We start from the raw sequence: 131,216 nt of genomic DNA, 5'->3' as shown, positions 1-131,216 counted from the left end.
CAACAGAACTGGACCACGGAGCGATGGAAGAAGTGGCCTGGTCTGATGAATCACGTTTTCTTTTACATCATGTGGTGTGTGTGCGTCCCTTACCTGGGGAAGACATGGCACCAGGATGCACTACGGGAAGAAAGCATGCCGGCGGAGGCAGTGTGATGCTTTGGGCAATGTTCTGGGAAACCTTGGGTCCTGCCATTTATGTGGATGTTACATTGACCACCTGCCTAAACATTGTTGCAGACCAAGTGCACCCCTTCATGTTAATGGTATTCCCTAATGGCAGTGGCCTCTTTCAGCAGGATAATGTGCCCTGCCACACTGCGGACCACGACCAGTTCAAGGTGTTGAATTGGCCTCCAAATTCCCCAGATCTTGACCCAGTCGAGCATCTGCCGGATGTGCTGGACAAACAAGTCAGAGCCATGGAGGCCTGACCTCGCAACTTAAAGGATCTGCTGCTAACGTCTTGTTACCAGATACGTCAGCACACCTTCAGAGGTCTAGTGGAGTTCATGCCTCGACGGGTCAGGGCTGTTTTGGCGGCAAAAGAGGGTCCTACACAATATTAGGCAGGTGGTCATAATGTTATGGCTGATCGGTGTACTTACTTGAAAATAGCCCCAGATGGTCATCACGAGGAGTAGATGCAAGAACAGCTGCCCAGAACCCACCCTCCATTTGGATCGAGCTACTGACTGGGAGATGCAAGTAGACCTGAGGAGGAGACTTGTCTTTCCAGAAGAGGTGGTAGTAATCACTTCGACCTGACCTGGTTCTGCTATCCAAGGCTGCAAAAATCATTTCAGTAGCTGAATTTGGGAAGATAGGCTCGCCTATTTTACCAGCTAAAGAACGCCAGGACTTGATGGACGAGGCTCTCACCAAGAGGTGGCATACAGGCTTTTTCCCTGGAACCAACCAACTGAAGAAAGCCACAGCGGAGATAGCTACGGTTCGAGGTGGTTGTGGCTGAAAAGAGCTCGCATTTGGAGCCCCGTTACGAGTTAAGGCTAATTTAGTCTTTGCTGCCCCTCTCAAGCGACGCGTCCAGGTTAAGGGTCGAAACGTCTGTGACCCTGAGATACCTGCAGAGGATGCGGAAGGGTTCCCAACAGCACAAATGCTCTGACCACCCTGCATCCAAGGAATACCACCAATATTGTCTCACGTTGCTCCTGCCGTTCTTGTTGTAGCTTTGATGTCTTTTTCACATATTGAGGCCCCACATTTTCATTAGATTTCATTTGATCACACAGGTTGCATTGCTGACAAGATCCATACCGTTACATATCATACAAATTGGCTTTGATGTCTTTGACTGGAGCTCTCTTTAAAGTCACTTTCACAGGATCAGAATTGTGAACTTTCTTTGTGTGATGTCTTTCATTTCCTCTGTTAGATCAGAGCGGCAGGAGGAGAGCGCGTTTTCAGTTTGGGTCAAGCGTATCTGCAAAGGTTAATCTGCTCATTATTACTGAAGTGGCTATTATGAGCTGAAAATGAAGGTAATGTCCTCACAGATTAGTTGATACTGTTGGTTGACACCTGCAAAAATGCACACACTGTAATGTATACGCTCACAGACACACACACACACACACACACACACACCAAAAGGTGCATAGACATAAAGAAGACGCAGGAGTATCAGACGGACTCTGTTGATAAGATGAAACACTCGATCGATATACAGCGACGGAGGATGATAATAAAGCTCGGCCGTGTGAGGATCTAATCGTGGTTACATCACAAATGGCTATTCTGTTGCCATGGTGATGATGTTGTATCTCACTACCTTGAGTTCAGGTCACTGCCTTGAAAACCAGATATGTCTCCACATCCCCCACTGTTTCTTTCACCCACACATTTTCTTTTAACCTGAGACATTTAATTGACAGAATGATTGAGGTTGTACATTTTATTTTACCCAAAAAGGAAGAGGCCTCAAACTTTAGGGGGAAATCCAGCCTCTGTTCGGATTATTTTGGGATATTTTAGTCCCAGTTTTCCTCCACCTGCTTCACTGACTTTGTCTTCAGCGTGTTTATTTCCTGAATTTCCAGCATCAGCCCCGAGAGAGAACAGGTGCGAACCTGCTGCAGCCGCTCATTTCCTCTCCAACAACAATAATTAGTTGATTATACCCAGAGTAAAGTCACACTCAGGTAATTATAGCGGTTATATAAAAGCCTTAACATCAAGGTTTCTTGTTTCAAGGTCGTCCTTTAAGGCTCGGCAGAACTTATAACACGTCTGTGTTTTGTTGTGGTCACATGAGCGTTCTGTTTAATAAAGTGGGCCTTTTGCTCAGACCTGAAAGAAGATGTGATTAAAGGGGCCGTATCTTTTGAATGGATATTCTCATATTTTCATGGGTTTCACATTTTTTGGGTGTTTGTTGTTCACAGTGAAAAATTGAAAACTGCATAATTCTGTGTTTTTCCAGAATGACATGTTTAAAAAGGTCGCCTCTGAAACGGGCCGTTCAGAACAGCTGCAGGTTTCTACATAGAACCCTGCTTTCGCTGACATCGACCAATCGTCATTCACCGTCATTCACCTCAGGCTGCCTTCTTGCACCAGCTTGTCGATGTCAAGATTTCAACTTACTATTCTGCCTCCTGGCGATTCTGGCTCGTACATATAAGGCCGGAATAACCGATCCTAGAGCAGCCATGTTTTCTACAACTTTGGAGTGACAGTGCAGTGTGGCCCCCACATGGGATCGCACACGTGGGGGAGGAGCTACGCGGCCACTCCAAATACTGTCAGCCAATCGTGGCTAAGGTCTGACCTTTGAATGGCAAAACGGCTTGTTTGTTTCAGGAGGTAGGAGAGACTCCGAAAAATAATTAAATTTGAATACAATTTTTAAAACGAAACAAACTTTAAAAACGTGATTCAAAAAACACATCACAATAACAGAACATTGATTGAAAAATGTCACCTTTAATATTCAACAAATATTTAGCAATAACAGTCTAAGAAGTGTTTACGAGCATGAGACATTAGAATAATAATTTCTCTGTTTCAAACTATCTGCAGTAATAGATCATCTTTTTTACATCATCTGTTTACCTGGGATGTGATGTAACCGCATCTGGTGTTTACAGGCTTAGATTGATTCAACTGGAACCGTTATGTGACCTGCAAAAGTGATGAATGCGTCCTGTAATGGCCTCATCAAGGACTTAGGTTAATCAGCAACCCATTCAGTAACAGCTCTTTAAACGTGTTTGATCAGCTTCCTGAAGATGGATATCTATCATCCCTACAGAGCTGTAGTTGCTGCAGTTTGAATCAACGTACATTTCAAACATACTAGGTGGCAAGATGTCGAGATGCTGGGTATGTACAAAAGAATGTGTGTTCTGTTTGGGCCTTTAATTATGTGTATTTTGAAAAGTGAGATATGGAAATAAAATTCACTTTTTTGTTGCAACATCAAATTAGTTTTCAAGATCCAATCAATACCTGCATAAATCATCCAAAAAGTAAAGCACATCCCTGTATGTTCTATATTCCTAAATCCTTGAGGCTACCACTCATCCTTGTATAAAAGTAAAGGTCTCTACTTCATCAGAGTAGCCGCTTTGGTGGGAAATTTAAGTTGCTTCAACCATTAATTCACCTGCAGCAAAATATTTCCTTAAACGTTAATATTTTTAGTAAATTTGCACCTTTAATGCACCTTAGCAGTGATTCTACAAATCTCTGAAAGTCTACTGAGGGGATCAACACCATGCTATAAAAAAGTAGTCCCTCTTAGTAGCTCCGCCATCATCCAATTTTTGGTCTATAATCTCCTTTGTGGCTCAGTTGAGTTTAGATCTGGTGACTGTGAAGGCCACAGTATGATTCACATCATTGTCATATTCTTCACTGACCTCTCACGACCTATGGATTTGGGTCATTGTCCTCCTGGAGAGACTCCTCCCACCGGGAGAGAAGTGTTACATCACTGCACAAAGGTGATCATTCAGAACAACTCAGTATTGATTTGTGGTGACCCTCTCCTCTACGGGGACAAGTGGACCCAAGGTGGTTTTACCTTTAATTTGTCACCTGTCTGTGTTTGTGTGTGTGTTGAATCTCTCAGAGAGAAAATACAGGTTGTCCAGCCTGGAAGTTCACTGGTGGATTTATACGATTTTATTGGACTTTACAAAATAAAATTGAAAAAAAATGAATGACCTTTGAAATATCAAAGGCTGCAGAGGTTTTCTTGGCGTGTATGCGGAGAGCGTTCACAGACATCACTGTTTTGATTTGTTTCTGCATTTCTGGAGAGAAAAGGTCCAGATACTGGAGGAGTGATGTAGTCAGTGTTTTATGATCATTTGGTAAAATCATTTTGTTGGAGCTGATCACATTGAGTATTATTGGTTTATTAACAATTAGTCAATTAGGTATATGTTGTTATTTTGTTAAATAAGTTATGTTAATAAAGTTTGATAACATCAGAATTATTGTTTAGAATATTTGAGTCTTAATTCATGCTTTTATTTTGAAAGGTCTTGGTTGTTTGGTCTTGAAGAATATGTGGGGTAGAAGTAGCTCAGACTGCAGGGACTTGGCTTGGGAACAAGGGGTTGCTGGTTCAAGTCCGGGGTCGAACCAAGCATGGGATTGGGGCTGGTTGCTGGAGAGGTGCAGGTTCCTTTCCTGGGTCCTTGAGCAAGGCACCGAATCCCCTGACTGCTCGGGGCGCTCGTCCATGTGCAGCCCCCTCATTCTGACATCTCTCCATTAATGCACGTCCATAGGGTCCTGTTTAAGCATGTGTGTATTTTGGGCGTTTGTTTGTGTCGCATGTTTCTAATAACAGAGTGAAAACATTGAATTTAATAAAGTATCTGGGTCGGTGGGTATGATAGGATTAGCAGGCACCATGAAGGTTTTTTTTACCATAATAAGGAAAGAGGAGGACACCACCGATCTTTTGTTTGTTTGCTGAAATTGTTTAATACACATTAATCAACTGAAGTATTGATTATACATTGATTGATTGTTTGGCCAATTTTGTCTTTATTGCGAGGACAGCTGAAGAGAGACAGGAAGTATGATTGAGAGATGACATGCAGCAAAGGGCCGAGGACGGGGGGCGAGCCTGCAGCCGCTGCTTCAAGGACTATGGCCTGTGTATATGGGGCGCCTGCTCTACCCACTGAGCTAAACCAGCGCCCCCACACTGACATTTTGATCCAGCAGTAGATCCACTTAACCAGCCCCACTGGCTGGTTTGTTAGTTATTTAAATCCAGTTAAATAACACTGTAATTTAGTGTTTTAAGACTGTACTTTTTTGGTAAGTTCTATTTGCCGTGTTGCCCTGCTTGCGATATTCACCTGACCCTGCTGTGCACTCAGTAAACTACTCTCTCGATTAGCTTCTAAGTGCACCATTTGAACACAGTCTCCTGTCTCCCTGTAATTACCACCTAATCACAAATCTCTTTCCAGGAGGCCTCGCAGCAAAATATCGTCCATAATCCTGCGTTATCTAAAAGTCTGAACAACCGAGAAGAAAACTTATTCTTACACAATGTTTAAAGTGTCTTTAAGGACACGTTCTTCTCCGTCTCATTGCAGCCTATTGCACAAAGCTAACCACACGTCCTCGTCTCGTATTGCACTTTGTGATGTTATTCTTGCAGACACGTTACATAACAAGTTGGCACACATTTTAACTCTGCTTTGCGACACGAGCGAGCATATTGTTGGAATAGCTTTGCATCGACAGGCTCTAAAGACTCCCTCAGATTGATGCCCCTCCATCTCTTTGTGTTTCTATCCGCCCCTTTTATTTATTTATTTTTATCTCCCTCTCTCTTCTTTATTTACCTCCCTCCCTGCTGGCTTTGGCGAGGCCCGCAGTCGGTTTGGCACAGACCCTGCTGCAAGGTTCCCGTCTCTCCATCTATCACCATCATTGGCTCGGATTTTCTGCATCGTGGAAGCGCTCCTCCGGAAGGGATACTCAGTCACACACTCGAGCGGTGGTGCACGTACACACACACACACACACACACACACACACACCCTCAACCTAGAACAAAACGCTTCCTGCAGAGAACTAGACGCCGGATATATCATTTTTAGCTTTTTATTTATTCATCTCTATCTGTCCATCTTTCCATCGGCTTTTGTCCCCTGGGCGGATATCAGCTGTATGAATAATTTAGTGCTGTTAAAAGAGACCACCTGAGGGAAGAAGGGAAGGAGAGAAGGAAACAGAATAAGGAGAGGAAGGACAGATGACGGAAAATAGTTGAGAAAATAAACCCTGATATTTGAGAGGGGGATGCCTAAACGCACGTCGATGCAGATCGGAGAGCAGAGAGAGACATAGGCCTGTGATCATGTTTAATTAATGATAGAGGGATCAGCCGATTAAACAAGGACACAGGCTGAAAGACTAGCCTGGGAGGGAAAAATAGGGCGGGGTGGGAGAGGGAGGAGGCCAGGGAGGTGGCGGATAGTTCCCTCTTCCTGGTTTGAGCGCTGTAAAAAAAAAGAGGGGAGTAAACAGAGAGGATGTAGAGGTCTGAAAGAGAGAAAACGGAGGCTTCAGGTTCCACCCGGGCTCGTCTGCTGCCGTTCTATTAATAGAAGCCGGAGCACATTGGGGAGGGGAAACCAGCCAATTAGAAACAAGCTGCACTACGACTAGTAAACCCCTCACTCAGTCACACTCACATAACCTCACAGAGATGTCAGGCTTCCTGTTGTCACTTCTTGACACCTGGATTGTCTCTTCAGGGATCTCCAATTGAATCTGTGGGTGTTATCTGACCTGCAGACCGCTAATGATGCCCCCTCCTCGCTGTTGGGTTGAATATATGCAGTCTTGTTGGCTTGTCGATAATCACAAGCTGAGCCGGGGGTGGGGGGTCTGCGATGCACTAGGGGATTTTGTGGTAGCAGGGATGTTGCAGGAGTTAGGGACAAATTGGCACGTGTGTGAGGGAGTAAGCAAGAAGGACAAAGGTGTGTTAGAGAGAACATTTAATTTATTTAGACTGTAAAAACTCAAAACTTAACAACACCTTTGGGTGAATCTTAATATCACTTAAGAAACATAGTCAAAATGGGTGAGGTAAGGGTGTGAGAAAATTTAAGAAATACTAAAAACGCGAGGCAGCAGCTGATGCGACTGCCACAGCATGCAAGGTTGAAATCGGGTTCATATTTTTCAGGGTGCAGAAGCAACATACTGTTACCTGAACGTTGAATAAAAGTTGAAGATGACATTTATTTATCCTCAATGAGTCCGGGTCTGTATATTCTTATTATATATTGAGTTAAATTAGGAGAGACTTGAGGGAAGAAGACGTTTAAAGCATCATTTTTTCCCTTATAAAATTTTGGGGTTTTGCGATGGAGTTGCTCTGGTTCAACGAAGGTGTGGTGCTAGGGGAGAGTGTAAAGCTCAGTTCAGATCAGTGATTCGCAACGCAACTAAATTTTTTAATGTTGCAGAGAAAACTGCAGCGGTGTGAACTGATTAGTTGCAGAGCGTCTGAAGCCGTTGCGTGGAGTCGCAGAAGATTTGATTTGTCAAATCTCCAAATGCAAATTGGCGTAGGCACCCTGTCTCTGCTGCAGTAGTCAAAGACGGCTCCAGATCCTCTCTTTCCAAATTCTCTGTCTTCAATGTTTATTAATCAATGTTACAGCTAACATTGTGAGCATGTCAATGTCAATGTCATCCACATCTTTCTGTAGCGGTAACAGAAATCCAGCTAGATCATCCATGTAACCTGGGCCTAATTCTAACGTTATATAGTATTAACACAGAAGCAGTGGGTTATGTCAGTGCGTTTGTTGCTATGGAGACGGTCAGCCATGTTGCGTTGCATTGCCTTGATGTGAACGGCCCAGTTTTAGCTATTGAACGGTGCGTTTCATTTAGTCACCTGTCTTCAGGGGAAACAGCTGTTTACATTAGCTAATGTTACTTGCACCTATTTCATTAAAATTAAATTGACAAAATAAACATGCCTTAAAGTATGAATAAAACTGTAACACATCACCTCCTCAGGCTCTGTATTAGAGGTGGGCTTAGCCAAAGTGACACCACCCATTTGTTCGTGGACTCCTGTTTTTTAATCCTTGGTTTTAATACTGACGTCTCCATGTTACGACGAATGGGTAAAAAAGTATTGCTACGTTTCTCTCCTGATTGACAGGTCACCATGGGGGCAATTTGTCAATCACTTTGTAGCCACCCCAGAAAGCACATCCTTTGTCTAATTTACTCTAAATGGGACCATAATTTACAAAATGAACATCATGCTGCATTGAAGAAAACTACCGATTGGCACAATTAATTATAATTACAGTCATTTCAAATCTAATCTTTTTCCATTAGTGCTTCAGTCTCCTGCCGGCCTGAGAGAACACAGCTCTTCAGAAACAGGCTTTGCTGAATGTTGTGGAGACATATGTCTTACATGTTGATCCAAAACTTGCACAAGCGCTCTCTCTTCTCTCTATTTCACCCTGGAGGAAACTGTTGTGAGAGCTGAAATGACAAGTCAAATTTGACGTATTATTTCCGCCCTAACCATGTTTTGTTCAAATCAAAACAACTTTTAGGCTCAGAAAAATATCACAATTAGGCACAAATAAAATATAACAATGACTTTCACACCTGTGCCCCGGATAAAAGACCTATTTTATAACCATTCATGCACAGCCACCAATTCCCTGCACAGCCTCTTTATATAAACGAAATAACACTGCACACAAAAGGAAGCAATACGTTCAAATCTCCCACATATCTAACATCTACAATCAACCACTTTACTGAAAGCAATGGAGGCTTTGTTGACAGCAATTTGTTGGCACTATTGTAGTTTGTTTTTCCAAATGCAACAAATAACTGTCAGAAATCAGACTCAGAATTACAACTCGGAGGCTGACATCAACTGTTTTCTCCTTTTACTGCTCGTCTGAACGCTACGACATGAACAAAAGAAAAGCATATGACTCACATCAGTTCACCCCAGTGAGCCGCGGTGCTCTTTAGGAGGCATTTGTTATCTTTCACTCCTCATTTATTCAGGTTATTCACGTTAGTCACAGTTCTGCGGTAAGGTCGGGCCGTCATCCATCGCCGACGGCTGACAGTCATCAACCACTGAGCCCTCCGCCTTCGTAGCATCAACACCAACCCCCAACCACGCCACACACACACTTAGACACACGGACAGGTTCCTTAATAAACACCCACCAAGTGCCAACTGTGGGTACATTTTTCTCTTTTAATTAACTGGAATGTCCTGCAGTTACCTTACTTCATTTTAGGTGTTTTAATGTTTTCAAAATAAGATGGTTTTCTTAATGAGGAGGCTTTAGCATAGAGGTTACAAGGAGGAAAAATAAAGAAAGACCAGGTAGGTGAGGATGGGCTGTGAATGGGCTCAAATGTGCTGTAAAAAGAGATAACAATGAATATCAAACAAATACATAAATTATAAAAAAGTATAATAGACTATTTATATTGCACATTATTTCTCACCTGTGTCAAAAACTTGATTCTGATTGGTTTATTACGGTATTCCGATGTCTGTTATTCCTCGATAGCAGACCGCAGGGATTCGGTTCTTATCACACAATCCGGAGGACTAACTGTAATCATAACAATCCACTGAAAGAAGTCAGGTAAATTTAATGCCGGCTTGTTTACAGAGGGAAAAAAAGAGATGAAAACAACAGAGAGTAAGCAATAAAGGTTAAACAATGCAAAAACTGAAGGCTACGACAGAGAGATCTACAAAACTGAAGACGGCACATGAAATAAACATTAAAGTGAGCACAGTACAGGATACGTCGGTGTTTAAAGACGGTGAATGGAAAAGAAAATGACTCAAAACAGACTCTGACTGTGACGGACAGAAAACCTCAATCAGGTGCTGCGCTGATTCCTGAGGTCACGGTCACTGTGTCCTACTTGACCATCAGAGGAAATGTTTCTATTTAATGTTAGTAAAAACAGCTAGGTTAGCTTATTTTAATGTGAGCAAAAACTCCTTTGAATGTGAGTAAAAACGTCTAGGTTATCTTATTTTAATGTGAGTAAAAACGGCTAGGTTAGCTCATTTTAATGTGAGTAAAAACGGCTAGGTTAGCTCATTTTAATGTATGAAAAAACGGCTAGGTTAGCTCATTTTAATGTGAGCAAAAACTCCTTTGAATGTGAGTAAAAACGTCTAGGTTATCTTATTGTAATGTGAGTAAAAACGGCTGGGTTAGCTCATGGTAATGTGAGTAAAAACGACCAGGTCCAAAGCTATATTTTGTGTCAAATTATTGATTTTGTAAGTAGGTAGCCGTTTAATAAGCAGGATAATGTATGGTTGTTGTCACCTGCTCACTCTATCCCTTACTTAAGTGTCATGCAAGCCAAAATTCTGGGCACAACACTTCCACAGAAAAAAAGAACTATTAAGTTACTATTGCAATTACTGTTGCAATTTTGACATATTTATTCAAAGACTATGTGAAGAAACTGTTCAAATCTTCACTAAGGCTCCATAATTTCCCATTTTATATCGGGGTAAATACTGTGTGTGCATTTGAAGATATCCATGTTAATTATTTGTGTTGTTGTGGGTATTGAAAGTCTAACTTCGTCACATATCTTCCACACTGCTGCCACTTTTCTTGAAAAAGAAATGCGGCTTCACCTTTAAGATAAAACATATTCAATATAAAACTCTATGTCAACAAGTTACATTAAATTACAGAACAGTGATAATAAAGCCACAGATGAAAGGAAGCTGCCAACATATGACATGATACAACAGATGACAGTCTGCTGACATCACATAGCTGCTCCGTGCCAGTAAACGCTCACACTGTGCTGTAACGTCCCTCTCACACTATCAGCCTCCAGACTGAGGACATCCCTATCACAGGCTGTGATAGAGGTGGTAAAATATGCTCACTGCCTAAAGACCCACCCACTCTCCTTTGCCAGTGTTAAAAAGGATGCTATGCTTTCATGTGTTGTGACCAACGACTGTATATAAAAATGGACGACATGTCTCCATCTCCTCTCGTACAAAAGTGAACCCAAAATACACCGGAAGCAGGCACTGCCATCCTAAACATTTGGAGCCAGAGTCTGCACAGTAGGGATCAGCTGGTGGAGCCGTGGTAACAATGTCCCACCCCTTCCGCTTACCAAAATACACATTTAATTCACCGGGGAAAAAAACAGCCCGGTCAGCAGCAGAGCAGCTTCTTGTGTCAGTTTGAAGCGGATATTCACGGTTGTGGAAAGTTCCCTGACTGTAGTGATTGTTTTAGTTACGTCTCTTCTCCTCTCACTGTTCCTCCTCTCCTCTGCTTATCCAGAACAGATCGGCTGCAGGAGCCGTATTTGTCAATAGAGCTGTCAATCATGGCGTTAGACTTTTTCTATAGCATCAAATAACTAATTAAAACTAAACTTCTCAGGAAAATGAACACTTGGACATAAATTATATGATAAGAACTAACTATAATGACAGAAGCCATGTTTGAAAAAAATGTATTTGACTCGTATTTTGATTTTATAGTTTTACTCATGTCCCATCTGTTAACATGGAGGAGGCGGGCTTTATGCCCTATACTGCAGCCAGTCAGCAGAGTGCGATAGAGATGATTTGGCTTTACGTTTAGAGAGCTGTCATGTCGTTCATCTTTTTATATGTAGTCAATGGTGACAACTAGTGAGGGAGTGTGAGTCTGTATGTTTAGTTTTGTATTAGGTTTTAATTTCCTGTTTTATTTTGTCAGTCACCCTTCCCTCTTGCGTATGTTGCTCTACTTCCTGTCTCTGTGATTGTGAGCCCTGCCCTTATTGTTTTCACCTGCACCTTGATTTGTCCCACCTGTGCTTGATTACCCTCACCTTCCCAGCGTGTTTAGTCTTTAACCCTGTTTCTGTGCCACTTCATTTTGTTTTCTAACCTCGTTTCCAGTGTGAATGAATACTTGTGTTATTTCTTTTCTTAACCTTGTCGCTTTTTTTGAAACTTTTGTGCTTCCCTGCTTCAGACGGACAATTTCAGAAAACTTTTTTGTTTTGCCGTTTGTTTCTTTTTGTTACAACCCTAACGTGATACCTCCTCCACGGATCATTTTTATTTAAATCAGACGTCTGACAGAGAAAACATTTGAACCCTAATGGACATTAACATCAGGTCAAGGTCATGAGAGAATTAATTATAATTCTCTCCATATACAGATCTCAGTATAAAGAGGGATAAAATTACACCTTGTAAAAGCTGTTTGAGTTAAATGAAATATTACCCTCCACTAAAACATTACCTTGAATATATGAAGCCACATCTGGGGCGAGTTAATGTGCTGGAAGTTAAATCATAGATAAACTGTTGTATCAGCAGAGCTTGAATTTTAAAAGCAGTAAAACCTAAATGACAGAGTAAATGGTGTGCATACATTAAACAAAGCACACACAGACTGCTCCACAGTATCACAGGGGAAACATTAACTTAATGTAGATAGCAGTGTTCTCCTCTCAGGTGACAGGTGACGATGATGATGAAGGTTTTATTAGAGTGACTCGCATACAAATACGTTCAGCCTGCATGAGATTATAAAACAAAACAGTATTATAAAGAAGATTCAGACTGGAAACATTTCTATATGAAAACATTTAAAGTCCAAAAATGCTTTGGAGTTTTTGATCTTCTAGTGAATTTTCAGGGTTTTTCATGAAACTTGTTACACTTAGTAGTTTGCAAACGGTAAATGACAGTACAAGAGATGAAAAGGAGACTCAATTTCAGGGTCTCTCAAATCTCTCACTAGCTAAAAGGATACCTGTTCTACCAGCAGCTAAATATCTTTGATGTCTTGAAAGGAATATCTTGACATTTGAACACCTCCACTTATTTACTTTCTTCTGCTGAGAGTTCGATACAATGATTCATACCATCTTATCCACTTAAAATGAAGGGACAGCAAGCCGTGGGTTAGCTTTGATTAGGATCAAGGAAACAGAACATAACAGATAGCCTGGCTCTGAATGGATCCACCTACCAGCAGATCAAAAGCTCACTTATTAACATAATATATATCATTTGGTTAGGTTTGGTCAATTTGGGACCATTTGTGCTGTCCATGTGATGTTCGGCCCAAACAACCGAAGTACTGTAACTGTACAGACGTTAGCTATAAGCTAGCTAGCAACAGACGCACGGTTTGTTTGTGCTCTCAGCTTCTGGACCCTGACTGTTCCAGTTCTTTCTATTTTCCCATTTCTCTGTCAGCTGTAAATCTGACTTTTACGTCAGCTTGTCATTTAATGCTGTTGTTCTGACAATTTATACTGCTTTGTTAAAAGATGCGACCAAAGTAGAAACTCATAGGCCAACCCAACCCCATCCACTAACCACAACAAGTCGAACAACTTCATCAATCAATCAATCAATCAATCAAATTTTATTTGTATAGCGCCAAATCATAACCAGGGTTATCTCGAGACACTTTACAGAAAGAGCAGGTCTAGACCGACTCTTTGTTAAGTTATTCAAAGAGAGGCCCAACATCAATCCACCATGAGTAGCACTTAGCAATTCGGCACATTGGCAAGGAAAAACTTCCTTTTAACAGGCAGAAACCTCGAGCAGAACCAGACTCATGTTGAACAGCCATCTGCCTCGACTGGATGGGCCTCAACTTGCTACATAGTACATAATACTATCGACTAACTAGTTTGTTTTGGACATGCAGGTGTAACCCGTGCGTGAGCTACGCCTGCGTTGCGTTCTGGCAGTGAATGAAGAATCAGGAAACAATTCTGGTTCTTTACTTTCAGACAGAAATACAGAAATCATGAGCTGTGTGCGTCGTGGGTCTGCAACAATCATCTCCCCTGATAAAAGAGCAAACGTGCACCATTAACGAGGGACAACGGAGCCTTTCTCCTAGCGAGGGCGCCAATTTAGCATGCTAGCATTAGCCTTTTATCTTCAAGACCAAACCTATTAAAAACTTAAATTAGGGAACTCAAATCTCTGCAGGGCTGACACATATTACACTGAACAGAACGCAGCAGTTTGGTAACATCCCTATCACAAATAGCTTTTACAAACATTGTAAAGAGTGTGACTAAACGGTAACCTACGTTCAGCCATGTTGAAATTGGCTTTCACACCCACAGACTACAAAATACACAGGGAGGAGGATAAAGGAAAACCCAGAATAAGATGAAAAGTTAGTTTAAAATTCATGAGCCATGTCTATATCAAACTGCGACACAGGACAGACTCAAAAGACCTGTGTCAGGTGACCTTTCTGCATCGTAACAACAGTCAGGGGACCTTCAAACCTTTGTCGTCATAGCAAGAATAACAGGTGGTTAACGTCGTGACATATTTGCAGTTTGTTTAGGTTTAGGTACCAGAACTACTCGGTCGGTATCAGTAAAACATCTGATTGTTTGACTCCTCCAACCATCCGTCCTCCTTCCAGTCCTGTTCTTTATACTTCCTCACCTGATGTGTGGTATTTGGACACATCTGAAAGTAAGCCATAGGGATTGTTTCATCGCCTGCACACAAAATTGGACGTTGCACTTTCAAGATTTAAGGTTGTGTTCTTCAGACTGATTTGTTCCCCCTGAACTGAGTCCTTTTGTGTTTCCTCACGTTCCTCACGTTTGCAATCTGCTACAGTTAACCCAAACACAGACGGACTCAGAGGAGCCCCCGTGGTGTTTCCCAGTGTAAAGTAGTTTTGCCAGTCATAATGATTAATAATTGATTGTGATTACGCACACGACTGTAGTCTAAGTGAGCATGAGTGCAGCCCCGTCCCGATGATCTCCTTTGTCGTAAACGTTTGCTCCAGGAGGCCGACGTTCTCACATTATCGATTCTGTGCATTCCTCCGTCCTCGCTACCTTCCCTCTTGTTCCCTTTCATCCTCTAATTTGATCTCTCTCCCTCCCCCGGAGTCTCTCTTCATTGAGATGCCGTCCCCTTCCCCACATCCATCAGAGCATCGCCTCCCTCTCCCTCTCCTCTTATCTCATTACTCCCTCTAATTAGCCCCAAACGAGCCCGTAGGAACCAATAACACGCCTGCGCTCACGCATATCAATGAGATTCACACACATCTGTGGAGTCATGTTTGATTTGTGTGAATGCGTGTGTGTGTGTGTGTGTGTGTGTGTGTGTGTGTGTGTGCGTTATTCACATTAATCTGTCCTGATATTTGGATTTGCTGCCGCGGCTAGTATGAGTTCTGGCAGACTTTACTTTACTGATTATGCAAGTGTGTGTGTGTGTGTGTGTGTGTGTGTGTGTTAGATAGAGAGAGAGAGAGAGTGCGTGTGTGGCCAGCTTGTATCACAGTTGGACACAGGAAGTGGGTGTTTGGTCAGGAACAGATGATTGCGAGGCACACTGTCCCAGGAAGAACTCTATAGCAGGAGGTGGCCACTATAAACACACACACACACGCACACACACACACATTTACACACTGTTCACTCACAAAAGCCCATGCCCAAACATACAAGCAAACAAACAAATGCAGGCCCGTTCATGTGAAGTACACACCAGACCTAATGCAAATATTTCACGTTTTTAGAAATTAACCACGTCAGATATATTTTTGAATAATTTTCGGAATGTTTTGTTTATACATATTTTCTGATAAATATAGCTGCATTCAGACATATTTAATTGGAGTATATTGAGCGCTGTATTTAAATGCGGTGAGAGGGTTTATTAGTCAGCTGTGTGTGACTGAGATGGGAAGTAACCCCGGCACAGCTGCAAGTGCAGCTAAACAAACACTCATACATAAAAGATGAGTTCCTCTCCATCGTCCTCTGTCTGTCTCTCTCTCTCTCTCTCACGCAAACACACACACACACACACACGCAAACTTTATCTGTACGTGTTTACCTGAGTTTATTGACTAATCTTCTTTCTGTAGGATTTCATTTACCACTTCTCTGTGTACCCGAGAACTGGACAAACACGGCTCCTCGATACCACTTGTTATTTTAAACCGGTATGGATCCAAACACCGGTGTGTGTGTGAGTGCATCTGTATTTATTTGTCTGTTGCTCCTCTCCTTCTCCATCTCCTCTCCTCTCCTATCTTCTCCTCACCTCTCCTCTCCTCTCCTCACACCTCCTATCTTCTCCTCTCCTCTCCTCTCCTCTCCTCACACCTCCTCTCCTTGTCTCTCTCTAAAAGGTTTTGTTGTTTATCTTGCCCGTGTGTGATGTGACAGTGATCTGGTTTCTCTTGTCAATGGTTTTATAAAGGGACTTGAAAACCAAAAAACTTTTCTCTCCCCTCCACTCTTCCCTTCCTTTATTGTCATCTCCCCTCTTTTTGCCTCATTTCCTTTCCTCACTTCTCCGCTCCTTTCCTTTCTTTCCTTTCCTTTCCTCTCATCTCCTTTCCTTTGCTTCCTCTCCTCCCCTCTCTACTTCTCATCCTTTCCTTTCTTCTCCTTTCCTCCTCTTTCCTTCCCTTCCCTTTCCTCTCATCCCCTCTCCTCTCCTTTCCTTTCCTCTCCTTCCCTTCCCTCTAATTCCCTCTCATCCCCTGTCCTTTCCACTCCTCTTTCTTCCCATTGCTTCCTCTCCTATCCTCTTCTCTTCTTACCTTTTCTTTCCTTTCCTCTCCTCTTCTGTTCTGTCCTTTCCTTTCCTCTCCTCTCACCTTCGTTCCTTTCCTTTCCTTTCCTCTTCTTTCCTCTCATCCCCTCTCCTCTTCTTTCCTTTCCTCTTCTCTCCTTTCCTTTCTTTCCTTTCATGTCCTGTCCTTTCCTTTCCTTTCCTCTTCTTTCCTCTCCTCCCCTCTCCTCTTCTTTCCTTTCCTCTTTTTCCTCTCCTCTCCTCTCCTCTCTTTTACTTTCCTTTCCTTTCCTCTCCTCTCCTCTCCTCTCCTCTCACCTCAGGCCTCGGTTTGTCTGAGAGGACATAAAAATACCTCTAGGTGTTTTTCATCATGGCCATTCAGCTATGAATCCATCTCTGTGTATAAAAGGGGTTATTCTGTGTCTCCTCTCTCCTCATCTCTGCTGCTGTTGTGTAATAAATTAACAGCATTGCATATTGTGACAGTTAGTAAAAGCAGGTCAGCGTGAATCAATAATATCTTTGACTCCTTGTCACAGCTGTATCTGTCTTTTTCTTTTCATTACTCGTACATGTCTGTCTTCTTATCTAACCCCTCCTCATCCCTTCTTTTTCTCTGGTTTCTCCTTATATACCCAGGAGCAAGGAGGGACTTGAAGGGCAGAGGGTGAAAACACAAATTAGCCACAGAGCGACAACGAGTGAGCGACAGAGGGGAAAGGAGGAGGAGGAGGAGGAGGAGAGGGGAAACGGAGGGAGAGACCGTGTAAAAAGAGATGGGAGAAAGAGATTGTCTCCGATATCGATCTGGTAATCCTCGTTGTGCTCTCTGGCGATTCTAATCTTCCTCCTACACGAGATGAGGAGACGCAGGGAAAAGGGCGAGAGAGAGAGGAGAGGCATGCATGAGGAAAAGAAGGAGGGAGGGAGTGGTGAAGCGAGGACAGAAGGGAGGCGAAAGAGGAGGTGCAGTGCCATCCAGTGGTGCGGAGAGAAGCTGCAGCACCGAGGGTTTGTTTCATTGTATCATTGATAACATCTGTTCCGGTGTGCTGGCTGGCATGTTAATGTAAAAGCAGCTCATTCACAACTGCATGAACCAAAAGCACCACGTTTGTCTCGTCAGCGTCCCTCAGTGTTTGGCTCAGGAGGAGCTGAAGCAGGGAACATATGGCTCCTGTGACAAACTCTGACCTTGACTGTGGGAATTCTGGAATACACTTTAAAACACCTGTGACACAAACCTGCTCAAAACATAGTCCTTTGAATTAATGTGCGTGTTTGATTATTACTTATTTTAATTAGAAGTTGAGAAATAATGGAAAAAAAGTAACCAATTAATTATTTGACTCTGCAGTAAACAGCATGGCCTTAATTAATATGATATACACTTGGTCTAGGGATGTTTTTATAATTAGGCCTTGGTAAGATGAATTTAAAGCTGCTATGATCAATATGAAAATATTGATCAGAGCAAAATTATGATTGGAAAAGCATTGCTCGTAGTGAAAACACTTTCAGAGAATAATCTGCTCTTCCTCTCGGCTGCAGCGAGTTCAACATACAGCATATGTTTTTATAACCAGGCTTCACTAACAACAAGCAATCAGGCCAAGTGGTCACATGACGCTGGTTATGAACTCGTTATGTCAACACAGGGTTTCCTGATCCAGCCATGAGCACGTTCACGTGAAAGGGATGGATATCCATCCATCCATCTACCCATCCATCTATCATCCATCCATCCAATCATCTGTCTGTTTATCTACCTATCAGTCCATGTATCATCTACCCATCCATCTATCATCCATCCATCCATCTGTCTGTCCGTCTATCTACCTTTCAGTCCATCTATCATCTATCCATCCATCCATCTATCATCCATCCGTCCGTCTGTCTGTCCGTCCATCTGTCTATCTACCCATCAACCCATGTGTCATCTATCCATCATCCATCAATTCATCTGTCTGTCTGTCTGTCTACCTATCAGTCCATGTATCATCTATCCTTCCATCCATCCGTCCATCTATCATCCATCCATCCATCATCCATCCATCCGTCTGTCCGTCCATCGGTCTATCTACCCATCAACCCATGTATCATCCATCCATCCGTCCATCCATCCATCCGTTCATCCATCCATCCGTTCATCCATCCATGTATCATCCATCCATCTATCATCCATCCATCCATCCGTCCATCCGTCAATCCGTCCATCCATCCACCCATCCATCCATCCGTCCATCCGTCCATCCATCCGTCCATCCGTCCATCCATCCGTCCATCCGTCCATCCATCCGTCCATCCATCCATCCGTCCATCCATCTATCTGTCCGTCCATCCATCCATCCTCCCTCCATCTATCGCTCTATAAGGAACTAGTAATGCAGATAAAACATAATTCAAACCCTAAAAGCACAGCCCATATCAGACATTCATTGCTTGAATCAGTGTCTGTCTTTAGGATGCTATCTGTAAAAACACAATGAATATCGCTCATATGAAACATTATGAAAGAAATCCAAAATGTTTTTCGGGTCTCTGAACACACCTGCCCTCCTCTCTAAAGATCCGTGCACAAAGCTCCAGGAACCGTCAGTAGGCGGTGCTTTTATCCTCCTTCTAGCCGCCTCGGGCCTCTGATGGCATGTTGTGAGAGTTTATTTTTCTGTCTTCTTGGTGCGAGTGGTGGGTGCATGTTGTGGTTTTGTCTGTCTCTGCTCATTTTTACCTCTGCCCTCGGCCTTTGTCTCTCCGTCTGCTTGCTTGCCCGTGACCCAGGCTGTCATCCTACGTCACCACTGCTTTACAAAAGTGTGGCATTTGGGTTCAGCCTGGATTCATATGGATATTTATGGCCCTCAGTTTAACTGGTCTTATAGCAGTCATCTGTTTCAGTAAAACAAGCTTTAATAAACAAACTGCAAACTACCGGCTCAACACCAAACAGCAGACAAACACATTTAGCTTATAACTGGTGAACATAGAGGAGCATTTAGCTGCTAATGAGTCGGATAGATTTCCTTAGAACCCATTAGAGATCAAACACAGAGCTGAAAGGAGAGTAAATATTGGACTAACACTCAATACAAGACTCCAAATGAATGATAATGTTCCTTTATATCTGCTGGCTGCACAAAGTAACAACTTTGAAAGACCATATGTCGTATTTACAGCTTGTTTCGCTGCAGAAAATTAGTTTAAGCAGGTTAAACATAGCGTAATGTGCAGCCATAATGCAGGTTGCGGGTACTTTCACAAGTTGTTAATTCTGTTAGATGGTTATTCCCATTCGCTTTTGCATTTTCAGGTTTGTTTTCTTGCTAAAATCCCTCTAAATGTTGTCTTTTTACTGTCTTATCAGAACGGTGCAGATAAAAGAAGAAGAGCGAACTGATCTACATCAGAGTCACCTTTCATAACGCTGTGTTCACAGCAATGAGTGTAGAAAGCAGAGCGGGTAGTGCGGCAGGTTCTATGCCTTGATTTTTGCTTCCCAGTCAACGTACAGGCTGCCCACATTTGTTGTTCGACATTCTTAGGCATGTATGCACCTCCCCTAGATGTTTCTTTTACAGATAAATCATGTTAATGGTTTATTTTTAGTTTACATTCTTCTGTAAAGCAGCTGGAATAAAACATAAAATAGGGCAGTAGAGGACAGTGTGTCTCGTTGTAAAGATGCAAATACCACAATCATTTTTATGGCTGAAATGTCCGCAGCATACACTCTCTCTCACACACACACAAACCTATTTTCTTCCTGCCTCTCTATCTCTCCTTCTTTGCCTCCGGCTTCATCGTGATGACCTCAAGAGCCATTTATTAACATGGATTATCTGTCGACAGGAACAGAGGCCGGCAGAAATCGGCGTATACACCTCTCCCTCTCAGTCTGTCTCTCTCTCTGTCTCCCTCTCCCTCCATCACAGAGATTAGGATAAAAGGAGAGACGGACAGACAGAGAGCACAGACGGAGAAATATATGAGAAGGGAAGAAAGATTGACCATCATCGGTCCTCTCCTGGTTCATCATTCAACAGGCCGTGGGTTTGATTTCCTCTCCGTGTCTGAGATGAGCCATCAATAACTGTGCTGTTAAAGTCAGACAGTGACTGACTCTGCTCCTCCTGTAGGGAGATAACAGGAGAGGATGAGTTACTCTGCCCTTACGTGTCGAAACACAGCTTTCCCACCGATTAAACCATCAAAATAAGAAGTGACGACTTTAAATACACAGCATCAAATTGTAATGAATCACTATGAGCGCAGGTCAGCACTATAAAAGCCTCTGTCTTTTGTTCTGTGCCCAAGCAGACTGTCTATCACACTCCTGACTGGAGGCTTTCATCCAGAGTGGTCATAATGCCAGTGGGTTGGCTCGAGTCTGCTGTAGGGCCCGTGGTTTAAGCATTTGTTATAGTTTCTGTAACAAGATGGTGTTTTACAGGGTGGAGTTGTTAGCCCAACGCCTATCCCCCAACCTGGAGGGGTAGGTGCTGCTTTACGTCTGGCCTCGACCCTGAAACCTTGTTCGAACATGCTGGGGGTCTGACCTCCGCCGGTATAGCCATCAGAGTCACAGAAACACACAAGCCTCCCCACCACGGCAAGGTAACAGCACAGGGGGTAGGGGGGGACAAAAGCCACTGAATATCATCAATCCATTATCTATACCTCTTATTCTGTTCAGGGTCGCAAGGGGGCTGGAGCCTATCCCAGCTGTCATTGGGCGAGAAGCAGGGTACACCCTGCACTGATCGCCAGTCAATCACAGGACACAAACAACCTTTCACACTCATAAACACTTGACAAACAAGACACCTTAGGGGCATGTCTTTGGACTGTGGAAGGAAGCCGGAGTATCCGGATGGGAATCCACACATGCACGGGAAGAACATGCAAACTCCACACATAAAGGCCCACTTTGTCCGAAATGGGATTTGAACCAGGAACCTTTCAAACTGTCAGGCAACAGTGTTAACCACTGTACCACTGTGCAGCCTGTAGATAACATCAACATCTTAAATCTATCAGTATCAGTTTTTCACGACCTCTTCTCACTCTGACTCCAAGCTTATCTGCCAATCACTGTGATGACCTCCATCACGATAGCAACACCAGCTCCAGTTTGGTGTACACCATCTACCCGGGACGTCCCACCCTGCCCCTGCAGGTGTGCTTCGACGTGGACTCTGACAGAGGAAGATTTACATTTAGTATAGCTCATATTTGATCAGATCATATATAAACAGTATGTAAAGCATATTTAATGCTATGACTGATTATTTTCTGTTTTGTTTTGTACCTAAAAATGTCGTCTTATATGTGTGATGTTTGATAACCACCTTTTAACAGCTGCAGCAGCAGAATTAAGAAGATCATGGTGCTCTCAGAAAAGACAAATGAGTAACCGTGAAAAAGAATTGTGACAGACTTCAGGTGAGCCAAACATGTTGCGTTACTGTATCGAATGCCACTAACAGAGTTGTATTATACATTGGAGCCAAGAACAGAAACATGTACTCACATGTTGGTCATGTAGGTCAAAATAAAACTGAATACATCAGTAAAGTTCTTTAGTGTAAATGTTGTCATCATTTGTTTGGTGGTAAAGAATAAGTTTATTAGGATTAATATTTATTGGAACACATTCTGTAACTTTTTGCGACATGTTGTCAGCGTCGGGACTCCATACCAACTTCGTGTTTTACACATTAGACTATTTGACCCAGGTGTACAGGTTATTAACAGACAGGATGCATGTTGAGTAAACACACGGGGTCGCCCTTGTGTTGCCTTCATGGGACAGAGAGGTGTGGTCTCAACAGGTAGGATGATGTCATCTCACAATGAGAGGACAAAACATGGAGGAAGGCGATCTGTTTGAAGGACGTACAAAAGCAACTGACCTGGATTTAACTAGAGAAGTCTTTGGTTTCAAATGATAGTATTTGAAACCAGTTACATGTGACACAGCAGTCAAAAAAACTACTTTATTTTACCTGTGTATGTCAACCTGGAAGAAGAAGAGGAGTTGTACGGAAGCCCAGAATGGCTGTGCTTGCAATACATATTTTCATGCACCTATTTAGAGATCACAAGTTAATTATTTAGCTTCTGAAGAAAAATAATCAGCCTGTTATCACGAGACAACAAAGGATCATTTCCTGGTACTACTTATGTTTATTAGAGAAAAACCGTGTCATGCCAGCATCCACTGACGAAGTCTTGAAAACTGTAGTAACTGGTTCAAGCTGAAAATATCACATAAAAGAAATAAGTAAGTCTGAAGTTCAATTACTGTTTAGTTATGCATCTTTATTGGAAGTCAGGGCAGTGCTTTTGCAAGATTAAATCAGGTGAATCAGCTGAATCAGACAGTTTTTTTTGGTTTGTTTTTTTAGCTCTCCATAAATATGTTTTGTGTTGAAACTAACGTAATTAACGTGGGTGAATTGTCCTTTTCTTTTCAGGATCTAAAGAGACATATTGACTCAATAAAACAATAAAAAGTAGTTTTGTTATATGCAGATAACCAAATCATTTACTTGTGGTCATGGCAGCCAAAAAAAGGAATTGAAAGTATGGCCACTCTTGGTTTCCGTAGTTTTGTTCAATGTGTCATTGCAGAGACTTCCAAAATGAGTTTTTTTTTTGTAATCCAATTTGTTTAATGTGGAGTAAAATTGTACCAGTTTGAACAGCGCTTGAGTAAATGTGCTTATGTTAGATTAAAGTTAGGATTCATGAATGAAGGCTGGCAGTTAATAGCAGTTATAAGCGCCTAAATGAGTCCCTGTCGATTATTTCAGCCCATGGGCGCTGATAAGCTTTATATAATTTATTAGAGTTAATTTCCCCAGGTGTAATCTTATAAGTGAAGTGTATTAGTGTTTTCCTCGAAGACAGTATATGTGTTTATTTAAAGCTTCCGGGTTTCAGGAGCGTCTATGATGAAAATAACCTCCAGCTGCAGCTTTAAGATAAAACAAACAGAGACGCTGCTGGTAGGTTTTCCCACCGCGATCCTCCCTCCCCCTTCTCTCTCTCTCTCTCTCTCTCTCTCCCCGTGTCTCTCTCTCTCTGTGGGACCCAAACTTGTTTCAGGAAAAAGCGCCTGAACATATTTTTTTCGCTCTCGCTGGTTGGAAGAAACAGGACAGCCGCCTCCGTGCCAAGGAGAAGGCGTAGACTTCCTCCAAACATTTCCTCCGCCATCTCCGCTTTCGAGACTCAAAGTTTTGTGGAATCTTTGTAAAGACTGAGAGTCGTTTTTCTATCCTTTTTCATCCCACCACCACCTGGTTTTTGTTTGTTTCTTTGCTTTAAAGCATCAGACAGGAGGATTTCTCCAGCTGAACTTTCGCAGACATGGACTGGGGAACAGATCTGTGGGTAAGTTTGACAGCTGACACAGACGAGGAAAAGAAACACCTCCAACATCCCTTTACAGTAGTTCGTCCTGCCATTGTTATCCTCGGCACAGTTTGTACACTGGGCTCCTGTTTTTCCACGCTAGGCCCGGGTTAAGTAATCCTGAGACAACAGCAGGAGTGTGTCTGTAAAAGCTGCAGCCTGAGGAGGATTTCGCAACTCCTGCTGCTGCATACCTTATCATGAGCAGGGAGGAGAGAGGGGAGCTTTATGACCCTATCTGGCCACCTTATCTTTACACTGTGGACTAAAGGTGTACTCCACTTTTTACTCTATCTTTACACCTTCTTGCATGCTGGGACCTGAGGTCTTTCTCTGTGTCAACACTCAGGAAGTGCTGAAGTGTCTGGCAGAGTTGTCTTTCATGTTGAAAGCTCATTTGTGGCTGGTCAGTGTCTCTCAGCTGTGACCATCGTCAGGTCAGACTCCTCTTCATCACTCACACCACCAACAGAGCCCTTATGTGGGGTCAGGGAGCATTAAAAGTGCAAGAAACATTAATTATTGTTTTGATTAGCTTCCTCAAAAGTAAGTAAGTAAGAATTTGCCTTCAGATTCCTTGTTTTGTCCACCCAGCAGTCCAAAAGCCAAAGACATCCTGTTTACTACCTCATACGACACAGAAAGGCAGGAAATCCTCACATTTGAGAAGCCGAAACAAGAGAATTTAAGACTATTTTCAAAAGTAAACGTTCAGTTATCAAAACACTCTACACAAAATGTAAGCCTCACAGAAAACATCTGTAACTTCACAAAATCAAAGTTATACGGGAGACCAAGTTTGCCATCGTAAAACTGTTTTCTTTAGCTGTATAGTTACTGATGATCGACTTATCACTAAGAGACCGATTATGTCATCTTGAAACCAACCAAATATGTGGAATAACCTGCGAGTTCTTTTACCGTCAGTGTTTTGGTTCAGTCAAAGTCTGCAGACTGAAATATCTTTAATAGTTGTTTTAACAGAAAAGCAAACACGACTTATTTTCCTAAATCCTGCTGTGATTGTGGTCGTAGTCTAAGTACAACCTCTGAGATTATTCCTGTTACACACAGGCTGTGTGAGGCTGTCAGGCTGTTTGACTGTTAAAGAGTTAAAGTTGTTTGTTGTGTGTTTGATGAACGGTGGATTAATCAGACTTTATTAGGAAAAACCAAAACAAATTGCAGCGCGAGTTGAAACTTTAGGTCGATTAATTGGTTAGTCAGAGTTTAAATCAGAAGTTAGTCCTGTAACTAACAAGTATTTTCATTCATTTTATTAACTATTAGCCAAGTGATAAATATCGATTAAGGAACAAATTTTTTCTAAGAGATGTCTTAGTATTGCTTGTTTTGTCTGAACACAACCACAAAGTCTGAATAAATTTACTTTATCACATCTTGCAAAAGACAAGCAGCTCGATAAGCTGGAAGCAGTGAACTTTAGGTACTTATGCTTATCTGTTATCAAAACAGTTGCTTCATTATCTGTTGATTTACTAACAAATTCATCATTTCCCTTTTATAATAGCAGCTGTTTTGATTATCAATCAATCTATAAGTCATATTTAAAGTATAAATGTCACACTGAGCTGTAGTTCCAGCTTTGATGTGCTGCTCTTTTTAGTCTTAATCGATCGTAAACTGAATATCTTTGGGCTGCAGACAAAACAAACAATTTGAAGCCGTCACCTTTGCTATAAGAAATACATATTCTAACATTTTAGTGATCAAATACTGTACTTCTTTAAGAATGAAAAAAATAACCTGCACATCTTTTTGTAATAAGAATAACTAAGTGTCAGCCGACCCTCCTCACTACATGCTCACGTTAGCCTTTTTTACACTGCGGTTCCGCCTCAGCGCCGTAACAAAGCACATTTTGCATTGGACCACGCTACGCTGACGAAGCATAACGTGCGCGAGGTGTAAGCAAACCGCGCGTGCTTCAAATACACACACACGGCGCTGTTCTGCCCTGCCGGCTCTGCTGTTTACACAGACGCCGCTTCGATCCTGTTACGCCTCTGTTACTATCTCCGATGCCGGCTCAGAGGCGGAACGACTTCGCCCGACCGTTCTGCCTCTGTGCGTTCTACATAGAAGACGGAACGTAACAGAGGCGTAATAATCCCGCCTTGAACTGGCAGTGTAAAAAGGGCTAATGAGAACGTATGTCACCTGAATACAATGCAAACAAATATAAAAGATAGTTTGAAGTAATTAAAAAGTAGTTTGAAAAGTGAAACATGCAATTCAATACAGTTCATCCCAACAGTAATATACACGATATGCTACATCAGTTTGTCCCAACTTGACACCACCGAAGCAGCGATATGATATTAACCTTTAATCTTATTTTTTGGTGAAGTGACCTCGACCTCTTTTACATCGTGTTTCATTTTAATGGTGTATAATGTGTCTAAATGACACCCCAGCAGCCCACAGAGAAGCAAAAGGCTAAACACTGACAAATTATTTCAGCCAAAACTTTGATCTTCTCGAAAACTAACTTTGAACGGAACATGACGCTTAAACTCAGGAGCCTCGGTCAAGTCTTTTGAGAGTAACAAAAGTCCCCAACGAGGACTTTTTCACTCTTAATACTCACTCTTCTGTCTTCCTAAAGTCTGTAGTGGCGCAGGCGCAAAATATATCTACAGATTACACCCACATTACTCCTGACATATTAAGTTTCTCTGGAAGCTTTGTGATGTCCAGAGACTCTGAGACACACACATCTGTCATTATACATATCAATAAAACAACATCATACCTGCACTTATAAAGGACTGACAGCTTTAAACCATGCTTAAGGCTTTGATGCTACAGTGACTTCCTGGTTGCATAGTTGGTTGCTTGAAACAAAAACAGGGACAGCCCCTTATACACATGCCAGTTCAAGGCGGGATTATCGCGCCTCTGTTACGCCTCGTCTTGTAAGTCGCACAGAGGCAGAGCGGTGGGGTGACGTTGTTCCGCCTCTGCGTCGGCATCGGAGGAAGTAACAGAGGCAAAACAGCGTCAGGGTAAGCGGTGCAGCTGGCAGGGCGGAACAGTGTCATGTGTGTGTGAAGAACGCACTCTTTGATAACACCTCACGTTTGTTTTGCTTCAGTAACGCCGGCGTGGCTTGGTTCAATGTGAAATGGCAAATGCGGCATAATGGCGGAGCTTCGTTGCGGCGCTGTGGCGGAATCGCAAAGTATAAAGGGCTAATGATTCGAATCAACCAATTACACTTTATCAAAGTCGTTATTATCCGGAATATTCAAACAATCAATCCATCAAACAACTTTATAAGTCAGAATAGGGTCAATTAGTTTGCACTGACAACAAATACATTATACAAAGAGCTTATATATTGGAATTAACCTGTAAAACATCATTGAAGGGTCAGTGTTTAAACTGTCAGATATTTAAGTTTCAATGGGGCTAAATTACTTTAAAGTATCTCGTAGTCAGTAAGAACTTAAGACAGACTTAGAGATGGATTTACAGAGACTCTGTTCCTCTCTGTCCTGCTGTTTTGTAGCTTTCATTATGACTGAGGTGCGCCAGAATCTGACCTCAGATCAGCCTGGATCAGGAAACTGCTGCTGCTGCTGCGTCACAGTGAGGAGGCGGGACTAGTCCGACTGGTTCCAGGCTTCAGAGAGGCCCCTGGGACCGTCAGTCACAGGGCGGAGGTTCACACTGAGCTAATGATTATCTCATTCCTGAACCCTCTCTGTCTCACTATCAGTATTTCCTCCTCTCCCACAAACACGCAGGAGCAGTAATGGGGCGTAGAGGCTAAAGTGGTGAAAACATGCAGGAATACATCTCACAGATTCGTCCTCAAACTGTTTAATCGTTTCATCGTAGGCAGTTTGCTTCTCGTCAATCTGATTTGCACAATCGCTCGCCTTCCTGTTGAAAGTTTTTCACAGCAAAATGTCTCTTTCTCTCCGTTTTCCCCTGGTGTTTTCTGATCCTGTTCCTTCTCTCCCAGCTCGCTCATATCCAGGACATTTCTAACTATGTTACTGTATGATCTCCATTTAGCTTCCACACTCCTCTGAGGACTTCGTATCTGTGCCTCTGGCTCTGAAAGGCCTCCACACACACACACTCTCTCTCTCACACGCACACACACACACACGCACGCACATAAGAACTAGTAAAAGGTGGAGTCTGTCTTTGTATTTCACAAGAGACACAACAGCAGAGCCGCCCTGTTGCTTTGTGCCCTGATTCTGGTGTATTTTGTTGTCACATTCGTCTTCACTGTCTTTCATGACACGGTGTAGATTCAAAGCAGTGAGAGAGGATGAGTGTTACCTGTTCAGCAGGTTTCAGTCTGTGTGTGTGTGTCGTTGAAGGGACGTGTATGAAGCGCAAGAGAGGAATGTTGAAAGGAGAGTTTGCTTTATTCTCCATTACACCTTTGTAATTTTAGTGTGTGAAATATGTGTGTGTGGAGAGTTATTCTAAGCTTCCAGTTTCCATTAATGGCAGACCCACAGCCTGATGAAATGTGATGCAAATACAGTGTAATCCAATTAGAGGTGAAAAAGTGCTTAGTCGATCGACGGAAAAATCAATTGGCTGCTGTTTTAATAATGGATTCATTGTTTCAGCAGTTTTTTAGATCAAAAAAATGTCAAAAACAATTTTAAAAATGGAGTAACTTTGGCTTGTGGGAAACTTTGATGGGTTTGTTTTGTTTTTACTGCACGTCTCTAAAGGAGAGAATTCATCTTTTAAAGAAAATGTTCTTGCACTGCGTGGTGGCAGTTTACGCATTATAATTATCGCAATCACATAAAGCAAAAACATGTTGCACCTACGCCGAAAGTGCAATAAATAAACAAATACTAAAGAGTGCATATTACTTTTAACTCTTACTTTCTTCGTCTATCTGCTGTTCTGCATGTTTTACACCTGTGGTTCTCAACTAGTGGGTCGGGACCCAAATGTGGGTTGCAAAGCTGCTTTCAGAGGGTCGCGGATGTCTGCTTGGAAAAAAAACAGTTGTGGCGATGTCGATGCTGTGCTTTTATTTTGAAGGACATGGGTTTCCTATGACCTGCAGTAGTGGTGTAGTTTAGTCACACTCCATGTATCCACTGATTGCATAATCCCAGCTACAGTTACATTCTTGAAACCTGATGAGCCCTACAGTAGCGGCATTTTTTGTTGCACGTTGTTAGCATTTGGGGCGGCTGTGGCTCAGTGGTAGAGTTGTTGTCTCTCAAGTGGAAGGTTGGCGGTTCGATCCCTGACTGCCACAGTCACATGTCATAGTGTCCTTGGGCAAGACACTGAACCCCAAATTGCTCCTGGTGACAAAGCCACCGGGTATGAATGCATTGATCCTTAACTCTCAGATGTACATCACTTTGGACAAAAGCGTCTGCTAAATGAAATTGTAATATTATAGCATTTAGAAGTAGAAGAAACATTTCCCTGTAATACACTGCCACAATTTTGCTTGACCTTTATACTGCTGTGTTTTGTGATGCTGACATACTGTGATGTTTTTGTCCCAGGTCCAAACTGCACCATTTTTCATTAAATATATTTGAGTGGTTGAAAAAATCAAAGATTTGGGTTGTGATGTGTCATCAAGGATGTGGTTGTGGGTCCTGAGGCGAGACCAGTTGAGAACCACTGTTTCACACAATACCTGTGTTTGCAACATGTCCCTCCATCCATTATCTATACCGCTTATTCTGTTCAGAGTCGCAGGGGCGCAGGAGACTATCCCAGCTGTCATTGGGCGAGAGGCGAGGTACACCCTGGACTGATCGCCAGTCAATCACATAGAATCAGACAACCATTCACGCTCCCATTCACACCTGAATGGATGGACAAGTTGGCGTAAACTAAATTGACACATCTTAATCTGAGGGTGGCTGATAGCTAGCTTGGGTGGCATCTGAACACGTCAAAATGATGGCCAGGGCTCCGTCCTTTAGGTAACATTTTCACATGCTGGGTGAGAAAGCAGGGCTTGTTTGCATGAAATAATTTTTCCTATTAATTCTGATTAACTCAGACTTTTTCGATGTGTTTATTGTGAATGCTCATATTTCGCAGCCCTAGTTGGACCAGTTTTGTTTTGATGCCAATGTTGTGTTACACCTGGCTTTGCGAGCCAACATTGGCATCCAAACGTGATGAGTCCGACGCATGTGTGCTGCTCGCTGTCATTAGGTGTAAAGCCAAGAGCAGTAAAGAGCCAGGTAGTGCAGTGTGAGGGTGTTCTTCTGTTCCTCTGTGATTGTGAACTGAAAGTTGGGCAAGTCAGAGTATCATCTAATAAGTAGATTATGAAAACATTGATAATGATAGCTGCACCAGCCCTAGAGGAATATCTCAGTGCAGGTGCGCAGGTGTTTTATTTATCACAGCAGTTTATTAAAGCCTCTTATTCTCTGTTAATCTCTTATTATTAGAAACTCTATTGGAGGAGAATTTGAGGCAGAGACATCAGTGCATGTTGATTTTCAATACACTCAGTAGCCTTCAGATTACAAGGAGTAAATAATGAGGATGACCTTTCACAAAAACAAAAGATAGTACAAGTATTTTATGAAAAACTAATGAATTGTAGCCCATTTTATACAAAATCCTGTTTGTTTTGGCCTTTTATGACTTTATTGAAAGAACAGTCTGTATCAATAATTACTTAAGTTTCACAAAAGCCAATCAGCTAATCACCTCATCACCTCAGCAACAGTACTGTTCAGCTCTAACGTGAACTCTCTAATCCGCTGGTGACAATAAACACTTCCCTTGTGATACTCCGTCAGTCCGCTGCAGCCAGCTTCACTTCTTCTTCTCTTGTTTCGATGTTTCCTGAGTTTGTTTTGCTTTCACTCCTGTTTTCAGCAGATAAAGCACATGATAATCTTTGACCTTAAACTCACTCAGTTTCATTGTGTGTATCTTTAGTGTCAGTGTTTGTATTGTCTTGAATTTGCTACGTGTATAACAATGGCACTGATGTAACCGCAAATCCAGAGTGTTGGAGTACCGAGGCCAAAACAATGAAAAATCTGTAATCATCAGAAAGACTGCGCCGTGTCAGTGTGTTAGAGTAAAGCTCAAGGTGTTCCTCATTAGATGTCTCCATTGTTTGTGTGCATGTACATGTACAGAATGCAAACATGTCTTCCTCTCTGCTGATCCTCTCTTAGGACCAGTACGACCACATCGACAAGCACACCCAGTCAGGCCTCGACCTGGTGGAGCGATACATAAAGTTTGTGAAGGAACGGACGGAGATAGAGCAGAGCTACGCCAAGCAACTCAGGTGAGTTTCTGAATGTTTGTTTATATTGACATGATTTTGGATCAATTGTGTTCATGCATTTATGTATGTGTGTGTCTGTTTCTTTGTCGCTGTCTAACAGGAATCTAACAAAGAAGTATGCCAAACGAGGAAGCAAAGAAGAACAAGACTGCAAGTGAGTGTAAAGGAAGATTTCCTTCTTAAAAGTAACATTTAATTTTGGAAGAATAGGTCTTTTATTTTAAATAGAAGGAAACAAAAGCAAGCTTTTCATTTCTAGCTGACTATCGTGGATTTCGTTACCTAAAAGGCAAGTGTAGCTACCATGTCTTATCCTATGTAGCTAGCTAGCATGAGGTAATGTAGACATTGAAACTGTGTGTGTGAGTGCTTTGAGGACCGACTATTTAAGGGTGGACTCTTTAATGTTTTATGCTGACTCTTTTTAAAATGAAAGTCCTCTAAAAGGGTCTTAAATATTGACACGATGGTTACATAATGCTAAAAGGCTAGAGCGACAAGTCCCAAGTAAAACAAACAAAACAAGTCATTATGAAGACATGGAAAAAGGCTTAAAGGAGCACTATTAGTGTCATCATACAGTAATGTGACTAAAAGTAGATTCTATTTGTGCTGATTATGCTTTAATGTCTTTATTTTTAATCTTAAAAAATAATTTCAGGAACAACTGATGAGTGAAACGAAACACAGAAGTTTAGCCTGCGTTTCTGGGGTTTAAACTTCCCCATTCCCCAGAAATAGCAGGACTATTACTTTCATCCTTGATATAGTAACATCTTAAAGGGTAGATGTTGCAACTCTTGAAGGGCATTTTCTAAAGAAACCTTTAACTTCACCAAATAATGTAGTTAACTTAGAAATTAAGCTAGGTTACTACTGTAGTATGTTAGCTAGTTAGCCACACATGCTAAATTTACAGCTTAAGTAGATAAACGTACACTTTAATCCACAAAACTATGTGGATCCAAAAAAAACAGGCCTTTAAAATGTATTTTTATGAAGAAACCTGTAACTCTACTAAAAATACAACCGTATTTAACTTCAAAATGATGCTACTACTGCACGTAGGCTACCGGTAGTAAGCTAGTGTGACAGACATGCTAGTGTTTGCAGCTTATGAGCACACTGTTTAATGCATTCCTTCCTCTTATTGTGTGTTTTTGGTTTCAGAAAGAGACAAACAGGAAACCATCCTCTAAACTCTTGAGATACAAACTACAGAACTTATTACATCACAATGTGCATTATCTCACATGAGGAGATAAACAAGACTTGACACGCATGTTGTGCTTAGTTATGGTTGCTAAGCGCTGTTTAGACACTTTCAGTTTTAGGCGTAGTGTAGTGCACAGTCAGTCAAATTTTTCTTTCTCCAGCTGTGATGATTTTCCTAACTGTCCGTCCTCCCTGCTGCAGATTCAGCAATCACGCATCATTACAGGAGATCCTGAACGAGCTGAACGATTACGCCGGCCAACGGGAGCTCATCGCTGAAAACATGATCACAGGAATCTGTGTCGAACTTACCAAGTACCTTCAGGATCTTAAACAGGAACGCAAAACCGTAAGAAGGAGGAACATATAAGGGAGGAAGTGAGGGAAAGGAGGAACGGGGATGTTTGCAGATTGATAAATAAACTGGGTTATCATCATAAACTTCTTTCTTCCCCAGCACCTGTCTGATGCCAAGAAGGCCCAGCAGAACTTAGAGGGCAGCTTTAAACAGCTAGAGAGTGTGAGTCACCTGTTTCTGCTGCTTACAGATGTCTTCTTACAATCTGACTTCTTGCCTCTTGTGATATCTTGTCATGCAACAGGTTCACGTTGTAAAGCTTTATTATGCAGATCTGTCATTTTATATAAGTTCCTAATAGTTTATTTGGAAAGAATTGTTTATTTCAGCTCTAATTTTTGGGAGAAATACAGCCGAAGTTGTTAAGCTGTTGTTTAGTTGGGTTAAAAAGCTTCTTTTGACACATTAATTTCATTGAAACAAAACCCAAGTAAATATTTATTCATCGTACAGTTATTGTTTTCAACATCTACTCTTCATATATGTTAAACTGTATGCCTGTAATTGCACATTTGTTGCATGTTCAGCAGCCTGGTATGCACAGACTACAAGCCCCTAAGATAAGCAAGTGTTAATAATCAACACTTTATACTTTACCTGTAGTTAGTACCAACTTGCATAAATCTTTCCAAGAAACTCTCAGATCACTTTTAGTAATTTGCAGATCTGTAAAATAAAATGTTACAGTTTTTGCTTCATATCCTTAGTTTTAGAAAGCGCTTCTCAATACAATTAGCAAAGCGCTTGTCAACACACAATAAAAGCAGACAGACAAAAATAAAATCAATGACTAAAGTAAAATAAAATCACAGAGTAAAAGCTTTTTTGTAAAGGTGTGTCTCGAGTGATGCCTCCTTCATATTAAATTGAAGTGAATAGACGTTTATTTATTGTATTAAAGGCAGAAATGAACTCCTCTGGCAGGTTGTTCCAAAGTCTGGGACCTCTGACAGCAAAAGCCCTGACCCTGTCACCTTTTGTTTTCAGCCTAGACTCTGGAAAGGCCAGCAAAGCCCTACCAGAGGATCTCACACTGCGTTCTGGCTCATAGGGGGGGAAAGCTAATAAAATATAGAGAGGGGCTGGCCTGTGTCTGACCTTAAATGTGATACAAAGAATCTTAAAATCAATCCTAAAATCAACAGGCAACCAGTGTAGGGATTTTAGAATTGGGGTCATGTGAGCACATTTGTTTGACCGAGTCAAAAGCCGAGCCGCAGTCTGTAGGCGGTGGATTGATTTATGTGACTCTGAGATTTCTGCCTCCTTCATATTAAATTGAAGTGAATAGATGTTTATTTATTGTATCAAAAAAAATGCTGTAAAAATAATTGAAAAGCAACATCTTTTTGTTCTCTGTGAAAGTAGCGCAAACGGTGACGTTTGTGACCACTGGAAGCACAAGCTGATGTATATTAGAAATGTGGTCCCTATTTTCATCGTATAATGAGAGTAATCATTAGTTGCAGTCTCACACAAAACACTCCAAAATTAGATCCACTCACAAAAACAGCAAAAGCCTGCTTTAATAATAATATATACAATTCACAGAGGATATTTATTTTGCATTGAGTCCTTTTTAAATTATTAACGCACATTTTCCAGAGTTTACTGCTTATTAAGTATTTTGAATTCTAATCTAAATACTTCCTTCACTACTGCAATCCCTCAAGTCTTAATAATATATACAAAATGGATTGTGTTATGGATACTAATGAAGTCATTAAATACGACATATAAACCCTTTTTTAAACAGTTTAAGAAATAATACTGTAATCTTCACTTATCCGGGGGTGGCAGGCCTAATCAAAGTAAATCTATCTCCAAGCGTGACCACCAGAAGAAAGAGAGTAAATATATCTGACTATAATTTGTAATAACTAACCCTTTAACACATGGTATCATCATTTACATTATTTGGCGAAAGGTCCCCTTGCATTTGTAGTATGTCCAGTGGGACCGAATACCCTGACTTCTGCATTTTTGACACGACTGAAGCTCCATTCATTATTCATGTATATTAAATTGTGTGTGCGTGTGTTTGTGTCCATGTCTGCAGACTAAAAAGCGCTTTGCAAAGGAGTGGGGAGAGGCTGACAAAGCCACGCAACAAGCAGAGAAAACAGAGAGCGACCTCAATGCCACCAGACTCGATGTGGAGAAGGTAAACACACACACATTTTACACACACGTGTGCAGCAGCACTGAACTCGTTCACCGTTTTTAATATATTTTTTTTGAAAAAAAATCCTTGAACTGTCCTTGTCTGTCTCCCTCCCCGTGTCTCCCGTCCCTCCCTGCATCTGTTCCCACATTAATCCTGTTTTGAATTTTGTTTTGCATCTCTTCATTTCGCCCTCTTCCTGCATCCTTTCGATCCTCCCCGCCCTTTTCTCTTTCGTCCTTCCACCTTTCTTTTACCTCTGAAGGCCAAGCAGCATGCCCACGCCCGCACACACACGGCGGAGGAGTGCAGGAATGACTACGCGGCTCAGCTCCAGAAATACAACAAGGAACAAAACTTCTTCTACTACACAGAGATACCACAGATCTTCAATGTGAGACAAAAACACACACATATTCAAAACTGGGCATAATACAGAACCAAACACTCCCTTGTATTATCTTTCAAAATGTAATCATTCTCCAGTGTTTTCATAACCATTCATAAGTACAACGTTTAATCACAGACAATGCAAATTACAAAAATTTAAGGAAGTAGTTGTTTGTGTGCCGAACAGAAAATGCAGGACATGGACGAGCGGAGGATTCGGCGGCTGGCGGAGGGTTACAGCCAGTTTTCAGACATTGAGAAGAAGGTGCTGCCCATCATCTCTAAGTGTTTAGAGGGAATCTCTGCAGCAGGGGTCAAAATAAATGAAAAACAGGTACATTTTTGAAATGTGTTAAAATGTTTAAGACATGAGGACTGTGAATTATCTGTCCAGTGATGTATCTAAGACCTCTTTCACACTTGGTTTGGGGCGAAATAACTACAGAGACACATTGGGATCCAATTAATCAAAGTAATTTAGATAGTCCCGCTTTTAGACCACATACTTTCTGTTTGTAATTGCTAATAATTTCCCTTATGTGGATGTAGTGAAGATTTTTTTTTTGACAGCAACCAATGCTCAGAAATTTGGAGATAGAACTGAACATTGAAATGAACGCATACATATTGGTGCCTGAAACAATTTGGGTTCTTAGCTAGCGCTTGCAAAACAAATCTGGTGACAGACTGTGGCAGAGCTAATAATAAAAACTACATTTAAAACACCACTGACTTTCTTCCTCTACAGTACGTACACATGTTAAATAGTGGTTTTCTTGCTCAGACCAATACACCTCCATACAGCATGGCGATGCAAGAGAGCATCAGCGACGAAATCAGCTTGATTCCATTGTTTCCTGTAGATGAGAGCAAACCACACGTCGCTTCCCGTTCGCCAGAATGACCACGCCCCCTTTTGGGGGAAAACAAGCGCTGTTACAGTACTGGCCGTAGATTAGAAATCACTTGCAGCACCAGCTTGAAGCTCCTACATCAGATTTTGTGTCTCAAATGGGGGGAAAAACGACTTTCACAAAGGGCAAAGGAGGGTCAAAGAAGAACTCTGTGGCTTCAGGCTGCTTGAAAGTGGTATACTGTGGGACCCGGTGTTGTGTTCCCTACTGGTTCTGGAAAAAACTGGTATGCCTAAACCAGCGATCGTTGTATTTACAACTGCAGGAGCTGCAGTCTCCAGATTTTTCACACATTCGGAAACAAAATTAAATTTTATGTTGCATCTCATGTAAAATGTGGTGAAAATCGTTGTGTAAGTGAGCACTTCACCAAAGCTTCTTACGAAAACTTAATGAAAAAAAACTTGGATGTAGTTACACGACTAGTTACACCAAACTTATGTAAGGAAATACTCAATAATATTATAATTTTAATCCTGTAAGTGCGGCTATATTAACCACAACATTGCAGCCTACATTACTACACTACGCATCGCGACAAATAAATACTTTATAACAGTGACGATCTAACTCAGGTAACACGGCTTAAATACACACAGTAGTCTTTGTGATGCCAGTTTATGACACCTCCGTTCACAACATGGGGACGTTCATCATTTATGATGAAGGCAGTCATGAGAGGACACTCATGTTCACCTATAACTCTGATTATTTTAATGTCAAGGCGCCGATCGTTGATCAGAAAAGTCACGATACATCTGTTTGCTGACTGGTTATTGGATTTGGGCACTTAATAGTGTTAAAACTGTACGCTATTCTTATTTTAAGTTATTAAATCGTCAAAAACCCCAGGATTCCTATTTACCGCCATTCATTTTAGAGGGACTGCTTTCACCCAAAAGAGGGCGGGGCCACAACTTTTGGGCAAAGTACCTGGATGGGTTACTCTCATCTACTAGAGTGTTCTAACTGGCTGCTAGGCGACGCAGCGCTAGGCGACGCAGCGCTAGGCGACGCAGCGCCAGGCCTTTTTGACCCGGACGCCCTGTTTCTATTTTTATTTCTGTCGCTCACGTAGACAAGCACGAGGAGCCGTTAATTGATGAAGTTCAGATGAGGAGTGACCTGTACGATATCTCCTCATTTCACTACAAAAGTCTAATTAAAGTGGCAGTGACATCATTTCTGTTGAAGAGCATAACATGAGAACATTGCAGTATTTGTGCTTGAATGTTTTTCACAATTAAGTTAGCTTCAACATTTCATGTGACCTTCAGTATACCGTGGTCACAGTCTTTAGTAAATATGCGTTTATATAAAACATAGATATAACCTAACATACTTTTAGCAGCCTTAAAAAATCCAGTACCAGGCGGACTCGATTGAAAACCTGTTGGTAGCTCTGAGACCACATACACAAAGCCAGCCCTTACTCTCTCTGATGTGAGCGTCTGTTTGTCTCCCTGCAGGACTCGATGCTGTTCATAGAGCAGCACAAGTCTGGCTTTGAGCGACCTGCAGATGTGGATTTTGAAGACTACAGTCAAGGAATCAAACCTGCAACCTCTGACTCGAGTCTCAACCCTCCGAAAGTGCGTGCCAAGCTCTGGCCTTTCAGCAAGAAGCACAAGGTGAATATTCACTCTGCTTACTTTAGAGTTGCTTCTCTTTGAGTTTGCATAACAAGGGCAGCGTCTCAAGGAGGAGATATTCACAGCCTCTCCCTCTCGCCCGCTTCACCTGCTTCTGACAACCTGAAAATCCTCTCTGTCCTGTTCCTAATGCGGCAAAATTCAGGCTAAAATTACCCTGTTATTTCTATTACATCTAACTTGTTTAAACTTGCTTTTTGTTAGTCTTATTTAAATCACTTCATGCTTCTTATTTTGAAATAAATGGGCATGAGACTAGAACATTAATGAGAGCAAACATAATTAAGTTCTGATTAAACTGGCCGTTTTAATTTAAAGCCTTAAAATCACATTCTAATTATGAAATTAAACCCTAAAAAACTTTTTTTAAAGATTAAAATTCACTCTAAAACCAGAGACAGAATTGAATAATGTGAGTTCAGTAATTGGATTTAAATAATTTACATATAATTCATGAACTCGCTCCAGTTTAAGTTTAATTGCATGATGCAAGTGCATACATTTTCATGTTTAAATCAGTACGCCTTTTAGATGCTACACAAAAGAAAAGGTTTATTTGTCGTCTCAACATTACATCCTCCTTAGTTTTAATTGAGTGCACCGTATTACTCCTATGTATTCTATTGGTCGGTACATGTAGATGAAACTGGAGAGAGGGCATGACCTGAGATTGACTTGTGTTAAATCAATTGAAGTCTATTTGCGGACGTTCTCTCAGTGAGTCTCTCACTGAGTATTATCTGATGAGGAGCTAATGTCAAAAGGTCAGAGTTGTACCTTATAAACCTTTTTGAGAGGTAATCTGCAGGTGGCTTTTATTTATATTATAACAAAACATTTAAATGCCACCACGATCAATACAACTTTGTGGCTTCGGGTGACAAGTTTCATTCATAATGGCATATTTAAGTGCCATTTTTCCATCAGTCTGATAACAGTCAAATACATGAAGTGTAGTTCCTGTTTTTGGTAATAATATTCCAAAACATTTAGGCTTGGTTGTTATTTGAATGCACATAATTTTGCTGTATATTTGACCCTTTTTACCATGTATAGGTGTAGGTATAATTATTAATTGGAAGCACTTCAATTGTGATAATTATAGAAATATATTCTTGAAGGGTAAGGCTGGACTTGCACTGGTTATCAATACTTTCCTGACAATTTGACTAAAAAGTAAAGATAATCTCCTTTACACAAATGTGTAGTTTGATTTTTAAAAAAGACTAATTTTCTAATATTACCGGTCAGTGTAGGTTTAAGCACAAGTTAAAAACGGGACTAAATGATGCATCTGTTGGGGACTATTTTCAGCCGCGGATTATCACAGACTTTACATGTAAGGTATTCATTTTATTGATCGAGTCCAGGACAATGTATATGATGCATGTCATAAAAAATAGTGCTTATCATTGGGTTCTTAATAGATTTTGGACAACAATAGAGGTCTATATGGCTCAGGGGAATAAATTAAAGCAACCTTTGTGCAGAGGATCAGTTAATTGTTGGTTTTTGTATTAGTCGGATTTGTAGTCTTAAAAATATGTCACCTTTAATAACCTTTAATATCCTTTAATGACCAACATGTCTTTATTTGAAATAATATAATTACACAAACTTTTCTCTGTACATGTCTAAAAAGGGATGGTGTCATGTTACAGCTGACTGGATAAACCTGAACTATTGCCAGTTTGACAACTTGTTGGACATACATTTTGAGACGCCGTTAAAGTACTTAAAGGTCATCAGTCTAAACCATTAAAAGGGCAGAATATCTTGCTTTTTCTCTTATTCTTTTTGACCATTGAAGAAGTGCAGAAAGACACTCACACGGTGTCACAACAATGCTTTAAAACAAACACACACACATAAAACTCAACACACATTCCAGGCATGTCTTACCCCACCGCCCTGTTGCCCTAGGGGCCTATACTAATTCCAGTCTGCTGCACAGACTTGTCCTAACACCCTTTGCTCTCTCTTTAACTCTTCGTCCTCTTTACTACTGAAATCTGTGCATCTGTTGACTCTCTTTTTTCTTCTTTCCTTCTCACTACCAGTGTAATTTTCTCCCTCCTTTGCTCCTCTTCCTCTGCTCCCTGTTTCCTTCCCCCTTCAGTTTTCCCCTCCTTCTTTCTCTCCCCCATCCCCTTTCCCACCGGGCAACCACCCCCTCTCCCTCCCCCTCTCCAAGCTGCAGCACTCCCCCCTCTCTCTCTGTCTGAGAGAGTTTAATCGCTCTGTAAAACCGAGGATTTCCACCTTAAAGTTATTACACAAACAGCATCGGGTGAGTGACGACATCTGCACGGGTCCAAGCCACGTCCTACCCTTCTGTCCTGTTCTTGAATGTCTCCCCAGCTGTTATACCTGAATATTTGTACTTTGTCCCTGTGCTTTTGTGCAAAATAATGCCACTCAACATATTCACATGGCAGCCATTTTGCTCTTATGTCACACGAAGAATGGGAAGTTCTGTTGATATGCTATACTGCTGCACAAGATGCTTAAATGTTGGAAATCTAACTAGTTATTATCATTTTATCATTTCACATTCGGTAACCAACTGAAAACATAACTGATAGTGAATTTCTGTAGGGACATGGGGCCATATTTCAAGGTAAAACAACATATTTTAAAACCCAATAGCTATTGTTAGACAACAGCTAACGTTAGCATCCATCCACGTCCGCGCATTAACCATTTGAATGATTTTGCATTATGTAAGTGGTTAAATGCTAATGTTAGCTGTTCCTAACTACATTGCGTTACATAGTAAATAAAAGAAATGCTTCATCCAGTGAGCATTAAGTCAGTGGTTGAATGCTAATCTTAGCTAACATTAGCATTTAACCAAGTCCTAGCTAATATAACCATTTGATAATGTTATATGATATGATAGGAAAGGCATAAATTAAATAACAGAAATACATATTACAGTAAGCATAATTTCTTTGAATGCTAATGTTGGCTAACGTAAGCATTTACCACTTAATGAAACATTACTGTTTGATAGTGTTACATAATAAGATAGAAAAGGCATAAACTACGTTACAGACATGTGTTCTTATACGCCTAATGTCAGTGGTTGAACGTTTATGTTAGCAAACGTTGGCTTTCTACATCCTAGCTATCATTACAGTTAAATATTGTTACATGATATGATAGGAAAGGTGTAAATTAAATAGAAATAATTCAGTGGTTGAATCTAATCTTAAAGAACTTTAACAATCAACCACTTCTTAGCTAATATTACTGCTTGATAGTGTAACATGATATAATATGAAAGATATATATAAATATGTAAATTTAATAACAGAAAACGTGTTCCAGTTTGCATTATGTCAGCGGTTATATGCTAATATTAACTGTAGCTAATGGGTTTTTGAGTATGTTGTTTGAACATGAAATATGGTCTGATTTCCATCAGGTTTTTTAACACCATTGTCGCTTCAGTTGCTGATTAATCAGAAAGCAGTTAAAGGATACGGACTTGTCAGATTCCCTATGTTTACACCCATTGGAAACTGGGACACAGCGATTTTACCTTCCCATCCTGAGTGTGCTCAGAAGGAACCGCCGTGTGAATACAGTGAATGTTTGTATTGTAGAAGTTTCATAACCATGTTGTGTTTGTTGTGCATCTATCTCCTGTCTAGAATACGCATGCTGAAAAATACATGGTAACACTTACTAACGTTACGTAGAGGGTATTATTAAGAGGTGTATGAACGTACTCTGGTGATGGTTTCTTCTAAAGGGGGAAATATGATTGATGGAGTAACTTCACACAGGACCATGCTGCACTGACCTCAGTGGGTGAAAGGGTATAGCGGCTTGATCATACCAAAAAGAGATACAGTGAAATTAATCCTTACACATTTTTGAGAAAGTGCTCGTGGCTTCTCATATTGCAGGGTTAGTTGGTGAACAGTTGTCTTGCCTGCAAATTTAAGGGCTTAGGGTTTCCTTAATGTGTCAAATAAAGAGAATATTGAGTTAGGGAACAGAGGACCATGGTAGCATAGATACTAGTGCGCTGCCAAGCTAGCAAGTTAGCTTGCCAGAAACATGCTAACACTAGACAGTCACTACTGCTTCCAAGTTCTTTCTGGTTTGTACATTTCACTCAATAAAGAGTTTTTGAAAAGGAAAGAAGGCATTGAACCACATCTATAGTTTCTCAGTGTCATATAAATTTCACTTAAAGTTTACATCCCCACAGTGGGTGTGTCTCCTGTTCGCATCAAATTCACTAAAGTAAGGCTACTCATTTAAATGCAGGTGCAACCTGGCTTCACATGAGCTGTAACCACAGATGGGTGTGGTCAGGTTTACTGTGTTGAAAGCACATGTGGTCCCCGCTATTTGTCAGTGCAAGTAAGATTATTGAACTGTTTGAAGTTACTTTTAGATTTTCATAATCAAAAGCATTTCTCTCGTGAGAAAGGGCAGGTAACATAATCAACCTTCTCTCCAAACAAAATTACAGAGAGCCAAGTCTTCCTGTGATGCCACAACAAGAACAAAACAGCAAGACTCTAATATTGCAAATGCACACAATGTCTAACATATATTTCACTTAACAACAACAGTCGTATCTAGTCATGCAAATAGATTTGGCTTAAGCCTCCAGCCCACGACAATGGAGAAGAATAAATCAAAATGTTGCATCTACAAAATCAACAGCAACATTTCCTTTCAGAAATAGTTTGCTGTTACTTTGGATTATTAAAACAAACATTTAATTTGTCTCTTTCGTGGAGAATCATTTGTGCTCAATGTACCCTTTAATCAAACCCAAGATATTCAATCAAATCTTTAAGATATGTGATTTAAATTGCTAGAATTCTTGCACCTGTGTAAATGTGCATTTGTGTGGCCTCACAGGGAAAAGAGTCTTACTTGTTTATGTCTATGGGTTGTTATATAGTATGCAACAGCCCAAAACACTGCAAAATTCAGTGGTATACTCATGGGATGTTTGTCATGTTCCTCCTCCTCTGTGTAATGTCTTTGTTTTCCCATAACTACTGTCATACTCTGAAAATTGTTACCTTGACACAAAATATTTATGTGTTTTTTTTAATGTCTAATGGCCTTATTAGCTGTGGGAACAACACAGAAACAGGGAGGAGTGACATCTGCTGGTGACCATTGATAAGGCTGTCTAAAACAGGATGCATAAGACAATTACTGTGTTTTTGTGTTGTGTGTTTGTGTGCGTGTAGCCCCCTGCTGCAGAAGATTTCTCCCACCTTCCTCCAGAGCAGAGGAAGAAGAGGCTGCAGGCAAAGATTGATGACATCACCAAAGAGCTACAGAAGGCGATGGACCAAAGGTGACGACATGAAAACATCATGACAAGAACCACCAAGGCCTTAAAACACAGACTTAATAGCATTTTGTGATAATGAAATAACAACAAATGAAGCAGAGCATTAGTCTGCATTCATTGTTGGATTAATGGAAGTTATTTAAAGCAGTTTAGATGAAACCTTACTTGCTGGTATCCCTCATTTGACCTAATTAGCCCTACATTTTCAAAAAATACATTATTTCCAGGTACGTTTGTGGTCTTTTAGGAACCGAAAGGTTCTTTAAAGTACCTGAACCGTTTCTAAATAAGCAGCAGCTGATGTTGAGTTTGGGACAAGCTTCAGATGCATACATTTTTTGATTATAAAACACATATAACAATAGATAAACTATGTGGCCAAAGTCAGCCACATGCTTCTGTTTGTGTTCTTGTGGTCTGGGAATGTTTTAATGCTTTGGGCTTGGGCTCTTAGTTTCAATTAGAGAACAATAGTGTGCTTCTAATATTGTGGCAGCAGTTTGAGGAAGACCCTTTTCCTGTTTCAAAACAACAGTACTCCTGAGAACAGAGCCGGGTCTGTCAAGAAATTGATTTTATAGTTTAGTGTGGAAGAACTTGCCAGGAAACTTTCTTAATGAGTGCTTCCACTTATACAACAATAACACCTTTCTCCCCTGTGTGACCTCAGCGAAGCTCTGGAGAAGATGAAGGGTGTATATGAACAGAATCCACAGATGGGAGACCCCTCCAGTCTGGAGCCTCAGATCACAGAAACAGCCCAGAACATCGGTCGCCTCAGGGGGGAGCTCGCCAAATATGAGGTTATCACACATACACACGAGGTTACACAAGATTACAACATTTGTGCAGGTCTTAACACCTATCGCTGGTTCATTACAGACGTGGCTGTCGGAAGCAGTGGGAGGAGAGGAGTCTTCCAACACTATCAATAATAACACTCAACATAGGTAAGACATGTTTTAAAGGAGTAGTTGGACATTTTGGGGAGTACACTAATCGCTTTCTTTTATATGAGAAGACTCAAATCACTCTCATGTTTCTTCCGTACATGTAATGTGTCAGCCCCTACTCACTGTTTGTTGTACAAAGCAACCAAAAGAAAAACACAGACACAACCAGAGCTGCTCAACAGCCTCTTTAATCTTTAAAATGTTCTGAAAGCTGGGAGAATCTACGGTCTTTAATGAGCTGCGATACAATGTGATCCACAAGGGTAAAAGAGCTGACGGTACTGCTAGCTTGCAAATCTTGCTAATTCTTTCTCAGTAACGGCAGACAAGCTAGCAAGGCTAGCAAAAGGTATCTTACTGACATCTTACGCTGTCTTTGTCAGTCATGCATTTTAAATATTTGTCTTCTACCTAGGAGACAGCTGTTCAGGTTAAGTGTGACACAAGGACGTTATATTTTGTGTCAGTATTTATTATTTTAGAAAAAAACATAATCTTTTCCTTAACCTAACCAAGAGTTTTGGTGTCTGAACCTTGCGAAACTGTAGCTGTTTCACAATGATAAATAACAGGTTAGAGACATTGTGAAACTGATGGTTACTTTTGGCACGAAAATACATGGAGGATCATGATTTGTGCTAAAATGATAGATAAATGTTGAGCTTTGTTTCATGCTGGACTCTAACTCGAGTAACCTAAGCTAACTTCTTGTGCTTAGCCCCGTTCAGCCACCTCACACTGCTCCATGCATAGGATTTCTTGCTCTTTGTTCCAGCGTTCACAATAACAACCTCAACGTATAATAAAGAAACAACCCGTACAAATCTTGTGATCGTTCTAGCAAATGTAGGGTCACAATTAGCATTAGCGGCCTTAGCGGAGTCTCCCACTAGACGTGCAGGATGTGGTACTGTCAATGTTAGCAGACAACAAGTGGAAACTCCAGGAAGTCACTGCACAGGCCAATAAATACCCTGACACATAATACCCCGGAAAACACCCTGTAAAAGAGACGGCTTTGGGTTACCTTTGGACAGAGTCAAGCTAGCTGTTTCCCCCACATTTAAGTCTTTATGCTAAGCAAAGCTAACTGGCTGCTGGATGTAACTTAATTTTTGCTGTTCTGTTATGAAAGAACTATCAATCTTATTATCAAACTTCTGTGAAGTAAGTGAATACATGTGTATGTGTCTGGTCGAATACATGAAGAAAATTAAATGAGACATTTTTTACGTGTATTTGTATGTCTTTATGTGTATTTCCAGTGTTGTAGCAGCTGAAACCACTCAGAACATCTACACAGAATTCGAAGACGAGTTTGAAGACGTAGAAACTCCTATTGGCCAGTGCACGGCTCTTTACACCTTTGAAGGTATTTTATAGTATTCACAGTCAACTCCTTCATAACTATATCTCATTTTACTCTTTTATACGAGTCTTTTGTGTGTTTGTTTGTGTGCAGGCAACAGCGAGGGCACAATTTCCATTACGGAGGGAGAGCTGTTGAGTATAATGGAGGAGGATAAAGGAGATGGATGGATGAGAGTCCTTAGAGCCGGTGGAGATGAGGGCTATATACCTTCATCCTATGTCAAACTTGGCCCGTAACACACACATACACACACTATACACACTGAGAGCTTGCGGTGGAAAGTTAAGAGCCAGAGGTGAATACAAAGTCATCCACGATAATTGGAGCCATTCTCTACATCTTTTATCTCAGCCAGTGACGTGTATGGTGAGATGAAAGTGAGTGATTATAAAGCTTGTTATCAGAGCTGATTGCAATTATCCCACACTCCCTGTTTCTGCCCGCTGCAGCCGCAGAGTCTGTCTCTAAACGCAGATAGTCGGTCCTGTCTGATCTTTATAGATTTCAGCTCTTTTACAACCAAACTTTTGAATGTATACCTGAACTTTTTCGTCACAGCGTTAAGTGACGACTCATGTAACATATTCAGCTTCATTTTGGCTAAAAGCGTTTCTTTATGTTGATATATCCGCTCACTTGACTTTCCCACTGCACTTTTTCAGTTTGTAACACCAACCTTCTGCTAAAACCTTCTTCCTGACAGGATAATGTGACTTTTTTTTATCATAGTTATTTGATATTTTATGGCTTTTAACTGGATTAAAACCACTACTAAATATGGAGTGCACAAAATGTTAATACAGCACAAGCAAGGATCAAGACAGGACAGAACAACTCGAGGAAGTGCCAAAAAACGGCTTCAAGTTCGATCAGACAGGTTTTTACACAAAGAAAGTAAATTCTGTAGCTCGGTCTCTGAGTTGAAATAATATTTAAAGACTTTGTGTATTGATATTGGAACCAGAAGCGTCCATATTTAGACAAGAAGGTGGCTAACTCGAACTAGCTTCAGACTGGTCCACACTACAAGATTTTTAAAATCGTAACAGATGTTGAAAATTTGAGCGACCCCACACATGATGACAAATAATAGATTCAACAGTTTTGTTCCTATAGTGTGTGGAGAGCAACAATATGACCAAAGCAGCACAGAACACACTAACAGATTCATTCACCAACAACCAGAGTCCTGACACTCAAAATCTCTCATGGTCAAACGCTACTTTAGAGTAAACAAAGATGGCCGCCGCCGAGCAGGAATAATTGGCGCTGATGATTTTTTGACTACTTTTTACTGAAAATTCACAGAAAAAATTATGGATGAAGTCGTGGAGATGGCGTGAACATGGTCTGTACATGTTACAGCGCAAGTTGTGCTTCCTCCTTCGGTCAGCTTGCTTTCCAATCGGCTATCGTTTGGTTCCACGTTGACAATCCACAGAGTGCGTGCTCGGCTTTCCTCAGGGTCCCCCTCACAAAACGGGATATCGGATCGTAAATATTGCAAATGTTTAATACTTACGATTTGAAATCAGAGTGGCCCTGGCATTCTTCCGAGCAGCTCGGTGGAAATAAAATCACTCTTAACAGACTTCACATCACATCTTAGAACCATCAAAAATCAGGACTTTGCTTACTTTTGTCGGAAGGGGGGAATCGGGCCCAAAATCGGCTTGATTATCTTGTAGTGTCTACCCAGCTTTAGGTGACACTTAGCAGACAGCTGTAATTATGAATAACTACAAGCATTAATATAGTTTAAATAGGTGGGTTGTATAAACATTGACCCCCTGTACAGATTTTCTTAAGGGACCAAATCCTTTTATTGTACAAGGCTGTAAATGTGTGTTTCCGCTGTTGACTTGGAAACTTTAACATGGGGGTCTATGGGGATTGACTCGCTTATAGAGCAGCCTCAAGTGGCCATTTAAGGAATTGCAGTTTTTTGGCACTTCCTTGTTGGCTTCATTTTTCAGAACATGCAGCTTGGCTACAACCCAAAGAGGAATTTTATACTGAAAAGACTCCGGGACACCCTTTTAATCTGAGTAAGCTTCAGGTAAATTTTGAATACATGGATTTGAATCCCCATTACTTACATTTAAAGTGTTTTAGGAGCTTTAATTGCCTGTATGAGCAGGAGGAATACTTACAGCATGCAAGCACTGACATGCGAGTATTGTTTTAATATGTCCTCTGAAGCAAAATTTGCACAGAAACTTTGTAATGTTTTGTGAATTTAAGACGCGATGAGCAAAAGGAAAAGCGCACTGGCGATAAGGATCAAAGTTAATGCAAAGTAAAAAGAAAGAGAATCAACCATGTCATTCATACATATACACCTATTTTTTTTATCCTGCTTTTTTATGACCTTTTAACTAAATTTTAAATGAATTAATGACAATAAATATTTGAGATTCAGCTCCTCTGTCAATTGTTTAAGCACTTTTAAAATCTGATGAGTATTTAAAGATCCACTACAGACATATTTTAAGACATAAAAATACTATTTCTGTAAACAGTAACTTCTGTCTGTTATCCTTTATCCACCCCTTTTGCTTTATTGAATAATCCAGAGTCTATAAATATGGAAATATTTTTCATATCAAAAGGTCAAACTAAAGGGCGCTGGAGGTTTTGAGATTACACATCACACTTGTGTAAAAAGACAATGGTTAGTACACCCACATTTAAGCACAGAGAAACTCTCCTCTTTCTGCAGAAACAGTGAAACTCAAACATCCAGGAGAAATAACAATAAGCAACACACACGTTTGAGAGGAAGGGACATTTATAATTCTCACTCTCTCTGAGCCATATTATGTTTAGCCATCTCCTCCTCCACCGATCTGTCCTGCACTGGCAGATATTTCACAACATTTAAGGGTTTTTATTGTATAAACCATTTTTAAAAGGCTATTGTATGTATTTACTTGTATCGTTTGAGTCATAAAGTGAAAAGAAAAAAAAATGCTTTTTGTGATTTTTTTCTTTTTAATCTCATTTATAAGAAATAATACATGCAAAAAAAACAAAACTACATTTATTGCATCAGAAACTCTGAAATGAACAAACACAATCTCCAGTGTGGTTCCTTACAGCAGCAGCTCATGTACAAAGGGAACTCAGTTTTAATAGTGTTCATATTGGTCCTTTTGAATCTCAAGTATCAAAGTGGTGTGGATTGATGAAACAGTGTCAGAATATAAGAGATAGACATTTGTAGAAGTAAACAGATGCACGTTTTTGGGTAAGCAATCTCAGATTTCCTGAAAAAGGTGAATGAATCAGCTCTTTTCACAGTTGAGGACTGCCCACGGCCCACACATATCAGATATGAGTCATTCTTTTTCAAGTTAGGGTTTTGCTTGACAGTCTCTCACATCTGAAAGATAACCTTTCTTTGTGTCTGTGTGATTCCAGTTGTGAGATCTTTGCCTCAGTCTACCGGATTTTTTATTCTCCTCTTGTGAAGAAAGTGCTGTTTTCACCTTTCAGTGCTGAGGCTCAGGTTAGAGGGTCAGGCTGATGTGGGGTGATCTCCACGGGTTCCAGTTTATCAGAGAGGACACAGAGAATCTTGTCAAACTTCTCGTAGCGCTCCTCTCTGTCAGCCGCTGCCCCCAGCTGACCCCAGAACAGCCTCAGGGCGAACTCTGTCCGCAAAGCCTCCAACAGCTCGGGGATGGGCTCCCAGCCTTCTGCTGGAGCAACGAGACAGATCAGATCAAATACCAAAAGTTTTACCATGTAAACAGTTTTTTTATGTAACACTTTGTGCGAGTGTTGACTCTACCTTACAATGGGCCTCATGTGAGAAGAACCCCTTATATAGACAGATTTATTCTCAAGAGGCACGTACGAATGATTAAAGAGAACATTTTGCATTATAATTCACCTTTAATTTTCTCTTGGGTAAAAACTAAACTCAGAAGTGGTCCAGACCTATTGATGACATACACACACAGTTTGCCTCTCTCCCATGAAGGAAAACACTCATTTGACTTAAAATGACTTTATATTGCGTTAGTTTTAATGAATAATAACTAAAGAGGGAGCTGAGCCTGAAGGCAAAGCAACGAGTTACCAGTCGATCTATGTTCCGACCCTCACCTATGGTCACAAGCTTTGGGTAGTGACCGAAAGAATGAGATTGCGGATACAAGCGGCTGAAATGAGTAGAACGAGGGTAAGGAGCTCGGAGTAGAGCCGCTTCTCCTTCGCATCGAAAGGAGCCAGTTGAGGTGGTTCGGGCATCTGGTTAGGATGCCTCTTGGGCGCCTCCCTTTGGAGGTTTTCCGGACACGTCCAACTGGGAGGAGACCCCGGGGCAGACCCAGAGCTCGCTGGAGGGATTATATATCCCGTCTGGCCTGGGAACGCCTCGGAATCCCCCAGGAGGAACTGGAAAATTTTGCTGGGGAGAGGGACGCCTGGGTCACTTTGCTGAGCTTGCTGCCACCGCGACCCGGCCCCGGATAAGCGAAAAATAATACTACTACTAATACTACTTAACAGTAGCTGCATACACTTTATTTAAAAATGCAATATGCACAGGGGGGCTGGTTTAGCTCAGTGGGTAGAGCAAGCGGCCCAGTGTATGGAAACTAAAGTCCTTGACGCAGTGGCTGCAGGTTTGACTCCCGACCTCGGCCCTTTGCTGCATGTCATCACCCACTCTCTTCTCCCTATATTTCCTGTCTATCTCCAGCTTTAATGTGCACAATTTATATTCTGCCAACCATATCATCTTCCGTTAGTCGCCTGGTTTCATTTCCTGTTTTTTTTGCCCTTAGATTTTATAATTGAACTGGCATTTGCATAAAAAGCAATACAAAGTGATGGTAAAGTAAATGTTGGTTTTTGGTCCTCTTATACTGCACCACTACTGACACAGCAAAGTTTTTTTTTGTTTGTTTTCTTATTTCAAAGCGCAGGACTTTAAGCTCCAAGCTTAAGCAAGCCTGATATCGCAATTTCTGGTTGAGGTTTATGCTCAACAAACATCTGGTTAAAGCCACTGATTTACGACAGACTTGGTGAATCAGACTTGGAACATTGAAATGAACAAACCTCACAGAAAGAGAGATTTAGGAGAAGAACACAGTTAAGTTCTTGCAAGATTTCAATTGTCTGTAACTGTTGCAGTGAAAAGAAAGGTGTACCTGTCAGCAGAGTGTGTGCGTGCTGCTGATAATCTTGTGCATGCAGCGCGGCGCTGCGAGCTGATTGGAGGACATCGTAGAGGAGCTCACAGCCTCGCTCGCTGTTCTCCACAGGGTCCTCGCCCTCCATCGCCATCAGCAGAGGAACCAGGTGTGGCACGGCTATCGGACCCTCCACTGCAGAGTCTACAGAAAACATGCGAACACAAAGTACACACTGGACTCAATACAATACCACATAATTAAAACTGGATTATTAACAATTATTATCTAAAAAATATTATCATTATTAAAATATCAATATTAAAAATACAGAAATTAAACACATAATCCAGCTCAACACAACAACGCTGCAGCTATCGATTGCACGAAAGATAGCTGTGAAAAAAATCTAACATTTGTTAATTAAAGGAGAATTGGCCCCTGGAAAAAGCCACCGTCAGTCAAAGCTGGTATAATATTTGAAATTGGCGCCATAGCTGTGGAGAAAGTTGTACAAACAGCTCGTGGTTTCGCCTGTTCTACATTCCTACAACACCCAGCATGCATTGCGCCCCTCCCTCTGAAAGGAACAGCCCAGCGAGAGACACTGGAGTGAAGTACTACCATTTCACTGCAGGTAATGGCTCAGAGCGGCACAGAATCCAAAATACGACGAGAATATACCGGTGGATCGTCTAAAAAATCTTCAGGTCTGCAGTCTACATTTCAAACCTGACGAGTTTGAATGAGACATGACATCGGAGGCGGACGTCCTAGATTGAGGAAGTGTAGTTTAGAAAGCTCCCTGGCCTCCACCAGATGATGCGTTTTACGTAGTCTGGAGGAGGTTTTCCAGGGCCCATTGGAGAAGCGGATAGCGTCCTCCAAAGGCACAGAGCGAAATTGCATTTTCTTTCTACCATAATGGCATTAGCTCCCCATAATAGCATGATAGGACTGAGGTTGAAAATCGGCAAACTGGCCCTTTAAGGCTTTTATTCTTATAGAGTGGATGACAGTCTAAGGTATAAGTATAAGTATAAGGGAGGGAAAAAAATACACATATATAAAATAGAAGCGGTAAGCATGTTTACTTCTAGATGTTATAAGTAACTACAAGGCTTTCAGTCTCAGTTGTGGGATGAGATCAGTAAAAAGAAGAATCATCTGAAGAATCATCCTTGAAAGGCAAAGTGCTTCATCAGTCCCTGAACTTCTGGCCCTCCTCCTCTTTCACAATACGCTCACAGAGCTCCGGGAATGACAGAATCTGTCGGTCAGAAGTTGGTGCTTTTAAATGAGTTGATCTTTTATTTGAAACATAACCTGCGACAGAGCAGTTAAGCTGTGTAGAATAAGTAGCTTGGCGATGTACCTTGGTTAAGTGTACTGCCTTTGTAGTCTTGAAAACCCAGGGTTATCTCACTATCAGCAAATCCTGCTTCATAGTAGAGGCCTCAGATCTGTTTGACGCTCGGCTCTTTCCTCGGTTTGTTTTTACATAAGAGACAAACAAACTTAATTCTTCTTTCTTCACATCTACAGCGAATGCCAGCACTTCTAGCTTATCTCTTCAAGAAAACCACTAACCCATTTTCAGCTGTTCATTTAGTCTGGTTGCATTTTAAGTTTGTAAAGACAGCTGAGTTTGAAAAGTCACGCTCCATTACCGCATTTGCCTAAGAATGTAATGAAACGTGTCATGTAACACCAGCACTCACCGTCTCCTTCGTTCAGCAGGTTCATGAACGGTTTCAGTTTCTTCTCAAATAAAACCGCAGTCTCTGTGTGGTTCCTCCTTAGAGCTCGCCACGTCATCTCCAGCCGCATTACCTGCACACGAGCACGCACAAAACAGACCCAAGAGTGTTGGAAAACTTTATTTCTACTTTGCCTGAGTCTGCATAAAGTAAGTCTGTCTTTGTCATGATAACACCACCTGAGGCATCTCCAGCGCCTTCATCACAGCTGAGAAGGAGTAGAGGTCGCGTGCGTGTTCTTTCAGGGCCTGAGCCAATGAGATTACTTTATGTAAAACAGCTGCCCTCTGGCTCACAGTCCCCGTGCAGCCCAGGATGTCCACTGCGATTCCCAGTGCTATTAAATGATGCCTACAAAATTAAAGATTAATGGATTAGAGGAGTGTGTGGGCAGAAGATTTGATGAGAAAGTTGGTTAGGGTGAGTTTTTCACTATGATATAGTCCACCCCAACAAAGTGAATGAACGTTTGTGATTCACAAAAAACTGAAAAAATCACTGTCCCAGTTTGTCTGTATAATCTGTTTACCAAATAAAACAGTGTTGTCTGTGTCTGATCCACAATAACAAGGACACTGGTTCTTAAAATAATGACACTGTCATGTCAATTTTCTAATGCAAATATAAGCAATCAAGTCAGCAATAAAATCCTGCACAAATTAAACTAAATATATCTGCATGTCTAGACACCTCTAGGGATCAGTCCATTACTAAGTGTGCAGCTTTACGTACCTTTCTAGCAAATCCTGTCGTAATTGGTGTCCATGTGGCAAAGTGACAAGCTCCAGCCCTGACCCAACTCCCATCATCCTCTTCTGCTCATCCGTCACCCCAACGATGCGTGCTACCTGCAGTTCCATAACAATGACAAATGACAGGTTTGACATCCAGTTTATTCATTTACTATTCAATATGCGGCGTATGTACACAGTCCACGTGGAGAGCAAAAGCAGAAGGGAACGTAATGCGCCATAACGACATCCCGGCTCCCATCAGCGGCTATCTGACGATGATTTAGCTTCCTCATCTGCATGCTAACAGCTAACAATCTGTTCTAGATCTAAAATTCAACTTGAGATAAATTCTCCTGACGCAGTGTCAAGAAAGTTGTTAAGCGTTCAGATTTCCCGACTGCCTTAAATGCATCAGAAATGATCCGACCTCCGTTCAACAAACAAGCATTTTAAAAGTCGTTTTCTTCTCCTCTTGAGGACAGACCTGACAAAGCTTTATGATGTTGAAATTTTGGCAAACTTAAGACCTGTTAATTTAAAAAAAACAACGTAGCACGCAGCAAGGAAGTCTTGACTGGTAGTCATTTATCGCTAACCGCTGGCTACCTGCTCGGCATGTTCACCGTTGTCCCCAGAGGCTATATCGTCATCAGACTATAGCCGCTGGGATCTGAGATTGTGGCCTCATAAATCAGCGGCCATGTTTATGAAATTATTAAAAAGAAACAATTTTGGACTTCAGTGAAAGACAGAGGCAAAAAAACCCCTCACTTTTACCGTTTGTCACTTTTGTTATGGTGAACAAGTACTGGCGAATTAAAAAACATCTCCAGAAATGTCTTACGTTAAGAAGAAAGTTCTACATGGCAGACGTTTTAAACAGAGATTAATCACACATCTTTGGGGCATGTTTTGGATTAAACATAGAAAATATAACTGGTCATGATTAATAGTATGTTATCTGCCACATCATTAACCACCAGAATAGGAAAGTTTTAGCCTAATATACTGCATGTATTTGATTTAAACATATAGTAGGATGTTACACTTGTTCTGCATTGCATTTATCAGGTGTGAAGACAATAAAAGTGAGGCATGAATTGATTACTAAGGATTTACTAGTTAAATGCATGAGAGCTACCTGACAGTCAATCCTGAGCATGTGCAGAGCGGTGGTGTTCGGGTTTGAGCGGTTGAAGATCTCTTTGAGTGAAAGCAGGACGCTGGGCTCCAGAGGTCGGTTGTTCTCCGGCAAGAGCAGCGACTCAAACTGATCCAACTGGAAGCAGGACTCCGACTCCACCTGTGATGGTGTAAGAGGAATGTTACGACATTAGCACATTACTGACCCTCTGTGATGTTGAGGTGTGCAATGCTCAGCTTATTTCACACTAATCGACTAATCAACATGGTGACTTGCTTTAACTGCAGATGGATATGAACATTCTGAAGTGGTTTGCTCTGCAATACATGCAACTCTGACAAAATTAATGTAGAAATGATTACAGAACTCCAAAAATGTCTATATTCTGCTTTTCATATTTTAAGAAAATTAATGCAAAACAATGGCTGACTGCTTAAATAGCATTTAGTTAATACTTTAAAAACACCAGCGTATTCCTTTGAAACATTATATCATCTTTACTTTACTAGAAAAGAAGCCATTACTATAACTATACACTGTAAAATATATGCATGATTTATACGAACATGTGGCTTTTCAAAATGCCAGTCGTCCACAGCGTTCTTCTTCTGCGGCAGCAACGGCAGCTGTGCTGATTCTTCGCCCTTCTGTGCCTCCAGAAAGCCAAAAGAAGTCTCTGTGAGGCGAGCGCGGCTCTGCCACTTCTCCTCTGCTCGCAGCCGGTCCACATGACCTTTACGCTTGGACTCTGGAACCTGGACACAGCAAGTGGACATTTATAGACAGAATTTAACCTTCATTTCCCCAAATATAAATCAGATAACAGAAAAAAAAAAGTGATCGAGTTTCTTACCTGAACAACCAACTCATCGTAGAAAGAGGAGGGGTCACCGCCCCAGTCAGCGGGCGGGGGAAGGACGGCGTTGGGGAAGACAGCAGAGACCCTGAGAGGTTTAGGAGGAGCTCTGGGGTGCAGCTGTCCATCGGAACCTCGCAATGTTACACCACCACCTGCAGGGACAGAGGAGGGAGTTATGTGTGTGTCACTGGAAGTCCTTGACATGTTGAACCCTGTAGCTGCTCTCTCAGTCACAGACACAAGGCGAGTCCAGAAAGGTCAGACAGATCTTTAGTGGAGTGTTGTCACCCCCCTTTGTGTGAGAAGTTTGGTTTTGGTCTGACCAAGTCATCTCTGGCCATAACCAGGATCTTAGAAATACTGAAATCACACGTACATGTCCTGTAACACCTTTAAATTATTTGTATTTTACATACAAATAATTGCTCTTACGACAGAGCACGGGGTACAAACACAAATTGTGCAGGTCAATGTTTTTGTGCTGTTTATTTAAATCTCAACATAGCTACAAGTATTTGTTTGTGTATGCATGTTACCTTGAAGCGAGGGCCGTGTGTGTCGCGGTCGTGGGCTCAGCAGGGGTTCGCTGCCTGTGCGAAACACAGGCGAGATGGGGGCGGGGCCAGTGTTCTCTGACTGAGTGTTCTGTGGAACACCTGGATGAAGAAGAGTAATTACAGAATAACTTTGCAGCTCATTTAAATATGTATGTAGAAACTGCTCTTTTGTGGCTCTACTGAACTCAGCATGTTGTGTTGACCATTCACTTTGTACATGTATTTTCCTGAATATTAGCAGAGGGAAAACTGCAGATTTAAGTAAATAAAGAAAAATCTAATTTTCATTTTATGTCAACTGTAAGTAAATATCAGCATTTATATACAATAACAAGTGAATTTTATGCTCTGGAGATATAATTCTCTCTGGTAAAAATAACAGATTAGAAAGAGAGTCTAACGAGAGTTGCAAGCTCATGTGTTGTTCCTCTAATCTTTCTTTGGACGGAGCTGTGGCTTAAGTTACAGTGGATTGGATCCAGCAACTGCAAGAGAGCTGCATCCAGTGGACAGTAGTGGTTTGCGTTGATAGACACATGTATGTATACGCTGCATGATTATGACAATGTACCAGTTCGTAGGTTGCTGTCAGATTGTGCAGACTGAAGCGAAGGCCTCCGCCCAACATTCTCCAAGTTTGCAGGCTGACTTCCACTCCTGACACACACAGAATAAAGGTCTTGAGCACATTAATTTGTGTTTGTATACATGCAGTGTGTTTCCGCAGTATACATTTATAATTCCTCCCACCTTAAGAGTGGATTGACGACCTGCAGAGTGTCTGCGTGCGCAGTGCTGAAGCTTCGCCTTTTTTCTGCCCCTGCACTTCTACTGCTGCTGCTGCTGCTGCTGCTGCTTTTGGGCTCAGCCTGTCGCTCGGTGATGACACGCAGAGGAAGAGTCCGTGTGATTGGGTGAAAGATCACAACGCCGGAGGCCTGGGAGACAGGCCGACGATCGCCCACATAGAAGCGGATCAGAGCGGGAACATTGTCAAAGCGATCCTCCTCAAACTGGAACAGCTCCCGAGAGTAGCCCTGCCGCACAGATGGAAGAACACACATAAAATATCAGGCAGAGCCTTTAAAGGGAAAGTCCAACAAAAATCTCTCTTTTCAGTAACAGATACTCATACCCAAGAGGCTAGAGAGGTGTAAACGGCAAGGGGTTATCGTATGCTGCAGCTTGGCAGAGGTTTTAATGGAATTAAAGCAGTGAAAATAATGACCAGTTACAAACAAAAGGACAAGAGGCCCATAGACATTTATCCACTTTTCGTCTGCATGCAAGTTTTCAAACAACTATCAATAAGTCAATTAATAATTTTAACAATTAAGTGTCACACACATAACACAGACCCACCTTTTTGGGACGAAGGATCACCCGTATGATCTTGAAGTGCATAGGCCCATTCTTCCAAAAGCAGCTCAAAACGTAGTCACCAGGGGCGGAGCTTGAGTCTCGGACCAGGAAGTCTCCGTCCCTCTCAAACAGAGACTCTGCAGCCTGGAGACAAGCAGGCAGGTTAAGCGAGGCCTGGAGGTCCACATGTGTGCGCACACATCCTACAAAGGCCCAGTGTAAGCTAGACTGCACTAAAGGTATATCAATATTTTCAATATTCTAGGATTTAATTTTCTGAAAGTTAGATACAATTATAGACACCACTCTTATGTCAGTATTAAATACACTCAGCTGCAAGCTTATTAGACATGCCTAGCTAAAACTAATGCAGTCTTATACTACAGGTGAGCAATAAGTCATATTTTAATAAAGGCTATAATGTTTTTGTGTTATTAAACTGTATTGCATAAGGTTTGCTGTTATCCTGTACCTACCTGTATGGATATAAAAGGGCTGCAATACATTAGTTTAAGCTATGTCTACTTAAAATACAGGCAACTGAGCCATCTGCCAGTTAGCTTAGCTTAGCATAGATACAGGAAACAGTTGGCAACAGCTAGCCAGGATCAAACAAAATTAGCTTACCAGCCCTTCTAAAGGCCCCTCATGAACATTGTATTTGGTTTGTTTGTTTAATCTGTACAAAAACAATAAACCGGGGGGTTATAAGCTGAACTATTTCTTGGCTGGGAGCTGTGACTTCCTTGAGTCTCTGCTATTTACCTAGCAATCTCAGGCTCACAAATACGACCTGAGGAAGTCTTTCTCTGTAAGCTTCAGAGAACTTAAAAGGTGATTGTAGGCAGAGTTGGTTACATTTGGACAGGGCCAGGCTAGCTGTTTCCCCATGTTTACAGCCTGTATGCTAAGCTAAGCTAACTGGCTGCTGACTCCATGCTCAATATAGTGTAAATACAGCAAGAATAGTATAGTCCATTGAGCACCTCTCGGCTCAGCGGTCCGTGGTACCATGCATGGCTCCTCAGGTCCTCAGTGCTGAGCTTCAGCTCCTCCTCCAGCTCCTTCTTTAATGCATCCATGTCTCTCCGACCTCCAAAAACCTACAACACACACAGCAGCCCAGTAGAGATCATTGTTTCTCTGCATGTTTCCTGTACTCAGGATTTTAATGGGCGAGGATGGAAAATATGTTGAAAAAGAGAGACAGCTATTGAGAGCAAGTGAGAGACAAAGAGGTGGTTTGCTTAACCTCTTACCTTCAGCTGGCTGAAGTATGCGCTGACACTCCTCCTCTTGCTGAAAAAACAAGAGAGAAGAGGTGATTTGGAGCTACTAAAGTGAAACCCCAGGGAGCCACACACGATGGTGCCATGTTTTTCCTTTGAACATGAACAGTACAACGATGGAAGGCCACTGCCAAGGTCTGCGCCTGTCATTAACGCACGCAAACTTTTAATAGCCTGCCTCTTTTTCCTTCTTCCTTCCTCCCAAAGCTTCCACCTTCCTGCTGCTGTGAACACAAGGCTTACAGATGGACAGCTCAGAGGATTCACAACAGGGCTCAACTGCAACCACTCAAGCAAATCTGCATCCATGCCTGCCTCACTCTGTGTGTGAACGCGCGTAAACAATGTGGAGCAAGTCATGCGTTCAGAGACTGCTGGAGGGATGTGCACATACAAACAGATGAGAGAGGTTTACTTGTTTACCCTGCTTTGACCCTGAGTATAACTATTATTATTCCCCTTCGGCATGAAAAACACACACACTCTCTGATATTTCTACTTACACCAATTTGCCAATTTATTAGGTACACCTAGCAAAACTCTAGGATTAAGTTAAGCTATAATGTTTACGTTTTGATGATGGTCAGGATTAAAAGTCCTATAACCTGATCCCATAGACACCAAAACAGAAGGCCTGAACAAAAATCAGTCTGCAAATTGTGTCTCCATTGACCCTTCAATTAATAACACATTTCATAATTCATTTCAGAAAAATTCCTAGTAAAATAATTGTCAAATTGTGCTTCAAAGCCGTCTCTAGGCTGCCAGGAATTCCTGGAAAGTACTGGATTTTTTAATGAAGAAGTGAAAAAATTACAAGAAATAGTTTAAAAATACCCAACACTTTTAACCGTTAACTGTAAATTATAAAGTTGGCAAAGGTTGTTAAAGCAACCAAACTCCCAATACAACAACAATTTGACCTGACCTCAGTGTCCTCATGTGGAGCTAAGGTCAGCCATGTGCTTGACCCTCTTCACCCACACACTGCACTATTATCAAAAAGTTTTTACAGATTTTAATGTCTCATCTATTCTCCTAGACCCTGGACTAGGGCTGCATCTAATGTTTTTGTTCATCTTTACAATTTCATAAAACCCATTGTGCATTTTAAAATTGCTTGTTTTATCCAACAAACAGCTCAAAAATATTCATTTTACTATCACATAAGACCAATCGAGTATCTAGAAAGCACTGTATAGGTGCTCCTATAGTAAGTATACCCTAGCTAAACAGGAATAATTAGGGATACAATAATTCAACAACACATAAAATTACCATAAATGTTGAATTAACATCTCTTTCACCCAGTTTCAACAAAATCACAATGTTTTAACTTAAACTTTCATAATAGGCTAACTTTTATTGAAGGTCTCTTGAGACAATAGGTGCACCTAATAACATGGCATCTGCATGTTCACAATTAATAAACTTATGACAGCAGACACTGATACACACACACACACACACACACACATTAATGACGGTTTTTTAAGATTTGTTATGAGGTAAGAAGGTAAGTACATCCTGTTTGAGGGGCGTTGGCCCATGCAGCACAACAGAAACACCTGTGCAATGTGCTGGAGAGCCACTATTGAAAAATGCAACCTGACACCACATATAGCTATATTTCAACCTATTTTGTTAGGCTCCACCAGCCCATATGTAGCCTATTTCTTTGAGTATGCTGATATAAAACTAATACTAACGCTAATGTTAGGTACTCCCCTTTAATTGGTCCAGTTTGTTTTGTCTTGAAACATAAAGTCGTTTGACTGTCAGTGCTTCAAAATTGTGCAACAGGTAGTCAGTTAGCTGGCAAGGATACAGGTAGCTGTAATCAAAGTAACGACAGTCGACGTTTTTGGTCAAAAAAGAGATTTCAACAGCTTATCAGAAGTAGAAATAAATGTTTCGAAAATCCAGCATATTAACAAAATAAAACCAACAGTCGACCAACAACCAAACTCTCGCGTTAATTAACGAACTTTTGAAAATTTCAAAAACGTTCTATTGTCAGCGGTCAACGGTCCTACCTGTCAGTGCTCTTCACAGCTCAACCGTTTCGGACATGTTTTACGGTTTGTGGTCCAGACTTACACCGCCAAACAACAGCTGTGTAGTTATAAAGTTCAGTCCTTCTCCGCTCCGGTCCCTCCCAGCCCCCCTTCACCTCCTCCTCGCCCTCCTCCCTGCGCAGTTACGGACGAGTTACCACAAGTTCTCCTGAGCCCTCCTCCTTCTCCCCCTCCCCGCCCCGGGCCCCGGTGCTGAAACATCGCTATCTGCCCCGGCATTCCTCGGATACCGACACAAGCCGAACTAACGCATCACCTGGCTACAGTCTGTTGTAAGGTAGGTAGATGTACAGAGTGGAATGTGACTGTAAACACAACATGTGGTATAGATCACACACTGCAGCTCTATTGTCTTTCAACTCGATCTGATAGGCTTCCAAGCACAAAAAACTTAAAATTTGACAAACACAAGCTGGCCACAGGTCAGAAAAGATGTGCAAAAGCCAGAACTTGTTAATCCCTGACTGCCACAAGAATTCTTTATAATTAATCTCTAAATAATCAATAATTGTTGATTTATTAAAATTTTAAAACCTTTATCTCGGGGACACAAAAGTATATTTTGTGCATCACACAGCGCATTGATATAGAACTGTTGAGCGGTCAGGTGTTCGTCAGTTTCTTTTCTATCATGTCAGAGCCAATCAGAGCAAAGGACCGGAACTATTTACCTAATTGAATCTTACATGTTTGGTTTATTACCACCTTTGGGGCTTTAAGCAGTGAGCACTATTTGACTGGTGAGCAGAGATGTGCCTGAACTTGACAGCCTCCTTTTACACACTCACAGTATTGTCAGTCATAACTTTGGGATAACAAACCCTTTCATCAAGCTGCAGTGTACAGATACCCAAGTTGCAAACAATATTGTGTTGTTTCACTTATCTTTTATATAGTGTATGTTTAATGTGCAGTAAAAATTATTTTAAACACATTGATTGCATTGTCTGACACAGATATTGGTCTGAGGCCCAAGATGTAAGGGGGGCCTTCAACAAGAGAATGTTTAAACTCTGAGTCAAAAGTGGGGTTCCTAATTCCAAGTAGCCTAAAAATACAATAGATATGTCAGTTAGGTTGCTCTGTTTTTTCATCCTATATCACAGTGAACAAATATATTTAGTTTTCACATTTGGTTAGACGAAAGAAGACACACTTGGAGCTGTTGAAGTTTTCATGTGGAAATGTTCAGTGCTTTCAACACACAAACAAAACGTTGTCTAAAAACTCTATGTCTATGTATATCCAAACCAGAGCACATAAATCAACACTATCTGCACGGTTTAATAGAAGTAGAGATAGAGTGAACGTGTGTTTTTGTAATTTAGTTGAACTGGCCCTTTAATGCTGAAATGGGCCTGCATTAAACCGTATCCTTTGTAAAGGCCTGGACTACAAGATTAACAACTTGTAAACACACACACACACATACACTGGCCTTTGTCACTGCTTCCTTCACCTCTCAACGGGAGGGAAGTGTGACCAAAGGTGTTCTAAGGTGTGTTGTTTATTATGTTAGTCATCAAAAAGCGGCTGTTCTCCTGGTCGATGAAGTAGGTAAAGTAAGGTCATGATGTTATTCATTATATCCAATGTTGAAATTGTCTTGTCAGCCCGTTTAAAGACGACTGATTGCTGAGTACACCCACTTCCCCTTAAAACTGTGAAATAGATTTTATGGGGCTCTAGTTAATTATTAGCCACATATAAGTGTGCGGCATGAAGAAAGTGGACTTACTGGGGGTCACCTCACCTGTGTTTGCTGTCCTGACAGCTCTCTGTGTCACTGTTGGTTTTGTCCTCGTTCAGGGGGCGGAGCTGGGAGCAGGAAGCAGAAAGGCGGTGTTTTTTATCAGCGCGCTGGAGGCGGGGCAGAACACTCTGACGAAACAGATCCTTCTTTGGCTTCACCTGCAGAAGATGGAAGAAGACCCAAAAAGTGTGCATCCTGGAGCTGCTGACTACTGTTCTTTTGTGCTATCGTAAGTTTGTGATGCTTAAGTTGTGCCAGTTCTGTGGTCTCACCAGATCCATAGATGATCCCAGAGAATACTTTCGGCTCACCCTGCGCTTCACTTGCACACCTGAGGCGGCAAAAAAGACATTTTCAAAAAATATCTTTGCATGTTTGTAAACATTCATTTATGTTTTCTTGGAAAGAGTTTTAATTTAAGATCTGTACCACTCTCATGTTTGACTGTTAATTATGCAGCTGAAGAAAATTAGAAAAATAATGCTAATTAGAGGCTTTTGTATATTTAGGAAATTGTGATAAATCTTATACACAGAGCCAACAAGCAACTGCTGATGCTACTTCTTTCAATGACACTAAGCAAGCCAGAATACACTATTAATAAATGTTAGTATAACATTTTAATTTGATAAATGAGCTTGCACAACAGATGCTGCTCTCTGCAAGATTAAAATAATGATGAAAAGATAAGAGTTTATCTTGAGACTCTCAACGTCTCAAATGAACTAAAATCCACGATAGGCATGAAACAGGATATGCTTTAAATAAAAAACATGAAAGAGCAAATTAAATTTACAGCCTGCAGTCAAAGTTTATATCTGTTAATTGACAGAGAACTGTTTTTTCACTTTTAACATACTGTGAGGAATTTTTAACAGGTTTTGAAACAGCTTTATTTGATGCTGTTGCCTCTATGTTACCTACAAAAGCAAACCAGGCCATCAGGGAGAAGACTGTTTCTGTAGTCATTTTAAACGCCTGTCACCGCTGCCAAAGGGTTAGATTTTAACAGAGTGGTTTACAGCATGCAGAGCGGAAGAGTCTTTGTGTACATTTCCTCCGCAAGTTTGCACTGAGAGTGGTACTCTACACTAAAGCAGGGTAAGAGTTTTTGTTACAGAATACCACAAACACATGTACAGCAAAGAGATACCACTTTGTACACAGGGGCTGCCAAAATGTACATACAATGACAAATACTTGCAGTTTTCTATTAATTAATTTGCCAACTTTGTACTTTTAATTTAAGCAAAATTATTTTCATTTCCCCGTGTTGAGAGAGCGTTAGCATTAAGCATCTAAGAAGATCAAGAATGAGTATTTAAGCTAACTGCCAGCACTTTGGCTAGTCACTTCCTGTACTTTAAGCTAGATGCTAACATCAGCATGCCAATAACAACAGTAATGATACTGATGTTAAGCAGCTTTAATGTAGACTTAATTAGTACAGCTGAGGCTTGTAGGATTGTCATTAGTTTTGCATATATGTGACAATCAGTCATATTTTGACCTGATGTAGGAGCCAATGGAATAGTAAGGGGATCATCAAAATTATAGCAATTAAATTCAGTGCACCACTGGCTGCTGCTATCATTTAAAACCTTATACCTCATAGTAAGGTGTCAAAGTAATAATTTATGATATAAGTCTTGCACTATCATTAAAAACTGTGAAATGATACTCTAGGCTAGAATATCATTAAACTTTATATAATTATCAAACTGATGTTCAATGCAGCAAACTGTGTTCAGACCAGGTTCTTTATATCTTTAAATTTAAAGCTTCCATATCTAAATTACAACATTGAGCTATTGTTCAGCCCATGTGTTCATGTGTTCTGAGTGTCACCAGAGTAAGGGTCCAGTCTCTGTCGGTGTCTTGAAAGCTGAGTGAGGATGGTTTCTCTGTGTGTTGCATCCTCTATCCCTGCATCCTTCAGCTCTCCATCCGTTACATTCAGCAAACCCTGGAGATAAACAAAAAACAAGGAGAGTGTAAAGGTAATGAAAGGGAAATTGAAGATTGTAAAGTCTGAAGCACAGAACAATAGAGAGAAGAGGTGTCAAAGAGCACATTCAGATGCATTTTTGCACATTAACATACCTCCAGACCATAATATTCACTCTCTAGATTCTTGGTGTACTGAGGCAGGCCGATCTGTCTCAGCCACCAGGCGATGGAGCGATTATTCATGTCTGAACCGCAAAGGAAAAAGAAGATACTGATTACATACCAGCACACATGCACACACAAACATGCTTGTACATGTTTTTTTCTCTGCAAGTTTCTGAGAAAAGAACAAAAAAGTCAAACACTTTTAAGGATTACTTTTAAAAATCTGCCAACCAGACACCCAAGCAGAGGGCTCTGTGTTGTTTGCCTTGCAGCAGCTCCAGTATGTAACACCTACCTGTTTGCAGGGTCCACCAAGGCCCACTGGGATATCACTTCTTTCCTTCTCCTTGTATATTTCTATCTCATTATGCTTCTTGCTTCTCTAGTTTCCCTCTTTTTTCTGCAACTGCTCTCAAGTCTTAACCTATGTCAATAAGTCTGTCTCTCGCTTTCTCTTTGTGGTTAGAGTGGAAGCCCGCTCCCCCTCAAACCTGCAGGGTCACTCAAAAAGCCAATCAGATTGTACAGTGGGCTCACAGTACCCCACAGACAACAGCAAATCACAGTGCAGGAATTAGCATGAGCTCTCGTGAGGCGGAGAGCGCAGGCTCAGGCATGTCATGACAGAGAGGTAGAGTTGTGAAAAACAAAAGGGGGAATATTAAATGTGAGACTGTTAAAGCAGCTGTCAACATGTCAAGTCAGAGACAGGCATGCATGCACAGTGGTGTGTGTGTGGCAGCCTGCCTGCTCAGGTGTGATGTCAGGAGAAACAGTATCTGCAGGAAAAATGGTGATGTGTACAAGAGTGACATCTAGTGTTAGAGTTAAATGTGACATTATTGTAGGTAAAGGTGCATTCTAACAAGTTTTCCCATTGTGACAGAATTAGCCGTTTAAGGTAAAAAGAAATCCTCATTAACACAGCATTGCTGTTTGGCCTTTCTGTGTGGATCTTGCATGTTCTCCTCGTGCATGCGTGGGTTCCCTCCGTGTACTCCGGCTTCATCCCACAGTCCAAGCACGTGCTCGCTAGGTCCACTGGTGACTTAAATTTGTCTGTCGGTGTGGTTGTGGGTGTGAAAGTCTGTCTCTATGTGTCAGTCCTGTGGTTGAGTGGCGATTAGTCCAGGGTGTGCCCCGCCTCTTGCTTGTATTCTTACTTTGTTATATTTCACAGCTGCTTTGTCCTCGTCTTATATAAACACTAGGTGACTTATCACTTATCACTATTGGACATTTTTTTATCGATCCACTGACACTAAAAACTTTTTGTTTAACATCATATAAGTTTTATCAACACTTAAATGCGAATAAGTTTGGATTGCATAGATTCAAATTTGTGCCCACAGCCCAAAAGCACCTGGATGCTGTCCGTGTCCGAGCAGCTGCTCCATTATTCATTAACAGCTCCAGGATTTTTCCTTAAATTGCATCATGATGGCAGTCTGTCTCTCTGCTGTCCAGCTCCAGGCAGATCGCAGAAAATAATCACGAGCTGTCGAACACAATAGAATATTGGAATCTTACTTTAGTTTTTTTCCAGTAAAGACACTGCAAGAGGTTTAATCTTTTATTATTGTGGGATCTTTGCAGCATTTTAGAGACATAAAAGTGGATAAAACATGTTTGTGAAGACACAAACAGTACGCATAGACTCCTTCCCTATAATTAGATCAATTTACCACATCAGTGTTTGCGTCCGCCTCATTTATTTTTAATAAACTTTTTTTTCTTCACACACATGCAAGTTTCATCTTCTAATCTATCTGAACTCTTGCAGGCCTGCACATATAATACACGCTATATGACATAAATATCACACCATGGTTTTATCAACTCGAACCACTCATAGCAGCAGTAGCAGCAGCAGCAGCAGCTTTGTGTGTATGCATGCATGCGTGTGTGCACTTGTGTGAATGTGTGTGTGCATCTGTGAGTGTGAATGCAACTGAGTGAGGGTGCGTCAGAGGAAAAAGGAAGTTGCGGGATGAAGTTAAAAGCCTTCGACACACTGCAGCTCTGCAGAACACCCACCACGGAAGAAGGGCAGAACGAGAGTGCTGAAGTCTAATGATGAGATTATGAAAGAAGGAAGGAGAGGTGAACATTGAGAACGAAGGCACAGAACTAGCAGGAGAAACTGAAGGTGAGAGCTGATTGTGATACTCATCCTACACTAATACGTTAAAAACAATGAAGTTTTCTAGTTAAGTAGTGTTTTACGGCGTTTTAAGGCCGCTTGAATGTGTTACTGAACGGACAGAGTGACTGCTTTGTGTTCGCTGTAGGCCAACTGATTCACTACTGATTCTGTCTCAGGCGTGTTTATTAATCCTTAATGGTTCTAGTTTAGAAAAAGAGAAGTTCAACTCACACAAAGTGAAGTTCAGCGTGACTTCATTATGTGTAAGGAGGGCAAACGTCTGAGGTTTTTGTAGGTGTGAACTCTGACGACAAAACCCTTCTTATCTATGGTGTGAACTCCACTAATGATCAAACTAACTCATCTCTGTTTAAGCTGACTGCTTATCTACTGATCTGAGGGGCTATATTAAAAATCAAAAAACCTGTATTACAAAGATAAAAAGTCCAGATAAAAGACTAGATAACACACAGAATGAATTATGTACGAGAGCACCATTAGAGTTCATGGTTTAAAATGCAGAGGAGGCAACTGTACCAATATCTCCAGAGCTGGGATTGGTAGCGTGTAGTACTACATCTCATGTTTGACAAAACCAAGATGGTTTAATTCTATGAGGCATCAAGCCAGCAGATAAATGTATACATAAGATTTCTTAAAACAACTTGGATAAGTATTAATTCCTGAAGTCAAAAAAATGTACCGATGGCTGGTTTCTGAATTGTATGCCTGTGAGAATGTATACGGCGTAGCAAAATCTTGACTTGCATTCCTTCTATCTTTCAGAAAACTAAGATGGAGTTGTGGCGGCAGTGTGCAGCATGGTTAATCGACTGTCGAGTTCTTCCTGACAACCACCGGGTCACATGGGAAGGCGCACAGGTAAATCAACTGTCACACAAACTCTAACATCCACAGCTTCTAACACTCTGTCTTGGCTCCTCAGTTTAACATTTTGTGTATGTGTGTGTGTGTGTGTGTGTGTGTGTACTGTCCCAGGTGTGCGACCTGGCTCAGGCTCTGAGAGACGGCGTGCTGCTCTGCCAGTTGCTCAACAACCTGCTTCCTCAGGCCGTCAACCTGAGAGAGATCAACCTGCGCCCACAGATGTCCCAGGTAACACACAACCCTTTTTCCTGCTGCATTTCCATAAGACATTTCCATAGTGGCCAGGAGGCAGCACTGAAGCCCCTGGGCCGATAGGAAAATACAGTGATCTGTATCTGTCCACATCGGGGGAACGAGGGCAGAAAGTGAGGAGGGGATGAGAAACAACAAGAAAGTCTACACACTGCAAAAACTTTGTCTTGTCAACTAAAATGTGTCTATAATTGAACCTAAAAGTCTTTATTCCACTAAGATTAAATTAAGATTCATTTACAGGATTCAAGCACTGCCAATTTTTCTCTTACTTTAGGGAAGGAAGCTCAAATGCCATTAAAGTGTCGCACTGCTGTATCTGTATCATGTATTTCTTTATATTTCAGTGTAAAACAATGAACCAATGAACATTCAACCAGTTTATAGCTAACATTAGCGCTAGCTAGGAATTTACGGCTTTTCTATTGAGCAATAAAATATGTTGTTTGGCCAAATGTTACTGATCAATCAGGGGGCGGTGAAATTACATTGATTTGTCAGATTCGCAACAGTTATAAGTCTTAAACCCAGGGACACAGCAGCGTGACATTATCCTTCTGATAACAGCGTTTGAGCTTACCGTGGTTAGCCTGACGTCAAAGAAAAAGGCCTGGGTGAATTTATCTTGAAAGAAGTCTGAATAACGCAGATTGTTGACATTTGGATTAGAAACAGGACTAAAAACTGTCAGTGAATCTCACATTAACGGCAGATGCATGCAATATAATCATTTTAGAATAGTGCTCATCTGTATTTGGGGAGAAGCTGGCCAAGCTTTGTTGAGATGTTGGCTTTTCTTGCCCTGGAATAGTTAGCTTTTGTTGTCTCGGCTGGTTAGCAGGTAACAGCTCTCAGCTTACTGGTATTTTTTCTGTTGTCCAGATATGCAAAAAACAGTGAGCTTTAAAGGAGCTGGTAGTTGGATTTGTTACAGCTTAATTGACCTAGACTAGCTGTTGACCTGCTGCCAATATTTCTGCTAAGCTAACGGATGGCAGTGCTTCAGAGTGACACCATTATTCCCCTCTAACTCTGAAAAAGAAAAGAGCGTATTTCACAAAATGTCACAAACTGTTACTTTGAGAAATCTTTCTCCTGGGTCTAGAATTCAAAATATCTTTTTGCTTGGCTCTTCGACTTCATTAATTTGTCAATTTGTATCCAAATCTGTTGTGGAGCTCTGAATGGACGGAGAGAATCAGAAGGGAGTAGCAAAATATGATACGAGAAATGACAAAATGAAAGACAGAGAAAGTGTGACAAAGAAAGAGATGGCCTGACGCGTGGTTGACCGAAACGTCAAGAGGGAAGTCCTTTAATTACATCTGATAGGACTCGTGTGAGTGTATGTGTGCAGACGCTTATATGCACGTGCATTATGAAACTCTGGGAACTCCTACGAGGTCAAGAAAGGTGGAGCAACATCCTGTGATTTACAAAAGAGAAGGCGTCCGCTCTGACGTACACACGCATGTACAAGTAGAGGATCTTCCCAGATCTCTTGCAATACGATTTATAACAGTTGCTATTAATGAGTTAGCCATGAGTTAGTATAAAATCCTGACAGAGCAATGTGTGCAGCAGTATCAGTAAGAACTCAACATTTCCTCTTTTCTCAAATTAGAGTTCCTCATTTCCCACTGCTGAGCAGACAGAGACACAGAGAGAGCGAGCGACAGCAGCTGGTGCAGGAAGTTGTGTAAAACGAAAAATGTCTGACCACCATGTCGCTCTGTGTGCTGAGCTCTCTGTGGTGGCTCATGTTTTAGAAATAAAACTCTGCCATTAGTGCTGCTTCTTTTAGACAGATATTAATTATGTTTCAACTGTTATCGGTGTTCATGCTCATGTGGTCCCTGTGGCTGAGCAGCGTGTGCATACACAGTGATATAGTTACCTCCGCGAAAGAGGTTTTCGATCGTTTTAGCTTGTCTTTTATCTGTTTGTCTAAAGAAAAGAAAAAAAACTACAGGCCCAATGTTTATGAAACTTGGTGCAAGGATGTAGCATGGGCAGAGGAAGAACTTTTTTGGACCATATCAAGATCTTATTAATGAAAAGCAATAAATAGTACATCTGACCTAAGAACAAAGGTTTCTTCCTTTTCTAACATTACTCTTTTGGAAACAAGCTGCCAAGTTAGGCTGCGCGGTGGTGAAGTGGGTAGCGCTGTCGCCTCACTTGGAGGTTCCTAGTTCTTATCATGGTTTGGACGAAGTGGATCTTTCTGCGTGGAGTTTGCATATTCTCCACCTCCCACAGTCCAAACACAGCCTTGTTAGAATAATTAGTGACTCTGAAATTGTCTGTAGGTGCGAATATGAGTGTGAAAGGTTGTCTGTCTCAATGTGTTAACCCTGTGATCCCACCCAAGGATAGCAACCCCAGCTACCCTGAGCAGGGTAAGCGGTATAGATAATGTATGGATTGAAAGTGTTTTCATTTTTGACAAATTACGATTAGTTAGTTAGTCATCAAGTTAGTCATTACCATATTTTGTCATCCTTCTTTTGGAAACATATCCAGCTCATAGTGGTTGTGATTGCAGATTTGCAAGACTGGTCTTAAAGGAGGTCTGTGCTCTCCATGTTAGTTTTTATGTGCAATTATTTATTTGGTTACTCTTTGTCACTTAATGCTGGAAAGTTAAAGAATTCCCCAAGAAGACAAACAGCAGGGCAAACATAACATGTAGCTAAACGTTTATCTGTCATATCTGCTTGTTATTGTGTTGTGTGAGACTGCATGTAACACTTTATTATAATTTACAGTTTTAATGAAATGCCTCAACTACTGTTGGACGGATTTCAGTGAAATTCGGTACACACATTCATGTCTTCATCAGGATGAGTTGTGACCAAAATCAGACTTAGACTCACCTTTATGTACCTTATTTAATCAAGAAAGAATTTGACTACAGTTTTAAATTGCTGTAAATGTACGAACACAATTTACAGGAAGATAGAAAAACAAAAGCAGCAATGCTGAAGAGAAACAGACATAAATAGAAAAAAGGATCTTATACATTCATATAGTATATAAAATGATATCTATTTAAACATGTGCTTATGTTAGCTTGCTGATATTAGCATCTAGCTTAAGTAGCAAGCACAGGCTCTCAAACCTGCTTGATTGGCTGTATAAGCTTGTTTTTGATAAACTACTAAAACTATTGACAGATCATCAAAGCTGTCGTTGATAAATAGTTTGTTGATGAAGTAATCAATTAATCATAACGGGCGCCGGCTTCGCTCAGTGGTTAGCTTGCACATCCCATGTGCAGAGGCTCAGTCCTTGTTGGGGCCCCGGGTTCAACTCCCACCCTCGGCCCTCTGCCGCGTGTCGAACCCCCACTCTCCCTTCCCCTGTTTCCAACACTATCCACTGGTCCCTCTGTCAATAAAGGCATAAAAACAGAAGAAATTTATCATATCAGTAAAGGAAAAGTAATGTTTGTCTGTTTGTTCTTTTCAGTTCCTGTGCCTGAAGAATATCCGGATGTTTCTGGGAGTTTGTCAGGAGAAGTTTCGTCTTAAAAAGAATGAACTTTTTGAAGCCTTTGACCTGTTTGATGTCCGAGACTTCGCAAAGGTATTACTCCCCAAATAATCAGTCTGTCTGTCTGTCTAATATGGTACAGTAACTGCAACTCCTGCATGAGGGAAACGCTCTGTGCACTCATACTCCAGTCATTACGGTAGAAGTCAGATGCGTGAACACAGAGTCCTGACTCCTCACTGCAGCTTGCAGACACCCACATACCCCCCTAACAGGAAGTAGTTTGGTGATTCTTTCGTTGAAGTGGCTGAGTGAACAAGTGATTTTAGTGTTTCACAGGTTTCTTTCAGTTTCCATGCAGTGCTGCTACAGCACTTTGGTACTTTGGTGTGAACTACAGCTTATTTGAAATGTGCACTTGTTTGATTTGAATGTAAGAGGAAGCAGTATCTTTAAGTAATGAGCCCACCAAAGATGGACCCCCACCCCACTGTGGTTTGTTTCTTACAGTATGTTTTTCTTTCTGTTTAGTTTACAGTCACTGAGCTTCCGGTTACACTTTACTGCTTCTAGTCAGTCAACCAGTGCAATAAAATATAGTAAACACACAGGTGTGGTGTAATCTGTACATTGAATTACAGTAGTAGAAGAAGTATGTACATCTATTACTTTAGTAAAGCAGTAGAACTAAACTAAAGTATTGTCAAATTAGTCAATTCATGTGTTTTTTACTCTGAACTTCTCCTACAGATTTTCACTTCTTAAGTCTGTCCTCCTCTCTCTGTCTTGAGTGAAAAGTAGAAGTCAAACTGAAAAGTTAAGCAGTACTGACTCACAAATGGGCTCTTAATTTGCAGTATGTGAGATTTATTGCCGAAGTCTCGTGCTAGATAATTTATTTTTATATATATAAAGAGAGGAACCGACTTTTGATTTTAATTTTTCTCTTCAACTCAAGAGAAAGTTTAAACTAGAGCCAAAGTCAAAGATGTTTTTTGAAGAAAGACAAATATGTTGAATGTTGTATAATAGGCAACACGAAGAAGGCAGAAGCAGATATTAGAGCTGGTCAGTTTCAGTGGTCGTCTGTGACCTGTCTGAGTTTCTTTCTGATCACTTCTCTCATGATATTTATTGGTCGTCTGAGATCACTCAACATTTCACCGCAGTTCTGAGGTTGAACAGTCAAACAGTGCTCGAATAAGAGTGAAACAAGGTCAGCGTTAGTGTTTAATGTGTGAAACAGCTCTGTGTGTCTCTCCCTGCACGACGTATAGTCTGCTAAACATATACTTTGTCACCTTGTGTGTCTGTATCTGTGTGTATGACAGGTCATAGACACTTTGTCCATCCTCTCTCATACACCCACTGCTTTACAAAGAGGACTCCAGTAAGTAAAGTACTTTCTCTCTTACATCATTTAAGTATTACTGCAGTTTTTTGCCCTGTATTCTTTTAGCTCCCCAACTTAGCATTCATAAGTAATTTATAAACATTTAGTAAATTATTTTAACATAATAGTATGTAGTAGCAGACATGACATTAAGTGTTTATTAATGTCCAATTATAAGCTTTTATCCTATGAAGATATGTTCTATATTATTACAACTATATTTTACTATATTGCAGTGGTAGAGGAAGAACTCAAGTAAAACAGCAAAGCATTTAACTATATTTAAAGACCCCCTCCAGTGAAACATCTCCATGTGGTGTTCTTCATGTGCTACAAGACATATCAGGGACAACATGAGCAGTCATCTCCATGGCTGAGCCTGTCTGCTTTTAAACTGCAGTGTACCAAGGACAGGCTGAACAACACGTTTTCAGATTTTCAGGTTTGAGACGTCACAAACCTAAGGAGCCAATCCCGTTAATGGACGGGGTGACGCTATGCATATCATTATGTGCAACCTATGGCAACCACTTTGGCGATGTGCGAGCCAGCTGTAACCGTCATTTTTGCAAACTCACTACTGACTACTAACATTAACGTTACCACTACTAATTACTACATTTCAAGCTAGCTGAGTTTCAACAAGTTGCCACTAAACGATAGCAGAGATGAGTTTTGTGACGCAACGGAGGGGGCGGTTAGGTATTTGCATAGTGGACGGGGACTATGCAGATTCGTGAATTTTTAATGAGGGAGAAGGAGGGGATGCCTTAAGAGGATTTTTACTCAGTAAATGTATTTTGCAGAAAAAAACATATCAGACACAATTTATTAATTCAAGCAGAGCATTTTATACGTCTTAAAACACGACTGGAGCTGCTCTTTAATGCACCAAAAGTTATAAACATTAGTGTCTAGTGCTAAATGCTGGTTTAGAGAGTTACCACAGCTGTAGTGGCAGCATGTGTACCTCTGCACAACCCTGATTTGTCTATAAGAGCATTCGTCACTTAATAACAGCATTGATGTGTTTATCATTCTCCCTACACCTCACACTCACGCACACTTTTCCACCTTGTCCAGGCCTTTTCCTTTGGAAGGATGTGCTCCTGATGACGAGATCTACAGCGGCCTGTCTGACCTGATAGAGTAAGTCTTTTAAAATATTCAGTAAGTCTTTTAAAATATTCATCTTGAGAATGAAAGAAGTGACCTTAAAAAGCGTCCTCTTATTTGTCATCATTTTTTTAATGCTTTGTGTCTTAAACCTAACTGGAAAGTAGTACCAATAATTAATCTTTATTTAAATAATCTTTAAATATACAAGAGAGTCCACTTTCGATGTCTATTCATAATTAAAAGAAGGGAGTAGCCATAATAGAGGTCAGTAGATGAAGACAAATGGCACACATAAGATTATTAATAGGATACCATGCCAATTATATGAAATCCCATAGAGTCATTGTATTGCCATTAGAACAAAATATGCTATGTGGAGGCTGAAGTCTTCTTATTATGAATAATCGTCTCTTTTCAAAAAATATCCTTAAATCATGACAAGGCATCATTTTTACTAATAAGGTTTGTAAGAAAAACTCCCTTTTAAACACGGTAGGTCACTAAGATGACAACTACATTAGGAGAATCCAATATGGAGAAACATCAATCACCCCAAACTCATCTTTAATTTGGTACATGAAAGCATTATGATCTTACAAGAAACTGCAATGCTGTAGACATTGGAGGTCCAAACACAAAAAATATCATTTAATTCAATCTTTTTCTTTATTCAGTGTTTTTTGTTCTTTACTTTGTTCCCTAAAAACTTCTGTGTACTGTATGTTCAAAGAAAACAGAAGTAAGATTAGTTGAGGACTACTGAGAAGTTTAAGTTCTCAGCACAAACTCTGTGAACCGCTTTCACTTTTATACGGCATAATTATCAACCTATCTACACTAACAGCATTTTGTATTTGAACATGTTTTCTAGTAAGTAAAAAGTGATGAAGAATTTTGTGTCTATCAGTGATACAGTGGATGACGATGATGACTTGTACGACTTTGTGGAGGACGAGGAGAATGAGGGAGATGAGATCTATGAAGACTTGATGAGGACGGAGGAACCACCTGAAACTGTGAGTGAATCCCAGACTACATAATACCCTAAATAAAAAGAAGGGTTTGGCCTGACCTTCTGCAACCTGTGAACTCTGCAGCTCTGACTATGGCAGTTGTGCCATGTGAAATAATCCGGGGTACAGTCTCTGTCAAAGTCAGTGGTTCCCAATAATTTGTCCTTTTTATTGGCTTTATTTCTGTGGCTAATTATTCAGTTATTTGCAAGAAAACAAATGTCCAGATTAGAGCAATAATTTTCAACCAGGGATACTTGTAGCTCAGGGGGCACTTGAGAAGTTACCATGTGTATGCTGAAAGATTGAGCAGATTTAAGTGATAGATAAACGGTTCAAACGTTACCAAAACGAATGCATATATGGTTAAATTAGTAAGCTAAAGTGTTAGATTAAGCTTTGAATGGTAAGCTAAACTAATGTATAAATCACTGATAGCACAAAGTTTCTGTGTGTGGGGGTGATGCACGGTGAAAGCTAGCATAGAGGTGGGTGGTTCTGGGACGCTAGAGCTAACTGTTGAGGCTCTCTGAGGTGTTGTGGGCCTAACTTGACGAAACACCTCTGAAAGGAGGTGCCCTCTTGATAACCCTGTCGATGCTACCTCTCGCTGCCTATCTAACTACAGGTTTAAGTTGTGGGGGCCAGCGGAAGTCATGTGGTAGGTTGTATCAACGTTCAATACCTGGAGCTTGCATGAACAAAGCCCGGGTCTAATGAAGGTGGCAATGCTGCTTGGGTTGCGGGGACTGATAAGGCTCATGTGGTAGGTTAATTATAGGAACTAAGATAAGGGCACAAGAGGAGGGGTTTATTTACTGAGCGCTTATCCTCATTAGGGCACAAGTATCTTGTGTTTAATTCATAAGTTTAAACATGGATAATATATATTGTGACCCCTTCTGGGTGTTTAGACCCCAACTTTGAGAACCATTCACCCTAACCACAGAGAGTTGTGCAGAGATGTGTTTCCATTTGCAGATAGCAGCTACATTAACAGATGGATTCAGATAGAAGCCCCCTCATGGACGGGCATTATGTGTAAATGTCACGCAGCTACATAATTCATAAAGGCACAATCTGGCTGTGAGACGGCTGGTGTAAATGACGCCTCAGGCAGGGTCAGAAAATAACGGAGCCTCAAGGGGAACAATCAGGATGTGCCACTGAAATTGAAAAGCCTCCACTTATTGCTGTAGAATTTTATGCTGTTGTTTTTATGTTTTTTGGCAAATATGAATGCATCCAACTGACTACTGCTTAAGTTAGTCTGTGTGAGACAAATTTCTTCTCAAAACAACAACAAAAAACGCACCAAGTCAGCAAGAAACACATGTTACAACCAGTGAAGTGCTTGAAGTGTGAAAGAGGCCAAAAACAGATTGTTCTGGAAGGGTTGTCTTTTGTTTTCAGCTCCAACATGTAAGTTATAACAAATCACAAAGCTTCAAATTGTGTCCTTTACAACTAACATGTAAAATTAATGATAAAAAAACACCAAGGTAGACTTATGCCTTGGAAAATACCCTGTGGTCTGGTCTCATTGTGCTTTATATGACAATTTTGTGTGTGTGTGTGTGTGTGTTTTTGCAGCAACAGAAAACTGGGGTGGATAAACGAGAGTGCTGCCTGCAGGAGATCAGACAGACAGAAGAGAAATACTCTGATACACTGGAATCTATATTACAGGTGTGCACGCATATTTAATCTGTCAACACATGATTCGTTTGTTTACACATTAATCACACATAAATCGATTAATCGCACACAGAAAAACATACAGATACAATTTCATGCATATTAAACAATAATGTCCTTATTTTGCAGCACTTTATGAAGCCTCTTGAAAGGTTTCTCCAGCCTCAGGACATTGAGACTATCTTCATCAACGTACAGGTACAGGAGGAGATTATCTAAACACCTGTTCACATGTTGTTTTTATTATGTATTAGCCATGTTTACATGTCTTCTTTGTATGTGTCTGTGTGTGAAGGATTTGGCCCACACCCATCGTACTTTGTTAGAGGAGGTTCGGACATCCATCCTGACTTATGGAGCCAGGAACCTGTACCAGGTGTTTCTGAACTACAAGGAGAGGTACAAAAGAAAACACAGCTTTGGTTTTATGTGATAGCATCTGATTACAAAGTGTTTGTTTTAATGTGATCTAATGTACTTCCCCACCCTCAGGCTCTTACTGTACGGCCGCTACTGCAGTCAGGTGGAAACGGCGACAAAACACCTAGACAAGCTCTCCATGGGGAGGGAGGATATCAGAATGAAACTGGAGGTGAGGAGGACACACACTTTCAGACAGAGGAACAGGGGATGTGTGATGATAGAGATCATCGTGTACAGTGCTTTCAGAGAGTTTGAGATTCGAATGTGTGCTAATTCATGGTAAACCAAAGGTAGAGTCATTGATATAATCCCAGAGTAGTTTAGCCTTCTTGAACTTAACGAGTATTTTTTTTGTGAGCGGAATGCTGTGAGGGATCATGAACATGTTGTAGCACTATTGACTCCTACTGGTTGCTCTGGGGACACTGTTCTTCTGAAAAAGTGAAGCCCTGAAATACATGAATTCAGTCTTGCAGACATTTTTTCAACTTTAACAACTTTGTTACTGCTTTGGAGAGCCCGCCAATCAGAAGAAAGCGGGCTTGTTGGGGCGGAGTCTCTTAAAGGGACAGACCTAACTGAGTCGTTTCAGGCTGTATGAGGGCCTGAGTGTTTTTTAACTGTAAATTATGCTAAGCTACTCCACAGGTATCACAGAGTGAAATATGAAGCTTGAAATTAGCATAATACCCCCCCTTTAATCATAAGGGCATCTTGGTCACTGTGGGTCTATACAGGCACTTGTTCATCACAATATTGTGCAAAGAGATTGAATCACTTTGTTCTAATATCTCGACAAATACATCATACACACCCTAATGAGTTTTCCTATAGTGATACTCACATTAACCTCAGCTGTCCTTTGGATTTATTGCTAATAAAGAAACGTCTTGCATGGCTGTAAAGTGAAAATCTAAAGAGTTAAAACTCACCTTCTGCTTCGGTTAAGGTTCCCTGTCTGCATTTTAACATACATTTTTTCTGGGCCAGAGGGGATATTTTTGTTTCAGTACTGTAATGGTAAACGAAAGAGAACTGGCAGGGTGGCTAAGTCTGCCACACAACATCCTCTTAACACATCGATAGTTTTTCTGCCCATGCTTACTTCCTCCTCTCGCTTTCTCTTTCAGGAGTGTTCAAAGAGGGCAAATAGTGGACGTTTTTCTCTCAGAGATTTACTCATGGTGCCTATGCAGAGGGTCCTTAAATATCACCTGCTGCTACAGGTATGTTTGACAGGAGTGTGTGTGTGTGTGTGTAGCTGCATCACACATGTTAGTTTTTGTGTGTAATTTTTCTGTTTGTGCTTGCAGGAGCTGACGAAGCACACCACTGACACTGCAGATAAGGAGAACCTCCGCACAGCTCTTGATGCTATGAGAGTAAGTTGTTATGTAATGTTATTTATGTCAGTCACTGACTTAAAGATACAATCTCGAAGATTTCAGTTTTGTTCTCTTTGACGGCACCTTCTGGCGATAAACAGTCATTGCTGAAGCACACTTCCTACATATCCAGACGTGTTATCATCGTGTTACCTCATTCAGCAATGAGGTAACACAATGGTGATTTATTAAAACGAAAACCTTCGATCTTATATCTTTAAGCATTTAATATTTAAACATGAATTTATTTGCCCGTGTGTGTGTGTGTGTGTCTTCAGGACTTGGCGCAGTGTGTGAACGAGGTGAAGCGAGACAACGAGATCATGAGACAGATCACTTCCTTCCAGCTGTCCATAGAAAACATGGTGAGGTCACATGTTTAACTTCTAATCTGCATCTTTTAATACTTTTTTTATATATTATTTCATATTCCTTTAATATTATGTCCTCTGATCTGTAGACACAGTCCCTAGCTATGTATGGTCGCCCCAAAATCGATGGAGAGCTGAAGATCTGCAGCCCAGAGAAAAAGTCTAAACAGGACAGGTGCGTGTTGTTTGTGAGCATAGACTGTGTGAAAAGATGGACGACATGACAGCTCCCTAAAAGTGAAGCCAAAACATTTCAAGCGCCCCCTGCTGACTGGCTGCAGTATAGGTCATAAAGCCCGCTTCCTCCATGTTAACAGATGGGACATGAGTCAAACTATAAAATCAAAATACACGCCAAATAAAATGTTCTCAAACATGGTTTCTGTCGTTATAGTTAGTTCTTATCATGCTGATTTAAGTCCAAGTGTTTATTTTCTCTGACAAGTTTATTTTTAATTACTTATTTGATGCTGTAAAAAGGATGATTGACAGCTCTGTTGACAAATACGGCTCCTGCAGCCGATCTGATCTGGATTAGCAGAGCAGAGGAGGAACGTCGAGAGGAGACATAACTAAAACAGTCACTACAGTCATGGAAGTTTCCATACCTGTGAACGTCTGCTTCAGACCAACACAAGAAGCTGTTCTGCTGTTAAACACGCTGACGTGCAGGATCTTTGCTGTTTTTTCAGTAAGTGAAGTGTTTGTTTTGGAAGTGGCTACGGCGGCGCCACCTGCCAATCTGTACTGCGCAGACTCTGGCTCCATATGACGTCACCATCGCAGGATCTCAGCGCCTATCACGGGGGCTATTTTGGCATCACTTTTGTACAATAGGAGCAGATGGAGATGCATCGTCCATCTATATATACAGTCATTGTTTGTGTGTCAGTATGTTTCATGTGTTAATGCCATGTTTCTGACCTTGTGTTGTATCTGTGTATGCAGGTATGCATTCCTCTTTGATAAAGCCATGTTTGTGTGTAAGAAGAAGGGGGGAGAGACTTTTGAGTTAAAGGAGATCATTGAGCTACAGCACTACCAGATACGAGATGAAACCACAGGACAAAAGGACAAAAAAAAGGTACTTTTACTTCTCTGTCACACCAGTTATACCAGACAGCTCATCTAGTAGGCTTCTGTAAAGCTAACAGTTTGTGTTTGTGTGTGTGAACAGTGGTCGTATTTGTTCCTTCTGCTGGACTGCTATGGGAAGTGTGGGTACGATTTATTCTTCAAAACCAGAGAACTGAAGAAGAAATGGCTGGAGCAGTTTGAGATGGCTCTGTGAGTTATGACACGCACACACACATGCACACACATATGCATGGAAACACATACACACTAAGTTCTTGCCAAAGATTAAAGTGAAGAGGATCTGTTCACATTAGACAATAACACTTATTTCTAAGTTACTTTTTCAAAGCTTGATGTTGCTGCAGCTTCTGGTTCTGGATGCAGACATTCTCCAAACATGACTTGCTCATTCTTCCAGTCTTAAAGTAACGACAATGGAAACGTTTATTTGTTTTTTCCGGACTGCAACCTTTTTGGTTCTCATTACTCTCATATTGTTGTTTACTTATTGTAAAGCAGGTAAATTAACAGATCTAGAAAGCAACTGCACTCTTTGCTGCAAAATGAAGCATTTGTCAGCTAAAGAGGCAGGTAGACCCAAATATGAAGCACAAACACAGTGACTATTTGACTGTGAATTGGCCTTCTCTAAATGGAAGATACTGAATACCATGTATTTCTTTCTGTGGAAAGGGGCAATACACTAGAGGCAGATGAATGTTCAACATGAGCCTGGTTCTGCTCGAGGTTTCTGCCTGTTAAAAGAAAGTTTGTCCTCGCCAGTGTGCCAAATGTTGCTAAGTCCTGCTCATGGTGATTCATGTTGAGTCTCTCTCTAAATAACAAAGAGTGCAGTCTAGACCTGCTCTTTTTGTAAAGTGTCTAAAGATAACTTTGGTTATGATTTAGCGCTATACAAATAAAATTTGATTGATTGATTGACTATAATCAACCTTCAAACACATTTATAGGCCCCAGAGTTAGCTTAAACGCTATGGCTATCGTTCCTTAGCCTGTTGTTTTAAGGCATCCAGGCCAAGCAATCAGTGATTGTTGGTTTAAGCAGATCAACTTTTTCTTGTGTAATGATATACTTTATTACTCCAGATGATCTGTAAGTCAAATGTAAAATGTTAAACTCATCAGAAGTAAAAGAAAACTGATTTGAAACTAAATGAGCTGCAGCCTCTTGTCATCGTGGTTTTGTATTGCATTTGCGTTGACTTTAATGTTGGTTTATTCAGTCTAAAAAATACCAAATACATGCTCTTTTTGAGAGACGAAAGATGTTTTTGCAGACTGAAGAACGTTTGTTTCTCACTTTCCCCAAAGTCAATCTTCCGCTCTGTGAATGCTTGTTTCTGCGGCATGGTCAAAATGAGTTGTGCTTCCCGGCTGCAGGTCAAATATGTGTCCAGAGAATTCCACAGCCAACAACCATGACTTCCAGATGCACTGCTTCGAGGAGACCACCTGCTGCAAGGCCTGCTCCATGCTGTTGAGGTACTTTCTCTCATTTTCTCTCTGAGCTCCAACTTTTAAAAGAAACTCGTCCGCTGGGGCTGAAACTCTCCATCTGTCGTCTGCAGGGGGATATTTTTCCAGGGCTATCGCTGCACTCGCTGTAAAATGGCTGCACATAAAGAGTGTTTAGGCAGAGTCCCCGCCTGCGGACGGAACTCAGGTCTGTATATGTGCTCGTGTTTGAATAGTGAATCTAATTACAACAACAATCTTCAATCACTTCTTACATTGTTTGTCCTCTTTAAATTACAGATCACTCTGGGACTGTGAGGAAGGTAAGACTGCATTTATCTTTGACAGTTTCACTATGTTTTAGATGACTCAGTTAGAGGTGATGAAAAGGTTCTTTTTAATGAAAGACCGCTTTTTGGATGAATAAAACCTTATGCACTTTTTCTTACATGTCACTTATTTTCTCTGCAATTTTGCCTTCACTGGCCAGTTTTGGAAGTTAAAGTTAAAGGCCCATTTTTCAGCTTGAGCAATAGATAAAAAATTGAGGTACGATTGCTTCAGTTCTTTTGTCTATTCTTCCTCCAGAGTAAAACACAGAAGTCCTCCATGCATTCCAGCGTTGGTAAGAAATCCTAGACACAACCAACTCTTTTTACTTTGAAAATCTTGTGTTTATACGACTCAAAAACCTCCTAAATGTTCATGAGTAAATGCCTCCTCAATGCTTCCTCATATCTCGACGTGTCCTCCTTCTCCTCCCTCTCAGGATTTCCAAAGATGGAGGTGTGTCAGGAGTATTATGGCTTGCCCCCTCCACCTGTTGGCTTCGGCCAACCGCTTCACCTAACCAAAGGCGACATCATTGAGCTGACCCGGGCCGATGTTGACCTGCCGTGGTGGGAGGTAGCATTAAAAACCAAATACAAGCTCAGACACTCTGAAAGCTAATGGGGGGGGGTCAGACTAGTGTGTTGTGTTTCCTGTGGTTAGTGTATTGGTGTGAGTTGCTCGCGTCTTGTCTCTTTTGTCATTTTCCCCTCCGCGTCTCATTCTCTATCATCCACTTCCTCCTTCCTGCCTTACTTCTCTGCTTCGGCTGTGCGATGCAGTTCAAAGGTTTTGATTTGGAAACTAAATCAAACATGAGGGCTGAGTTCCTTTTAGCTGCTTTGGTTTCTGGTTTCTGGGTCCTGATGTTGTAACACAGTCAAAATGAAACGGATCCATCTTTATTATAGTCCGTAACACCTGTGCTTTTCCTAAAACCACCAGTCAAAATGTCTGCAAAGTAAAAGAGCTATCAGACATTAACGTTGTTGCTGATCAGTTTAAACTTGTAGATTTATACGTTAATTCTTTCCTTCTTTTTAGAATTATTTACTTTGTGGTGCATTCAGGTACTTGTTGAGTCAAACTTGATTGCAAAGTTAGTTCACAGAAATATTCAAAAGTGGGCACTAAAAAAAGGATTATGACTTGCAGAGTTTCCTGAACGATTTTTTGTACGAGTTCAGAAATTAATTTTCAAAAATCAGATGGTTATGATACTTTTATTTTTCTAAAAGCTCAAGTTAAAAAAAAACAATGTGCTTTGATCTGTCATGTTGTTGAAGTACAACCTGGTGGATCAACAATATTTAATTAAGCTATAACTCCAACTATTTTTATTGCTATAGCGCTAATCTCTATTTACAGGGACGTGGAATTTAGGGATGGCTAGTGTTCTGGTGTCAGTTTGTAGTACACTTGTAGTCCGAGTAATATTGACCAATCACGTATCAGCAGGCTGTGGCATATGCAGGAAACAGTCCGCTAGGAGAGCAAAAGCAGGCGGGACGTAATGCGCCGTAATGACATCCCGGCTCCCATCAGCGTCATCTGACGATGATTTAGCTTCTTATTAATCTCTATAAACAGACAGCTGCATGCTGACAGCTAACACTCTGTTCTAGATCTAAAATTCAACTTGAGATAAATTCCCTTGATGCTGTGTCACGAAAGCCGTTCAGCGTACAGATTTCCCGACTTCCTCAAATGCATCAGAAATGAACGCTCCGTCCTCTGTTCAGCAAACGAGCATTTTAAGGGTAGTTTTCTTCTCCTCTTGAGCACAGACCTGACAAAGCTTCATTTTTACTTTTTACAAATCTGCATCATGATGCTGACATTTCGGCAAATGTAGTGTGAAGCACTTCTGATCAGTGTCAGCCTTGGATGAGTGATATGTTTTAGGGTGGAGTTTGTTAGAGGTTACGTACTTATATGTTGCAATGGCTGCTTGGTCCACTCAGTCCAGGCGTGTGATTTGTTGTTGTATGTCACTCAGGGAAGAAACCTGACTGTGGGACAGATGGGATGGTTCCCCTGCCAAAAAGTTCAGCCCTACACCTCTGTGAGTACGATCCACTGGCCAACACGAGCCCCAACACAGCAGACATCCTCCATGTCACTGAAAATGATGAGGCAATTTTTAATACCCTTTACTTTCGAGAGAGATCTGAGCACGAGAAAACACTAATGACAGATATTTTCAGCTAAGTTCGGTGGTATGTGTCAGGTAGCGCAAGTACTGAAACCAGCATTAGCAGAATTAAGAAGCGAAGGACCGTCGCAACCACGACCACAGGCTTTTGCAAGTTTTACATCTAACCTTTGTGTGATCTCACCCTTTCTCAGAGGCCGACCCCAGACCTTTCCGGCTTCCACTGGTGAGTATTTGCAAGAACAGAGTTTCATAACTTGCTCACCAACCACTCATGACCTCAGAACTGTATTACTTCCTTATTGCAGTGGGCTTCAACAAGTGAGCAAATGAACACTGACAGCCACAAAAACAGAACCAGAAACTGAAAAGTATACATTCAAAGCACACCAGTGATTCCTTATTTAAAATAACCGTTAGTTATACATTACATATCATGTATCTAGTGTTGCCCTTGATGCACTGAGTCTCAAAGTGCTGCAAGAGTAGCTGTCCATTAGATTTGAAATTGATTGACTTTGGCGCCACCTGTTGATAATACATAGTATTACAATGCTAAAGGAAAAAACACAAAGCCACGAACTGACTGCACCAATTTGTACCCACATAAAATGTACATTTCCACAAGCAATTTTCTGTGTCGTGAAATATGCAACAGTCACAGAACATTCCTACACAAAGCTACTTGTAACACTTTAGCTGAATCCCCCTAATTAGCATGTTAACATTTAATAAATGGTACATAACACTTTCTAACCGAGTTGTAAGCAGGTATAAGTGTTTATTAATTTATCAACAACAATAACTCTTTTAGTAGGCATCTATGGGTGGAAGCTTGTGTAAAAGTAGATAATAAATGACAAAAGTAAAAAAAAACAGTTGTGTTCCCTCAAATAAAAGTGAAAAGTTTAAATGAAACAGCCACTTTCCTTCAAGTTATAGATCTGGGATAATATGAAAAGCCTACAGTTTTACAGCAGCACTACTAAAGGGAGTCATAAAGCCAGATGGCTCACTTATCATTGATCATTGCCTTGCTTCATTAAGCAAAGATTCAACATTCCGGTTCTCACTGTGCTTTAAGGTTTGCAGGGAACATGGACAGAACCGCTGCCAAAAACCTGCTGATGTCCCGCTCCGATGGAACCTTCCTCGTACGGCAGAAAGACGGAGGAGAGTTTGCTATCAGCATCAAGTAAGCCTGCGCAAATTTAACAGTAAAGATAACTTTTATTGTCTAATGTCTCTTTAAGTGAGAAGACGAAACACTTGCTTGGCTGTGTTGAATTATAATCTCTAAACTTTAAGTCTATGAGCTCAGGTGTCACTTTCTTTTATAAAGTGATGAAAACAACTTATTACATGAGTCACAGATTAGCATATGTTCAGTGAAACTTTAGGAATGTGGAAGCAACGAATCTTAACAATAAAATGAGGTGAAAAGTCTGTTTCCATTCCTTCAGAGGAGCAAAGAAACCATTTAGCTACCATGGTTACTGACTGACTTTGTTTCCTCCTGTCTTGACCGTTCCTTGTGTTGTATTAACGCTCAGATGTACGTCGCTTTTATCCTTAACCAACCTTCTGCTCTTCCAGGTTCAACATGGATATCAGGCACATAAAGATCACATCTGTCGAAGGCCTGTACCGCATCAATGACAAGAAAGCGTTCAAGGGTTTAATCGTAAGTCGTACAACCTCAGGAGTCCAAAATATGCTGACAGTGACCAGAAGAAATACTCTGAAACTGACGCTTACTTGATTTCCTTCTCTAAAACTGATACATCTCTGCTCTTTCTTCTCCTTTCCGTGTTAGGAGCTGATTCAGTTTTACCAGCAGAACTCTTTGAAAGAGTACTTCAAGGAAGTGGACACCACGCTGTGTACACCTTACAAACAACCAGAGCAGAGCAACTCACCAAACAACACGCCAAACACCACACCAGGTAATCCACATCTTTGTCAATTCACTAACGCCTCCTTATTGCAGTCATGTCAAAGGAGAAGTTTGACCTGTGGGAAATGAGCTTATTGGCGTTCTTGAAGAGAGTTAAATCAGGACACCAACATGGCAATCACATTCAGCCAGGACAGGGTTAGCTTAGCTTAGCATAAAGACTGGAAACAGGGGGAAACAGCTAGCCTGGCACTGTCAAAAGGCTGACAAGATTTCACAGCCATGCTAGCAGCTAAATGTGAGGCTGTTCTGCTTCAAGCTAAATGCTAAAATCAGTATGCTGACCTGCTCAAAATTACTAAGCAAACATGGCGGTGTTTAGCTGGTTTGATGTAAATACCATGTTCACTATCTTGGTTTGTATCGTATTAGCATGCTAAAGTTGCTTATTAGTTGGATGGCAATCTCAGATCCCATCGGCTATAGACTGACGACAATATAGCCTCTGGGGACACCAGAGAGCATGCCGAGGCGTGTAGCCAGTCAACTTCTGGAATCAAGACTTCCTTTCCCGCGTGCTGCATTGTTTACAGAAAAAGAAACCGTTTTTTTTTATGTGATTTACTTTAGTTAACGGGTCTTAAGTTTCATCATGATGCAGATTAGTAAAAAGTGAAAATGAAGCGTTGTCGGGTCTGTCCTCAAGAGGAGAAGAAAACTACTTTTTGAAATGCTCGTTTGTTCAACAGAGGTTGGATCGATCATTTCTGATCGAGGTCAGGAAATCTGAACGCTGAGCGGCTTTTGTGACACAGCGTCAGGTGAATTTGTCTCAAGATCTAAAACAGATTGTTAGCTGAACTTGCTGCAGATGTCTGTTTATAGAGATTAATAAGAAGCGAAATTGTTGTCAGATGATGCTGATGGGAGCCGGGATGTCATTATGGCAGATTACGTTCCGCCTCTCCACACGGACTGCTTTTTTCCCGCATACGCCGCAGCCTGCTGATACGTGATTGGTCAATATTACTCCGACTACATTTCACTACAGATTCTATGAAGAATGTGTAAATAGAGATTAGTTGGATGGAGATGTCATTAGCTGTTCAGGTAAGAGTAAGAGATCCAAGCTTCATTCTCTCAGGACCATCTGTAAATAAGTTGTTGATATTTTTCAGTAGGAGAAACGTTGTTAATTTCTTTCCACTGAGCCATGCTGCTAAAAAGCTAACCGCTTGCGACAGTAAAGCTGACACTTTAGACGTTATATCTAGTGTGCTAATGTTTCAATAAAGCTGAAGCATAGAAATTAGTAGCTGAGGCTTTCTGTGGGGTTATGAGGACTTTTTTTCACATTGGGACAGTGCCGTTATGTTCTGTGTGTCTCCGGGCTATTGCTTGAGCCTGAGAGGGGTGTTGATTTTGATTTAAACGTTTCTTTAAGCTTATTCATGTTGGTCTTGTCCTCAGAAGGCAGCATGAGGAGTTTCGGTGTAGCGAGGGCCAGGTACGACTTCTCTGCCCGGGACCGATCAGAGCTGTCGCTGCGAGAGGGGGACACCATCAAGATCCTCTCCAAGAAAGGTCACAGCGGCTGGTGGAAAGGAGAAGTGTACGGCCGGGTGAGGAAATACACGTCTACACAGACAAAATAAAAACATATTCCAGGTTTTGAGGCGTCTTGTCTGACCTTCACTGCTCCTGTGTTTGCAGGTGGGGTTGTTCCCAGCCAACTATGTGGAGGAGGACTACTCTGACTACTGCTGACGTGGCTCCAGTAGAGATGTTTAGACCCTTACTGTATGTGCAGGGGTCTGTGTGGTGTCTGGTTTCCATCAATTGCATTAACCCATGCAGGAGTGTGTCTGTGTGAGTGTGAGAGATGCTGTTACTTGTGATCTAATGACTGTCCAGTGATGTGAATTAAACTTTTGTTCAGCTGATGAATGTCTGGTTTATGTGTGTACAACTAACATAACACTCAAACATGATGAGGCACATAAAAAAGGTGTTTCCTTCCATTCGGGAACAATATTTATTTTATTTATTTTATTTTATTTAACCTTTATTTAACCAGGTAGTCCCATTGAGATTAAGAATTTCCTTTTCAAGGGAGACCTGGCCAAGACAGCAACAAAAAAAAAGTGCCAGAACAGGCTATCCTACCCGAGAGTATAATTCACAATGGTGAGTCAGAGCTTTACAGTTGGTAATGAACCTCAGGGACGCATGGTAAGCTGTATCAACCATATGAAGACACTGAGCAGAGGCGTGCATTTACAAAAGATCACCATAGTCCAACACAGGCAAAAAAGTAGCAGCAACAAGACGCTTTTTTACATTCAAAGAAAAACACAACTTGTTCCGAAAATAAAAACCCAGTTTCAGCCTCAGCTTTCTCACCAGGTGCAGCACATGTGGTTTAAAATTAAGGTCATCATTTAAAATACCCAGGTATTTGTACGAGTGAACAACCTCTATCTGTTTTCCATCACGAGCGGCCGCCAAATGTACACATTGTGACACATTCTTTGGGTTGGCCCGTTTACAAGTTGTTTTCAAACCCGTTTTGGTGATCTAAACATGCGGACTCCCGAGATACATCACCATTAACCTGTGTTTATAATGTGTCTGTAGTTTCCAGATAACCAATTAGGTATACATTTCATTACTGCCTACGTCATACACCAGATTTGCTTTATATGGAACAACTAAGAAAACAAGTTTCAAGATACAGTATTATATTAATATACATACAGGCTACAGGCTGTTACAACTATAAAATCAGGTTTATAGAGAATCCTTAAAAAGTCTTAAAAAGCATTACGTTTGATTAAAAGACCATAAAATGTCTGTCTTGTGAGAGAGCTTAAATTTAAGGTGATGCCTAATAGAGATTTCAAAATAGATTATTCAACCATATTCATGTGTCTAGTTAGTGTCGTATGAGTTTTTCTGGATTTGAGTGTTTCGTCTCATATTCACACGTTTAGTACTCTGGGTTTTACATTCACAAACTTCAAATGAAGGGCAAGTAAAAAGCAGCAGGCAATACTTTAAATGGAAGTAATGAATTTTGACTTGAATGATTTGCTGTTACATGTAACTATTTTGATCTGACTTGCAACACGCGCTGAAAATCTTTTATTACTTTGGACGATGGATATTAAAGCCGTTGAGTCTCATATGAAATCAGAAAAGCACCAAAGCTACTATTTAAATTAAAAAACAGCGCCAATGGAGTGTAATGTGCCTGTTGCTACCACATCTTCAGCTCCTGCTGGATCACAGATACAGCCATACATACAGCCAAACATGGCCTCTGCTACTCTGAATGAAAAGTGGTTACATATGCTAAACCTGTGGAAATGGTATGAATTTTTCTTTGTTTGGGCCTTAAACAGGCTTTAAAAAGTCTTAAATTATGTATTTTTAAAGTGGTAATCTTGAAGATCTCAGTTTTGTTCTCTTTGGCGGCACCTATGGTGATAAACGGTAATTGCAGGAGCACATTTCCCAGATATCCAGACAGTGTTGCATGTGTGACGTCCACGGCTGGCTCAGGTTGTAACTCTTGATTTTCCTCGCTGACGGTCGCTTTCCTTTTTAGACTGTTTGCTTCATCTGAGCGTCGAGTTTGTTTATTTTTCTTTAGATTTTCACTTATTTTTGAAGTTGTATGTGTAGTCCTGCTCCTGCCTACCTGAACGTCCTCATCCAGGTCTACACTCCGTCCCGCCCACTACGCTCTGCCAATGAAAGGCGCCTGGTACTCCCATCACAACAGGGCCCTAAGTCCCTAACTAGACTCTTCTCCTCAGTCGTCCCCAGGTTGTGGAACGAGCTACCAAACTCCACTCGGTCCGCAGAGTCCCTTTCACCTTTAAGAAGAAGCTAAAGACCCAGCTCTTTACGAACACCTCTGACCTTAATGATATTGATGCTAATGATGACGACTACGACTACACTGATTTTGTTGATGTTGCTGATGACTGTTATTATTTCATAAAAAAATAAAAATAAAAGCGCCCTATACACTGCCTGTTAGCACCTGTGTCCGATCGCACTTGAAGCTGTTTGTTGGCTCTTCCTGACCTCGTTCCCTCCTGTCTTGATCGTTGCTTGTGTTGTATTAACTCTCAGATGTACGTCGCTTTGGACAGCGCTAAATGAAATTGTAACATTGTAGTCTTCCATCTTTTCTTTGTTTGTTCAGCCATAGTAGATTACCGTTTACTCACAACACTTGCAGAGACCGGAAAAGCAGCTGCTTAGCTCCGCCTACCCTCTCTGGCAGACCAACCACTACTGGCTGATGGAAAACACGTCACTAACTGGGCGCCGCTTGTGATTTTTTCTGTGAAAGTCGCACCAGACACCCAGTCCAAAACACTGCAAAGCACTAGATACAAAGTATTCAAATATGCTTCAAGTCATCTCCACAAGTGGTTCCAGTGATCGGATCATGATGCATCTTGGTGGTTGGTTATACTTGTATTTAGAGCTAAAGGCTTTGACAGGGTTCGATCTGTACTTAGCTTATTATACATATTTGGGCACTGTAAGGTTTAAATAAGAAAAGGTCTTTTGCTGCCACAAATGAACACACATTTGTCTGAAATCTGTGCTATAGCATAAAGTTTAACCATACCACCCAAACCATTCAAACACAGTCTCAGGCCAAATGGTGGCAGAAGAATACAAGCACTCAGCCCTGTATGTAGGTAAATATCAGCTTTAATTCCAAAATATCAAAACAAAAATGTAAAACAACTTGTCTGTTACACAATAACTTTTGAGCATTAAAAGGAAAAGCTAAATCTGAGGTTAATGTTACGTCTGTGTGTGTTCTGCTCTGGGGATGCGGCTCCTTCTCTGTTTTAGGTGTGTTGTCTCATCATGGTGGTTTCCTTCGCCGGATTGTATCGATTCCATCCCAACAAGGACGAGGTGCGTCTGTGTAGCATTGATTTGTGGTCCTGCCCTATTGGTAGTACAGCTCCAGATTCATCCCATCGTGGATTTCGTCTGCAGAGGTCGTGGTTAAGGTACAACAGATCAATAAAATTGCTCTGCCCTACTTTCTGTTCTGCCTGATGCAAGTCGTGCAAGAATGAGAAATTGCTGTAGATTTTCCAAGTATGTAAATCCTTTAAAAATAAGTGATCACTTCTTACATCCATAATATAACAATACATTATGAAAAACAATTTAGACTGTAGGTAATATGTCAAACTATAATTGGAGTTTGTCTAAATTACCATGATCTCCTCCAGTGATTTAAAACATGCAACTGTAGGAAAACTGCAGGTGGAATCCACACTTGCAAATCGTTGTGATTTATTTGCCCTTGTAGTTTAAAGATGTTTGAAGCTACTTACAGGATTAAAAAGCTTCTTAAAAAGGTTCACAATTTTTTTATGATATTAAGAAAAAGCTGATTCAAAGGGAATCCTTATCCCACTTATAACATATGACTGGTTTGTTCCTTGCTGGTTAATTACAAAATGTAATTATCATTACTGTTCCGAAGTGATATTTCAGCATTATATTATTCTGTGTTAATGAGAAGGCTTTCTTACTAAAACTGCAGCTCCTCTGTGACTAGAATGAATACTGTCAGTACAATAACACCACCCAAAGATAAATGAATGCCATGGCGGTGGGTCGGGACCCAAAAGTGGGTCACAGAGCAGTTTTTAGTAGGTCGTGGATGTGTGCTTGCAAAAAAAAGGTTGTGGCAAAAAGTCGATGCTGCGCTTTTATGGGTTAGGGTTAGGGTTATGGGTGTGTAAGTGTAGTTTATTCACACTCCATGTATCCACTTGATTGGGTAATCCCAGCTACATTTACATTCTTGAAACTTGATGAATCCTGCAGTAGTTGCATTTATGTTGCAGTTTTTACATTTATTTCTGTGGAAAAAAGGCTGCTCATTGAATGAATTGTAGAGGGAATATTTTCCTCACACTGCTACCTGCTGGTCAGGTAGCCGACGCAGGTCCAAGTTGCACCCTTTTTATTAAATACATTTGAGTGGCTGTGAAATCTGAGAAATTGGTGGTGGTAGGTCCTGAGGGTAGACTAGTTGAGAACCACTGAACGAATGTATATTGATGGAGTTCTCATTTTAAATAAAAAGAAGATAAAACATGACATTTTATCTTAGATTTATTAACTATGATTATATTAAAGTGATAAATAAAACTATATAAAGTTGCACTTGCAAGAGTGACATTATCATAATGGCTGTAATAGACAGACAGTTATAAGGAACAGTTGTTCCACAAATCCTCCACTCCAACCAAGCCCAACTATATGATTTACTTTTAGAACCTAAAATATTCTGATGCTTAATTTGAAAAAGTAAATGCAAACTCTAAAATATACATTTTTCTAAATATTCTACAGTTTAAGTAACAAGCTACTGACATTGAGAGAGCAACGAAACATGTTGTTTAAAGGATACAGTCACCCAGAGTTACATGATCCTTGAATATGGTATACCTGTGGAAACAAAGAGAAACATAAAGCTGCTTATAGAAGACAGTCACAGAAAGACTTGTTACAGTCAAACAGGGCTGTATTCAATAGAAGCATCTTACCATTTCTTTAATACAATCTTATCGCTCTTTGTTCCTGTCTGGGCTGCAATGAGCTTCTTAAGATCTCCAATGGTATCATCAGCGCTGAAAAGTGGCAGTTAGGGAAGGAAAAGTGTAATGTCATAGGAAACATACATGTGCTAAAATCTGCCAACACAGAAAGAGCAAGTTAACATGATAATAGCTAATATGATCTTGTTAATTCTCATCTAGCCCACTCTAGTTCTTTAAATATTGCTGAAGGGCTGAAGTGTACTCTTACTTTATTTGAACGCACACTGTAAAGGCTAAATGTGTAATTGACATGTAAAACATAACCTGCAGACTGTTTAATGAATATGATAATTAGTTGCATCCTAACAGGGAATAAGCCTTTTATTTGTCATGTTTGAGTATCAGGACTTGTTGCTCTGAGAAGTCCTACATTAAATAGGCTAATGCCACCTGCTCATCACCTTATGCTACACGTTAGGCGCATATGGAGCAAGGTATCTCACATGAGGTAAGACAAATTATTATATCCACAGTTTAAGCAAAGGATACTTGCACTTGACCCGGACTTTCTTGCCCAGGCGATCGTTGCAAACCACCTCGATCATCTTTAGTTTTCTGTTCTGCCAAAGAAAACGATACAAAGTTAGCATTACACCTGCGTTTGATGGGTCGATTTAAAGCGTTCCGTAAACCTTAAATACTCGCACATAGAATTATATGCTATGGATAATCTGATTTATTAGCAACACAACAGAATGAGACTGATTTAAAATCAGTATAAAGAAGCAAGATTGTTTGTAAACCGCTAGCTACCATCCGCCAGTGCTCACAACATCTTCACACGTTGTACTGACCAATGTGTGTAATGTTACAAAGCACACACGTAAACAATCTATTTGGCTTGAAAATGTCGAGTGTTGGGTTACATTTATACAGATTTTATGTTCAAGTTGATAATCTTACCTGGAAATTCACAACAGAACAGTTAATATTCCCCTTTTACGCTGATATTCTCTGGAACACTCTCCTTTCTGCTAACCGTAAAGCTGTTTTGTGTTCTAGCCTCTCGACCAATCAAATTGGAACAGCGATGATTGACAGCGCAAATTAGCCAATGACAGGGCAAAGAGATTCTTCAAAGGCGGACCTGATCCTGAAAACAACTTGTGTCGTAAATACGTTGCTTAGTGTCGTAATTTCCCTAGCTGCAGCCCAAGCTGTCACACGGTAGCTACATTGAAATTTAATTTGAAAACGCTGCTGCAGAAAAAAACAGAATGGCAGACGAGGAGAAGCTACCGTCTGGATGGGAGAAAAGAATGAGCCGCAGTTCAGGTAATGAAACAAGCTATACGATGCTAAATGTGCTAGCTAGCCAGCCAAATTGCAATATGTGTTCACTTAGCTTATTAGCTAGCAGCCCCTGCATCGTGGTTTACTGCTGCAAAGAGGCAGATAGGTCTTTAAGTTCAATGGGAAGAGGCTGATTGTGATTGTAAACTCTGCGTTTTAGTAATGTTTTGTTAAGTGGGATGTTTGGCTGTTAAAAGCGATGATGCTTCATGATCGCGCCAGAACTGGTTCATTCAACCTGGCTACTGCAGGGCCCTGCATGACGTCATTCTGGTCCAGTGCCTCACCTGCAGAGTGGGCGAGCCTCATCAGGGTTTATACACACATGTACGGTGGAGGGCAAAACACCATATATATACATTCTATCACCTTTACCTCTAAGTTACTTCTCATACTGAGAAGTCCCATCACATTGTGCTTGGGCCCATGGCTGCTTAAAGAGCCCAGCATGATGCAGCATAAATTGATCATGAATAAGTTCTGTGAATCTTAAAGTGTTACATTGCAACACTTTGTATCTGTAGTATAATGGGACCACGGATTGCTGTGGTACTATAGGTAAAGTTGACATTCTGCTGTGACTAAATGAATGCAATTAAGTGTGTAAATCCTCGTTGAAAAAGACACTACTATATCTGCAAAGATATTCATAGACAATCCCTACATTTTCTGAGTATAACGTTGCTAGTGATATTGATCAGGCGTTAAGTGAATTGGTGCATCTTTTAACACAATTACCACAAGTACTTTTTAAGTTGATACCGTTTAAGCATTGTGTTTTCAACTTGCCCCACTGCGCCATTTGTAAAAAATCAATAAACACTGCTCTAATGTCTCTCTCTGTCTCTCTGTCTGTCTGTCTTCCTCTCTTTCTCTTTTCCCTCCAGGCAAAGTGTACTACTTCAACCACATCACCAATGCCAGTCAGTGGGAACGTCCGGTGGGAGACGGCCGTGGAGAGCCAGATAAGGTTATTATGTGTAATTTATAAGTATTTATTGTAATATTAATTTTGTATAGAGCAAATTTAAAAATTAAAGTTACAAAGTGCTTTACAAAATGACATGAAAACAAGACTAGTTCAGTGTACTGATGATTAAAGTTGAGGAAGACAGTTGGTGGTTGTATGAAGCATTGAAACTATTTCCCCCAATAAATAAATTATAAGTTTATGAGCATTGAACTCAAAGAAAACAGTGACACCTGGTGGTTTGCATTAGTCATAGCAGCCCATAAAGACCCATTGTGATGTCAGTCACATGTTTAATAAAAGACTTAAGAAAGAAACCGGCATTGTGTTCATTTTTATCTATATTATTCTTTTCAGAATTGCTACAGTTTTCACACTTTTTTTTTGCAATAGCCTGGAATTGAATAATGAAAAGTAATTATAAAATGATTATTACATGTAGCACAATCTTGTGTGCTGGGTGTTGTCTTTCATAGGAAATGTGATGTGACAAGAACTCCATTGATCACCTGACTCCCCGTTATCAGGTCCATACACATTTTCGGATGTCTTGGTTATTTTATAAACAGTAAAAAAACTCAAAGATACTGCATTCAAAAAGCACAAAAAATATGCAGGTACTGGATAAGAAAAGATTCTAGACGACACTATATTTAGTCCCTTTTCCTCTGCAGTATATTTTGATATATTATTCATATTATTTGAAGCCAGCCAAGCCCCCTTATGTGTTCAGTGAAGCACTTATATGCTTAGAATTATGTAGGATATTAACAAAACTAAGAAGCAATGTGAGGTCAGCTGTGGCTTGTGTTGTGGATCAAGTCAAAATCATCATGACCCTGTCACGCAATGAGTGACAGGTATGATGGGACAGCCGCACGTCAGGTCAGTGAGGATGATTGAGTCACACGCGCAGTTAGGCGTGTCAGCTGTTCAGTGAATGTGTTTCCGTCGTTAGCGGAACCTCGTCCCCGTGCCGCTTAACGCTGTGGCAACATGAACGGACCGTTGGCGGAGCAGAGGTGTCACTTCTAGCACCTGCTGCACACACACAGCATGAGGTTGTATGTGCCGACGGGAGGTAGGATGTGTGAGCTTTCGGTTCTAAAAGTCCCCTCACCGGGCTTGTCTTGCTGATTGAACATACATTTGCGGTAACAACTTGTCATGAACCCAGCAGCCCACAAGTTTATTTGTAGTCGCTAAACCAAGTGTGGTAGAAGTAGGAGGGGGTTTTTGTTTTGTAAAATAAATAGACTTAAGAGTCCTTAAAGTATAATTAATTGTTTATATGTACCTGAAAACAGTGAATTAATCTGGTATAATGTTTTATATTGCAATAAATATCACAGAACAAAAAGTTATCACAATGTCACATCAATTATCAATATGTCACACCTCCTATGTGAAGCCAGACCTCCATCTTCTAAATTCAGATATCTTGATGCCATTAGAGGACAAAACGCGGCTAAGTGAGGATATTAAAGGGAAAGTCTTAGATTACTTCCCCAAATATTCTTTATTGCTCAGACTCGGGTTGCTCAGTTCACTCACAGCTGGAAACAGGGCAGGCTACCCCTCCCAAAACACATAACCTTATCTTCATTCCTATTGTGCACCAATAAACACATCAGTTCCTTTAAAAAAAACAACATTTTTTCTCTGCTAAGATGTGTTCTCTTACATTGACAATAGAGCAAAAAGAGCTACAGTTATGTTTTAATTAGAATACCCCTTTTCTTTTTTGTAACACTGCGATATAACACTGATACCCCCAAGGGGCCCCAAAACAGCATCTTGCATAGGGCCCCCACAAAGCTAGAAACGGCTCTGGTGTTTGTAAACAGAAGTAGGTCTTGTAGGACTTTCACTTTCTCATGGTTCAAAGAACGTTCGTTACGCACCTGTTAGTTAAGACGTGAACCTGAGGGCGGTGTGTGTTTTAACCTACTGTTTATTGTGTAGCCTGTCTGCATCACATTCAATGAGTCAGTCCTTCTCTCTAATTTTACTGCCTTGAAATACATATTTGTAATATATATTTGTGATAATCAATAAAGCTCTCAAACAGACCTTTTATAAAAGCGAACATTTTGACTTATAATAACATGAAAATAAGCGTCATTAATGACCTTATAGATGGCCCTGTTGTATTTAGGTGTCCAGTATGCTATGATAGTGAGACGTTACGCTTGTGTGCACAATACCAGGACTGTAGTAGCTAAATAGAACTCAGCCATTGTTAATTTTATTTGTGACTTCTGTGCTTTTTTACTGTGACATGTCAGAAGTTTGGTTAGTTTATTGTTCTCATTAGCCAGACTCTGATCAGTTTCTTCTGTTCGCTCTCTCAGGTACGCTGCTCTCACCTCCTGGTGAAACACAACGAGTCACGTCGTCCATCTTCTTGGCGGGAACAAAATATCACACGGACTAAAGACGAGGCCCTGGAACTCATTCAGAGTACGTCAGGCATCAGGGAGGGAGGGGAGATGTCTTCTGATTAGGTCTGATTGAATGTGTTCTTTATTTCTGTGCAGAGTACATAGAAGAGATCAAGTCAGGAGAGGAGAAGTTTGAGGCCCTGGCTTCTCAGTTCAGCGACTGCAGCTCAGCGAAAAACGGAGGAGATCTGGGATTGTTTGGAAGAGGTACAAACTCGCACACAATAATCATACACACACAACAAAACAGAAGTATATTCCTAATTATGGATACACATACCAGTTCTATACGTTTATCATATGTTGCTAAATATATTGGTCTAATTTTGTAAAGATGATGCGTCGAAGATGTGTGTCAAAGGTGTTACTGGTTAGGCTTTTAAATTCAGATACAAACAACCAAAACAGATGAAGAAGAGTGGCTTAAAAGATAAGAATTGTGAATATCTATACCTTTCTTATGATCAACAATTTCAATGAAAAAACAACAAATCCATTTTAACAAGTATTATCTCTGGCCAAAGCCTGATATTGCATATATCTCTAAAGAGCGACATTGTTGTCCAGAATGTGTCAAAAACACGTCTGTGAGATGCAGTGTCGCTCTGATTGAGTTCTTTCTTTATTATGATGAACTTCCATATTATGGGATGGATGAATGAGCTGAATTCATCCTCAAAAGACAGTATTTTGCTATGTTAGCATTATAGCAAATCGTCCCTCCCTGTAGGCGAGCAAGCTGACATTAGCTAACAAGAAAAAAGAAGAGGTCCCCCAAACGGATCGAAAGCAGTGCCGATGTTGGTACTAGTTTTCAACTGACACGTAGACTGTATAAAAAGATGGACGACATGACAGCTCCCTAAAAATGAAGCCAAACCCTCTCTATCGCCCCCTGCTGACTGGTGGCAGGATAGGTCATAGAGCCCGCCTCCTCCATGTTAACAGATGGGACATGAGTCAAACTATAAAATCAAAATACACGTCAAATAAATTTTTCTCAAACATGGTTTCTGTCATTATAGTTAGTTCTTATCATGCTGATTTACGTCCAAGTGTTTATTTTTCTGACAAGTTTATTTTTAATTAGTTATTTGATGATGTAAAAAGGATGATTGACAGCTCTGTTGACAAATACGGCTCCTGCAGCCGATCTGTTCCTGATTAGCAGAGTAGAGGAGGAACGGTGAGAGGAGACGTCACTAAAACCATCACTACCATCATGTGATTGTTTGCTTCAGACCAACACAGAGGAGCTGTTCTGCTGTTAAATACTCTGATGTGCGGGATCCTTGCTTGGTAATTTAAGTGTGTGTTTTTGTTAGTGGAAGTGGCTACAGCGGCTCCAACCGCTGATCTCTACTGCGCAACTCTGGCTCAAACTTGACATGGGCAAACGGGAAAAACAGGACAAAGACAAGAGTCATGATTGAGCTTAAAGGAGAAGTTTGGTATTTTTAAACCTGGGTCCCTATTTGTACAAATTTGTGTGCCGAAATGACTCATAGGAGCAAAAACTTTTGGAATCGGTCCAGTAGATGGAACTTCTCCTTCAGTGTATTGGAAATTAAGCAACACAGGAATTTATGTACAAACAGTCCACTTTTTGTTTTGAATGTGAGTCTGACTTTAATTCAAAGTGTTTGTTGTGTTTTAGGACAAATGCAGAAGCCCTTTGAAGACGCCTCCTTCGCTCTCAAAGTGGGAGACATGAGCGGTCCCGTTTTCACTGACTCTGGAGTCCACATCATCCTTCGTACGGGTTGAAAGGAACAAGCCACACACTGTACTTCCCTCTTACAACACACACACACACACACACACACAAAGTAAAACCAAACTAGACCTGTGATTTAGCTTAATGACACATGCCAACAATAAACAAAGCTTATGGGCTGATTGCATTATTTAAAGTGGGATGAATTTGTCCCTCGCACATAATTTCATTAACATCAAAGAGAATTGCAGATTTTTCCTGTAGGACCTCAAGCTTTTATTAACAACGGCAATGTCAGTATATAAAAACATGAGTGCCTGTGACTCTGTTGAAGTGAGTGCCCGCGTGTTCACAGTTTCACACGATGTGAGAAGTTTGAGAATGCGTCTGTAAAAGCTTTTGTTTTTGTATGTGCATGTCTTCACAAGGACCATTTACTGTATGTTTCTACTGTACGTCTGCCAAAGCAGCCTCTCTATCTGTATACTTCATTTGGAAATACGTTCACGAGATGTTTAAAATACTTCCCGGCCATTTAAGACCCCTGCAGTCAAAGAAAACACGGTTATTCTCTATATTTGAATTGTTTTGCAGGTATTCCATTACAAAGACTCATTGTCGCACGTTTCCCTGCTCCCCTAAGGATATGCAAAGATGGCACAGTTGAACATGTCCAGGTTTTAACAATCAGCTCCACCGCTTTTAAAAGCACCAAAGTTCACATGAACTGTTTCTCTGTCATTGGAGTTATTCTTCCATCTATTAAAAGAAACTCTTTTTGTAAGTCTGTTTTGCTTTGTTCCTCATTTTTCAGGACACATTCATCTTACCCACAGATTAATTAGAGACAGGCGGGTGGGCAGGACTTTATGTAGATGGGAATGAAATGAGGAAGCGGCTTTAGGTGCAAAAAGTCCAAATGACCGTACCAGCTTGAAGTTCTGTTTGTGCAAAGCAGAGAGGCAACAACCTGAAAATTCTTATTACATTATAAAAGGTGAGTTATGTTTGATCTTATCCTTGAATCATAGGGAACGATGAACTGTAGAATAGAAGAAATACCGAAATATAAAAAATACTTTGGATTGTAAATAAGTTTGTTACCTAAAGGAAGATGTTTGCCTGCTGTGTTATTCCAGTGAAATCAAGAGACTCGTCTGTAAAATGGTAATTTGCTTCTATTTTACACATTGTGACACTTTTTCTATTAAAGAAAGTTCCTGGTAAGTGTGCGAGTGCTTAGTGCTGTCCCACTGTCAGTCATCAAGATCATGAGGGCTCTGATGCGGACTTTACGTGAGTCTGCATAGCTACAGACTTTCCTTTGGTAGTTACCCGGAGTTCATAGCCAACTTGGTGACATATACAAACATGATTACCAAGCTCTCCATTAAATGTAAACAAATGTTCGTACACTGAAGTAGCGTTCAATAAAGTTTGAACAAAAAAAAAAAAACTACATGTAATCAAAGTGAGCGACAGGAACCACATATTATGCTGTTCACTGTTGTTGAGACTTGTTACTGGTTAGATGTAGCTCAATATGAGCTGGAATATCATATTAGGACAAAGTGAGATATATTTTCTTAAAATCAGATTTATTGTCTAAAGAGTGTTCGGTGCGCAGGCTTTAGGATGGAGATTGGGACTGGGCCCGTGAATGTCTGTACCAAATCCCATCCAATAAATGTTGAGATATTTCAGTCTGAACCAAAGTTGTTTACCCAGCTACAAAGTGATAAACGGCCTTGACAACACTTTGGGCAGTTAATTTGAGAGAGAAAATATATAAACGTCTGCCCCATCAAAGCTTTGAGCTCATTCAGTTTGAATCATTGGCCCAAAAAATGCATTTAAAAAAAGACAATATTTCAGCATTTTTTGACACACCCTTCCTCCTCTGTGTTGTTTCATTTCCCAATAATCCAAACATTTAATTTCCTCAAATCTGACCTCAGTGGAAGGCCTCTCTATGTTGTACTTTCTACTATCCATTTTTCTGATTGTCTTCTCCTTTATTTCTTTATAATTTCCATTAAAATACAAGTTAAGTCCGGCCTGTGCTTATCACTGATAAAAGAACAAAGTTCGATGACCAGAGTGGGAGCAACAACATCGACTGTTTGGGCGTTTTGGAAAAGGTAGAAAACGTGTGAGGGCATGCAGGACGGGCGTGGCCTCCTCCACAGAACAAGCAGACATGGAGGAAGTTGTTGCCAAATAAATGACCTTGAAAAACCTTTTTCTAAATGTTTTCCATCACCCAGCAGTGGTTGGTCTGCCAGAGAGGGTAGGCGGAGCTAAGCGGTCTCTGCAAGTGTTGCGAGTAAACAGTAATCTACTATGACTTTTATGAAGTTCTGTTGACAATCTGTAAATTGTTTTTGCTTGAGAGTTAATGAAATGATAATTATGTCTTTATCTATGTCCTCTGTGTTTGTCTAACATTCCAGTTTCTCTTTGGTCATGCTCTCTTTTTCAACCCCACCTCTTCTCCTCCTGAGTCTCCTCCTCTTTCTGTCGTACTCCCCTGTCCTCTGCTGTTGGACTGGGCCCTATAGAGAGTGTGATTCAGCTCCGTTTGTGCCGGGCCACAACCTGGTGGGGGAGGGCTTTGACGTGGTCACGCAGAAGCGTAAAGGAGCCTATGTGATTGACGTGAAGACTTACCTCACCCCGGGAGGCAACTGTACTCTCTGCCGCAACCCTCTGCAAGGAAACAAGCTGCAGAAGGTAATTAAATGAAATGAATAAACAATAACTTTGCAGCAATTTTATTAGCTGATCCTACTTTATGCTTGCTTTCTGACCTTGTTGTTGTCCCTTTAATTTTCAGCTGCCAGCGTCTGTTGTGGACTGGCGTGCTATAAGCCAATGCAATGCTGACCTTTATAGCAGTGAACACACCTCTGTCAGGTATTTTATTATACAGCATCATCATCACTGACAAAGGGATATCAGCTATTTTCATTCATAATTAATTTTCTTAATACAGCTTAGTGAATAACAGTCTTTTTTATCGTTGTCAGACTATAGTCGATGAGATCCGAGATTGCCACAGGGGCAATGTGCACTCTTGCCAAAAACTGCAGTTTCGCAAATGGCCATTAGATACTCGTATAAAAAAAACCTTCTCTAAAGCTCAAATAAACGTGTTTATAACATTAATAAAAGCTGTAAAGTGTCTTTTAAATAAAGTAGTTTTCTTGTTGATTCTTGTGTCCACAGCTCGCTGGTTAACACTTACACCTCTGAAGACAGCTCAGACTGGAAGGTAAGAAACATCTCACAGCTGTTGTTGCCATTTCTGCATATTATTATCGCAATTTATTGATGTGCAGACCTTTAATTGTTTTAGATATTTTACCACTGCTGTGTCATCTTTGTCCTGAATTTTGAAGAACTTTGCAACCCCAAAAAAAAAACATTCTAAAGGCCCTGGAAACTTCAACGGCTTCAAATAGTAAAAATGCATATATGATATCAGAGTTGAGTGTGTCATAATGCATCCACAAAAATCTGAGTGAAAATAAATGTTCAGAACCACGAGAAAATCTTCTTGAAAAACAGCTCATTTGGCTATTCAGACCATTTCTCAGGACTGTGTAGGCGTGGCAGATCCCATGTTGATTGACACCTGCCGGGGTCCGCCTGTCCGCGTTCTCATGGCAACTGTCAACACAACAATGGCGCATGGAAAAAGCAGTGTTTCCTCTAGGATTTTTTTCAGCAGCAGGGTAGAGGGTTTGTTGGTCACCCAGGTGTGTGCGCATGTGCATATTATCTCTCGCAATTCAGTTCTCACAGCATATTTCTCTCCTCATTTCAGTATGATACTGTGCTGCTCGCTGGAGGGAGATCGCCAGGGAGCTGAGAGTTTGATACTGAGCGCACAGCTGATATGGGCACGTGGATTGTTTACACTGCGTGTAAGAACTGCATATGTATGCCGATGTCAGCGATGCGGAGCGGACCCTCTTTTGCCGTTAGAAGTAAACTGGTCCCGCTGTTGTTTATTTGGTTGCCAAGACTTCGCGAGTTCACTGTTTCAGTGGTCTTCCTCAATGAGGAGAGGATGGACGATCGTTGATTTGAATCGGAAATCTCCAAAGAGTCGTTCAATTACAACTTCTGAAGCAGCGGCTGCAACAATTCAATAAATGTATGTAGCAAAACACTGCTGCTTCTCCAAGTCCGCCAAAATAAAAGAATGACACGTTGTCATCTCAAATTGTAGATGTGCACCCCGGGACAGCACGCACAGGCATGATGGGGGAAAAGGAGATCGTTCGGTAGGTAATTGCAACAGGTATGTGCAGAGACGTTCAGGGTATGTGGACAAGAGTTAGCTCAGACTCAGAGAGGAAGATTGATCGCGAGCCGAGAAGAGATATTGCACCTGTGAGGGCGGGACAACTGCGGTTGATTGGCTCAAGGAAATTTATGATGTGATAAATAACATACATAACCACGCCCAATTTAACCCCAGTGTCAGGGAAGTTAACAAAGAAGGAATGGCAATAACTCGAGTTTGGATTAAAACTAATTTCTAAAACTAAGATACTTAGTACATAAGACCCTAAATTACACAGGATTTTGTGGATTTGGGTTTCCAGGGGCTTTAAGGCTCATTAGTTTTCCTAATGCTAACAGTATTTGCAAATTAATGTGTTTTATAGACAAATGGTTAAATACATCATGTCATGATGATTTCAAGCAGCTTATGAGCCTTCATCTTTTAATTTATTTTATCAGGTCGGCCTAAATCTTCCTGGCTTCGAGGTGGGAGGAACTCGCTCCGCTGTGTATAACTTTGCTTCACGTAGGTCAAGAGAGGACCGGTACTCCTTTAGCATCCACAGGCTCACCTGCAGCCACTATAGGTAAAGTGTGAAGATCGCTGCATCCTGAAGATGTTTCAGTCAAGTTTGTTTGGATAATTTCAGCTGACATAATTAACTCTTCTGTTTCTGTGATTAGTTACCGTGTGTCAGATAGACCGCCTCTCAGCACCGAGTTCATAAATGATTTGGCCAGACTGCCAAGTGTTTATAACTCCAACTCAAAGGCTCAGTACAGAAATCTCATACTTATCTATGGCACACACTACATCCGCCAGGTTGTAACACACATACATCATTTTAAAATTCAGATTTGAAAATTACAGTAAATTTTTTGTCTCAACAATATTGTTCTTCATTTCAGGCTTATCTTGGGGGGCGTTTCAGGCGAGTCACAGCTGCACGCACCTGTTTGTCCTCCCTGAATGGGCTCTCATCACATAAGGTACATGTGCAGTTTACACAGTGAACGTGCAAATGTTGTTAAGTTGCCTTGAAAGAAAACATCTTGAGTTGGGAAAAATTAACAAACAGTAATAGAAATCATTTGTGTGCTGTTTTTTTCCACTCCCCTTCACAACTGTTGTCATTTGTTTACATTTTTAAACATATGAAACTAGAGGGTAAAATGACACTGATTCTCAGTTGATTTATTATATATAAATGTACCCATTGAGAGTAAAATTAACAAAAAGGCAGGGTACACTTTAGGGTGTGGCCATCTGTGATTGACAAGCTGCTACCAGAGCAACCCGTCAACCAGGGCAGGGTTGTAGCAAAGCGTTTCCGCCCTGTCATCCAAATACGATAACTTCAGACTCAAACAAAACAAGATGGCGACAACCATAATGCTAAACTGGTGGCTTCAATAGGTTTATTGTTTTCACCTGTCTGATTAGTCTCCCCTTTCCCTAATTGTATATATTCTTCCCCCTTTTCTTTGACAGTTCGTTTTGTCCAACATTTTTCAACCCTGGCTCTACTGGTGTTTGCACCTGTTTAGCTGCACCTTGACGTTTTCCTTTTGATATTTAAGTTCTTGGGCTGGATCAGTAAGCCTGTAGTAAAGTCTACATCTGGGTACTCTGTTTTTGTTTTAACCCTAACGCACCTGTGCAGGTATTCAGTTTGCAGGTCTTCGGGACCATTCAGAGTATGAATGTGTTGTCAGGTGTTTAACCACTAACTACTGCTTTCAATTTAAATCCAGCCCGATAACCTCCGCCTCTAAAATATCATCTTGTTTGCCCTCCTGTCCTTTAGGTCCACTCCTGCTTGTCATGGGGAGTCTCTGTCAGCCTGGGGAAGGTAAAATTATCTGGTGGCCATGATTCTTGCTCCAAGGTCTTACAGAACAGGGACACTTCCACCCGGTACAGTTCTGGTATCCACCACCACTACACATCAGTGGAAGGAGGGACTGGCTGGTCTGGGGAGTTTTCACTCACTCGTGATGACTCCCAAGGCTACAGGAATTGGCTGAACACCCTGAAGGACCACCCAGATGTTGTCAAGTATTCCCTAAAACCGATGTATGAGCTGGCGCCACAGTGGACAAAAAGGATAGGACTGAAGGCTGCAACAGAAGAGTACTTAGAAGAGAATGCCATCAGTACCACATCCAGAACACCCAACTGTGGCTACAATCCTAACCTGGATTACAACTGCTGTCCAAAACAGGCCTGGAGGGGAACACTGGTGGTGACCATCAACAGAGCCTGGGATCTGGAAGGAGACTATGCAGGCCCAACTGATGCGTGTGTAGAGAACAAGTGAACATGATGCAATGTACAAAAATGTTTTTCTTGTTATTTATTTTCTTTCAATGTTTTTCCGACTCACAGGTATGTCAAGATGCGGTACGGTTCGATCTTCCGCACCACTAGGATGATCGAGTCAAACAACCCCCGCTGGAACGCTCGTTTTGATCTGGGCAATGTCAGTAGTAATCTTTTCATTCACATCCAATCAAAGGTGGAAGAATAGCAAGTTGCTTAAAGCCTACATTCAGCCAATGGTTACAGTTTCTGTTAAATCATGCAAAGAGAAGAGGTCGATACCCCTCTCGTATCTGCGCAATAAGTTTGAAGCTTCTCTTTCCTACAAAACCAGAAAATAGTTAACTCGTTTTGGTCAATAAGAAGTTAAGATCTTTGCTAACAAAACAATTATATACCATAGGTTTGTAATTTTGGTTATAAAACGTTAAATAAAATATAAAAGGATTTAATCTGACAACAGATAAAAAGCACTGCTGGTATTTAAAAAGCAGATGTAGCCACTATGAACTTCATAGTATGAAGTCTGCAGTTTGACTGTCACGTTACACTTATAGTAATATTCAGTGTATATGTGACCTGGTCTTAAAATGACAGGAGTGGACACAAAAATAAATTGTATGTGGGTCTTTATTCCCCGACTGGACTTATACAAAACATAAGAACAGCATTAATCCTTTTAATTCAGGATTGTAGAAAATCTCAGTCTTCACAGTACAGGATGCTATCCTGCACTTTTGTTCTAATAAATGTGGTTCAAACTACTCCCTTTAATGCTGGACAACATAAACAAATAGACAACAGTAGTAGCTGGCTTTTTCACTCCAGTGTGTAGCCTGCACATAGACACACACACACCTGGATCTCAACCCCACGTAACTCCCCTGCTGCCCTGCTGTTCAGTCTTTCCCCACAGCGCAGCAGATATCACACACTCAACACGTTTCCTCGATCTTAATGTTTACAGGTATATTTTCCGCCACAGGGACAAAGATACACACCTCAGCGGTCCTGCGTTTCGCGAACGTTCTGTTTACTTCCGCCCAGGCGTGTCTACAGTCTCATGGGAGCTCCGTACTCTCGCGCGTCTAGCCCTGCGCTGCTCTTAAAGAGACAGTACTACCTTAGTAAGGAGAGGCAGCTCTTATAGTGATAATAGCTAGAGTTTATCATATTAGGCTTTCAAAACGCCATAAAAACAGTCTCTAGTTCACCCGGCTACAAATAAGACACATTTTTAATACTTTTTAACTTCGTCAAAAAAGTGAGCTGCGACCAGTATATCAGTTATAAATGCAGAGAGAATATTTTATTATGTTATGGTATTTTGCGCAGACGATGGAGCTTTAATCTAGCTAAAGCTTTGTGACGGACATGCGCTGAAGGCAATATCACGCAGGAAGGCAGAATCGTAATCTTATCCCTGTATCAGAAAACATAATTCACAATAAAGTGATTGAGGAAGCTAAATAGTTGGGCGAGGCTAATTTCAGTTGTTTGGATCGACTTTGAGTTGGTGATGTGAGGCGATTTTTTTCAAATGTTGCACCTGACCAAGTCAGAAAGCCAGACAGTATGACTTGATGAATGTGTTTCAAATCAAAATAAATATTTTTTTTTTTTTACTAAATAGCTATAGCTCAAGAAGACCTGTGCACACCTGAATTGTGACAGGTGCGTCAGAGGGAGGTGCAGTCTTGAAACAATACACTGTCTCTTGTTGCTATTAATATTTATATCATATCATCGACGTTTGGTCGTACCGACCCAACCTGATAAAGCAACAAGTGAGACAGTGTGCGGGAGTTTCTTCACCTCTTGTTTCAAGGCTAAATAACAATAGAAAGATTTTATGGTAGATAAAAAGGGGGTCTAGAGGAAGTGATTTGCTTTCAGAGTCAGTCAAGTGGCCGTTTGAAGGTATAATAAGCAGGATTTTTCTTGCATTTTGTCAACAACACATTCAAACACGGCCCCTCCTCCTGGGCTCTTTGTCACCAGAAGCTCACTCTCACTCTCTCGTGCAAAAGCACGGCCACCCCGCCGAGCTTACACCAATCCCATCACGGTTAGCTTTGCGCTAGCATGCTAACCGCCAATTAGCATGTCCTACCCTGTTTGAGGCACCTACCTGTCCAACAGAAAGAAGGCCAACTCTGCATCGCTCTTTCTCAATGTTCGCTGGTCTGAATGGGTCCCAGTTGCTACTTTGAACCACTCCCACACTCACCTGTACGCTGTGATTGGCTCAGGGAACCACAACAGCGCCCCTCCTGAAAACATCCAGTGCAAAGCAAAACAACAGAATAGATGCAGGGGGAAGGGTCTCACAAGGGTCTGCACACACACTCACCAACACACATGTATAGAGGCCCATAAGTGATGATTTATATATTTGCAAAAATCTATATTTTATTTTTTTAAGGAAAATCTTACTTATTATACCTTTAAAGAACGGCTGTTTTTGGCACTTCAGTATTTGCGTCATTTTAAAAACTAAACTGCATTGTGCACGCTGGCAGGTTAAAAATGTCAAGGAGTTAGCTGTAACTCAAGCTAACTTACGCACTGCAGATATAACTCACTGCTTTTGCAACCAGTGCAGTCGAGGGTGTTGTTTTCTAACTTTTACACAGAGACTGGTTAGCTGTTTACCTGTTTCCAGCTTTTTTGGTCAGATAATTTCATGCTCACTGCTCAAGTGGGACTGCTCCTCCTTATTAAACATCTTTCGAGCTTTCTACGCTGCTCCTTAACATACTTTAATCAACTTTAATACTCTAAAACGTTTCATGTCAACAACCATAACAACCTTTCTTGAATATTTGGTAAACACAATATATAGAGTGTTTTATATAATTCTATTCTAATGTTTCCTCTTTTATTTATAAAGGTGGACACAAGCTTGGGCCTGAAGGTCGAACTCTGGGATGAAGACCTGCGGTATGATGACCTTCTTATTTCATGCGCAATGAGGGACATCAAACAGGGGTCGTACATACACACCTCCTCAATAGGTGAAAGTGGTGTGGAGTTCGAGCACACTCTGACCTGCGACCCTCACCTCACTGGAGACAAGTGTGACGAGTACAAGCCGTCTCCATAGTGAGAAATGTTTCTGGGTGTCACGCTCTGTGCAAATGCTGATGACGTTCCTAAAATCAGCTGGTGTTTTTCCTTAAATGCAATAAATCAGACGGTCACACAGTATCCTGACACACATACATTTTTTGTTATCTTTCTGGTGTCAATAAAGACTTTGAAAAAATGTGAGTGTTTCATTAATGCTCCAATTATTAGCTTGCCTCAATAATGCAGGAAATGCTGGAAGGAGCATGCATCCAGATGGCCATTAATAAACAAGTCAGTACGAGTTCATGGGACTGTGCTTATGGATAAATAATGGGTCTAAAAGAGTAACCGTAAGATATCAATCTTATAAACAAATACAAATGATTTAACAGAGATCTGTGTTTGTGCTACTCGACTGTCTTGGTTCACTCTTACGGCCCATTCTTTTTTTTAAATTTCTTGCAACATCAAGAAATAAAAAGTAAAGAAGAAAAACAACCACAAAAATAACAATATAAATACCTTACTTAGAAACATCTCCTGCTTTGTGACATGCAGTTACACACTCTGCTGCCAGCTCTACTGTCTGGCTCGCTTCTCCCAGAGGGATTTAAATCAGTTACTCTTCTGGGAGGGAAACAAACTGGGATTTCATTTGAAAATTTTAGGAAAAAATGTCTTTGATTTCTTCATGTCTTGGGTAAATCTAGGGGTAGGAATCTTTGTGAGTCTCACGATTTGATTCAGAATCGATTTTCAATTCAAAACAATTCTCAATTCAAATACGACTTTTAAATGAGTACATGCTTCAGGATCTACTCCAGTCCTCTGTGAGCTAATAAAGGAGGTGCAGCAAATCATGGCAAGAAAGCTTTTTTAAAAAGTTATCACCTGATTACAATAATAACACACAAAGGCAAATCTAAGATCAAAGGTAACATTCACCTCAGGAGTTGACAATGTTTTCCACTGGCACTCTGGGCCAGTAACTTTCCAATTCACTGGCCCCAAAATAATTTATGATTTTGGTTTTATTTTAATGTCAAATTTAGTTTCTCCTTATGTAAGGGTTCTTACTACTGAATGTGTTCAACTGTGGACGTTTTATAAACTTTTTTAAAACTAAACAAAATTTTTTCAATGAAAGCTTATGAGCTTCTTCCTTTTGTCGAAGCTGTGTGTGAGCTAAGGGTGAAGCCGTCAAAAGTGAACAATCTGCGGCTCCGTGAACGGTCCATAACCACAGCATTAATGTGCACCGGGACGAGGTGTCGCTGATAACAGGAATACACACACTAATAGCCACCTCGTGGAACTGCCTGTGGACCATCCCGCAGGCACATCTGTGACAGAAGCAGCGCTGCGTGCATGTTTACAGCTTACAGTGAGGTGACACACAGACTCTGCATGTGCAGCGCTCAGTTCACTCTGTGCTCGCACAAAAAGCTGCACTAATGTGATATCCAGGTTTTAACAATCAGCTCCGCCGCTTTTAAAAGCACCAAAGTTCACACAAACTGTTTCTCTGTCATTGGAGTTATTCTTCCATCATTAAAAGAAACTCTTTTTGTAAGTCTGTTTTGCTTTGTTCCTCTTTTTTCAGAACACATTCATCTTACCCACAGATTAATTAGAGACAGGCGGGTGGGCAGGACTTTATGTAGATGGGAACGAAATGAGGAAGCAGCTTTAGGTGCAAAAAGTCATGACCCGACAACATTGCAGAGAGTGTTTTAACCACAGATACAGAGGCGGCGTGGACTCTGCTCCTTTTGGCACACACAAACACAAACAAACATACAAATTCATACATACAAAGTCCAAATGACCGTACCAGCTTGAAGTTCTGTTTGTGCAAAGCAGAGAGGCAACAACCTGAAAATTCATATTACATTATAAAAGGTGAGTTATGTTTGATCTTATCCTTGAATCATAGGGAACGATGAACTGTAGAATAGAAGAAATACCGAAATATAAAAAATACTTTGGATTGTAAATAAGATGTTTGCCTGTTGTGTTATTCCAGTAAAATCAAGAGACTCGTCTGTAAAATGGTAATTTGCTTCTACTTTACACATTGTGACACTTTTTCTATTAAAGAAAGTTCCTGGTAAGTGTGCGAGTGCTTAGTGCTGTCCCACTGTCAGTCATCAAGATCATGAGGGCTCTGATGCGGACTTTCCGTGAGTCTGCATAGCTACAGACTTTCCTTTGGTAGTTACCCAGAGTTCATAGCCAACTTGATGACATATACAAACATGATTACCAAGCTCTCCACTAAATGTAAACAAATGTTCGTACATTGAAGTAGCATTCAATAAAGTTTGAACAAAAAAAAACAACTAAATGTAATCAAAGTGAGCGACAGGAACCGCAAATTCACTGCCAAAACAACCCTGCTAGAAATACACCAAATCTGAAATTTAGTCAGATTGTCTTTTATTGAGCAAAAAATCTGCCAATGGGGTGAGCCGGTTTTGCTTCTTAAAACTAGCACAAAAGTCGAGCCACTAAAAGGAGCCAATGGGCCTAAAAACGAGACAAAAATGCCCAAAATGTATATCTTAAAGATTGATAATTAGTTGTGAAAGTGGTCTTATTCTTAAAACCTCTGCTGGGATGTTATGCTGTTCACTGTTGTTGAGACTTGTTACTGGTTAGATGTAGCTCAATATGAGCTGGAATATCATATTAGGACAAAGTGAGATATATTTTCTTAAAATCAGATTTATTGTCTAAAGAGTGTTCGGTGCGCAGGCTTTAGGATGGAGATTGGGACTGGGCCCGTGAATGTCTGTACCAAATCCCATCCAATAAATGTTGAGATATTTCAGTCTGAACCAAAGTTGTTTACCCAGCTACAAAGTGATAAACGGCCTTGACAACACTTTGGGCAGTTAATTTGAGAGAGAAAATATATAAACGTCTGCCCCATCAAAGCTTTGAGCTCATTCAGTTTGAATGATTGGCCCAAAAAATGCATTTAAAAAAAGACAATATTTCAGCATTTTTTGACACACCCTTCCTCCTCTGTGTTGTTTCATTTCCCAATAATCTAAACATTTAATTTCAACAACATCGACTGTTTGGGCGTTTTGGAAAAGGTAGAAAACGTGTGAGGGCATGCAGGACGGGCGTGGCCTCCTCCACAGAACAAGCAGACATGGAGGAAGTTGTTGCCAAATAAATGACCTTGAAAAACCTTTTTCTAAATGTTTTCCATCACCCAGCAGTGGTTGGTCTGCCAGAGAGGGTAGGCGGAGCTAAGCGGTCTCTGCAAGTGTTGCGAGTAAACAGTAATCTACTATGACTTTTATGAAGTTCTGTTGACAATCTGTAAATTGTTTTTGCTTGAGAGTTAATGAAATGATAATTATGTCTTTATCTATGTCCTCTGTGTTTGTCTGAAACATTCCAGTTTCTCTTTGGTCATGCTCTCTTTTTCAACCCCACCTCTTCTCCTCCTGAGTCTCCTCCTCTTTCTGTCGTACTCCCCTGTCCTCTGCTGTCGGACTGGGACCAACAGAGAGTGTGATTCAGCTCCGTTTGTGCCGGGCCACAACCTGGTGGGGGAGGGCTTTGACGTGGTCACACAGAAGCGTAAAGGAGCCTACGTGACTGACGTGAAGACTTACCTCACCCCGGGAGGCAACTGTACTCTCTGCCGCAACCCTCTGCAAGGAAACAAGCTGCAGAAGGTAATTAAATGAAATGAATAAACAATAACTTTGCAGCAAGTTTATTAGCTGATCCTACTTTATGCTTGCTTTCTGACCTTGTTGTTGTCCCTTTAATTTTCAGCTGCCAGCGTCTGTTGTGGACTGGCGGGCTATAGGCCAATGCAATACTGACCTTTATAGCAGTGAACACACCTCTGTCAGGTATTTTATTATACAGCATCATCATCACTGACAAAGGGATATCAGCTATTTTCATTCATAATTAATTTTCTTAATACAGCTTAGTGAATAACAGTCTTTTTTATCGTTGTCAGACTATAGTCGATGAGATCCGAGATTGCCACAGGGGCAATGTGCACTCTTGCCAAAAACTGCAGTTTCGCAAATGGCCATTAGATACTCGTATAAAAAAAACCTTCTCTAAAGCTCAAATAAACGTGTTTATAACATTAATAAAAGCTGTAAAGTGTCTTTTAAATAAAGTAGTTTTCTTGTTGATTCTTGTGTCCACAGCTCGCTGGTTAACACTTACACCTCTGAAGACAGCTCAGACTGGAAGGTAAGAAACATCTCACAGCTGTTGTTGCCATTTCTGCATATTATTATCGCAATTTATTGATGTGCAGACCTTTAATTGTTTTAGATATTTTACCACTGCTGTGTCATCTTTGTCCTGAATTTTGAAGAACTTTGCAACCCCCCAAAAAAAAACATTCTAAAGGCCCTGGAAACTTCAACGGCTTCAAATAGTAAAAATGCATATATGATATCAGAGTTGAGTGTGTCATAATGCATCCACAAAAATCTGAGTGAAAATAAATGTTCAGAACCACGAGAAAATCTTCTTGAAAAACAGCTCATTTGGCTATTCAGACCATTTCTCAGGACTGTGTAGGCGTGGCAGATCCCATGTTGATTGACACCTGCCGGGGTCCGCCTGTCCGCGTTCTCATGGCAACTGTCAACACAACAATGGCGCATGGAAAAAGCAGTGTTTCCTCTAGGATTTTTTTCAGCAGCAGGGTAGAGGGTTTGTTGGTCACCCAGGTGTGTGCGCATGTGCATATTATCTCTCGCAATTCAGTTCTCACAGCATATTTCTCTCCTCATTTCAGTATGATACTGTGCTGCTCGCTGGAGGGAGATCGCCAGGGAGCTGAGAGTTTGATACTGAGCGCACAGCTGATATGGGCACGTGGATTGTTTACACTGCGTGTAAGAACTGCATATGTATGCCGATGTCAGCGATGCGGAGCGGACCCTCTTTTGCCGTTAGAAGTAAACTGGTCCCGCTGTTGTTTATTTGGTTGCCAAGACTTCGCGAGTTCACTGTTTCAGTGGTCTTCCTCAATGAGGAGAGGATGGACGATCGTTGATTTGAAGCGGAAATCTCCAAAGAGTCGTTCAATTACAACTTCTGAAGCAGCGGCTGCAACAATTCAATAAATGTATGTAGCAAAACACTGCTGCTTCTCCAAGTCCGCCAAAATAAAAGAATGACACGTTGTCATCTCAAATTGTAGATGTGCACCCCGGGACAGCACGCACAGGCATGATGGGGGAAAAGGAGATCGTTCGGTAGGTAATTGCAACAGGTATGTGCAGAGACGTTCAGGGTATGTGGACAAGAGTTAGCTCAGACTCAGAGAGGAAGATTGATCGCGAGCCGAGAAGAGATATTGCACCTGTGAGGGCGGGACAACTGCGGTTGATTGGCTCAAGGAAATTTATGATGTGATAAATAACATACATAACCACGCCCAATTTAACCCCAGTGTCAGGGAAGTTAACAAAGAAGGAATGGCAATAACTCGAGTTTGGATTAAAACTAATTTCTAAAACTAAGATACTTAGTACATAAGACCCTAAATTACACAGGATTTTGTGGATTTGGGTTTCCAGGGGCTTTAAGGCTCATTAGTTTTCCTAATGCTAACAGTATTTGCAAATTAATGTGTTTTATAGACAAATGGTTAAATACACCATGTCATGATGATTTCAAGCAGCTTATGAGCCTTCATCTTTTAATTTATTTTATCAGGTCGGCCTAAATCTTCATGGCTTCGAGGTGGGAGGAACTCGCTCCGCTGTGTATAACTTTGCTTCACGTAGGTCAAGAGAGGACCGGTACTCCTTTAGCATCCACAGGCTCACCTGCAGCCACTATAGGTAAAGTGTGAAGATCGCTGCATCCTGAAGATGTTTCAGTCAAGTTTGTTTGGATAATTTCAGCTGACATAATTAACTCTTCTGTTTCTGTGATTAGTTACCGTGTGTCAGATAGACCGCCTCTCAGCACCGAGTTCATAAATGATTTGGCCAGACTGCCAAGTGTTTATAACTCCAACTCAAAGGCTCAGTACAGAAATCTCATACTTATCTATGGCACACACTACATCCGCCAGGTTGTAACACACATACATCATTTTAAAATTCATATTCTAAAATTACAGTAAATTTTTTGTCTGAACAATATTGTTCTTCATTTCAGGCTTATCTTGGGGGGCGTTTCAGGCGAGTCACAGCTGCACGCACCTGTTTGTCCTCCCTGAACGGGCTCTCATCACATGAGGTACATGTGCAGTTTACACAGTGAATGTGCAAATGTTGTTAAGTTGCCTTGAAAGAAAACATCTTGAGTTGGGAAAAATTAACAAACAGTAATAGAAATCATTTGTGTGCTGTTTTTTTCCACTCCCCTTCACAACTGTGGTCATTTGTTTACATTTTTAAACGTATGAAACCAGAGGGTAAAATGACACTGATTCTCAGTTGATTTATTATATATAAATGTACCCATTGAGAGTAAAATTAACAAAAAGGCAGGGTACGCTTTAGGGTGTGGCCATCTGTGATTGACAAGCTGCTACCAGAGCAACCCGTCAACCAGGGCAGGGTTGTAGCAAAGCGTTTCCGCCCTGTCATCCAAATACGATAACTTCAGACTAAAACAAAACAAGATGGCGACAACCATAATGCTAAACTGGTGGCTTCAATAGGTTTATTGTTTTCACCTGTCTGATTAGTCTCCCCTTTCCCTAATTGTATATATTCTTCCCCCTTTTCTTTGACAGTTCGTTTTGTCCAACATTTTTCAACCCTGGCTCTACTGGTGTTTGCACCTGTTTAGCTGCACCTTGACGTTTTCCTTTTGATATTTAAGTTCTTGGGCTGGATCAGTAAGCCTGTAGTAAAGTCTACATCTGGGTACTCTGTTTTTGTTTTAACCCTAACGCACCTGTGCAGGTACTCAGTTTGCAGGTCTTCGGGACCATTCAGAGTATGAATGTGTTGTCGGGTGTTTAACCACTAACTACTGCTTTCAATTTAAATCCAGCCCGATAACCTCCGCCTCTAAAATATCATCTTGTTTCCCCTCCTGTACTTTAGGTCCACTCCTGCTTGTCATGGGGAGTCTCTGTCGGCCTGGGGAAGGTAAAATTATCTGGTGGCCATGATTCTTGCTCCAAGGTCTTACAGAACAGGGACACTTCCACCCGGTACAGTTCTGGTATCCACCACCACTACACATCAGTGGAAGGAGGGACTGGCTGGTCTGGGGAGTTTTCACTCACTCGTGATGACTCCCAAGGCTACAGGAATTGGCTGAACACCCTGAAGGACCACCCAGATGTTGTCAAGTATTCCCTAAAACCGATGTATGAGCTGGCGCCACAGTGGACAAAAAGGATAGGACTGAAGGCTGCAACAGAAGAGTACTTAGAAGAGAATGCCATCAGTACCACATCCAGAACACCCAACTGTGGCTACAATCCTAACCTGGATTACAACTGCTGTCCAAAACAGGCCTGGAGGGGAACACTGGTGGTGACCATCAACAGAGCCTGGGATCTGGAAGGAGACACATGGAGCAGGACTGATGCGTGTGTAGAAAACAAGTCAACTTTGAGAGAGGAGACACAGTGAACAAGATGCAACGTACAAAAATGTTTTTTATTGTTATTTATTTTCTTTCAATGTTTTTCCGACTCACAGGTATGTCAAGATGCGGTACGGTTCGATCTCCCGCACCACTAGGATGATCGAGTCAAACAACCCTCGCTGGAACGCTCGTTTTGATCTGGGCAATGTCAGTAGTAATCTTTTCATTCACATCCAATCAAAGGTGGAAGAATAGCAAGATGCTTAAAGCCTACATTCAGCCAATGGTTACAGTTTCTGTTAAATCATGCAAAGAGAAGAGGTTGATACCCCTCTCATGTCTGCGCAATAAGTTTGAAGCTTCTCTTTCCTACAAAACCAGAAAATAGTTAACTCGTTTTGGTCAATAAGAAGTTAAGATCTTTGCTAACAAAACAATTATATACCATAGGTTTGTAATTTTGGTTATAAAACGTTAAATAAAATATAAAACGATTTAATCTGACAACAGATAAAAAGCACTGCTGGTATTTAAAAAGCAGATGTAGCCACTATGAACTTCATAGTATGAAGTCTGCAGTTTGACTGTCACGTTACACATATCGTAATATTCAGTGTATAAGAACCATTTTTAATACTTTTTTACTTCGTCAAAAAAGTGAGCTGCGACCAGTATATCAGTTATAAATGCAGAGAGAATATTTTATTGTGTTATGGTATTTTACGCAGACGATGGAGCTTTAATCTAGCTAAAGCTTTGTGACGGACATGCGCTGAAGGCAATATCACGCAGGAAGGCAGAATCGTAATCTTATCCCTGTATCAGAAAACATAATTCACAATAAAGTGATTGAGGAAGCTAAATAGTTGGGCAAGGCTAATTTCAGTTGTTTGGATCGACTTTGAGTTGGTGATGTGAGGCGATTTTTTTCAAATGTTGCACCTGACCAAGTCAGAAAGCCAGACAGTATGACTTGATGAATGTGTTTCAAATCAAAATAAATATATTTTTTTTTACTAAATAGCTATAGCTCAAGAAGACCTGTGCACACCTGAATTGTGACAGGTGCGTCAGAGGGAGGTGCAGTCTTGAAACAATACACTGTCTCTTGTTGCTATTAATATTTATATCATATCATCGACGTTTGGTCGTACCGACCCAACCTGATAAAGCAACAAGTGAGACAGTGTGCGGGAGTTTCTTCACCTCTTGTTTCAAGGCTAAATAGCAACAGAAAGATTTTATGGTAGATAAAAAGGGGGTCTAGAGGAAGTGATTTGCTTTCAGAGTCAGTCAAGTGGCCGTTTGAAGGTATAATAAGCAGGATTTTTCTTGCATTTTGTCAACAACACATTCAAACACGGCCCCTCCTCCTGGGCTCTTTGTCACCAGAAGCTCACTCTCACTCTCTCGTGCAAAAGCACGGCCACCCCGCCGAGCTTACACCAATCCCATCCCAATTAGCATGTCCTACCCTGTTTGAGGCACCTACCTGTCCAACAGAAAGAAGGCCAACTCTGCATCGCTCTTTCTCCATGTTCACTGGTCTGAATGGGGCCCAGTTGCTACTTTGAACCACTCCCACACTCACCTGTACGCTGTGATTGGCTCAGGGAACCACAACAGCGCCCCTCCTGAAAACATCCAGTGCAAAGCAAAACAACAGAATAGATGCAGGGGGAAGGGTCTCACAAGGGTCTGCACACACACTCACCAACACACATGTATAGAGGCCCATAAGTGATGATTTATATATTTGCAAAAATCTATATTTTATTTTTTTAAGGAAAATCTTACTTATTATACCTTTAAAGAACGGCTGTTTTTGGCACTTCAGTATTTGCGTCATTTTAAAAACTAAACTGCATTGTGCACGCTGGCAGGTTAAAAATGTCAAGGAGTTAGCTGTAACTCAAGCTAACTTACGCACTGCAGATATAACTCACTGCTTTTGCAACCAGTGCAGTCGAGGGTGTTGTTTTCTAACTTTTACACAGAGACTGGTTAGCTGTTTACCTGTTTCCAGCTTTTTTGGTCAGATAATTTCATGCTCACTGCTCAAGTGGGACTGCTCCTCCTTATTAAACATCTTTCGAGCTTTCTACGCTGCTCCTTAACATACTTTAATCAACTTTAATACTCTAAAACGTTTCATGTCAACAACCATAACAACCTTTCTTGAATATTTGGTAAACACAATATATAGAGTGTTTTATATAATTCTATTTTAATGTTTCCTCTTTTATTTATAAAGGTGGACACAAGCTTGGGCCTGAAGGTCGAACTCTGGGATGAAGACCTGCGGTATGATGACCTTCTTATTTCATGCGCAATGAGGGACATCAAACAGGGGTCGTACATACACACCTCCTCAATAGGTGAAAGTGGTGTGGAGTTCGAGCACACTCTGACCTGCGACCCTCACCTCACTGGAGACAAGTGTGACGAGTACAAGCCGTCTCCATAGTGAGAAATGTTTCTGGGTGTCACGCTCTGTGCAAATGCTGATGACGTTCCTAAAATCAGCTGGTGTTTTTCCTTAAATGCAATAAATCAGACGGTCACACAGTATCCTGACACACATACATTTTTTGTTATCTTTCTGGTGTCAATAAAGACTTTGAAAAAATGTGAGTGTTTCATTAATGCTCCAATTATTAGCTTGCCTCAATAATGCAGGAAATGCTGGAAGGAGCATGCATCCAGATGGCCATTAATTAACAAGTCAGTACGAGTTCATGGGACTGTGCTTATGGATAAATAATGGGTCTAAAAGAGTAACCGTAAGATATCAATCTTATATACAAATACAAATGATCTAACAGAGATCTGTGTTTGTGCTACTCGACTGTCTTGGTTCACTCTTACGGCCCATTCTTTTTTTTTAATTTCTTGCAACATCAAGAAATAAAAAGTAAAGAAGAAAAACAACCACAAAAATAACAATATAAATACCTTACTTAGAAACATCTCCTGCTTTGTGACATGCAGTTACACACTCTGCTGCCAGCTCTACTGTCTGGCTCGCTTCTCCCAGAGGGATTTAAATCAGTTACTCTTCTGGGAGGGAAACAAACTGGGATTTCATTTGAAAATTTTAGGAAAAAATGTCTTTGATTTCTTCATGTCTTGGGTAAATCTAGGGGTAGGAATCTTTGTGAGTCTCACGATTTGATTCAGAATCGATTTTCAATTCAAAACAATTCTCAATTCAAATACGACTTTTAAATGAGTACATGCTTCAGGATCTACTCCAGTCCTCTGTGAGCTAATAAAGGAGGTGCAGCAAATCATGGCAAGAAAGCTTTTTTAAAAAGTTATCACCTGATTACAATAATAACACACAAAGGCAAATCTAAGATCAAAGGTAACATTCACCTCAGGAGTTGACAATGTTTTCCACTGGCACTCTGGGCCAGTAACTTTCCAATTCACTGGCCCCAAAATAATTTATGATTTTGGTTTTATTTTAATGTCAAATTTAGTTTCTCCTTATGTAAGGGTTCTTACTACTGAATGTGTTCAACTGTGGACGTTTTATAAACTTTTTTAAAACTAAACAAAATTTTTTCAATGAAAGCTTATGAGCTTCTTCCTTTTGTCGAAGCTGTGTGTGAGCTAAGGGTGAAGCCGTCAAAAGTGAACAATCTGCGGCTCCGTGAACGGTCCATAACCACAGCATTAATGTGCACCGGGACGAGGTGTCGCTGATAACAGGAATACACACACTAATAGCCACCTCGTGGAACTGCCTGTGGACCATCCCGCAGGCACATCTGTGACAGAAGCAGCGCTGCGTGCATGTTTACAGCTTACAGTGAGGTGACACACAGACTCTGCATGTGCAGCGCTCAGTTCACTCTGTGCTCGACCAAAAAGCTGCACTAATGTGATATCCAGGTTTTAACAATCAGCTCCGCCGCTTTTAAAAGCACCAAAGTTCACACAAACTGTTTCTCTGTCATTGGAGTTATTCTTCCATCTATTAAAAGAAACTCTTTTTGTAAGTCTGTTTTGCTTTGTTCCTCTTTTTTCAGAACACATTCATCTTACCCACAGATTAATTAGAGACAGGCGGGTGGGCAGGACTTTATGTAGATGGGAACGAAATGAGGAAGCAGCTTTAGGTGCAAAAAGTCATGACCCGACAACATTGCAGAGAGTGTTTTAACCACAGATACAGAGGCGGCGTGGACTCTGCTCCTTTTGGCACACACAAACACAAACAAACATACAAATTCATACATACAAAGTCCAAATGACCGTACCAGCTTGAAGTTCTGTTTGTGCAAAGCAGAGAGGCAACAACCTGAAAATTCATATTACATTATAAAAGGTGAGTTATGTTTGATCTTATCCTTGAATCATAGGGAACGATGAACTGTAGAATAGAAGAAATACCGAAATATAAAAAATACTTTGGATTGTAAATAAGATGTTTGCCTGTTGTGTTATTCCAGTAAAATCAAGAGACTCGTCTGTAAAATGGTAATTTGCTTCTATTTTACACATTGTGACACTTTTTCTATTAAAGAAAGTTCCTGGTAAGTGTGCGAGTGCTTAGTGCTGTCCCACTGTCAGTCATCAAGATCATGAGGGCTCTGATGCGGACTTTCCGTGAGTCTGCATAGCTACAGACTTTCCTTTGGTAGTTACCCAGAGTTCATACATACAAACATGATTACCAAGCTCTCCACTAAATGTAAACAAATGTTCGTACATTGAAGTAGCATTCAATAAAGTTTGAACAAAAAAAAACAACTAAATGTAATCAAAGTGAGCGACAGGAACCGCAAATTCACTGCCAAAACAACCCTGCTAGAAATACACCAAATCTGAAATTTAGTCAGATTGTCTTTTATTGAGCAAAAAATCTGCCAATGGGGTGAGCCGGTTTTGCTTCTTAAAACTAGCACAAAAGTCGAGCCACTAAAAGGAGCCAATGGGCCTAAAAACGAGACAAAAATGCCCAAAATGTATATCTTAAAGATTGATAATTAGTTGTGAAAGTGGTCTTATTCTTAAAACCTCTGCTGGGATGTTATGCTGTTCACTGTTGTTGAGACTTGTTACTGGTTAGATGTAGCTCAATATGAGCTGGAATATCATATTAGGACAAAGTGAGATATATTTTCTTAAAATCAGATTTATTGTCTAAAGAGTGTTCGGTGCGCAGGCTTTAGGATGGAGATTGGGACTGGGCCCGTGAATGTCTGTACCAAATCCCATCCAATAAATGTTGAGATATTTCAGTCTGAACCAAAGTGGTTTACCCAGCTACAAAGTGATAAACGGCCTTGACAACACTTTGGGCAGTTAATTTGAGAGAGAAAATATATAAACGTCTGCCCCATCAAAGCTTTGAGCTCATTCAGTTTGAATCATTTGCCCAAAAAATGCATTTAAAAAAAGACAATATTTCAGCATTTTTTGACACACCCTTCCTCCTCTGTGTCGTTTCATTTCCCAATAATCTAAACATTTAATTTCAACAACATCGACTGTTTGGGCGTTTTGGAAAAGGTAGAAAACGTGTGAGGGCATGCAGGACGGGCGTGGCCTCCTCCACAGAACAAGCAGACATGGAGGAAGTTGTTGCCAAATAAATGACCTTGAAAAACCTTTTTCTAAATGTTTTCCATCACCCAGCAGTGGTTGGTCTGCCAGAGAGGGTAGGCGGAGCTAAGCGGTCTCTGCAAGTGTTGCGAGTAAACAGTAATCTACTATGACTTTTATGAAGTTCTGTTGACAATCTGTAAATTGTTTTTGCTTGAGAGTTAATGAAATGATAATTATGTCTTTATCTATGTCCTCTGTGTTTGTCTGAAACATTCCAGTTTCTCTTTGGTCATGCTCTCTTTTTCAACCCCACCTCTTCTCCTCCTGAGTCTCCTCCTCTTTCTGTCGTACTCCCCTGTCCTCTGCTGTCGGACTGGGACCAACAGAGAGTGTGATTCAGCTCCGTTTGTGCCGGGCCACAACCTGGTGGGGGAGGGCTTTGACGTGGTCACACAGAAGCGTAAAGGAGCCTACGTGACTGACGTGAAGACTTACCTCACCCCGGGAGGCAACTGTACTCTCTGCCGCAACCCTCTGCAAGGAAACAAGCTGCAGAAGGTAATTAAATGAAATGAATAAACAATAACTTTGCAGCAAGTTTATTAGCTGATCCTACTTTACGCTTGCTTTCTGACCTTGTTGTTGTCCCTTTAATTTTCAGCTGCCAGCGTCTGTTGTGGACTGGCGGGCTATAGGCCAATGCAATACTGACCTTTATAGCAGTGAACACACCTCTGTCAGGTATTTTATTATACAGCATCATCATCACTGACAAAGGGATATCAGCTATTTTCATTCATAATTCATTTTCTTAATACAGCTTAGTGAATAACAGTCTTTTTTATCGTTGTCAGACTATAGTCGATGAGATCCGAGATTGCCACAGGGGCAATGTGCACTCTTGCCAAAAACTGCAGTTTCGCAAATGGCCATTAGATACTCGTATAAAAAAAACCTTCTCTAAAGCTCAAATAAACGTGTTTATAACATTAATAAAAGCTGTAAAGTGTCTTTTAAATAAAGTAGTTTTCTTGTTGATTCTTGTGTCCACAGCTCGCTGGTTAACACTTACACCTCTGAAGACAGCTCAGACTGGAAGGTAAGAAACATCTCACAGCTGTTGTTGCCATTTCTGCATATTATTATCGCAATTTATTGATGTGCAGACCTTTAATTGTTTTAGATATTTTACCACTGCTGTGTCATCTTTGTCCTGAATTTTGAAGAACTTTGCAACCCCCCCAAAAAAAACATTCTAAAGGCCCTGGAAACTTCAACGGCTTCAAATAGTAAAAATGCATATATGATATCAGAGTTGAGTGTGTCATAATGCATCCACAAAAATCTGAGTGAAAATAAATGTTCAGAACCACGAGAAAATCTTCTTGAAAAACAGCTCATTTGGCTATTCAGACCATTTCTCAGGACTGTGTAGGCGTGGCAGATCCCATGTTGATTGACACCTGCCGGGGTCCGCCTGTCCGCGTTCTCATGGCAACTGTCAACACAACAATGGCGCATGGAAAAAGCAGTGTTTCCTCTAGGATTTTTTTCAGCAGCAGGGTAGAGGGTTTGTTGGTCACCCAGGTGTGTGCGCATGTGCATATTATCTCTCGCAATTCAGTTCTCACAGCATATTTCTCTCCTCATTTCAGTATGATACTGTGCTGCTCGCTGGAGGGAGATCGCCAGGGAGCTGAGAGTTTGATACTGAGCGCACAGCTGATATGGGCACGTGGATTGTTTACACTGCGTGTAAGAACTGCATATGTATGCCGATGTCAGCGATGCGGAGCGGACCCTCTTTTGCCGTTAGAAGTAAACTGGTCCCGCTGTTGTTTATTTGGTTGCCAAGACTTCGCGAGTTCACTGTTTCAGTGGTCTTCCTCAATGAGGAGAGGATGGACGATCGTTGATTTGAAGCGGAAATCTCCAAAGAGTCGTTCAATTACAACTTCTGAAGCAGCGGCTGCAACAATTCAATAAATGTATGTAGCAAAACACTGCTGCTTCTCCAAGTCCGCCAAAATAAAAGAATGACACGTTGTCATCTCAAATTGTAGATGTGCACCCCGGGACAGCACGCACAGGCATGATGGGGGAAAAGGAAATCGTTCGGTAGGTAATTGCAACAGGTATGTGCAGAGACGTTCAGGGTATGTGGACAAGAGTTAGCTCAGACTCAGAGAGGAAGATTGATCGCGAGCCGAGAAGAGATATTGCACCTGTGAGGGCGGGACAACTGCGGTTGATTGGCTCAAGGAAATTTATGATGTGATAAATAACATACATAACCACGCCCAATTTAACCCCAGTGTCAGGGAAGTTAACAAAGAAGGAATGGCAATAACTCGAGTTTGGATTAAAACTAATTTCTAAAACTAAGATACTTAGTACATAAGACCCTAAATTACACAGGATTTTGTGGATTTGGGTTTCCAGGGGCTTTAAGGCTCATTAGTTTTCCTAATGCTAACAGTATTTGCAAATTAATGTGTTTTATAGACAAATGGTTAAATACATCATGTCATGATGATTTCAAGCAGCTTATGAGCCTTCATCTTTTAATTTATTTTATCAGGTCGGCCTAAATCTTGGTGGCTTCGAGGTGGGAGGAACTCGCTCCGCTGTGTATAACTTTGCTTCACGTAGGTCAAGAGAGGACCGGTACTCCTTTAGCATCCACAGGCTCACCTGCAGCCACTATAGGTAAAGTGTGAAGATCGCTGCATCCTGAAGATGTTTCAGTCAAGTTTGTTTGGATAATTTCAGCTGACATAATTAACTCTTCTGTTTCTGTGATTAGTTACCGTGCGTCAGATAGACCGCCTCTCAGCACCGAGTTCATAAATGATTTGGCCAGACTGCCAAGTGTTTATAACTCCAACTCAAAGGCTCAGTACAGAAATCTCATACTTATCTATGGCACACACTACATCCGCCAGGTTGTAACACACATACATCATTTTAAAATTCATATTCTAAAATTACAGTAAATTTTTTGTCTGAACAATATTGTTCTTCATTTCAGGCTTATCTTGGGGGGCGTTTCAGGCGAGTCACAGCTGCACGCACCTGTTTGTCCTCCCTGAACGGGCTCTCATCACATAAGGTACATGTGCAGTTTACACAGTGAACGTGCAAATGTTGTTAAGTTGCCTTGAAAGAAAACATCTTGAGTTGGGAAAAATTAACAAACAGTAATAGAAATCATTTGTGTGCTGTTTTTTTCCACTCCCCTTCACAACTGTTGTCATTTGTTTACATTTTTAAACATATGAAACTAGAGGGTAAAATGACACTGATTCTCAGTTGATTTATTATTATATAAATGTACCCATTGAGAGTAAAATTAACAAAAAGGCAGGGTACGCTTTAGGGTGTGGCCATCTGTGATTGACAAGCTGCTACCAGAGCAACCCGTCAACCAGGGCAGGGTTGTAGCAAAGCGTTTCCGCCCTGTCATCCAAATACGATAACTTCAGACTAAAACAAAACAAGATGGCGACAACCATAATGCTAAACTGGTGGCTTCAATAGGTTTATTGTTTTCACCTGTCTGATTAGTCTCCCCTTTCCCTAATTGTATATATTCTTCCCCCTTTTCTTTGACAGTTCGTTTTGTCCAACATTTTTCAACCCTGGCTCTACTGGTGTTTGCACCTGTTTAGCTGCACCTTGACGTTTTCCTTTTGATATTTAAGTTCTTGGGCTGGATCAGTAAGCCTGTAGTAAAGTCTACATCTGGGTCCTCTGTTTTTGTTTTAACCCTAACGCACCTGTGCAGGTATTCAGTTTGCAGGTCTTCGGGACCATTCAGAGTATGAATGTGTTGTCGGGTGTTTAACCACTAACTACTGCTTTCAATTTAAATCCAGCCCGATAACCTCCGCCTCTAAAATATCATCTTGTTTCCCCTCCTGTACTTTAGGTCCACTCCTGCTTGTCATGGGGAGTCTCTGTCGGCCTGGGGAAGGTAAAATTATCTGGTGGCCATGATTCTTGCTCCAAGGTCTTACAGAACAGGGACACTTCCACCCGGTACAGTTCTGGTATCCACCACCACTACACATCAGTGGAAGGAGGGACTGGCTGGTCTGGGGAGTTTTCACTCACTCGTGATGACTCCCAAGGCTACAGGAATTGGCTGAACACCCTGAAGGACCACCCAGATGTTGTCAAGTATTCCCTAAAACCGATGTATGAGCTGGCGCCACAGTGGACAAAAAGGATAGGACTGAAGGCTGCAACAGAAGAGTACTTAGAAGAGAATGCCATCAGTACCACATCCAGAACACCCAACTGTGGCTACAATCCTAACCTGGATTACAACTGCTGTCCAAAACAGGCCTGGAGGGGAACACTGGTGGTGACCATCAACAGAGCCTGGGATCTGGAAGGAGACACATGGAGCAGGACTGATGCGTGTGTAGAAAACAAGTCAACTTTGAGAGAGGAGACACAGTGAACAAGATGCAACGTACAAAAATGTTTTTTATTGTTATTTATTTTCTTTCAATGTTTTTCTGACTCACAGGTATGTCAAGATGCGGTACGGTTCGATCTCCCGCACCACTAGGATGATCGAGTCAAACAACCCTCGCTGGAACGCTCGTTTTGATCTGGGCAATGTCAGTAGTTATCTTTTCATTCACATCCAATCAAAGGTGGAAGAATAGCAAGTTGCTTAAAGCCTACATTCAGCCAATGGTTACAGTTTCTGTTAAATCATGCAAAGAGAAGAGGTTGATATCCCTCTCATGTCTGCGCAATAAGTTTGAAGCTTCTCTTTCCTACAAAACCAGAAAATAGTTAACTCGTTTTGGTCAATAAGAAGTTAAGATCTTTGCTAACAAAACAATTATATACCATAGGTTTGTAATTTTGGTTATAAAACGTTAAATAAAATATAAAAGGATTTAATCTGACAACAGATAAAAAGCACTGCTGGTATTTAAAAAGCAGATGTAGCCACTATGAACTTCATAGTATGAAGTCTGCAGTTTGACTGTCACGTTACACATATCGTAATATTCAGTGTATAAGACACATTTTTAATACTTTTTTACTTCGTCAAAAAAGTGAGCTGCGACCAGTATATCAGTTATAAATGCAGAGAGAATATTTTATTGTGTTATGGTATTTTACGCAGACGATGGAGCTTTAATCTAGCTAAAGCTTTGTGACGGACATGCGCTGAAGGCAATATCACGCAGGAAGGCAGAATCGTAATCTTATCCCTGTATCAGAAAACATAATTCACAATAAAGTGATTGAGGAAGCTAAATAGTTGGGCGAGGCTAATTTCAGTTGTTTGGATCGACTTTGAGTTGGTGATGTGAGGCGATTTTTTTCAAATGTTGCACCTGACCAAGTCAGAAAGCCAGACAGTATGACTTGATGAATGTGTTTCAAATCAAAATAAATATATATTTTTTTTACTAAATAGCTATAGCTCAAGAAGACCTGTGCACACCTGAATTGTGACAGGTGCGTCAGAGGGAGGTGCAGTCTTGAAACAATACACTGTCTCTTGTTGCTATTAATATTTATATCATATCATCGACGTTTGGTCGTACCGACCCAACCTGATAAAGCAACAAGTGAGACAGTGTGCGGGAGTTTCTTCACCTCTTGTTTCAAGGCTAAATAGCAACAGAAAGATTTTATGGTAGATAAAAAGGGGGTCTAGAGGAAGTGATTTGCTTTCAGAGTCAGTCAAGTGGCCGTTTGAAGGTATAATAAGCAGGATTTTTCTTGCATTTTGTCAACAACACATTCAAACACGGCCCCTCCTCCTGGGCTCTTTGTCACCAGAAGCTCACTCTCACTCTCTCGTGCAAAAGCACGGCCACCCCGCCGAGCTTACACCAATCCCATCCCAATTAGCATGTCCTACCCTGTTTGAGGCACCTACCTGTCCAACAGAAAGAAGGCCAACTCTGCATCGCTCTTTCTCCATGTTCACTGGTCTGAATGGGGCCCAGTTGCTACTTTGAACCACTCCCACACTCACCTGTACGCTGTGATTGGCTCAGGGAACCACAACAGCGCCCCTCCTGAAAACATCCAGTGCAAAGCAAAACAACAGAATAGATGCAGGGGGAAGGGTCTCACAAGGGTCTGCACACACACTCACCAACACACATGTATAGAGGCCCATAAGTGATGATTTATATATTTGCAAAAATCTATATTTTATTTTTTTAAGGAAAATCTTACTTATTATACCTTTAAAGAACGGCTGTTTTTGGCACTTCAGTATTTGCGTCATTTTAAAAACTAAACTGCATTGTGCACGCTGGCAGGTTAAAAATGTCAAGGAGTTAGCTGTAACTCAAGCTAACTTACGCACTGCAGATATAACTCACTGCTTTTGCAACCAGTGCAGTCGAGGGTGTTGTTTTCTAACTTTTACACAGAGACTGGTTAGCTGTTTACCTGTTTCCAGCTTTTTTGGTCAGATAATTTCATGCTCACTGCTCAAGTGGGACTGCTCCTCCTTATTAAACATCTTTCGAGCTTTCTACGCTGCTCCTTAACATACTTTAATCAACTTTAATACTCTAAAACGTTTCATGTCAACAACCATAACAACCTTTCTTGAATATTTGGTAAACACAATATATAGAGTGTTTTATATAATTCTATTTTAATGTTTCCTCTTTTATTTATAAAGGTGGACACAAGCTTGGGCCTGAAGGTCGAACTCTGGGATGAAGACCTGCGGTATGATGACCTTCTTATTTCATGCGCAATGAGGGACATCAAACAGGGGTCGTACATACACACCTCCTCAATAGGTGAAAGTGGTGTGGAGTTCGAGCACACTCTGACCTGCGACCCTCACCTCACTGGAGACAAGTGTGACGAGTACAAGCCGTCTCCATAGTGAGAAATGTTTCTGGGTGTCACGCTCTGTGCAAATGCTGATGACGTTCCTAAAATCAGTTGGTGTTTTTCCTTAAATGCAATAAATCAGACGGTCACACAGTATCCTGACACACATACATTTTTTGTTATCTTTCTGGTGTCAATAAAGACTTTGAAAAAATGTGAGTGTTTCATTAATGCTCCAATTATTAGCTTGCCTCAATAATGCAGGAAATGCTGGAAGGAGCATGCATCCAGATGGCCATTAATTAACAAGTCAGTACGAGTTCATGGGACTGTGCTTATGGATAAATAATGGGTCTAAAAGAGTAACCGTAAGATATCAATCTTATATACAAATACAAATGATCTAACAGAGATCTGTGTTTGTGCTACTTGACTGTCTTGGTTCACTCTTACGGCCCATTCTTTTTTTTTAATTTCTTGCAACATCAAGAAATAAAAAGTAAAGAAGAAAAACAACCACAAAAATAACAATATAAATACCTTACTTAGAAACATCTCCTGCTTTGTGACATGCAGTTACACACTCTGCTGCCAGCTCTACTGTCTGGCTCGCTTCTCCCAGAGGGATTTAAATCAGTTACTCTTCTGGGAGGGAAACAAACTGGGATTTCATTTGAAAATTTTAGGAAAAAATGTCTTTGATTTCTTCATGTCTTGGGTAAATCTAGGGGTAGGAATCTTTGTGAGTCTCACGATTTGATTCAGAATCGATTTTCAATTCAAAACAATTCTCAATTCAAATACGACTTTTAAATGAGTACATGCTTCAGGATCTACTCCAGTCCTCTGTGAGCTAATAAAGGAGGTGCAGCAAATCATGGCAAGAAAGCTTTTTTAAAAAGTTATCACCTGATTACAATAATAACACACAAAGGCAAATCTAAGATCAAAGGTAACATTCACCTCAGGAGTTGACAATGTTTTCCACTGGCACTCTGGGCCAGTAACTTTCCAATTCACTGGCCCCAAAATAATTTATGATTTTGGTTTTATTTTAATGTCAAATTTAGTTTCTCCTTATGTAAGGGTTCTTACTACTGAATGTGTTCAACTGTGGACGTTTTATAAACTTTTTTAAAACTAAACAAAATTTTTTCAATGAAAGCTTATGGGCTTCTTCTTTTTGTGGAAGCTGTGTGTGAGCTAAGGGTGAAGCCGTCAAAAGTGAACAATCTGCGGCTCCGTGAACGGTCCATAACCACAGCATTAATGTGCACCGGGACGAGGTGTCGCTGATAACAGGAATACACACACTAATAGCCACCTCGTGGAACTGCCTGTGGATCATCCCGCAGGCACATCTGTGACAGAAGCAGCGCTGCGCGCATGTTTACAGCTTACAGTGAGGTGACACACAGACTCTGCATGTGCAGCGCTCAGTTCACTCTGTGCTCGCACAAAAAGCTGCACTAATGTGATATCCAGGTTTTAACAATCAGCTCCGCCGCTTTTAAAAGCATCAAAGTTCACACAAACTGTTTCTCTGTCATTGGAGTTATTCTTCCATCTATTAAAAGAAACTCTTTTTGTAAGTCTGTTTTGCTTTGTTCCTCTTTTTTCAGAACACATTCATCTTACCCACAGATTAATTAGAGACAGGCGGGTGGGCAGGACTTTATGTAGATGGGAATGAAATGAGGAAGCGGCTTTAGGTGCAAAAAGTCCAAATGACCGTACCAGCTTGAAGTTCTGTTTGTGCAAAGCAGAGAGGCAACAACCTGAAAATTCTTATTACATTATAAAAGGTGAGTTATGTTTGATCTTATCCTTGAATCATAGGGAACGATGAACTGTAGAATAGAAGAAATACCGAAATATAAAAAATACTTAGGATTGTAAATAAGATGTTTGCCTGTTGTGTTATTCCAGTAAAATCAAGAGACTCGTCTGTAAAATGGTAATTTGCTTCTACTTTACACATTGTGACACTTTTTCTATTTAAGCAAAATAAAAGTTTTTGTCTTTTACTTGAGGCGACATGTTGAGTCTTTATCCGGCTCAAGTATTCTTACCGTCATTGCAACAATACTATAACTAAAAATGGCTCACCGGAATAGAAGTAAAGGTTTTCTAAAATCAAAAGGTTTTCATCCTCGGGGGACGTTGACCAAATCCCAATCTCCACACTCACGGACTTTGAGACGCGTTCCTGGTAAGTGTGCGAGTGCTTAGTGCTGTCCCACTGTCAGTCATCAAGATCATGAGGGCTCTGATGCGGACTTTACGTGAGTCTGCATATCTACAGACTTTCCTTTGGTAGTTACCCAGAGTTCATAGCCAACTTGATGACATATACAAACATGATTACCAAGCTCTCCACTAAATGTAAACAAATGTTTGTACATTGAAGTAGCATTCAGTAAAGTTTGAACAAAAAATCTGCCAATGGGGTGAGCCGGTTTTGCTTCCTAAATCTAGCACAACAGTCGAGCCACTAAAAGGAGCTAATGGGCCTAAAAACGAGACAAAAATGAACAAATTTAAGGAAACTGTGCTTGTTACAAACCACGAAACCGCAGTGATTTAAGATAGACTTAAAATGAGTCTTTTGGTCTCTTAACTGAGCTGACTTTAAGAACATATATCTTAATTAAAGATTGATAATTAGTTGTGCAAGTGGTCTTATTCTTAAAACAAGAAAAACAATCCTGTTCCTCTGCTGGGATATTATGCTGTTCACTGTTGTTGAGGCTTGTTACTGGTTAGATGTAGCTCAATATGAGCTGGAATATCATATTAGGACAAAGTGAGATATATTTATGTTCTGATGCGAAACATGCTGGACAAGATAATCTGACT

General features: G+C 40.9%; 8 protein-coding genes across 10 annotated transcripts; 6 read left to right on the top strand and 2 right to left on the bottom strand.

The window, feature by feature from the left end:
* Nucleotides 1-23,739: 23,739 nt before the first annotated feature.
* trip10b (thyroid hormone receptor interactor 10b) lies at nt 23,740-48,653 on the top strand. Of its 2 annotated transcripts, XM_069665653.1 has the most exons (15): nt 23,740-24,022; nt 31,231-31,346; nt 31,447-31,500; nt 32,763-32,910; nt 33,019-33,081; nt 34,979-35,083; nt 35,349-35,477; nt 35,661-35,807; nt 37,857-38,018; nt 41,699-41,722; nt 43,271-43,380; nt 44,048-44,180; nt 44,260-44,327; nt 45,596-45,702; nt 45,793-48,653. In XM_069665653.1, exons 1-15 carry the CDS (start codon nt 23,999-24,001, stop codon nt 45,936-45,938), a joined length of 1,536 nt encoding a protein of 511 aa, XP_069521754.1. In that variant the 5' UTR covers nt 23,740-23,998; the 3' UTR covers nt 45,939-48,653. The 2 variants fall into 2 exon arrangements, with proteins under 2 accessions (XP_069521754.1, XP_069521755.1); XM_069665654.1 differs by lacking the exon at nt 41,699-41,722.
* A 54-nt stretch (nt 48,654-48,707) lies between these two features.
* Nucleotides 48,708-64,949, bottom strand: sh2d3a (SH2 domain containing 3A). 2 transcript variants are annotated; one of them, XM_069666421.1, is made up of 19 exons: nt 64,796-64,949; nt 64,489-64,580; nt 64,234-64,351; nt 62,658-62,716; nt 62,386-62,543; nt 58,525-58,564; nt 58,252-58,368; nt 57,266-57,409; nt 56,654-56,940; nt 56,475-56,560; nt 55,883-56,002; nt 55,341-55,498; nt 55,054-55,242; nt 54,485-54,646; nt 53,342-53,457; nt 52,789-52,960; nt 52,571-52,682; nt 50,868-51,053; nt 48,708-49,403 (listed from the first exon to the last, which is right to left on the bottom strand). In XM_069666421.1, the coding sequence occupies exons 2-19, from the start codon at nt 64,576-64,578 to the stop codon at nt 49,210-49,212; spliced, it is 2,508 nt and encodes an 835-aa protein (XP_069522522.1). In that variant the 5' UTR covers nt 64,579-64,580; nt 64,796-64,949; the 3' UTR covers nt 48,708-49,209. The 2 variants fall into 2 exon arrangements, with proteins under 2 accessions (XP_069522522.1, XP_069522523.1); XM_069666422.1 differs by lacking the exons at nt 62,386-62,543; nt 62,658-62,716; nt 64,234-64,351; nt 64,489-64,580; nt 64,796-64,949 and adding an exon at nt 60,591-60,704.
* A 1,565-nt stretch (nt 64,950-66,514) lies between these two features.
* On the top strand, nt 66,515-87,558 carry LOC138594365 (proto-oncogene vav-like). Its single transcript, XM_069665438.1, has 29 exons — nt 66,515-66,649; nt 67,433-67,528; nt 67,646-67,762; nt 71,261-71,377; nt 72,616-72,674; nt 73,761-73,826; nt 74,704-74,812; nt 76,403-76,498; nt 76,637-76,705; nt 76,803-76,906; nt 77,000-77,099; nt 78,061-78,156; nt 78,244-78,312; nt 78,594-78,680; nt 78,776-78,861; nt 79,635-79,770; nt 79,864-79,973; nt 81,165-81,266; nt 81,353-81,447; nt 81,540-81,562; nt 81,828-81,864; nt 82,009-82,145; nt 83,569-83,634; nt 83,919-83,950; nt 84,809-84,919; nt 85,321-85,408; nt 85,541-85,670; nt 87,092-87,243; nt 87,335-87,558. Exons 2-29 carry the CDS (start codon nt 67,442-67,444, stop codon nt 87,386-87,388), a joined length of 2,535 nt encoding a protein of 844 aa, XP_069521539.1. The 5' UTR covers nt 66,515-66,649; nt 67,433-67,441; the 3' UTR covers nt 87,389-87,558.
* Nucleotides 87,559-90,338: 2,780 nt separating this feature from the next.
* ubl5 (ubiquitin like 5) lies at nt 90,339-93,277 on the bottom strand. The gene is made up of 5 exons (XM_069666320.1): nt 93,184-93,277; nt 92,770-92,840; nt 92,227-92,310; nt 92,091-92,128; nt 90,339-90,649 (listed from the first exon to the last, which is right to left on the bottom strand). The coding sequence occupies exons 2-5, from the start codon at nt 92,823-92,825 to the stop codon at nt 90,606-90,608; spliced, it is 222 nt and encodes a 73-aa protein (XP_069522421.1). The 5' UTR covers nt 92,826-92,840; nt 93,184-93,277; the 3' UTR covers nt 90,339-90,605.
* A 144-nt stretch (nt 93,278-93,421) lies between these two features.
* pin1 (peptidylprolyl cis/trans isomerase, NIMA-interacting 1) lies at nt 93,422-99,488 on the top strand. The gene is made up of 5 exons (XM_069665996.1): nt 93,422-93,555; nt 94,461-94,543; nt 96,898-97,006; nt 97,084-97,194; nt 98,645-99,488. Exons 1-5 carry the CDS (start codon nt 93,498-93,500, stop codon nt 98,752-98,754), a joined length of 471 nt encoding a protein of 156 aa, XP_069522097.1. The 5' UTR covers nt 93,422-93,497; the 3' UTR covers nt 98,755-99,488.
* Nucleotides 99,489-101,170: 1,682 nt separating this feature from the next.
* On the top strand, nt 101,171-108,532 carry LOC138595244 (perforin-1-like). The gene is made up of 9 exons (XM_069666604.1): nt 101,171-101,437; nt 101,541-101,620; nt 101,933-101,978; nt 103,460-103,587; nt 103,685-103,823; nt 103,910-103,990; nt 104,809-105,302; nt 105,390-105,483; nt 108,217-108,532. The coding sequence occupies exons 1-9, from the start codon at nt 101,171-101,173 to the stop codon at nt 108,427-108,429; spliced, it is 1,542 nt and encodes a 513-aa protein (XP_069522705.1). The 3' UTR covers nt 108,430-108,532.
* Nucleotides 108,533-111,826: 3,294 nt separating this feature from the next.
* Nucleotides 111,827-118,502, top strand: LOC138595260 (perforin-1-like). Its single transcript, XM_069666621.1, has 9 exons — nt 111,827-112,093; nt 112,197-112,276; nt 112,589-112,634; nt 114,117-114,244; nt 114,342-114,480; nt 114,567-114,647; nt 115,466-115,959; nt 116,072-116,165; nt 118,213-118,502. Exons 1-9 carry the CDS (start codon nt 111,827-111,829, stop codon nt 118,423-118,425), a joined length of 1,542 nt encoding a protein of 513 aa, XP_069522722.1. The 3' UTR covers nt 118,426-118,502.
* A 3,306-nt stretch (nt 118,503-121,808) lies between these two features.
* On the top strand, nt 121,809-128,493 carry LOC138595264 (perforin-1-like). The gene is made up of 9 exons (XM_069666627.1): nt 121,809-122,075; nt 122,179-122,258; nt 122,571-122,616; nt 124,099-124,226; nt 124,324-124,462; nt 124,549-124,629; nt 125,449-125,942; nt 126,055-126,148; nt 128,197-128,493. The coding sequence occupies exons 1-9, from the start codon at nt 121,809-121,811 to the stop codon at nt 128,407-128,409; spliced, it is 1,542 nt and encodes a 513-aa protein (XP_069522728.1). The 3' UTR covers nt 128,410-128,493.
* The last annotated feature ends 2,723 nt before the right edge of the window (nt 128,494-131,216 follow it).

The sequence above is a fragment of the Semicossyphus pulcher genome, unplaced genomic scaffold (assembly GCF_022749685.1).
Source record: "Semicossyphus pulcher isolate SPU_LCO1_2020_fin unplaced genomic scaffold, fSemPul1.0.p SCAF_17, whole genome shotgun sequence".
Classification (NCBI taxonomy): domain Eukaryota; kingdom Metazoa; phylum Chordata; class Actinopteri; order Labriformes; family Labridae; genus Semicossyphus; species Semicossyphus pulcher.
The sequence above is the reverse complement of the archived record's forward strand: the minus strand, read 5'-3'. Positions and strand labels throughout refer to the sequence as shown.

Bases quoted from the DNA above. Each gene is read 5' to 3' on its own strand.
- trip10b (XM_069665653.1), top strand. From the start codon at position 23,999: ATGGACTGGGGAACAGATCTGTGG. The intron at 31,347-31,446 runs GTGAGTTTCTGA...GCTGTCTAACAG, and splicing joins AGCTACGCCAAGCAACTCAG to GAATCTAACAAAGAAGTATG. The intron at 35,808-37,856 runs GTACATTTTTGA...GTCTCCCTGCAG, and splicing joins TCAAAATAAATGAAAAACAG to GACTCGATGCTGTTCATAGA.
- sh2d3a (XM_069666421.1), bottom strand. From the start codon at position 64,578: ATGAATAATCGCTCCATCGCCTGGTGGCTGAGACAGATCGGCCTGCCT. The intron at 62,717-64,233 runs GTGACACTCAGA...TTGCCGCCTCAG, and splicing joins GAGACTGGACCCTTACTCTG to GTGTGCAAGTGAAGCGCAGG. The intron at 56,941-57,265 runs GTGGGTCTGTGT...TCTGTGCGGCAG, and splicing joins TGATCCTTCGTCCCAAAAAG to GGCTACTCTCGGGAGCTGTT.
- LOC138594365 (XM_069665438.1), top strand. From the start codon at position 67,442: ATGGAGTTGTGGCGGCAGTGTGCAGCATGGTTAATCGACTGTCGAGTT. The intron at 74,813-76,402 runs GTGAGTGAATCC...GTGTTTTTGCAG, and splicing joins CGGAGGAACCACCTGAAACT to CAACAGAAAACTGGGGTGGA. The intron at 78,157-78,243 runs GTATGTTTGACA...TTGTGCTTGCAG, and splicing joins AATATCACCTGCTGCTACAG to GAGCTGACGAAGCACACCAC.
- ubl5 (XM_069666320.1), bottom strand. From the start codon at position 92,825: ATGATCGAGGTGGTTTGCAACGATCGCCTGGGCAAGAAAGTCCGGGTC. The intron at 92,311-92,769 runs GTATCCTTTGCT...GCCACTTTTCAG, and splicing joins AAAGTCCGGGTCAAGTGCAA to CGCTGATGATACCATTGGAG. The intron at 90,650-92,090 runs GTATCCTTTAAA...CGACCTCTGCAG, and splicing joins TCATGTAACTCTGGGTGACT to ACGAAATCCACGATGGGATG.
- pin1 (XM_069665996.1), top strand. From the start codon at position 93,498: ATGGCAGACGAGGAGAAGCTACCGTCTGGATGGGAGAAAAGAATGAGC. The intron at 97,007-97,083 runs GTACGTCAGGCA...ATTTCTGTGCAG, and splicing joins GGCCCTGGAACTCATTCAGA to AGTACATAGAAGAGATCAAG. The intron at 97,195-98,644 runs GTACAAACTCGC...GTTGTGTTTTAG, and splicing joins TCTGGGATTGTTTGGAAGAG to GACAAATGCAGAAGCCCTTT.
- LOC138595244 (XM_069666604.1), top strand. From the start codon at position 101,171: ATGCTCTCTTTTTCAACCCCACCTCTTCTCCTCCTGAGTCTCCTCCTC. The intron at 101,621-101,932 runs GTATTTTATTAT...TTGTGTCCACAG, and splicing joins AGTGAACACACCTCTGTCAG to CTCGCTGGTTAACACTTACA. The intron at 105,484-108,216 runs GTCAGTAGTAAT...TTATTTATAAAG, and splicing joins CTCGTTTTGATCTGGGCAAT to GTGGACACAAGCTTGGGCCT.
- LOC138595260 (XM_069666621.1), top strand. From the start codon at position 111,827: ATGCTCTCTTTTTCAACCCCACCTCTTCTCCTCCTGAGTCTCCTCCTC. The intron at 112,277-112,588 runs GTATTTTATTAT...TTGTGTCCACAG, and splicing joins AGTGAACACACCTCTGTCAG to CTCGCTGGTTAACACTTACA. The intron at 112,635-114,116 runs GTAAGAAACATC...TTATTTTATCAG, and splicing joins AAGACAGCTCAGACTGGAAG to GTCGGCCTAAATCTTCATGG.
- LOC138595264 (XM_069666627.1), top strand. From the start codon at position 121,809: ATGCTCTCTTTTTCAACCCCACCTCTTCTCCTCCTGAGTCTCCTCCTC. The intron at 122,259-122,570 runs GTATTTTATTAT...TTGTGTCCACAG, and splicing joins AGTGAACACACCTCTGTCAG to CTCGCTGGTTAACACTTACA. The intron at 124,630-125,448 runs GTACATGTGCAG...CCTGTACTTTAG, and splicing joins ACGGGCTCTCATCACATAAG to GTCCACTCCTGCTTGTCATG.